Source organism: Trichomycterus rosablanca, chromosome 9 (assembly GCF_030014385.1).
Source record: "Trichomycterus rosablanca isolate fTriRos1 chromosome 9, fTriRos1.hap1, whole genome shotgun sequence".
Classification (NCBI taxonomy): Eukaryota; Metazoa; Chordata; class Actinopteri; order Siluriformes; family Trichomycteridae; genus Trichomycterus; species Trichomycterus rosablanca.
In genome coordinates, this window is record NC_085996.1 from 34,260,647 (window position 1) to 34,404,825 (window position 144,179).

At 40.0% G+C, this 144,179-nt stretch overlaps 6 protein-coding genes across 9 annotated transcripts; 4 read left to right on the top strand and 2 right to left on the bottom strand.

Annotated features, from left to right (window-relative positions):
* Positions 1 to 1,022: 1,022 nt before the first annotated feature.
* Positions 1,023 to 6,408, bottom strand: sod2 (superoxide dismutase 2, mitochondrial). The gene is made up of 5 exons (XM_063002292.1): positions 6,300 to 6,408; positions 3,335 to 3,537; positions 2,831 to 2,947; positions 2,531 to 2,710; positions 1,023 to 1,306 (listed from the first exon to the last, which is right to left on the bottom strand). Exons 1-5 carry the CDS (start codon positions 6,326 to 6,328, stop codon positions 1,161 to 1,163), a joined length of 675 nt encoding a protein of 224 aa, XP_062858362.1. The 5' UTR covers positions 6,329 to 6,408; the 3' UTR covers positions 1,023 to 1,160.
* Positions 6,409 to 9,060: 2,652 nt separating this feature from the next.
* On the top strand, positions 9,061 to 19,648 carry wtap (WT1 associated protein). Of its 3 annotated transcripts, none has more exons than XM_063002293.1 (8): positions 9,061 to 9,201; positions 10,503 to 10,540; positions 11,631 to 11,686; positions 11,799 to 11,857; positions 11,974 to 12,101; positions 14,352 to 14,530; positions 16,657 to 16,811; positions 18,450 to 19,648. In XM_063002293.1, the coding sequence occupies exons 2-8, from the start codon at positions 10,511 to 10,513 to the stop codon at positions 19,103 to 19,105; spliced, it is 1,263 nt and encodes a 420-aa protein (XP_062858363.1). In that variant the 5' UTR covers positions 9,061 to 9,201; positions 10,503 to 10,510; the 3' UTR covers positions 19,106 to 19,648. The 3 variants fall into 3 exon arrangements, with proteins under 3 accessions (XP_062858363.1, XP_062858364.1, XP_062858365.1); XM_063002294.1 differs by having other exon boundaries at positions 9,068 to 9,079; XM_063002295.1 differs by lacking the exon at positions 9,061 to 9,201 and adding an exon at positions 9,447 to 9,463.
* Positions 19,649 to 23,380: 3,732 nt separating this feature from the next.
* acat2 (acetyl-CoA acetyltransferase 2) lies at positions 23,381 to 31,661 on the top strand. The gene is made up of 9 exons (XM_063002297.1): positions 23,381 to 23,591; positions 24,826 to 24,960; positions 25,169 to 25,350; positions 25,455 to 25,572; positions 26,342 to 26,485; positions 26,568 to 26,690; positions 26,843 to 26,997; positions 29,384 to 29,494; positions 29,804 to 31,661. Exons 1-9 carry the CDS (start codon positions 23,543 to 23,545, stop codon positions 29,972 to 29,974), a joined length of 1,188 nt encoding a protein of 395 aa, XP_062858367.1. The 5' UTR covers positions 23,381 to 23,542; the 3' UTR covers positions 29,975 to 31,661.
* Positions 31,662 to 33,354: 1,693 nt separating this feature from the next.
* Positions 33,355 to 41,697, top strand: kif25 (kinesin family member 25). Its single transcript, XM_063001399.1, has 15 exons — positions 33,355 to 33,423; positions 33,573 to 33,638; positions 34,132 to 34,263; positions 34,353 to 34,485; positions 36,140 to 36,243; positions 36,499 to 36,575; positions 36,730 to 36,769; positions 36,873 to 36,940; positions 39,055 to 39,129; positions 39,244 to 39,387; positions 39,600 to 39,776; positions 39,925 to 40,079; positions 40,264 to 40,488; positions 40,762 to 40,917; positions 41,202 to 41,697. Exons 1-15 carry the CDS (start codon positions 33,355 to 33,357, stop codon positions 41,351 to 41,353), a joined length of 1,773 nt encoding a protein of 590 aa, XP_062857469.1. The 3' UTR covers positions 41,354 to 41,697.
* Positions 41,698 to 43,413: 1,716 nt separating this feature from the next.
* hebp2 (heme binding protein 2) lies at positions 43,414 to 51,463 on the top strand. 2 transcript variants are annotated; one of them, XM_063002298.1, is made up of 5 exons: positions 43,414 to 43,550; positions 43,756 to 43,864; positions 45,953 to 46,088; positions 49,162 to 49,342; positions 50,072 to 51,463. In XM_063002298.1, exons 2-5 carry the CDS (start codon positions 43,793 to 43,795, stop codon positions 50,259 to 50,261), a joined length of 579 nt encoding a protein of 192 aa, XP_062858368.1. In that variant the 5' UTR covers positions 43,414 to 43,550; positions 43,756 to 43,792; the 3' UTR covers positions 50,262 to 51,463. The 2 variants fall into 2 exon arrangements, with proteins under 2 accessions (XP_062858368.1, XP_062858369.1); XM_063002299.1 differs by having other exon boundaries at positions 43,777 to 43,864.
* A 1,512-nt stretch (positions 51,464 to 52,975) lies between these two features.
* On the bottom strand, positions 52,976 to 117,083 carry nhsl1b (NHS-like 1b). The gene is made up of 8 exons (XM_063002528.1): positions 116,861 to 117,083; positions 73,320 to 73,472; positions 69,142 to 69,269; positions 66,833 to 67,025; positions 64,955 to 65,086; positions 60,640 to 63,714; positions 58,197 to 58,323; positions 52,976 to 55,030 (listed from the first exon to the last, which is right to left on the bottom strand). Exons 1-8 carry the CDS (start codon positions 117,081 to 117,083, stop codon positions 54,379 to 54,381), a joined length of 4,683 nt encoding a protein of 1,560 aa, XP_062858598.1. The 3' UTR covers positions 52,976 to 54,378.
* Positions 117,084 to 144,179: the final 27,096 nt, after the last annotated feature.

Sequence of the window (144,179 nt, forward strand, 5' to 3'; positions counted from 1 at the left end):
GCAGTCGAGGTCCTTTCTGTGTGGAGTTTGCATGTTCTCCCGTGTCTGTGTGGGTTTCCTCCAGGGGCTCTGGTTTCCTCCCACAGTCCAAAGACATGCAGTGAAGTGAATGGGAGATACAAAATTGTCCATGACTGTGTTCGATATAACCTTGAGAACTGATGAACCCTGTGTAACGAGTAACTACCGTTTCTGTCATGAATGTAACCAAAGTGTAAGACATGACATTAAAATCCTAATAAAGTAAATAAATAAATAGTTAATCTCCACACTTTCTCCACAAAACTGGTCTGAAAACATCTTTTTCTGTCATTTTACAATCTAGAAAATTTTAATTACATTTTTACGTACTTTATTGAACACGTAATAGAAAATGGTTCAAATGCAAATGTTGCCTTGGAGTAACAGTATCTGTTTAACATTTTTGTGTTGTGCATTTATGTTTATATACGGTTCAAAAGCATAAATCATCATAATTCTCCTTCCAACAATTTACATAATGTTAGTTGTAATAAAGTTAAGGCTATTGAGAAGATTACGATAGTTTGGTTTGATAGATAAGAATCATAATGCGTACCATAGACTGTTAAAATGGTAGGAAAGTAACATTTAAGTCTTTCAAAAATATGAATACTTAAAAATATGGAACTTTCCAATTACATAATCATGTCCACCTTGCAGAGATTTATTCTATGTAGAATTGTTAATGATCCAATTTTTGTGTCAGGAAATAATCAAGCTTAACTACAGCAGACATGTTTCAAAACAAAGCTGCAAGTATTACTGTCTGAGGAAAACACAGACCTGAACACAAATCATAATTCAAGCGGCATGAGATCATTTATTCAAAATGTTTTATTTTCCATCCCTTGTGATACTGCATCTAAGCCATGCAATGATGATTAAGTCCAAATGTTGAGCCCCCCCTCACCCCACACCTTACATAAAGGTCAGTGTACTTAACACGTTAGACCAAAGCTGTTGTGTTTGTGATTAAGTAAGAAAACTCATTACAATCAATATAGTTTAAACAATGATTTAATTACATAGGCTGAACACAGACCTTGTGCTGAACAGACCTCTTATTATAAGTGCTAAAGAATAAAACAGTAGAGATGTGGTAAGTTGTTTATTCAGCTTTATAAGTGCGTTCTTCTTGGCTACTTCTTAGCAGCTTGAAAGCGCTCCGTAACATTCTCCCAGTTCATAATGTTCCAGATGGCCTTAACATAGTCAGGTCTGACATTTTTGTACTGAAGATAGTATGCATGTTCCCAGACATCAATTCCCAGGAGTGGAACGAGACCTAAAAATCAAACAAGAAAGTTAAGAAAGGAAAAGGGGTACATGCACAATAAACTGAAGTACTTTTATTCTATCCTCCAGTATGAAAAGGTTATAAATAGGTACATGTGCCAACATATACAGTTCAAATATTCAACCCCCAAAGCAAATACAATTTATAACAGTAAACTTTTCTGCGGAGCTCGATTTTGCTTCAAATGCAGCTAAAGAACAAAAAATAAAAGATGGCACATTTTAGAGCAGCATGATATTTTGTTAATACTCACTCACTCACTGTCTTAACCGCTTATCCAATTAGGGTGGGGGGGGGGGGGGGGGGCTGCCTATCCCAGTTTTTCAATGGCCGCAAGGCACACAGTAACATCCTGGACAGGGCGCCAGTGCATCACAGGGCAGACACACATATATACACACACCTACACACACCCCTTCACCTATAGGGCAATTCAGTGTCTCCAATTTACCTGACTGCATGCCTTTGGACTGTGGGAGGAAACCGGAGCTCGCGGAGGAAACCCACACAGACACAGGAAGAACATGCAAACTCCGCACAGAAAGGACCCGGACCGTCCCGCCTGGGAACCGAACACAGGACCTTCTTGCTGTGAGGCGACAGTGCTACCCACGAGCCACCGTGCCGCCCACATAAGTAATTAAAATAATAAAATGTTTTTTTCTGCAAAGCTTTGAATGCATGTAACAACAATATGCAGGTGCTGGAGCAGGAAAAGGTCTCACTCCATGAGTGTAAGGTAATTTACAACAAACGAATGTGTACAACTTGATCACATATGATTATTCTATATCCCTGTGGTTTAAGTAAGGCCAGTTTGCTCTAGCAGTCAGTGGTGTTTGTTTTATGATTTTGGTTCCTTTTACAAAGGGTGGAAGCAAAGTATAAAAGGCCGACATTTCATAGGTCTCAGTATCATGAGCCAATCATTAACAGTGTGGTGACATTTGCAGCTTGGGTCACTGTCTCAAGCTTATTAATCATAAACTATTTGGTCAAATGTATGTGGACATCCTTCCTATTTACTGACTTTAGGTGTTTTAGCAGTGGGGGGCTTCATATTAATAACCATGTTTTCATGTTCATACACTTAAGTCAATACCCATATACTGTACCTCCATGACACCACTGCACCTCTGCTTCAATCCTAATAACATATATAGTCTTATGCTAAAAAAGTCACTGTGGTTACAATATCTTCATAATCCTTACCCGTTGTACCCTGTAGAGGATCTTGATTTGGACAGGCAGCAATTCGCAGTCTCCCATTCTCCTTGTCAAAACCCAGCCAACCCCATCCCGACCCCTGAACTGCTACAGTTGCAGCAGACATCCTCTCTTTTAACTTCTGGAAAGAACCAAAGTCACGCTTAATGGCCTCCATCAGCTCACCTAAGATAAAATATTAAAACAATTGTGTCAAAACATACATCTATACCACATCTTGACATCAAATAGTGTCAGTGTACATACTGTACGAATAATGAACAAATAAAGTAGAACATTCATCACCCTGTGGCTCTCCTCCACCGTTTGGGGACAGGTTTGTCCAGAAGATGGTGTGGTTAACGTGGCCACCACCATTAAACTTTAGTGCTGGCTGAAGGGCCACTTGTGTTGTCACATCACCTTTAAAACAACAATATGATTAACAAAATCTAAAACGTCACGCAGAGCAGCAGCAACTAAGAGTTCATTACCACCAACAACAATTTAATCAGGGGCTCGGGTGGTGCAGCGGTAAACTGCACTAGCCCACTACTGCTGGGATCCAGGGTTTGAATGTCAAGTGTTGCTATTGACCAATCAGGCATCTACATACAGACATGACTGACTTGGTCTAAGGGTGGAGGGACAGGCTTTGCGACGGATTGGCATCCTTTCCAGGGTGTATTACTACATTGTGCCCAGTGATTCAGCAAAAGCCGGACCCACTCCCACTCTGGGCAGAATAAAGTGGTGGTAAAACATGAAAATTAAATGAAACACGTGCACATGCGATTAACTGTTTTTCACCTTTGACCAGGGCCTCTTGATATTTCTCTTCAGTAACATTCAGGTTGTTTACATAAGTTGCATGGTGCTTGCTGTGGTGAAGCTGCATGATCTCAGCTGAGATGTGGGGTTCAAGTGCACCATAGTCATAGGGCAGGTCTGGAAGTGTGTGCTTCTGTCTGGAGGCCAAAGCTCCCAGCAAAGGATTCAGTGTGGCTACACACCTAATAAAGAGTGGTTAAAAATAACATTAGATGAAAAAAAAAAAAGAATTAATAAAGCTGTGAGTACAAGCCAGTGAGCTCCACGGTCAAGTTCTCTGACTGACTTTTCAGTAAAATTTTCAGTTAAACACAAGAAGCATTGCATATTTTACCCATACTTGCTTACTTGCTTACGATTTTACAAATCGTCACAAATGAGGCTGGCATCTGGAGTAAGAATTCAATCTTATTACATTAATAAGTTCTCTAAATACCTAGTTCGATAGTTTTATGTCATTATAAAACACAGCTGGATAGGTCACAGCCATAAATCTTTTTTTTTTTTTTACTTTTAAAACCGTGGTAGCCTAGAAAGTGCAACTTCTCATATACAAAACTAAAAAACACTTTTGGAAAAACATAAATCAGCAATCAAATGGCAGAAAAGCTGAACTATCTATTTGAAAGATAACCCTATATAATTTTAGTCTTTAAGGCTGTTCAGCTGCCACTATAATCATTAGAGATAGAATACTTTTATTTTAAAATGTTCATAAACATTACTTAACTGTACCTTAATAACATGGAAGTAAATAGACTAATCATTTGTGCTGCATGACAAACCTTTTACTACTTACATTTGTTGTGACAAAAGAGTAATAAAAATACTGTGTGGATGAAGTGTTTTATTGCTCATAAGTGTTTAAACAAAAGAAAATAGTATCACTATGGAAGGTGTACTAATTGAACAATTTAACATGGTAGAACAGTTTGGAATACAGTCGTCTTCCTGCAGAATGGCCCAAAACAGCACAAGCTTAATGCAGTAAGTAACTGCCAGCAAAACTAATAACCAATAGGAAATCATGGGGAAAAGGGTAACCCACACACTCTCTTTTGTAGAATGCACCATTTGAAGGCTACTAACAATAAATTAAAACTAAACACACTTTAAATGTATTAAATCCTCTACACAAACACCACTGTTTTATGTAAAACACATGCACTTAATAAACTATGAAAAACAAATTTTATTTTTAAAGCAATTTTGCATATTTAAACAAAACCTTGATCATTCAAAGGCTGATATTTTTATACATTAACATTACTAGTAACCAAAACACTGTATTGTTTATTTGTTTTATTAGGATTTTAACGTCATGTTTTACACTTTGGTTACATTCATGATAGGAACGGTAGTTACTCATTACACAAGGATTCATCAGTTCTCAAGGTTATATCAAACACAGTCATGGACAATTTAGTGTCTCCAATTCACCTCACTTGCATGTCTTTGGACTGTGGGAGGAAACCGGAGCTCCAGGAGGAAACCCACGCAGACACGGGGAGAACATGCAAACTCCACACAGAAAGGACCCGGACCGCCCCACCTGGGGATCGAACCCAGGACCTTCTTGCTGTGAGGCGACAGTGCTACCCACTTACAAAACACTGTAAAACATTGGTCATAATAATTACTCCGGGCAGTTGTAGCCTAGCGGTTAAGGAACTGGACTAGTAATCAAAAGGTCGCTGGTTCAAGACCCACCACTGCCAGGTTGCTACTGTTGGGCCCCTGAGCAAGACCCTTAACCCTCAATTGCTCGGACTGTGTACAGTCACATAACTGTAAGTCGCTTTGGATAAAAGCGTCTGCCAAATGCCATAAATGTAAATCTGTATATGAATGTTTTATGTATTCTTGAACAACATAATCTGAGGTTTTAAGCATTTACAGTTTGACACTCGTACTATAATAAGTAAATTAACAGACCAGTGGTGCTGCCATTTTCTGCTGCTATATTTTGAAATCATGCACTTTAGATTCACATTAAGCTGCTGTAGTTCTTGTGCAATACCGTACTTGCAAATGTAAATATTTAAAACACGTTATCTTAGTTATTTCTTCCAGTTTTTTAAGTCTTAAGTTTTTATTTTATACTTAACATAGTTATTGTTATTTATATTTTATTATGTTACACACACCGAGCCCTAAGTAACTGCATTTCGTTCTACTCATGTACATGGGGCAAGTCGTAGCCTAGTGGTTAAGGTACTGGACTAGTAATCAGAAGGTCGCTGGTTCAAGCCCCACCACTGCCAGGTTGCTGCTGTTGGGCCCTTGAGCAAGGCCCTTAACCCTCAATTGCTCAGACTGTATACTGTACTGTAATGTAAGTCGCTTTGGATAACAGCGTCTGCTAAATGCCGAAAATGTAAATGTACATGGTTTTGAATGCCAATAAAGCTGAGCCTGATACACAGAACAAATACTACAGTATCAATAACCGCCTGATTGTGGAGAAACTTCCATCCTGCAGAATGTATGATACTATTCAAGTTTATAAGGTGCATCACACCTAAAAATGACAGTAATGTACTTGTCTAGTATGACTTAACCTCTGGTTTCCCATCATTGTGTAAGTTAGCTGTACACAGGTCTTTGTTTCCTGCTAATAAATGCGGTTATGTCGGTTACAATATTGGAACAGTTCAACTCTATCTGTTAGTGACAGCCACTGCTAGCCAGCATGCTAAGCATGACATTGCTTCGTCGTTATACAACCGACACCAACGGGCAAAAAATGAAACTTTATAGAGAAATAAAATAACAAAACCGGTGATTCATGTAGTATTAAATCTGCTATTTGTCTATTGAAGACAGTGACGTCTGTTGGCTAAGCTAACTATATACGTATTTGTGTGCATACATACTTGACACATCAGACTGAATACAAACAAATTATATTAAGGGCGTTTGAAATCTTTAGTGTTAATTTTACCTGTGAATATGTCCAATTCTGCTCAACATACTCTTAACTCTGCTTTCACTTCACAACTTTAGTAAAACCCCCTCACTCACTCACTCACTCACACCAACTGTAACCTGCCCTTGAAAATTCAACTTTAAACTGAGTGGAACGTACCATTATTAAGGATTTGGGTAAACATGTAATGCCTAAAGTTATAATTGTCTCTCTTATCATTTCAGGTCAGTTAAAATGTAAAAATAGTAATAAGAAACAACACGAAATATGTTTTGGCTGTTTATATTTATAAACAATAGAGCATGTTAATAACACCCCCGCATTAAGTCACCTTCGCTAGCTGCTAGAGTCGTTTGATTCCTGAATTGTAGGAGTCGATTCTGATTCTGATTCTGATTCTATGTTATGTGAGTTGAAGGAATTCATTTCAGTACTCAAACCTGGTCATTTTCTCTATTTATTTTACTGTACTGTATTAATTTCTCTTGCTACTGCCTCACTTGTTTTCAAATATACCTGAACAATGACAGTTTAATTGCCTATAAACAGCATGTACCGACATTTATTTATTTCTTAGGATTTTGTTTGTTTGTTTTATTAGGATTTTAACGCCATGTTTCACACTTTGGTTACATTCTTGACAGGAACGGTAGTTACTCATTACACAAGGTTCATCAGTTCTCAAGGTTATATCAAACAGTCATGGACAATTTAGTATCTCCGATTCACCGCTCTTGCATGTCTTTGGACTGGGAGAAAACCGGAACACCCGGAGTAAACCCACCCACGCAGACACGGGGAGAACATGCAAACTCCACACAGAAAGGATCTGGACCGCCCCACCTGGGGATCGAACCCAGGACCTTCTTGCTGTGAGGCGACAGTGCTACCCACTTAGCCACCGTGCCGTCCTCTTAGGATTTTAACGTCATGTTTTACACTTCGGTTACATTCATGACAGAACGATAGTTATTCGTTACACAAGATTCATTACTTCACAAGTTTAATGTCAAACACAGTCATGGACAATTTTGTATCTCCAATTCACCTCACTCGCACGTCTTTGGACTGTGGGAGGAAACCGGAGCTCCCGGAGGAAACCCACGCAGACACGGGGAGAACATGCAAACTCCACACAGCCCCACCTGGAGATCGACCCCAGGACCTTCTTGCTTACTGAGCCACCATGCTGCCTCATGTACTGGCAGCCAAAATAAAAAGCCTACTAGTGTAATACTGTTTGACATTTAATTTACCAAGTTTAGCAGCACATTGAGAACACGAGGGAACTAAAATACACGTGATAAGGGCAGTTGTAGCCTAGCGGTTAAGGTACTGGACTAGTAATTCAAAGGTCGCTGGTTCAAGGCCCACTGCTGCCAGGTTGCCACTGTTGGGCCCTTGAGCAAGGCCCTTAGCCCTCAATTGCTTAGACTGTATACCATCACAGTACTGTAAATCGCTTTGGATAAATGCACTGTTTTGGTTGTTTTGCACTTATCATCAGGGGATGAAAGACCCACTTTAATTCTGAACCACTTTTTGGGAACGGAGAGTCACGCTATTAGTGAATCAACCATCAGTTGTGCAGGCGCCTTAACCAGCCAACAGATGCTACAATTACAGTAGCAATGAGGAACCTTTTTGACATTTTTAGAAATACGTTATCTATATATACGTTAAAATAGGTGATCATCACACAATATTTATAATAATGGTACAACCGGCCTTCATATCACAACCACTAGTTTTGAATTTCATACACTGTCACAAGTTCCTTTTAGACACGTCTTGTTTAGTTCAGGCCAGAGCCGCTCTACCGCTCTACCGCTCTGGTTCAGGCTATCAGCAAAACAAAACAAACAACCTTTATGGGCATGTTTAAGAAATGTATCTCCCACATTTATTGTCTGCGCATTTTAATACACATTAACGAGACAATGGTTTTATTTTTGTTGGTCAACACTGGCCTTTCTAAAGGGTGTCCCAGAATGAACTGATATTTTAAAATTGGCAAAACCAGAGTTAGAGATTTTTAAATTGCTGTCATTAGTAAACGTTGAGGTTAAATCATGAAAAGGTACACAATCAAACAATGCATAGAAATTGTAAAAATTCACTGGTGATGTGAATTGGCCGCCAAGATCATGTGACTTGACGCCGTTAGACTTCTTTCTTTGGGGTTATCTTAAGGATAAAGTGTACACCAGGAAACCACAATCCATTGAGGACCTCAAAGAAGAAATTCGACACAACACTGCTGAAATTTCTCAGCAATTATGTCAACGTGTCATGGAAAATTTCATTAAAGGAGTGAACATGTGCTGCCACTGTCGAGGCGGTCATTTGTCAGATGTTTTGTTTCATACATAACCTCCATGTCTTTACTTTTAAATAAAGCAAAAACATTATTAGTGTTCAAATAAAAAATGTGTTTTATTAAAAAATTAAAATGTCAGTTCATTTTGGGACACCCGTATTGTTAATGATGCTATTAAGCTTATAGCCCTGCTAGGAAAATTTCATCTACTATTTTTTATGTTTGTATGTTTATATTTTTTATTTTTATATATCTATTATTTATTTATGTTGTTTGTTTGTTTGTTTGTAATATGTAACTTTGAAAACAAAATAAAAATAAATAAATAAATAAATAAATAGTGTCTGCGCATCAGGTTTAGCCGAATCAGAATTTGAGTCGACTCCTAATTGCCAATGCCTGGAATCGACTAGAGGAATCGATTCCGTGTGATCGGCTTCTAGCACTAAGCGGAACGTCGTCCTCGGTGATGGCGGTACGTTGAGTTCGCCATAATCTCGGTTTTATTTCGTTTTTGGTTTGCGCGAACAAAACACACTGTTAGCTGGTTGCAGCACATAAGAACGAACTTGTCGTTGTGGTCTGACTTGAAAGCATGTAAGTATTGTGAGGTGGATGTTGTTTTTTGTGAACGCGGCTGGTCCTTGTAGGGAGAGTCTCTTCCCGCTCCGCCATTTTGTGACAATGTGAAACTGATCAAACGGAGCTGACAGCCAGCGCGTATTAATACAAATAACAATTAACGTTTGAGTTTTGTTTTATTTAACTGATTTTGCAGCAGCTGTTAAAACTGTTATTAAATTAGTGTGCTGTGCATTGATATCCTGGAACCGCCCGCTGTTTGCACCTCTGACCTGAAGTTAGCAACATTAGCTTGTCAGCGTGGTTAATATACCGCGGACATACCGACCACATACTCACGGGTCTCGGTCATTGTTTTTATTGTTATTTTTTTGCAGTTTAGCCAAAATAGTCGAAATTTTGTTTGACCTACGTAATATAACGCACCAATAATTCTCGGTTTATGTGGTAATCAGAATGTTGTGCGACGACACGTCTGTTACAAACTGTATTTAACCGTTATACGTCGTAATTGTATTTACCTGTAGTATGCGCTCATTTATTACATTATTATGTATGCACCCTTGCATTACTGGGACGCCACGTATTTTTAAAAAAGCTCTTTAATTTAAAAGATTTGAGGCTGGTAACTTGGCTGATGTGCCACCTGTACGTCTGGTACCCAGCATGGTTCAGGTTTGGTGTTTATGTCATCAGTCAGTGCAGAACTGTTGTTATAGATGGGTACACATTTACATTTTCAGCATTGAGCTGATGCTTTTATTTAAAGAGACTTACAGTACTGTGTCAGTATTCTGTCTAAGCAATTGAGAGTTAAGGGCCTTGCTTAAGGGCCCAACAGTGAAAATTTTGCAGTGGTGGGGCTTAAACCAGCGACCTTTTGATTACTAATCCAATATCTTAACTGCTTGGCTACAACTGCCCTAGGGCGGCTCGGTGGGTAGCACTGTCGCCTCACAGCAAGAAGGTCCTGGGTTCTATCCCCAGGTGGGGCGGTCTGGGTCCTTTCTGTGTGGAGTTTGCATGTTCTCCCCGTGTCTGCGTGGGTTTCTTCCGGGTGCTCCGGTTTCCTCCCACAGTCCAAAGACATGCAAGTGAGGTGAATTGGAGAAAAAAAAAAAATTGTCCAGGACTGTGTTTGATATAACCTTGTGAATTGATGAATCTTGTGTAATGAGTAACTACTGTGTTTGTCGTGAGTGTAACCAAAGTGTAAAACATGACGTTAAAATCCAAATAAACGAGCAACTGCCTTACGATTTACTAATGAAACGTAAATCTATCGTGCAGTAATTCTAGAATTTCTGTTTTTTCAGAGATCAGGATGACTAACGAGGAACCTCTTCCGAAAAAGGTGAGTAAAACCGCACTATTAATCTCAAAATTATATTCCAACAATTTTTCCCACTTTTATTTTAGTTAGATGTGTTTGTTGCACTAACAAATCACTGCTAGATCAAATGTCTGTGGTCTGTATAATGTGATGCACAGATTAGAGGTTTTCTCTGTCCAGTTGCATAGCCAGAGATACAAATTGCAAGAAACACAGAGGGGTTTTTTTTTCTACATAAAAATGATTTTTTTTTTAGTTTTTTTTACAAATGGAAGCTGACCTAGATATTTCACAACAAAAAAAAGCTGTGCATGTGTTATAATGCATAAAATCTCACTCATTTCACAGTCATTTTCACAAGGCATGGCATTAAAATAGGAGGCACTCTGGGCAAGACATCAGTGTATCACCATGTTTAGTTTTATTTATCCATAGTGACAGTTCAGAATAGACATTTTACGTTTGTATTACAATTGTACCTCACATGGAAAGCTCACTAGGAAAACATTTCAGGAAAACTTTACATTGTAACAAAAAACGGCACCAACATTTGCTGCAGCACCACTTTGTGGTGCATCTTCTATTTCTAACTAAACATATAAGACCTTCTGCTTGATCAGAAACTAGTCTTATTACATTTTTGCTAGATGTGAATGTATTACTCTGTGTTCAACATACAGAGTGGTTGAAACTGTTCAGTTCTATGAAAAAAATTTTCCTAACCTTGCAAACTCTGCCCCAACAGTTGCCAAAAGCAAGTCTTGCTGTTCACCCTTCCCTTTGTCTCACGTTCAGGCACTTTGTGGGCCTTAAGCATGATTTATTTATTTATTGTTTGTAGGAAAATGCATTCCTGGCAAATACAGGGTGTGAAAGCAATCGATTGATTTGTCATTAACTGTACTAAATTGCACAAACTTGAATCTTAAAAATAGCCTGGTTGTGAGAGATGCACAGCAATAACACAGAAAAACATGTTTTAGTAATCGTTTATGGTAATCATCTATTGCATACAGATGTAGTAGACAGAGACTTGGTTAGAGTATCCTTTTAACTTTCAGACTAAGACTGTTGCTCCGTTGTTGTCTAATAATTGCTTATTTTTATTCAGGTCCGCCTTAGTGAATCTGACATGAAAACCCTGACTAGAGAGGAGCTTTGTACAAGGTAAGAAGAGTTGGTTCATAGTTTTCTTTTAGTTCTCTTTAGGGGTTTTTGTATTTGTTGATAGTTTTTCTAATTTTCCCTCTTAAGTTTAAATACTTTTCTTTCATTTTAGGTGGAAACAACACGAAGCCTATGTCCAGCAGCTTGAGGCAAAATATGCAGATCTAAATTGTAAGTGTAAATTGAATATGTACTTTCTAACAGATTTGTACAAGTTAAATATATTTTGTAGTGTGATAAATGCATTCTTTAGTGGGTAGCAATCTAAGTTTGTGTTGTGTTTTTAGCCAACGATGTGACTGGTCTAAAAGAGTCAGAAGAGAAGCTAAAGCAGCAACAGCAGGAGTCTGCACGCAGAGAGAACATTCTGGTGATGAGACTAGCCACAAAGGAACAGGAAATGCAGGAATGCACAGTAAGTATCCTCCCAGTCAGTCAAAATTACTATCACTGTAATTTTAATGAAATAATAAAATGTGTAATGAATGGTAAGGCCCAAAAAGATTTTCTTGTTAGAGATTAAAAGAGGGGCACGTTGGAATACTTTTGTTTTGTTTGATCATGTGGCCATTTCACGGCATCTGCAGGTCAAATGGAAACACACCCAAAGACACCAAACTTAAGTCATCTTGACAATTTTGGTGCTCTGGTGGTGCAGACGACTAACATTTTAATTTTTGGATTGCATTTGTAGACACTAAGCATAAGAAGAGCAAGAGCAATTTTTATATATACAGTGTATCACAAAAGTGAGTACACCCCTCACATTTCTGCAAATATTTCATTATATCTTTTCATGGGACAACACTATAGACATGAAACTTGGATATAACTTAGAGTAGTCAGTGTACAACTTGTATAGCAGTGTAGATTTACTGTCTTCTGAAAATAACTCAACACACAGCCATTAATGTCTAAATAGCTGGCAACATAAGTGAGTACACCCCACAGTGAACATGTCCAAATTGTGCCTAAATGTGTCGTTGTCCCTCCCTGGTGTCATGTGTCAAGGTCCCAGGTGTAAATGGGGAGCAGGGCTGTTAAATTTGGTGTTTTGGGTACAATTCTCTCATACTGGCCACTGGATATTCAACATGGCACCTCATGGCAAAGAACTTTCTGAGGATGTGAGAAATAGAATTGTTGCTCTCCACAAAGATGGCCTGGGCTATAAGAAGATTGCTAACACCCTGAAACTGAGCTACAGCATGGTGGCCAAGGTCATACAGCGGTTTTCCAGGACAGGTTCCACTCGGAACAGGCTTCGCCAGGGTCGACCAAAGAAGTTGAGTCCACGTGTTCGGCATCATATCCAGAGGTTGGCTTTAAAAAATAGACACATGAGTGCTGCCAGCATTGCTGCAGAGGTTGAAGACGTGGGAGGTCAGCCTGTCAGTGCTCAGACCATACGCCGCTCACTGCATCAACTCGGTCTGAATGGTCGTCATCCCAGAAGGAAGCTGACGCACAAGAAAGCCCGCAAACAGTTTGCTGAAGACAAGCAGTCCAAGAACATGGATTACTGGAATGCCCTGTGGTCTGACGAGACCAAGATAAACTTGTTTGGCTCAGATGGTGTCCAGCATGTGTTGCGGCGCCCTGGTGAGAAGTACCAAGACAACTGTATCTTGCCTACAGTCATGCATGGTGGTGGTAGCATCATGGTCTTGGGCTGCATGAGTGTTGCTGGCACTGGGGAGCTGCAGTTCATTGAGGGAAACATGAATTCCAACATGTACTGTGACATTCTGAAACAGAGCATGATCCCCTCCCTTCGAAAACTGGGCCTCATGGCAGTTTTCCAACAGGATAACGACCCAAAACACAACCTCCAAGATGACAACTGCCTTGCTGAGGAAGCTGAAGGTAAAGGTGATGGACTAAACCCAATTGAGCACGTGTGGCGCATCCTCAAGTGAAAGGTGGAGGAGTTCAAGGTGTCTAACATCCACCAGCTCCGTGATGTCATCATGGAGGAGTGGAAGAGGATTCCAGTAGCAACCTGTGCAGCTCTGGTGAATTCCATGCCCAGGAGGGTTAAGGCAGTGATAATAATGGTGGTCACACAAAATATTGACACTTTGGGCACAATTTGGACATGTTCACTGTGGGGTGTACTCACTTATGTTGCCAGCCATTTAGACATTAATGGCTGTGTGTTGAGTTATTTTCAGAAGACAGTAAATCTACACTGCTATACAAGTTGTACACTGACTACTCTAAATTATATCCAAGTTTCATGTCTATAGTGTCGTCCCATGAAAAGATATAATAAAATATTTGCAGAAATGTGAGGGGTGTACTCACTTTTGTGATACACTGTATATATAAAATATATTTTTATATATTTTTTGCATATATATATGACTTAAAATCCAATAAACAGACATCAATCAAAATGTCTATCACTTTTTTGTAACATACATAAAGTATGTACTTTTTTTGTGGTCAAGATTATATAAAAAATTTTTAAGTGTTTGTCTTTTAAGTAAAAAGCATGAGATTTAAAAAAATATTTAATTATAACAAAAATGTAAATTAATTATTGATATATATAGATAATTTGTTTAATTAATTGGGAATATGCCGTGTTTTTGTCAGGAGCAATAATTTATTGACTTGTGTTTTCATGGTCAGTTACTAACATGGCCCGTTCCTTTTGCAGACTCAAATCCAGTACTTGAAGCAAGTCCAGCAACCCAGTGTGGCTCAACTTAGATCATCCATGGTGGACCCAGCCATCAACTTATTTTTCCTCAAAACGAAGGCTGAACTGGAACAGACTAAAGACAAACTGGAGCAAGCCCAAAATGAACTGAGTGCCTGGAAATTTACACCTGATAGGTAAACTAAAATAACTCCCCCTCCAAACAAAAGTCAAGACTTTCCTGACTCACCCCCTCACTTTCTCCACTGCAGGAGTGCAGATAATGGTGGGGGAAGATCGAAATGCTATGCACACAACGAGACTCAGACTTAAAAGCCAATCACAGAAAGACTTTTGTTTTCTTGTACTGTGCTGCTAATATCATACTGTAATGTAAATGTGAAACAGAACAGAAACTGAAAAGCCAGTTTGGTTCAGGTGACAAACTTTCAGCCCCCCATGGTACAGAGGCTTGAAGAAATCGTTACTGGTCCTGAAGAGGTGGTCACAGCGGAAACAACCCCTCCTTCCAGCCCCAACAACTCATTTTAGACAGTTTGTTCTAATAAATTGATGATCATTAAGAGAGACTTGAGCGAGGCATTTGCTCTGGAGCTGATTGAACTGTAGATTTAAAATCACTGATTGAACATTTAAAACACGACCCCATAAGAATATGCTGCATGGGAATATCTCCCATCTTTTCTTCCTGTGAGAATAGAGCTGCTAAGACTTTTGAGACTTTGGGTATGAATTTAAAAGAAACATGATTGAGGGGGATAGTAGTCTGATGTTATACAGAAGAGTAAATGATAATAAGACTTTGGGGGAGAAACCTTTCTAAAGATGTAATACTTTGGGGAAAGAGTAAGACCCTCTGGTCTTCAGAGACTTTTACCAACCATCTCACCGGTGCACAAGACGGTACAGTGTTGAACTTTCTTTTTCTTTGTGTTGAAAATTTTATATTTTTGCTTTGTTTCTGTTGTTTGTTCTTGGCAATGACCTGACAGCAGAGTTCGCACAAAACAGTGAACAAAAATGATTGGTTTTCCACACTTGTGTGGTGGACCTGGTTAAGTTTGTAGATTGGTTTATACATTGCTGCAGTTGCTGTCTTGCTATTTCATTGTAAATAGTTTAGATGGAAAAGCAAGCTGTTTACATGTATCTATGCTGCTGTCCTTTAATTATGAATTCTAGGTCTAACAAGCTGTTTTGGTTTATAGGTTGTTTGGTAAGGACACTTTTTTACATACAGTTTAAAGAGGTGTGGTGTTTTTACTGTGAAATGTTCATTTCAGAGCTGTTAAGTGTCATTGTTTATTTCTGACCATTCAGTTTAATGCTTAAAGTGCAAATGTTGCAAGTCCATAATGAGTTTTTTTGTGCATGATGAAATATTTAAAACAATTAACATTACCATCTTATTTAAACCATGATGTTTTATCTTTACCATTTAAGCTTTTAATTTTAGTATTACCTTAACAGTGAGCACTTCCCAGGTTGATTAAGCTGCCATCTATACTGCCAACAGTGTGTTTATAATTGTAAAGTTAAGAATGAACCACTTGTCAGAAATTAATATATACTGAGCTTTTTGGAAAGTAGTGTCACCTTTACACTTAAAGAAATCAAATGAACTTGTAGTGTTTGCTTGAACTTCTAAAGTATTTTTAAGAGTTTACTTTAGTACAGTAAACACTAAGTTAGATTCCTAATTTGTGGGTCTATGTCCACAAAACATAAATATAGAACAATGTCTGACCTTTAGTTATTAACTTCAATAATTTGCCGTCGGGGTCAATAAGGTTGAAGTTCTTGAGCTCACTGGTTAATACTAGGGACATTGTTTTTAACAGTAACTAACAAATGACACTACAAGTATTGCTATCTGGCAAATGTAGTTCATTGCCATTTGGTATGTCAGCACTTAACAATTTTTAGGAGAATCCTGTACCTTTTTCTCTTTCACTGATGTATAGTTTAATAATTGTAAGTGTAGCAAAGTTTCAAAAAATGGATATATTTGGGTTTTGTTTTTATCTGTTGGCACCACTTAATAGGATTTGTAATGTCACTTTCTGGATAAACCTTTTTTATCAGTATAGTATTTAAGTTCATTGTTAATTTAAAACTGGCAAAACTTACCTGTTAGTTTCAACTAATTGCGCATTACCCAAGTGTCATGAATAATTTTACTAATTAAAGTGAAGATACGTAAGTTATATTGCGGTGTTGTCAAATGGTTGGTAACTCAATCAATCCTTGCTGTGCTTATGGCTGTGTTCACCATGTGATGTTAGAATTGTCTCCCTTGCAGCCAGACTGGTAAGAAGCTGATGGCCAAGTGTCGCATGCTGATCCAAGAGAACCAGGAGCTGGGTAGGCAGCTGTCGCAGGGTCGCATCGCCCAGCTAGAGGCTGAACTCGCCCTACAGAAGAAATACAGTGAGGAACTGAAAAGCAGCCAAGACGGTAAGCAGGAGCTTTGCTTATGTTCTGTTGTGCTGTATATACTATGGACAGATGTTGTCTGTGTCAAGTCCAGAATGTTCTTGTTCTTGAGAAGTTTTGTCTGCAAGTAAGTGCAATGTCAGTTTAAGATTAGGTCTTAAAAGCAAAACGTCCCTTAGTATGGTTGTTTTGTGGTGAAAACAAAAATTGCATAAGATTCATGCTTATTGTTATATTATGTTGAGGCTGAAATTACACTTGCTGTGTGATATCTGCAGAACTGAGCATAGAACTGCAGAACTAAGCTATGCTGCAGAACTGGCCCATGCACACAGAGCAGGTGAAGGCGAGTCTTGCTTTAGCAGTCTCACTCCATCACTTATGTGTGTTGAGATCTTAATGTGTGTTAAGATCACTAGCTCTGCTTTCAAGTCGGTGTCAACTGTTGGAACAATGACACAATAACAATGACTTTGAGCAAATAATCATAAACATCTCCAATTCAGACAGCAGACACTGAGGCATGTTATTATTTGAAAAGCAGTTACTTCTGCTGGTTAAAATTGGTGACCACCAAACAACTACAGTGCTAGCTGCTGGCTATTGCTATGACAGTTCTTCTAAAACATCATTTTTATTTAAATGTAACATTTAATGTGTCTTACAGGTTTGCTTTAAAAAAGTCTTTGCCTTTATATATAAACAATATAAACTAATCCCGATTAAAATAATTAATCGAGAATAAGAATTTTAATCAAACGATTTTTATTGTGCTATGTTTGTGCCACTTTAAACATACGTCGCTGTGGTAATTTGCGCTGCTTTAACACAGCAACATTGTGTTTATACTGTTTAACAATAACACGGGTCTTCTTCCAGTTTAAGGTCATGAGTTACAAATGACTCGAGCTGCTGCTGCTACATATTGTGAAATGTAAGGTGTTTCGAATAATAATTTTTGTTTTTAAAAAGCGTGAGAAATCATCACTAGACATAATTACAGTTATTAATTGATGCTTTAATATCATCTTTGGTAAAAGCACGCCTTTGTCTCGTCAGGCATCTGCGCGCATGGATACACGAAAATGAACTCAGACTCAGTCTAACTTTATTTCAGAGGAATTTGGATGGAAAGTCCATGAACTGCACACGTTGTGGGAACATTACAAACACTGGTGTTAAATGGATCGCAATGGACTGTAGACGCTTTAACATAGTAACGATGTGGGTCTACATGACGTTACACGTGTTGCATCTAGAAATGGTTGATTGTAGTACCCTGAGCGCCTGCTTTCAGTGGCAGGGTTACGAACAGGAAAAGATCCTCACTTTTGCCAGATAATGTGAACAGACTTGTCATTTTAAATAACTGGCTGAAAGATGGGTAGCTGTTAACAACTCTATATAGGCATTGGCTGACTTTCTAAAGATAATTTAGATTTAATAATTCTATCATAATTTTATTTTAGAAATGTATTGGTTGACATGCAATAAAAATTTGCATAACTTCAAATTTTGCTTAGTTATTTTTGCAGTCGATTAATCGCGATTAATTTGGTTCCTTAATCACAATTAATTTGTTTGTTTTTTATCTTAAAGGTGTGTGACAGCCCTAATATAAACATTTAATGGGGTTATTGGTTTCTCTTGTTTTGTTAGAGTTAAATGACTTCATTATTCAGTTGGATGAGGAGGTGGAAGGCATGCAGAGTACCATCCTGGTTCTCCAGCAACAGCTGAAAGAGACCAGGCAGCAGCTGTCTCAGCACACCCCGGCCACATCGAGCAGTGTGGGTCCCAGCAGGACTTCCCCCTCTTCTCCTGGCATGGCAGAGCTGCCCACTCCAGCGGAGTCAGTCCCAGTGGGCAGCTCCAGCGGGGCACAAGACTGCAGTCACGTCTTTAACGGCCCCTCCAACGGCAACTCTTCTCAGAGAGCCACATCTAGCTCTGGCCCATATCGGGAGGGTAGCAGCGCTTATGAGGACTATCCAGCATCACCCTCTGCCTCAAGCCCTACCCATGGAAGTGGACCTAAACTCTCCAACCACTCGGAGGGTGCGGCGAGCCAGGACACTGGGGAAGCCTATGGGACTCAGCTGAGTACAGGTTACGAGAGCGTGGACTCACCAACAGGCAGTGAAGCATCAATGACTCAACACTCAAACGATACAGACTCCAATGCTGATTCCCATGAGGCTGCTGCCGTCTCCAAGAGCAACAGGACAACACGTCACACTGCTCACAATGGACTGGACTCTGCTGCAGCTGCTGCTGCAACTGCCTCGAACTCCTCCACAGGGTCTGTTTTGTAATGTTGTTTAAATGATGTTGAGGTTTTTTTTGTTTTGTTTTGTTTTTTTTGTATACTCATGGCAAACAAAATAAGCCACATTTTTAGGTTTTGTTTGGATTAAAAATCAGAAATACATTTTTTTTAACCACTTCCAGTCATAACTGTTTTGGAATATTTCAGAAGACTGATTACGTTCAGCAGTACGCTAGAAGAAGTGCATGAGAATTAATATTTCATGTTCTTTTAAGGTTTTAAAATTTGCTTTCCATTAGGCTTCAAAATGATTTACATACCTGTACATAATTTGCTTACTCACTAAAACATGCCATTCAGCAGTTTTTGTTGTACTATGTTTAATTATGTTAAAAAGCTGCAAGTGGTTTACTCACTTGCCGTGATACTTGATGTTAAACTTTTAAAAGGGTTTGGTTCACCCCCATGGAAAGAGAAGATTTTGTTACATTCGTGAGTAACTTTTCTGAGATGTATCTTGTTGGATTCATATTCTGATTTCAATGCATTTCATGTACTGACCAAATATCAATAAAGACTTTTAATATGACCCTAGAATCATTCCTTTTTATAGAATTAATCATTTGTCTGGTTCTACAGGTGCACTGTTTAAAATAAGGAAATAAAACTAGAGCTTTTAAATTTAAAGGGTATTAAGCAACACATTAACGCTACACTGTTTAAATCTGTCTCTTCAGTTCAACTATCCACAAGATTTAAATTTTGGAACTTTAATAACTGACTCTCTTCTTTTTTTATACATATATTACATGGACATGGATACAATAAGGATTCCAGTGGTGCCTATTTACAGTGCCTTGCAAAAGTATTCAGCCCCCTTGAACTTTTCAACCTTTTGCCACATTTCAGGCTTCAAACATAACGATATGAAATTGTAATTTTTTGTGAAGAATCAACAACAAGTGGGACACAATCGTGAAGTGGAACGAAATTTATTGGATATTTTAAACTTTTTTTAGAAATAAAAAACTGAAAAGTGGGGCGTGCAATATTATTCAGCCTCCTTGCGTTAATACTTTGTAGCGCCACCTTTTGCTGCGATTACAGCTGCAAGTCGCTTGGGGTATGTCTCTATCAGTTTTGCACATCGAGAGACAGAAATTTTTGCCCATTCTTCCTTGCAAAACAGCTCGAGCTCAGTGAGGTTGGATGGAGAGCGTTTGTGAACAGCAGTTTTCAGCTCTTTCCACAGATTCTCGATGGGATTCAGGTCTGGACTTTGACTTGGCCATTCTAACACCTGGATACGTTTATTTGTGAACCATTCCATAGTAGATTTTGCTTTATGTTTTGGATCATTGTCTTGTTGGAAGATAAATCTCCGTCCCAGTCTCAGGTCTTTTGCAGACTGCAACAGGTTTTCTTCCAGAATGGTCCTGTATTTGGCTCCATCCATCTTCCCATCAATTTTAACCATCTTCCCTGTCCCTGCTGAAGAAAAGCAGGCCCAAACCATGATGCTGCCACCACCATGTTTGACAGTGGGGATGGTGTGTTCAGGGTGATGAGCTGTGTTGCTTTTACGCCAAACATAACGTTTTGCATTGTGGCCAAAAAGTTCGATTTTGGTTTCATCTGACCAGAGCACCTTCTTCCACATGCTTGGTGTGTCTCCCAGGTGACTTTTTATAGATATCTTTGAGAAATGGCTTTCTTCTTGCCACTCTTCCATAAAGGCCAGATTTGTGCAGTGTACGACTGATTGTGTCCTATGGACAGAGTCTCCCACCTCAGCTGTAGATCTCTGCAGTTCATTCAGAGTGATCATGGGCCTCTTGGCTGCATCTCTGATCAGTCTTGTCCTTGTTTGAGCTGAAAGTTTAGAGGGACGGCCGGGTCTTGGTAGATTTGCAGTGGTCTGATACTCCTTCCATTTCAATATGATCGCTTGCACAGTGCTCCTTGAGATGTTTAAAGCTTGGGAAATCTTTTTGTATCCAAATCCGGCTTTAAACTTCTCCACAACAGTATCTCGGACCTGCCTGGTGTGTTCCTTGGTCTTCATGATGCTCTCTGCGCTTTAAACAGAACTCTGAGACTGTCACAGAGCAGGTGCATTTATACGGAGACTTGATTACACACAGGTGGATTCTATTTATCACCATCAGTCATTTAGGTCAACATTGGATCATTCAGAGATCCTCACTGAACTTCTGGAGTGAGTTTGCTGCACTGAAAGTAAAGGGGCTGAATAATATTGCACGCCCCACTTTTTAGTTTTTTATTTCTAAAAAAAGTTTAAAATATCCAATAAATTTCGTTCTACTTCACGATTGTGTCCCACTTGTTGTTGATTCTTCACAAAAAATTACAATTTCATATCTTTATGTTTGAAGCCTGAAATGTGGCAAAAGGTTGAAAAGTTCAAGGGGGCAGAATACTTTTGCAAGGCACTGTAAGTCCTTGGTGGTAGCCAATCCAAGCAATTGTGGTTTGAGGGCCTTAATCAAGGGCCCAGTATTGGTAACATGGCAGTGGTGTGGCTTGTACCAGTGACTATCAGATTGCTCATCCAGTACCCTAATTACTGAGTTACTGCTTTTCTTTTAACAACATATAAAAAAAATTACTTGACAAGGGCTATAAATTGATAAAAAAAATTACCTACCCTTCCTGCCGTGAACATAACCATTGTGTAAGCACAGCGTAAAACATCTAACTAAATACAACCACTGCCCTTTTAAGCTATATTCACTAAACTTAGTTTATTCCATAGTTTCTTTTTGACCGAGAACTACTAAAAAAAAATTTTTTAAATGAAAGAAGCTTGGAACAACTTTAAACAATTCCTAGCATTGGCTGTCCGGCCCAGTCAGGTAAACGTGCCAGAAGGACCTCAGTTTGGGAGGTAAGAAAGAGCCCAGTTGGCAGTCTGAAAGAGCTCCAAAAGTCCTGTCCAGAGAGACTGGAGAACCTGTTGCATGGAAAATTATCTTTGCAGCACTTCATAAATCAGGCCTATATGGCAGAGTGGCAAGATCAAGGACACTTAAGTAAAAGGCATATGATATTTGGTTAAATCGAATGTACCGAACTCTGGCAACATGGGATGAAAATGGAACTCTTTGGGCAGAACAGCAAGCACTGTGGTTGACTTAACACCAGACTTAACACCATCCCTATGATGGGTCATAGTGGTGCTTCTATTCCATGCCATATCATGTAAAACACAAAATGAGAAAGTAAATAGTTCCACTGTTTTTTTATTTCTTAATTTCAATAAACAGTAGGTTTTCCAAGATGTCAGTTACATTTCTACACCAGGCTCAGAAAAAGAAAAAGAAATGAAATGTAAAAAAAAACAAGATGCCTTAGAACACAGTCATACATGGAAGCATTCATGTAAAATTCTTAAAGACAAAACATTATTTAATGTTCCTATACCTGGGTTTTCTTCAAGCGGCCCACATTTTGTCCATGATTTTTACCACGACCCAGGCAACACAAACAATGCATGGCAATGGTGGCAATCTGGTCCCAATGTGGTTTACAAGATGTAACGTAAAGCCTTCACAAGGGGTGTTCGTGTACAAGTTCATTTAAAATTCGTTTACTTAATCATTATTTTTTTCTGCAACCCCTTTTTTGGCTCATGACCCACCCAAGGGAAAACCCTATCCTATACAATCTAGAGATCATACAAACATCTTGCACGGTGGCTAAGTGGGTAGCACTGTCGCCTCACAGCAAGAAGGTCCTGGGTTCGATCCCCAGGTGGGGTAGTTCGGGTCCTTTCTGTGTGGAGTTTGCATGTTCTCCCCGTGTCTGCGTGGGTTTACTCTGGGTGCTCTGGTTTCCTCCCACAGTCCAAAGACTTGCAAGTGAGGTGAACTGGAGACACTAAATTGTCCATGACTGTGTTCGATATAACCTTGTGTGAACTGATGAACCTTGTGTAATGAGTAACTATTGTTCCTGTCATTAATGTAACCAAAGTGTAAAACATGACGTTTAAATCCTAAACATACAAACATCTTAGGTGGTGGGATAAAACTTGACTATTTGAAGACTTCACACAGAACGACAATGACCAGGCTATAGTCTAAAGAATAAATGATGAAATAAGTTGATGAAATTTGCCATCATATGTGAAATAATAGGAAGAGTTTGATGTGTTTAATAAAATAGTAAATAGTAAATAGGTAACAAAATAATGAAATTTGCTCATTTTGTCAAGTTTTGAGAACTTGTTGCTTCTGGTTGTTTGGCTGGGCTCCAGGCCGGTAGATGGTGCTACAGCATGCTGGACTAGAGGACCAGACCAGACTCTCCCTCAGTCTACACAGATCTGTCATCAAATAAATGAAGCAACATGCTAATGAAGGTTCTTCCTGAGGAGGGTAGCGACTAGTAATCAGTCTGACAGCGACCGGGTACACATCGAGGATCCTGCACCCAAAACTCCGCACTCAGCCCAGAGAAGATGAACACAGAGCCTGTGGTGATTGTTTCTGCTGCTCGGACTCCTATAGGTAACAGTGCATTAGCTTTACTGTCCTGTTACATGTTTTACTGTTTACTCTCTGTAAACACTTCACAGGTTGGACAGTTAAGTTGTCGTCATTCTTGGTATTTTATTCAAGCTAATGAATCAATGTAACAGTCGAGCGTTATTTTCAGTGTTGATTTACAGTGTTTGTGGATTAAATCTGTACACGCGTCATTTATTTAATCAGCTAATGGCAGAAACTCGCCATCGGATGTGACACCTCTGTGTTTGCGCTGTAGAGACGAGCTGACGCGGAACAGCGCTGATTGGTTAACCAACATTCTGCCCAATTTTCTCATTCAGTGATTGGCTGAGTGACTATAGGGCCATGCACGAGCGAATGGTTTTGATTGGCCGAAGACTGGTTGCGTCCTAAACAGCACAATAATTACTTAATAGGGCAAATAAAAAAAAAATTACTGTGAGTGATAAGGACACAGCCGCTATTTCCAAGATCGTGCTGTAATCTGAGAACTTTTATGTGTTTTTTACTTGTTTCCTGAAAATATGACAAAATCTACTAATTTGTTGTATAACTGTAATTTAATCATGTAAAGCATTCTAATTACTCAGTAGTAATTATGATATATGAATAGAAAATAAAGAATCCATAATCTATCTATCTATCTATCTATCTATCTATCTATCTATCTATCTATCTATCTATCTATCTGTATGTATATACATATATATATATATATATATATATATATATATAATGTATATATAGCTCTATTCATATGGATTATATAACATTGGCTAAACTAATCCTGGCATGTAGAGTGGTCGAAGTTTTAACCTGTGTTGTGCCATAAATTTGTTGATGGCAATATAAATTAGCTGACTGTAATAAAAATGATTTAAGAAGCAAATATAAATATAACATAATATTTTTAATGAAGTTATGGAATAACTCATGTCAGGCTGATGTCCACTTTAGTCTCCTTACCACTCAGCCACCGCTTTAGCCAGTCGCTGAGACAGTGTATCGCAGCGGCAGAGCAGAGAAACCTTGTACGAACACCCTGCCAGGTTGGTGGCACTGATGAGATTTAAACATAAATCACAGCCTTGGATTCTAAAGTGCGTGTGTGTGATGTTCTGTGATGAACCTGTCTACCCTGTATATGGTTTACCAATGTTGTAGACATACTGCTACCTTGCCAAGACAAAATCTTTACTAAGGATGAATAAACGAACAATGTTTGTGTTGACAGGGTCTTTCAATGGAGCATTGAGCAGCATGTCCGTTGCTAATTTGGCTTCAGTCGTCATTAAAGATGTCCTGAAAAGATCAGGTGTAAAGCCAGAAGAGGTGTCTGAAGTCATAATGGGACACGTCCTCACAGCAGGTATTTTTTACTTTATATACGCTGTTCTACTTGCATTTAATCATTAATTTTCAAATTAATTTATACCTACTTCTGACACATTATAAGTTAGATTGTTTACTAGGTTGTTGAATATGTTGTTATGGAATGTTATGGAAAAAACATATGTCACTGGTAGTATGTAGAACATCTTAAGCATATGTTGACATCTGACACTTGTAATTCTCAGGACAGGGTCAGAATCCCACACGTCAGGCTAGCGTCAGAGCAGGAATCCCATACCCAGTGCCAGCATGGAGCTGTCAGATGGTGTGTGGATCTGGTCTGAAAGCTGTGTGTCTGGGAGCTCAGTCCATCATGATGGGAGAGTCAAATGTGGTGGTGGCAGGAGGTATGGAGAGCATGAGTCAGGTGGGTTTCATTCAGGTTGTTGGTATGTTTTCAGAGGATTAATAAAGTTTTACTCTAATTTATTTCATCCGTAGTGTTTAATTGTACTTATTGATGGTCTTTAGGCACCTCACACAGTGCAAATGAGGTCAGGGGTAAAGATGGGTGATGCTGCACTGCAGGACACTCTAGTGGCGGATGGACTCACAGATGCTTTTCACAAGTACCACATGGGTATTACAGGTAAATCTGATCTGCAGTTAGGATTACACAGTGGATCTGTAGTTCATGGTTGTTTGTTCATAGTTCTCTTCAAGTTGTGACTTAATTGGGGTCAAAGTCTAAACTCTGACTTTTACTTTTACACTGTTAATTTTAAACCTAGCAGTGTTGAATTTTGCCACAAAGTTTTGCCCACAAGTTTTTTTTCCCAATATGTCCACAGGGTTTCGTTTTAGAAACAACAAGTGTTTGTGAGGTACAGCAGTGTTTTATTTTTTGAGAACTGTGATTTTCTCTTTGGTGTTCTTTCTCAAACACAGTTTTACTCAGTGTCTTTTTTATAGTTTATATTACCGTTAACTTTAGCAAGTTCTAAAGATTACTGTAGGTCTTTTACAATTACTGGCGGGTTATTTTTTGCCCCATTTATTATTGCTTTTGCATATGTTTAAATTATTCAGAAATCCCAAGGCATATCAAGACATGAAGGTCTTATACAAGTATAATGGTAATTATCTAAACTTTTGCCAATTTCTTATGCCTATTTTGCAATCAAATGTGTTCCATTGCTACATTACTGTTATGGGAGTTTAGTTGAAAGCTTTTTCCTGCAGCTCTTTGTAGCCCTGTCAATTTTCATTTGTAGCCATTTTTATGTGTCATTAACCATTTGTAACCTTTGTATCTTTGTATAATGGCTTATTGCCAGTATCTGACAATGGCCAAGTGCACTCTAATCAAAGATCATAATGGCATTTACATGGATTTGGGCTTTTTTGACCCTCTGCAGCTGAAAATGTGGCTAAGCAATGGGATGTGACCCGAGAAGCTCAGGATCATTATGCTGTCACCTCACAGAACAGAACAGAGGCAGCCCAGAAGGCAGGATACTTTGACCAGGAGATTGTGCCAGTTACCGTTCCTTCAAGAAAAGGTAATATATCATTAAAGTAATGCAGAACTGTTACTGCTAACATCACTCGGTAACTCTTTTCTAACCTTTTTATTTCTAACAGGTCCAGTAGAAGTGAAAGTCGATGAATTCCCTCGTCATGGTAGCTCTAGGGATGCCATGTCCAAGCTAAAACCGTGTTTTGTCAAGGATGCATCTGGCACAGTCACTGCAGGCAATGCATCAGGTAGATAAACCTCACCTGAACCTCACCTGATGTTATTGTTATTCAGCAACTTGCTAATTATTCAGATACTCTCAAATTCACTCTCCATCTCTTTGATGCTTCACATAATGTCTATTGCAAATGCTCTTTGCTGCCTCCCCTCTCTTTGACAGGAATAAATGATGGAGCTGCAGCTACTGTGCTCATGAGCCAGGCAGAGGCTCAGAGACGGGGCTTACGTCCAATGGCTCGAATCGTCTCCTGGGCTCAGACCGGCCTTGATCCATCCATCATGGGCACCGGACCAATTTCTGCCATCAAAAAAGCAGTGAGTATAACTGTCTTATTAATCTAAAAATAAAATTGTGTATATTTACGCTATAGCCAACTGAGGAAGAAGGCTAGCATCATCACAGACATCATACACCACTGTCACTCCTTATTTTAACTGCTGCTGTCAGGGATTCAGGACATTCAGATCTCACAGCCTCTTTTCCAGAGCTGTGTTCTCTTAACCAAAAAGCTGAAAAATAAAGACTGAGCTCACACACACACCCATACACACAAAATACACAGAAATGCAGGACTGTGGAAAACTACAACTAATATAAGTGTACACACACATACCCACTTTCACACTTAATAACAGCAGTTGCTACTCAGAAATATAGCACATACTTATTAATATTAATAACTAGAGATGCATGAGTACCGATACTGGTATCGGGTATTTGCCCGATACCGCGCTCATTAACTTGTACTCGTACTCGCAAACGAGGCTCCGATACTAAACATCCGATACCGTGTGCCTAGTGCACGTTGCTGCGTTATGCCTAGTTCACACTACACGATTTTTGCCCTGATTTTCGCTCGGCGACTGGTCGGCGCTAGATTTGCCGCCTCGGGAGCAACTCGGCGTTCGCTCGGCGATCAAAACTCGGCTCTCGATCGCTATGTGTGAACTATCCAACAACTCAATCCGACCGGCTCACTGAGCGCTCGAGTTTTCTAGCACGTCAGATATCTGATCTCAGATGTGCGACTGGGAATGAGTGACATGTCGAACAGCCAATGAGAACGCAGGATACGGTGTGAGGGGAAACGCAGGAGAGGAGTGTAAACAGGTGGGACAGGGGGATAATATAGTTTATATCAGAATACACCGGCACACACACACGTTTTACAGTATTTCTGACCTGATCGTTCTCTACAAAACATAACAACAAAACACCAACATTGCAAAAATATTTATTAACCTAAATCCACTCATTCATTTATTTTCCCTCCTTGATTTCATCACGTCAGCGCACAAACACTTTGATCACTCGCTACTTGTTGACGTGCATTTTTGGATGTGGTATCATTAAACTTCTTGTCACTTCTCACGTGTGTGAGCCAGTGATAGCTCAGTGGTTAAGGTACTGGACTAGTAAACAGAAGGTTGCCGGTTCAAGCCTCGCCACCACCAAGTTGCCACTGTTGGGTCCCTGAGCAAGGCCTTTAACCCTCAATTGCTCATTGTGTAAGTCGCTTTGGATAAAAGCGTCTGCTAAATGCTGAAAATGTAAATGTGTGTTTTTGTTTAAAAAAAACGGTATTCTAAATAGGTATTGGTATCGGTATCGGTATCGGCAAGTACAAAAATACATACTCGTACTCGGTTGGGAAAAAATGGTATCGATGCATCCCTATTAATTCATTGTATCAGAGTATAATGACTAAACAGATTCTGTTCTAGCCAAATGGTTAAAATGGTTCCTGTGCCTAACTGAAACAACCAAGCACAAGGCAAGAATACACCCTGGGCAGAGTATTAGTCAATCAGGGCATTACTCACTTCTTTGATGTATTCACTAACTCACAGTTAGGAGCAACCTAGAATGACCAGTCCCCTCTTAGTATGGTTTAAGGAGGTAACAGGAAACCGGAGTACACAGAGAAGTCCTCGCAGACAGGTTACTCGAGGTATAATTTGTACTAAGGTTCACTAAACTATGGTTCAGCACCTACTTCACCTGTTGGGTCACTGCACCCCCTAAAAAACCTGGGGGGAAAACAGGCACACTCTATGGCCAAAATTAATTTTTAATGAATAATTTCAGGTGTTTTAGCTGCCGTTATTGCTAACAGGTTTATAAAATTAATTAATTAATTAAGGTTATAGACTTTATTCTTGAGATAATTTTTTAAAATATTAATATTATTATACTGGGCGGCACGGTGGCTTAGTGGGTAGCACTGTCGCCTCACAACAAGAAGGTCCTGGGTTCAATCCCCAGGTGGGGCGGTCCAGGTCCTTTCTGTGCGGAGTTTGCATGTTCTCCCCGTGTCCACGTGGGTTTCCTCCGGGTACTCCGGTTTCCTCCCACAGTCCAAAAACATGCCACCAGGTTAATTGGAAACACTGAATTGTCCTATAGATACCTAGCCGTTAGATGCACTAGTGCATTGTAGTGCCGGTCCCAAGCCCGGATAAATTAGGGAGGGTTGTGTCAGGAAGGGCATCCGGCGTAAAAATTGTGCCAAATCAATGAGCGATCATGAGGATGACTCGCTGTGGCGACCCCTGAAAAAGGGAAAAAGCCGAAAGAAGAAGAAGAAGAATATTATTATACTGTTTTTATACTGTGTCTTTTACACACAACTTATCTGAGTTTATTCATAGTTTTTGCATAAATCATTTTTATCTAATCAGTTGTGTATTCTGTAACCAGACAGAGAGAGCAGGCTGGAAGCTTGCTGATGTAGATCTGTATGAAATCAATGAAGCCTTTGCTGCTCAGTGTCTAGCAGTTCTTCAAGAGCTCAGCCTGAACCCAGACAAGGTAGATCATATCATTTCATTTACTCTGTAACACACGGTCAAGGTTAAAGAAAACAGTCAGCATTTATTATGATCACTCAAAGTATTGTCACTGAGGAATAACTGATGATCTGTCTACGCATTTGGTGAAAGCTTGTCTGAGCTGGGCTTAATAATCATGGGATCACTGCACCATAAAAAGCTATTTTTGCTGTCACTGCAGGAATACACGTTATTTGACCACAAATAATCAACTGCATATAATCGCAGTATCACTGTTGTCAGCTTATCTCTGTAGTCTGTATTGATACCTGTACTTGTCTGTCTGCAGGTGAATGTGTGTGGGGGAGCTATCTCCCTGGGTCATCCTCTGGGTATGTCAGGCTGCAGGGTGCTGGTAACACTCCTACATTCTCTTCAGCGGACTGGGGGCACAAAAGGGGTCGCTGCTCTGTGTATTGGTGGTGGAATGGGAATCGCTATGTGTGTAGAGAGAGTCTGAGACAGTTCTTATTCTCATACCGTCATACATATAGATTGCTGTTCTAGAAAACTGGATCAGGGCTTACATACTTACATTAATTACATCTGTCCATACTGATTCATAAATAAATTCTATTTTTCTAATTTAGTAATTTATTTTAATTTCTGGTTGAGGGTGCTGGTCAAAAACACTACACTAATTTGTTTTTTAAATCCTTACTGATGTACTGTCTCAAGTATTTGTTTACCATTTATTTTGAGTGTAATGCTTAGGATCAGATGTGTGTAGCTGGTAAACCAACAAAGTAGTCTTAAGGATCGTCAGAGGTGTGTTTGGGAGCAGAAAGCATTGTTTAATCTGGAGCCTTTAATTATGATGTATTAGAACAGAAGGATGCTCTTTGCTGTCCATCAAAGTAAAGGGAGAGTAGTACAATGCAATATGAGTGGGTGATGTACCAAAGCCACAGATTATAGACAACTAACCAAAGTTCTCTCAAACATGGTGAAATATGACTATTATGTAACTGTTTTTGTGTGTAAAGCCATATTTAGCAGCTTGATATAAGTAGAATTGGATTCTGAAAGTGTTCAGTTGTGGTTGCCATTTTTACCCAACAATCTACACTTAATGACCTGAAATGATGAGGTGGAAACAAGTTTGTTTGCATTTTTACTAACTTAATTCATCATTGTGATTAAGTGTAGATTGATTGCAGTCATATCCATTCAAAAGCGTGCGAAAACTCAAGAGGTCACATTAACATATTTTTACTAGCCAGTCAGTGTAGTGGTGGGTTACATTTTTGATGCTTATGCTTTGAACTTTCCAAGCTGATTGGCCAGCCCTCATACTAATCGTTTTTCTGACCATCCAATGGCATCTGACAGCTGTACAAATGGTACCAAAAAGCAGTCATAATACACAGGTTCTTCAAAAAGTTTCCGCACTTTTTAAACTCTATTAAGAATTTCAAAAACGAGGCCACTCAGGTGGTGCAGCGGTGTCATCGAATACATCGCATCGAGTCTCAGCTCTGCATGCCGGCTGGGCTGAGCAGCCACATAAACAATGATTGGCCTGTTGTTAATAAATATATATATATATACGTATATATATATATATATATATATATAGCCACATCATCATCACATGAAAATCTTCTTCCCCTTAAAGCTTCTTTGAGCGTCAAAAAGAGTGGAAATCAGATGGCGCTAAATCCGGACTATAAGAATTTCTCAGTCTCTCAGATTTACTACTACCAATTACTACTCCTCTCACCCTCACCATTTCCAATGAAAATATAACAGTGCAGAAACTTTTTGAAGATCCCTTGTATTATTTGAGCTGTAAAAAATTTCAAAGTATCGAAACAATGATAAAGTATCTTCAGACATTCCAGTTCCTCTACATGTTGCATGGCTCTATATGCTATATAGTGTGTATACTTCTCTCTCCCTGTAACATTCACATCAGGTTTTTATTACCTAGTTATCTGCTATGTGCTACACTAAACTTGCCTTAACCCACACATGGTTACTATGTGCCAAAATGCTTAATTAACCTAATTAATTCATGTCTGTAAAAGCTGTGTATAAAATACAAATATGCTGGTTTTAAACTTTAGATTCTAAAAATGTTTACATACAGTATTTAACCTTGGCTATGCATTTCCTCAATAAATCGAGAATCCAACACAATCAAATGCTGTAAGTAATTTTTCTGTTATTGTCTGAATAATCCTTATAAATACATTTTCACTTTTATTCTTGTAGTGGCACAGCCAATAGTGTTGGGGGTGGGTTTACCACTGTCATTTTTTTTTCATTACCTTTAGAGCATTTAGAAGAAGCTTTTATTCAAAAGTGACTTACAATTATGACTGAATACAGTTTGAGCAATTTAGGTTTAAGGGCCTTGTTTATGCACCCAACAGTGGCGGGGTTTGAACCGACTACCTTCTGATTACTAGTCCAGTACCTTTATCAGTTCAGCCACAACTGCTCTAAAAAGTACTTTGTTATTTCCTCTCCCAAAAAACACACAGAAGGTAAATTAGCTAGTCTGTTTAAGGTATATTACTCCTTGCGCCCATGGTAGTTACTACTGAACTGCAAACTTGTTCAAGCATAAAGCAGCTACTGAAGACTATTGAGTAAAACATTCTAGACATTGAGCTTCTTGTTCTTGACCAATGTATGTAATTGTATTGTGGGTAGCACTGTTGCTTCACAGCAAGAAGGTCCTGGGTTCAATCCCCAGGTGGGGTGGTCCAGGTCCTTTCTGTGTGGAGTTTGCATGTTCTCCCCGTGTCTGCGTGGGTTTCCTCCAGTTTCCTCCCACAGTCCAAAGACATGCAAGTGAGGTGAATTGGAGATACTAAATTGTCCATGACTGTGTTTGATATAAACTTGTGAACTGATGAATCTTGTGTGACGAGTAACTACCGTGTGTCATAAATGTAACATGGTGTAAAACATGACATTAAAATCCTAATAAACAAACAATTGTAATAAAGCAAGAAGCCATGAGAGACCGTGCGTTGCTGCGATTTTATCACGGGGAAGGATGTTTTGAGTGGCTTATTGCTTTTATAAAACGGCGGTCAACATAAAATATAATAAAATACAACAATGTTCAATTTATAAATGTTTTTATTTACAAAAACACCTACAAAAAGCATTCTTCCGCGAAATCAGGTAGTCCGTTAACAGTGTTGCTAGGCAACATAAGGGCGAACATAACATTCGCAATAAACATTCCTCCACAAACACTATTACACTATTTCTTAGACGAAACATCCGCTTAATGATTAGGATTACTGTTTATATTAATCTGGACATTTCCATGTATAGTACATGACTTAAAATAGTGTTCAACCAAGTTTGTACTTTTTCTTTTCAGTGGCGTATTAATATGGACTGATGTGAGGTGGTCATAGGCGCGCGTATATCGGGGATTTCAGCCAATCAGATTTTAGGACCGGAACTATCCGTTTTATAATGTGCGGTTGCAGTGTTCCATTATAGCCGATAGATGGCGCCAAATCACTATGTAGGCTGAAGGCTTCAACGCGCAACTATTCTATATTTTCTGATAATTTGATTATATCAACGAAAGCAAAACAAAAGGGCTTTTTTTAAAGTAATCAAACTTATTCAACAATTAGAGCTTGTTCCATACCTGCATACTTCACAACTATATAGTAAACGCTACAGATCATTTTACTCCCAAGTGATCATTACTGTAAGTACAGAAACGCGCTGTTTAACTTTAGGCTTGACTGAGCCATATGAGAAGGCGGTTAATCCGATTAACCTACAGTACACCCAGTTAAACACCCTGTTAACTACAGACTGAATTACCCTTCTCTCACACAACACACTCCGTCTTCTAAAATGCCGCATTTTATAAACAGAGACCAGCTTTTTGCTCATCAGGTTCATCTTCTGGAGCACAAACTCCGGGTAAGTTGGCCTACTTACCAAAACTACTGAATATCACATCTGAAAATCATTCATTCAGTGGATGAACATCTAAAATAGTTTTCATTAGCTCATTAAAAAGTACATTTAAACGACTATTTACATTTTAAACAAGTAAAACTGTTTTACAGAGTAAAGAAGAGCGGATTTTGGAGCTAGAGACAGAAAATGCTCTCCTACACATGAGACTTGCTCAGGTAATGGGAAAAAAAACCCCAGTGGCTGTGTTCCAATTTCCAAACCTCATATTTCCAAACTAAATACCACTTTGGACTTGTTTGTCAGGGGAGTATTGCAATGCTTTTATCACTGCAATAAGGTCCTGTCTTTGATTCCAGGTGAAGCAGGCCTGGTTCTTTCTTTGTGTGGAGTCTTTATTTCAACCAGTGTGCTTAAGTTTTTTTCTTATAAACATGCTGGCTGGTGAATTGACTACACTAAATTACCTTTCAGCATGAATAAGTAAGCAAGTTTTTGTCCTCAGGTACAATAGTGCCCTCTCCTGGGTGTATTTCTGCCAAGCGCCCAGTCTTCCCAGGACAAGGTTACTTCAGATCCTCCATGCCTTAAAAATAGGGTTAATCTGTCCCAATAATGCATTAAAGGTATTTCCAGCTATACTCGTGTTTGTTCATGTTTTAGTGAACATCTTTTAAAAAGAGACCTTTCTGTCTTCGTAAATGGCTCAAGTGTATGGGGAAACTTCGACGGGATCAACAGGAGGATGTGATTCTAGCAAAGAGACGTTGTCAACACCAGGAAAAAAGCTCTCAAAAGGGCCACCATGCTTCCTTGGCTTCCAAATTGCTCTCACAAGTACAGGTACAGCCACACCTTGTCTCTAGTAGTTTGTCTCAGTTTGTGTATGGCTAATCCTTCATTATTGATGTGTAATGTAACACTGTTTGCAGACTCTGAAAAACGATTTAAGAAATGTTTTAGCTGTATATTTGAGCTTTGCCACAGAGCTGGAGAAGCAGAGAAAGCAGCTATTGGAGTTGATGGGCTTCATTGGCAGAGCTGTCCAGGGTGATGACGTCCAGAGTAAGTTATGAATGAAATTAATTAACTGTTGAGCCTGCTTATTTACTGATTGATTGATTGAACTAACGAATTGGGATATGCCAGCAGATCTTTGGAATCAAATCTAGACTTTCAAAATTATTTAGTGAAATTATTTAGAAAGTTGAACAAGTAAATAAACATAAAAAATATATTTTAAGTATTTTACGAGTGTTTAAGAGTGTTTGTAGAATGTTAAAAATTAGATCATAACATTTGTTGTAATATTGTAAAAACCAGGACTGAATTATTACAATGCCTTGACAGTAGCTGAGACAGGTGTTTCAGAGGTAATCTCTTTTACCCCCTCCGGCCAGCCCTGCTAAAGCTGCTATCAGCAAGCTCAATGAATCTGGGCGTCACTTTGGCTCCATGTTGACACAGTGACCTCACACAGGATCTTAAACTGTCTTAGCCATGTACTTATAAATCTGTCCAACCCTTCCCATGATTCACTGAGCAGTGATGATTCTATTTTTAGAATCAAATATACTTTTTATACCGATTTGAGTAAACATGTGTCTTACTGTAGTGGGTTGTTGGGTAAACTTGAAATAAATGTTATCACCTGCCATTTGTTTTGATTATGTTGTAGACAATCAGCAAAGCCTAAGAAGGGATTATTGGGTAAACAAATCCCATACAAACATGTGTGCTCAGGTTCACATGACCCAAAGTAATACTGCATGTCATTAGCAGAGTCTGTTTGACCTGGACCAGTATGAACAGTATAATCAGGGATTGTGTATGCTTAAAAAATATATTTTGGTAAATTGGTTAGATCACAGTATTGCTTGGTAATTTCATTAGAACTAGAACAAGATCGAAAGAAAAATAGTAGAACCCAACATAGTTGTTGTTTAAACATAGTTCAAATACTGTTTATTATTATTAATAAATAAATTAATAATTAATTTTAATAAATTATTAGTATTACAATTTTCCAAATACTAGATTTTGTCTGGTACAGAAAAGCAGATGCTTTTAATTAAAGCAATTTACAACTCAGTCAGGGGCGGCACGGTGGCTAAGTGGGTAGCACTGTCGCCTCACAGCAAGAAGGTCCTGGGTTCGCTCCCCAGATGGGGTGGTCCGAGTCCTTTCTGTGTGGAGTTTGCATGTTTCCCCCCGTGTCTGCGTGGGTTTACTCCGGGTGCTCCGGTTTCCTCCCACAGTCCAAAGACATGTAAATGAGGTGAATTGGAAACACTAAATTCTCCATGTCTTTGATGTAAACTTGTGAACTGATAAACCTTGTGTAATGAGTAACTACCGTTCCTGTCATGAATGTAACCAAAGTGTAAAACATGACGTTAAAATCCTAATAAACAAACAAACAACTCTGTCAGAATAAAGGTAAGGTTAAGGCACAGGGCACCACACACATATATACATATATACTCACTCACACCTAGAGGCAATTTATAGCAATCTTTAGTAGATCGTAGGAAATCAAAGTGCAGAAGTGTTTACAAAAACAAAATACATAATAACACCAGAAGGATTCAAACATCGAAAATGAGTTTTAAAATTACCCACAGTTACACTAATCATATTAATGTGTTTTTATGGGATTTGTACAACACTTGCATTTATACATGTTAAAGTATTTAAGAGCATTTTTTTGTACTTGTAGAGCTGAAGGCACATGTGGCATCTCTGGAGCATTTCTTACAAGAGGAGAAGGAGAGGTGTAGAGCAGAGAGGGTCAGAAGGAAACTCCTCCATAACACACTAGTTGTAAGTACCTAATTTCCACTGTTTTTTCAAGTTCTGAGCAATAAACAAATATTAACATGTCAAATAATACATTGTTTATCTTTATGTAGTATGAGCTAAGATAAGATTACACTAACTGTAAAGATTATACTAATTGTATTATCTTGGGTGCTGGTTGTTAAATTTAATAGTGTTGCATTACTAAAGCTGTAAATTGCCTGATACTTTAGATCAATCATATTTTATATAGTGGAGTAACTAACCTCTTTTAAACAGGAGTTGAGGGGTAATATTAGAGTGCATTGCAGAGTGCGTCCCATCCTACCTTTTGACCTCGGCCTAGGCTGCAATGGGTAAGAGCCGCTCTAAATCAACATACTTTTAATACTAAGTGGTGGTGATGCAATTTCTGTTGCTACATATACAGCTTAATATTTCAAGCAGTGTTATTATATATACTGTACAGAAGACCTGAGGGATGCATTAAATGATGTTTTATTGTTCAAGGTCCTCATCCTCAGAGGTGGTGGTGCAGGCTGTCAGTGAGGTGAGTAAATTAATTCTTCTAAAGTGTAGATTTATATACATTCCTAGACCTGGTTGGTGACTTCATAATGTTGAATAATGTTGCATACATTTGTTTTTTTCAGGAGTCTGTTCTTGTGAATTGTGCTAAACCTGGGAGTCCAGTAGTTAATAAATTGTTTGAGTTTGAAAGGTGGGTATTGTGGCACTTCTGATGTGTATATTGTATATGTTCTAAAATGGAAAAGTCCATGCTAAGCTTGAAGTACAGACAAATATGAGTTCATCCAAACGACGTTAACCAAAAAATAAATCCACACTTATCAATAACATTGCAACAGAAATATTTTGGTCAGTGATGACCAAATTATGCCAACAAATCTGGAAAACCACTCAATGTCTGTCAGATTTAAAGAGGTCAGTTTATATCCCACTACCAAGAAAGGAGACAGGAATACATTTGTAAACTAACATACAATCTCCCTCATATCACACACCAGCAAAATTTTGCTGCAAATTATTCTATGCAAAATTAGAGTTTTTAATTAAATGAGAATAGCCAGATGTACAAGGATTCAGAGTGGGACAAGAGTTTTCATTGCAGATGTGCGCTGGATTATAGAAAACCAAGGATAGAAAGTCAAGATGTTCTTCACTGATTACAGCAAAGCTTTCGACTGTGTTGACCACATAAAATTATTGAATGTCATCAGGAAGATGGGAACACCAGAGAATCGCATCATTCTAATAAGAAAACTCTATCTACACTGATCAACAAGCCACAGTCATAGCAGAAAATGGACAAACAGACTGGCTCCACATTGGCAAAAGAGTTAGACAGGGCTGCATTCAGTCATCTTTTCTGTTCAACATGTGTGCTTAACATGTAGAGAGAAGCAGGACTGGAGGAAGATGATCGAGGATCAATGGAAGAAATAACCTTCAATATGCAGATGACACAACACTCATAGCTGAAAGAAGACCTGAAGGCCCTTATCAGAAAAGTTAAAAAACAGAGTAAAAAGACTTTAGCTCATTATGATGAAGACATAAACAGTCATTACTACAGGAAACCACCATTGTAACTTTACATAGTGAGATGATGTCCAAGTGTAAGCTTTTGCCTACAAAAGTTATTAAGAACAAAGTATCCAGCAGTCAGGAAATACAACACAGACTGGAACTTGGCAAACAAGAATGAAGGAACTAAAAAAGAACTTCAGATGTAAAGATGCAAACAAAGATCAGGATTGTCCAGACTGTGGCCTTCTCTGTGGTTCTTTTATGGTTGTGAAAGCTGGACAGTAAAAAGTGAGACTGGAAGAATTTGGACTTTGCACTTTGGTGCTGGCAGAGACTTTTGAGAGTACTTTGGACAAAGAACACAAACAAATTGATCCTCAATCAAATCAAACCTAACCTCTCACTAGAAGCACAGATAACTAAACTGTGGGGAATCTGTCTTGTCTGGACACATTATTAGAAGAATCAGTTTAGTATAAGACAGTTATGCTTGCAAGAGTTGAAGGTAGAAAAGGCCATCCAGCAACAAGATGAATGGATTCAATTAAAGGAACAATGAACAAGCCATTAAAAGCCTGAAGACCCAAACAGAAGACAGGATACTGTGGAGAAACTCTTATGTGACAGCATATCGCCAGAAGTCAGACTCAACATGATGGTTATGATAATAAATATAATAACAATAATAAAAGGTCTATATTTGACTTCCTAGTCATTAGCTATAAATGATGTGTCCACATAAGAGCATGTTAAATTTCAATTTAACAAATTTCAAAAAGACCCATATTAAAATTCAATTTTATTACTTAAGTTATATAGTTCACTGGGCAATATTGGGCTCTTCTTAACAGTCAAGAGGTGTAAATCCAGTATGGTGCAAAAAAACAAATATTTTTTATAGATCTACATAAAAAAACGGCTGACATAAATTGTTCAAAGTGGGCCGCATGGTAGCTTGGTGAGTAGCACTGTCGTCTCACAGCTAGACAGTCCTGGATTTGATTCCCAGGCGGAGCAGTCCATGTTCTTCCTGTACCTGCGTGGGTTTCCTCTGGTGATTGTCCTTGGTTTATTAATATATTACATGTACGTATCTGGATGTATTCTTCTGAATAGGTCATATGAAATAAAATTAAAACTGTCACGCTGATGCTAAGCTGGTTGAAACCACAAACCAATTTGCAAACCAGCATGAGTTTAAATGTGAAATCCATAACTCTGAAATTGCTCTTATTCACTAATATACTCTTCTCACTGTCATCATCATGTGGTATTCATTAACAGGGTTCATGGTCCAGAAGACACACAGGATGCTGTGTTTGAAGAAGTCAGGCCACTTTTAACTTCCCTGTTGGATGGGTAAGTATTTTGCAGTTGTGACTGGATACATTAATAGTGTGCAGATCTGACAAATAAATGAGTGTTTTTGGTGGAGTGTTTATGACATTCTGTCTTTTGTTATAATGTGTGCAGGTATAATGTGTGCATCATGGCTTATGGCCAGACAGGCAGTGGAAAAACATATACGATGATTGGATCTCAACAAGAGAACCCAACACAGCCTGACCACAAGTCCCAAGAGGGCATTATCCCCAGAGCTGCAAATGAGCTATTCAAGTAAACGTTAATGGCCTAAAGCTTAACACTCGATTTTATATAATTTAAACATGACTTGCAATTCTTACTTCTAAAACTTACATTGTAATAAATACTGTATATACACTCAGTTTAATAGTGGAACAACATCCCACCATGAGTGTGACAGCAAACCCTGTTTGTGCATACTGTATTATGATTGTTACTCTAAGGTACATTCATTTATTTTTCAGGTTGATCTCAGAAAAGCCAGCAGAGACTTACACTGTGGAGGTTTCTGTGGTGGAGGTCTATAATAATGAGCTGATAGACCTATTGGCCAAAGATGAAGATGGAGCAGCAGTAGGGATGAAGAGAGAGGTCATCACAACCAGTACAGGCACCAGTGAAGTGCCATGTCTTACACATGTGTAAGTGTATTGTTTGTGTTGTCCTTTACCAAAATGTATATTTTTGTTTGCTTTTTTTGTTTGGTTTTTAAGTACATTTGAGCTTTGCAGGCTGGTGTGTCTTGTTGTAAATGAAGACATGTGTGTGTATGTTGGTTGTGTATTTCAGGCTGGTTCAGAGCTCTGTGGAGGTGATGCAGCTGATCAGTGCAGTTGTAGGACTAAGGGCACATATTCCCACACTGGTGCACAGAGATTCCTCCAGATCGCATCTTATTGTCACTCTCACTGTCCTATCCAAAAACCCGAATGCTCAGGCCCTGGGTATGACAGTCACACAGACACACACATACATTTATACACATTTAGCTCCAAAATGATTGAAAACACTGATACAGATGGGTAAAAAGGTCATTATTTGTATTTATTTAGCTAAATATGTGAACAGATTAACAAAATCTAGACATCTCTAATTTACTGTGTGTGTTTTCCTGTGTATGTCCTGCAGCTAACAGGTTTCAAAGTGTAAGGCAGAATATTCAGCGTGGTTCTCAGAAACAGTGGTGGAGCCCACGCTGTGCCAGAGCTGCCTCCTCTCGCTCTTCCAGCCCCAGTTTATCTCCTAACTCCTCCCACTGCAACATCCCATGTTTGTCAGCTTTGCCCATTGTCTCCCAGGAGCCCATCAGGACCAAGCTCCAGCTAGTAGACCTGGCTGGAAGCGAGTGTGCAGGTAAGCAACGTGACACTGGTGTCCAATGGGTGTAATTAATGACGACAGGTTGTTTTAGTTCTATAATCTAATTGCTAAATTACATATTACTGTATTAAAACAAAATATTATGATTCACATTTGCTGCATTATTTTTAAGGGTCTTGGGTCTTTTTAGTCACTACAGTTATGCTGCGTTGTTTTTAGACATGGCAAGCTGAAAATCTTAAAGTGTGTCAGACACGTACTATAGTTCTTTTGCATTGTGTGTGTGTCTGTTTGTGTGTCTTACAGGGATGTCTGGAGTAAGTGGTGCAGCTCTGTGGGAAAGTTCCTGTATAAATCGCAGTCTTTCTGCTTTGTCTGATGTTCTGGGAGCTCTGGCAGAGCATCGTGCTCATGTGCCCTACCGTAACAGCAAACTTACACACCTTCTGCAGGACTCTATAGGTAGGTCATAATACTAATAAGAGCTTAGAAGGTTTTTGCATGTTTGCCTGTAAATATGCTTAACGCCAAACACATGGACAGAACAAAGCACTGTGGCGACACCTAAAATATGGAAGCAGCAGAAAGATTAGCATCAACAAATTCAGAGTGGTTATGAAACAAATATCATAAGCAAAATATGATAATAATATAAGATGAAAAATGAGAAGAACATACTATTTCTTAGTTGCTGAGAAAGTTTCCACTTTTTTTCCACTAAAGGCCTCCCATGTCATTTTTCCTAGGAGGGGACGCTAAGCTGCTGGTGATGCTTTGTGTGTCTCCCACTCAGCACTTTTTCTCAGAGTCTTTACAGTCCCTGGGCTTCGGCTCCAGAGCCCGACAGATCCAGAAAGAGACACTGCACAGGAAGAATGTGGGTCTTAAAAGGAAATAACCCAGTAACAGATCAGATAAAACAATAAAATCTGACACAAAGAAGGGTTTTACAGCTTTATGATCAGTCTAGGTGTGTAATAACATCATATGAGTCCTGATCATGAGATTACACATCACATATCACATTCTGAACACAAGACATCTTGAGCATTGTGTGGAGGTATGAAATATAACTCACTCATATAACTGAAATTGTGGGCTGTGTTTTAACTTGGTGTTTTCAATGTGATGTATATTGTGAAGACCAATGTGTAAACTTCTGTGCAACTATTATGTTTGGTACTTAAGTTACTGACTAAACAGTTAAAGTATATTTCAGAAACCGTGTATACTGTCTTTTAACAAAGTATTTATAGTTTGTTTGCATGTAGTTTTATGTAATATGTCATCATGAGTTCAGTATTCGACCTTCATGGTTTTACTTGAAGCAGTATATTTCACATAGTCTTTTAAACATTATTTAATGTCTTTAATGTTTGGTTTGCATTTTCTCTTTTGTTCAACATGTATGTCCCTGTTTGTATTTGTTTTGCTTTGTTGTCTCTCTTAATTTTTAGAAATTGTTAGTTGTGTGATCTGATGTGACGAGCCAGCCTAACAGTTTGTCAATTCTAAAAACTTTGGTAGTGTACAAATTTTATTCTTGCATTTCTTTTCACCAGAAATATCACCACACTAAAAAAAACACACTATAAACATCTGGTCAGGGTTTCATTGGGTTTAGTGCCACCAAAATAGGCACAAAAGCAAGTCTGGACAGGCTGCCAATTTTTCACAGAAAACGTACTTATTTACTTACTCACACCTAAGGGCAATTTAAAGAAGTGAACACATTTTCTGCATGACTTTGGTATGTATCTGGAGGAATCAGTTTGCAAAATGCAAATGGATGCAAGAACTTGTAAACATTTTCAAATTGTATATTTAAGAACATTCATTAATTCTGAAACTGCACTAAATTGATTTGTACTAAGTGAATTAATGTGCACTGGCTGTGTGTATATATGCAAAGGCAATTGGAAATATTCAACCCCCCTTTACCTTAAAAGGTATTATATTGTTGAAGTCTCAGCAAAAAGAGAACATTTTGATTGATACATAATGGAATTTTAAAAACATCTACTTTTCTTTACAAATGTGTCCATGTGCACTATTATTCAACCCTCAGCCTCAGTGTTTGGTGAAACATCTTTTGCCTGAAAAGCTTCTAACACATCTCTTGTGTAGTCTTGACACATACAAAAGCTCCCAGCTTAGTGAGGTTTGATGGCTTTTGCAATCCAAAAGCTGTGCGATTGAATCATTATTTATTTAACCAAATATTAATTTGTGAACTCTTCGTAAACTTAAACATTAGTAATGTAAAATTGTTTTTTTGACATTATTGGAGGTATTTTTACTTTTGACCAATTGTTATTTTCTGCAAATAAATGCTCTAAATCACATTTGATGCTCTAAATGACAAATTAAAAATATTTTAATTTGACCTTTGGGAGAAATGTTGTTTACAGAATACAGTTTACAGAATATAACAAAAAAATTAACTTTTACTTAAAGACATAGCCATGAATAGTAAAACCAGAAAATTTATTTATTTATTTATAGACTGGCTTATTATATACAGTACATATAAATGGGCGGCATGGTGGCTCAGTGTGTAGCACTGTCGCCTCACAGCAAGAAGGTCCTGGGTTTGATCCCCAGGTAGTGTGGTCTGAGTCCTTTCTGTGTGGAGTTTGTATGTTCTCCCCGCGTCTGCGTGGGTTTCCTCCGGGAGCTCCGGTTCCTCCCACAGTCCAAAGACTTGCAAGTGAGGTGAACTGGAGATACAAAATTGTCCATGACTGTGTTTGCCATTAAACATGTGAACTGATGAATCTTGTGTCTGTCATGAATGTAACCAAACGTGACAAAATCCCAATAAATCCTAATAAATAAATTATATATAAATATTTGACCTGGCATTTCCTATTGGTTCAGAACGTCTTAAACGCGCGCTCTTATCAGCCAATCAGATTACGAACTGTCACGTGCAAACAGCGTCAGTTTGGTAAACAGTACACGGGTTGTTACAGAACAATAGTGAGGTTGTATAACCGCTCATATAACACAGTAAACTACCGTCATTATTACCTACAGCTCTGTTTTACTGTATCACTGCCAGAATAGCGACTTTACTGTCCAGAAAAAAACAGGTAACATTCGCTTTACTTCAGCTTTTATTGCTATTTCTGTTGAATTGTAGCAGTGCAATACTAGCACTGTTTGCATGTTAGTAACCATAGAGACTCATATAGAGACGGGTATATAATTAATGTGAATGTCGTGAAGATGCATGATGAGTTTTTTAACGTGTACGCAGTTTAACCGGTTATTATTTTGCATTCTGTAACTATACAGAGTTTCTTTGCTTTCATAAAGAGCTCGGCTGACTAACATGCTGAGAGCCGTCGGTAGAGCCGTGTTTGGAGGACTGGAGAACCCAAAGTTCACTCCACAAGAGAGCAAGGTTAGTAACAATGCATTTTATTAGAATAATGTCACGGTTACGACAGTGTTTTCTACAGCTAGAGAACCGATCTACATTTTACTGAGCAACATATTGCATATTAAGTAGTACCTTGTAACTCAACGTCCCCTAAACTCACAATCTTTGAAACTCGGCGCCTTTTGTGGAGAAATTTGTACCCTTAAATGCATTTTCTCCCCCTTTAGCGCGTCCAATTGCATCATGCTTTCTTTCCGCCTATTCCGATCCCTGCTCTGACCGAGGAGATCGAAGCTAACCCACGCCCCCTCCGACACGTGGGCAGCAAGCCGTATGCATCTTATCACCCACACATTGACGAGTGTTGTGCCACCTAGCGTTGTGTACGGAGAGACACACCCTGAGAGCACTCTTTCCTCATCTCTGTGTAGACGCCTCTAATCAGCCAGCAGAGGTCGTAATTGCACCAGTCTGACAGAGAGAGACCCATATCCGGCTTAGTCCCGCTCATCTGAACAACAGGCCAATCGTTGTTCATGTGGCCGCTCATCCTCAGCCGGCAAGGCAGAGCTGAGATTCGATACGATGTATTCGAGATCCCAGCTCTGGTTGCAGCGTGTGTTTTTACCGCTGCGCCACCTGAGCGGCCCGTGTTCAGTTTGTTTAAAAAAAATTTATTTATTTAATTTCAAATTAACAATGAATGCTTTGTTCAGCAATCGGCTTGAGCGGTGCGGTAGAACGCCATCAAAGTGTGAATATGAGACGAATCTGCATTTGTGTGGAATAACCGTCGGATTCACTCTAAAAGCGTCCACGTGTATCTGTGTTTATCTGGATCCTCCTGTTTCACTTTTAAACTTGTGTTACAGCTCAGGGTGCTGAGACTTTGTAAGAATTAGTTTTTTATTTCAGTGTTTTTAATATTATATGTGTGTTATTTTCAGTGTATAAGTGTCAAAAACATTATTTTACATTAGCCTGAAATATATGCATATCCACGGGACCATGGAATGCACAGGTTTCCCAAACAGCCTTATGGAAAAAAAATACCTTGAAACTCAATGCCTTTTGAACTAAACTCTGGTCCCAGAACCAATTAACGTGGAGTTGCAAGGTACAGCTGTACTTTGTGTTCTGTTGACATTGGTTTTACTGCCTTGTTCTTGGGAGTCCCAGAGAGCCCAGTGTTGTGTGGGTAAAATAAAATGACTGAGGTCAGAATTAGCCAAATGAACTGAAAAGAGAGGGAGAGGTGGAAGGTTTTGTAAAGGTGTGTGTGTGTGTGTGTGTGTGTGTGTGTGTGTGTGTGTGTGTGTGTGTGTGTGTGTGTGCGTGCGCGTGTGCGCGTGCCATCAACACCAGCTGACAGAGACATATGAAAACCCATTGCCTTTAATTGTGTATTCTAGCTGGGGTCTCTGAGACACCTAACAAGTGTATATGTTTGGAACACTATCAATGTACAATGTTGCTTATTTGCAGTTTCCATAAAATTTGGAAAAGTCATGAGGCACTAACCTGATCAAAAAGTGATATTTTGTGAGCTTGACGAGGCTCTGTGGTCTCACGGACCCCAAACAAGACATGAGGGTTAAGCAGGTTACTCTCACCAGAAATGAAAGTTGAAACGAAAATTTGTTAAATGCAAGAGAAATTTGAGCAAAGTAAAACTCGCTTTAAAGGACAATATAAAATCATTAAATGAAATTATCTGCTGTCAGCATAAATTTAATGAAAAAAGTGTTTGTGTTTTGACACTTTATTGCTGAGGTTAATGACGTGATGTAAATGATCAAAACCAGATCTGACTGCTGTATTAGCAAATTTCTTTGGAGACTAAAACTGATTTGGAGACGTTCAAGGAACACTTGTTTATTAAAGATTAAAACGATGCAAAGCAGTGGAGATGCTGAATATTTTAGCCCCCCCTGAATTTCAGGCATTTGATGTCATGTAGTTGTCAGTTCCAACTGAAGTAATGAAGTAACAAAACATAATAGCACTGATGCTTAATGGTACTCAAGTGTACCATGACTATTATATTGTTGGCAAATCACCTAGTGCTAATGTTTATATAGTCTCAGATTTGTTTTTCCTCCCTTTTAGGGCCAGGACTATGAGGTGCGAACCTACCACACTACACAATGGGTCAGTACTTCAGTTACAGAAATGGAAGAGGACAAAGCCTTAAGTTCCGGCTTCATGAGACTCTTTAAATACATCCAAGGAAATAATGAAAAGAGTAAGTCCTGGAGGCTGCTTTGATGGATGTATGGTTTCTAATTTTACTATGATTTTAGATAGGGCAGAAGGAATGTCTTCATGTAGCATGTATACACATTCACAGTACAATCACATTCTTGGCTTGTTTAAGGGCCCAGCAGTGGCTGTGTGGTCTAGCCAGGATTCAAAGCCACAACCTTCCGATTGATAGCTCAAAGCTCTACCCACTAGGCTATCGCTGTCCCTTTAAAAGAGAACCTTGAGATTAAGAGACAGACACACTACCTATCACATAAACATAGCTAGAGAGTTAGAGTAGCATGGACAGTTACTATATACAGAATAGTTTAGTGTGTGTGTTGGTTTTGCTGATAACCCTACAGAAGCAAACAATCTTTTACAAGGCTCAAAATTTAGACTGCACTAATGCTGTGGTATTAGCACCAGTGCTTGGAAATAACTGCCCTACAGATTTTCTAGTTAATTCCAACACACCTAGTCCATGTGAAAAACTAATTATAAAGCCCTACAAAAGATTGACTAGGTGCGCTGAGGGCAAACATTTAAAACCTGCCAACAAGCCAAACATGGGTAAGGCAAGGCAAGTTTATTTGTATAGCACCTTTCATACACAGTGGCAATTCAAAGTGCTTTACATAAAGAAAAAAATTAATTAAAAGCATTAAAACATTCCTGAGATCTAGAACCTCAGAAAGACTTCTTGCAAACATTTAGTTACAATTAAGAACATGAAATTCAAACAAGAGAGATACAAAATTAAGAACATGAAATTCAAACAAGAGAGATACAAAATTAAGAACATGAAAAATTGAAAGAAAATATTGTAAAATATACCCTACAATTTGGGAAATACGAAATTAAAACAAGAGAGATAAGCAATTAAAACATGAAAACTAAAAGAAAATATAGTAAAATATACCCTACAGTTTAGAATGTACACTACTCTATAAAAATAATTATTAAGAGCATGAAAAACTAAAAGAGATATGGTAAAATGAGGGTAGTTTTTAACCTGGATTTAAACATCTCTACATTTAAGGAACATCTAATATCTCCTGGCAGTCTGTTCCAGTTATATGCAACCCAACAGCTAAATGCTGCTTCACCATGTTTAGTTTGGACTCTGGGCTCAACTAGCTGACCTGAGTCCATGGATCTAAGAGATCTACTAGGTTTATGTTCGCTAAACATTTCTGAGATGTATTCTGGGCCGAACCCATTCATTGATTTATAGACCAGTAGCAGCACTTTAAATTCTATTCTATAACTAACCGGAAGCCAGTGTAGAGATTTTAGAACTGGAGTGATGTGCTCAGTTCTCTTCGTCTTAGTTAAAACTCTAGCAGCAGCGTTCTGAATGAGCTGTAACTGTTTAATGCTCTTTTTGGGAAGTCCAGTTAAGAGACCATTACAATAGTCCACCCTACTGGAGATAAAAGCATGGGTAATACTCTCAATTGGCAAGTAAGCCTATGGTTCTGCTAATCTTAAAAAAAAAACAAGTGTGCATTATGTTGTTTATAAGTAGCATGTCACCTTGAGCTAATGACCATTGAGCAAGACCATTAGTTCTCAGTTGCTAATTTAGTTTTTTTTTTTATTATTATTTATTCATTTTTTTTGTATATATTTTATGTGTTTTTTTTCCTATTTTTCTCCCAATTTAGCATAGTCAATTTGTCTTCCGCTGCTGGGGATCTCCAATTTTTTTTTTGCAGTTGAGGAGGGTATATTGCTGCTCACGCCTCCTACGACCCACACGCAGCCCTTAACGGAACCCTTTTCCACCCATGCACTTTGCACAGGTGCCTCTATCCACCAATCAGGGTCCTTACACAGCGTTTGAAGACCCCGCCCACATATTTTGGTCATCCCTCCCAGCAGGCACTGCCAATTATGCTCGCTATATGGCGCCCGGCCGACCCGTGGCAACGCCGAGTTTTGAACTGAGTTTAGAATCCAGGCACTGGTGTGCTAGCTGCTCCACCTGGGCACCAGTTTATTGTTTTCAGAGTTGGAAAAGATTAGCAACTTAATCAGCTCAAAGCCATGCTTACAAAGTTTAGTTTATACTTACAAACAAAAGGCATTGTGTGTAAATTGGAAGTAGATATATGTACTTGAATTCCAATGAATAAAAACAAAAGTACATTTTGGATACATTTTTAGTGTACTGATCTTCATTAACTTTAGTTTCAGTTCAGCTTGCTTTATTCTGGTCATGGTCAAAGTGTGATACAAATGATATCTTGCATACACATAAAATAAAACAGCAGCAGGAGGGGGTATCTACAAAGATACAATTATAACTATATGTGGTTTCTTTATCTGTCATTTTTCCAACACCTGTTCCAGTTAAATCTAAAACTTACTACCAGGCATTACTGCTGTTGGTATAACTCCACCCAAATGTTTTAATGAAAACAGAAGACAGGTGGTTTTGGGTGGCGTAAGTGTAACAAGTTGGCTTAGCTGAATTGTGCAGTTTTATACATTGTCAATGCAATAATACATTGTTTATTTTTTAGTAAAAAGAGTTGGGAACTGTTTAATCTCTGCAGTGCATGTCTAGCACTAAAGCTGTTAATACTTGCTTCATACAGAGACAATTATCAACTGTAAGAACTGACCGTGCGCCTGCTGCTTAATGTATTCCCTGATAATGTATTATGTGCCACAAGGTGGCAGTGCAGCGTTCTTTAAACCGATAGATCATGTTTTTATTACTCACAATCTAAGTTGCATCGTAATTGCGTAGATACTGATGACTTTATTAGGATCGGAAATCTCTTTATTGATTTAACACACACACACACACTGTCTTGATACACACATGTCATTCAAACAATGTTCAATCAGCAGTGGTCTTGGACATGGCTAACAGATTATGTATAGCAGCAGATGTCCTGCAGTCAGTGTCTGTATATACTATACGTAGACGTATATTTAGGTTATTTAGGGTTTTAGTAATGAAAACATGTTAAGTATGTGATCCTAATATTTAAAATGTTTTACTTAGGTTTACGTGTGTGTGTGTGTGTGTGTGTGTGTGCGCGCACGCTCTTTATCAGATGCAAAAATTGACATGACAGCTCCAGTGACTTGCCTGATTAATCCTGGAGAGGGACCGGCCTGTGAAAGTACCTTTACTGTGTCATTCTATGTCCCTGAGGAGCACCAGGCTGAACCCCCAAAACCCACGACACCTGAGATTTTTATCGAGAACAGGAAGGAGTTCACTGTGTTTGTCAGGTAAGAATGGCTCCGCTTGCTGCTCTTGTAATCTGCACAAGTGTTTATCCATGTGTTGATGATGTTCAAACAAAAAGAGGACGACAACTACAATCCACACAGTTTATAAAGTGAAATAGAACAATAGTAAACAATTGAATTGTGTTAATAATGGGACATACTAATGGACAAATGAATAAGTTCTTATTAACTTATTCATGTCCTCACTGATCCACCCAGAACATGCACCATCAGATTTATTTGCCTTCCTCTGTCCATGTGTGTTTGTCCAAAAACTCAATTTTTGTTCCCAAAAACACCAAATAGGTGGATTGACAACATACAATTGTCCCCAGGTTCGAACTAGAAAATTAATTGAGGCTTTCTGTACTTCCATTAGAGAATACTGTTTCCTTCCTTGAAACACTAATGATAGGCACCAACTACTGTATACCAGGAACACCTCACAAGACCTTTCGTTTTGGAGATACTCTGACCCAGTCATCTAGTCTTCACAATCTGACCCTTGTCACAGGCACTCGGATCCTTGTACTTAAGTTCTTATTAACTACCGAGAGATAATAATAAACTCAATTTAGCTTAAATTACTGTAACTTCAATTCTTTTTGGCTGAATGCCTGAGCTTTACACCTTCTGAACCATCTTGTGCAAACTTAACATGTAGTAAATGTTCTAGTAATTTTATTTGTATGATTTATGTTAATATTTTGCATGATCCTTTTATTGCAGGACATTTGGAGGTTTTGCAAACAGTCAGAACACCCGTGATGAGCTGCTGAAGCTTATTGAGAGTCTAAAGAGGGATGGGATGAGCTTCAAAGAATCTCCTTACTACAGAGTGGGCTATGATAGTCCCTTCAAACTGATCAACCGCAGGAACGAAGTGTGGCTCATAAAACAGGAGGATGAAAAGCAGTGAGTCTGAAGTTCCAGAGTGTAAGAAAGAAACTCACAGCTGCACAGGTTTAGTACTCGCCTACAGCCAAAGCAAATCACAAGTAAAGCTTCAGCATCCAAAAGTAACTCAATTAAATTAAAAATGCTTTTCTGAGATGATTTGAAGTATAAAATGTGCTGCTGTTTTGTCATAGTAGGCAGTTGATTTAATGTGCCTTAACTATCATTTATACCTTATGATTGGCTGATGTGTATATATACATTTTTATAACAGCTCTTTTATAACAGTGAGCTTAAGAACAAAGAACCATGCTTGAATGTAGACATCACAATGAAAATACTAGTTAATAGTAGACCTGTATTTACATTTACGTTTTCGGCATTTAGCAGACGCTTTTATCCAACGTGACTTACAATATTGTAAGAGTATACTGTCTAAGCAATAGAGGGTTAAGGGCCTTGCTCAAGGGCCCAACTGTGGCAACCTGGCAGTGGTGAACCAGCAACCTTTCGATTACTGACCCTGTACCTTAACCACTAGGCTACAACTGCCCTATTTATAATCTGCTAACATGCCTTTTGAAATGGATTTGATCATCAATTAATGCAGAGTTGAACTAAATAAGAAAAATTAAAAACCAAAAAAGGATTTAAGAGGAAAAACACAATGCCCAATTGTGTTATGTATAGGCTACAACTGAAAATTAAAAGCAGTCTAGATCATTATAAAGCTGTGATACGTGAAGACATGAGCCAGTGTTTTGTTTACAGCTTGTTGTTTACATACATTGCATCATGAAACAGCCTTCAAGCATAACTGCTTACTTTAAAATAGAAGTGCCTGAAGATTCAAATTTATGAATAAATATTAGTTACATAATTAAGAATCCTCTGGTCTCATAAATGAATTTATGAAATATTTACATGTGCTATGATGCACATGTATTACGTTTCTCTGTTGACATATGTGGTATTACTTAATAAAAAAAATAATAACTTGACGAACAAGAAATGTTTATGATTAACAGAAAACTAAATTTGTGATTTTATTGCATGTGTATAATTATATCATTTTAATGTTTAATTAGTTTAATTGAAAGCTATAATGTATAGGAAGTAGTTTCTAACAGCCTAGGAGTTATGGTATGTGCATTGTACGAAATTATGTACAAATGTTTACATTCAATGTTATTACAACTAATAAAAATGCCACTGTTTTATGTTCCTAAGCATTCTGTGTTATGTAGAATAAAAGACCCAGGTGCAGATAGAATGTCCTCACTGATCCACCCAGAACATGCACCATCAGATTTATTTGCCTTTTTGTTTCCATGTGGGTTCATCCAGAAACTTAATTTTTGATCCCAAAAACACCAAATAGGTGGATTGATGACATACAATTGCCCCCAGGTAAGAACTAGAAAATTAATTGAGGCTTTCTGTACCGCCATTAGAGAATACTGTTTCCTTCCTTGAAACACTAATGATAGGCACCAACTACTGTATACCAGGAACACCTCACAAGACCTTTCGTTTTGGAGATACACTAAACTAGGGCTGCCCAATTTGGGGCCCGACGTCTCTTTTTTTTGGCCCACCTTGCTAGATCAAAGTAGGGTCTACTTTTGTCAGTAGCTGGGAATTTCAACAGGTGTTTAACTGCCTATAACGCTAGCTCCTATCCATTAGCTAACCACAATTTTACATGAGACAGTGGATAGGAGAGGGGGTGCTGTGGAGCTCATGGCAGCAGAGATCAAGTAACCTGTGATGACACGAGTGAGGCTGTTTCTTAATCATGGAGCATATGAGGCAGTGGCATATGGATAAATGAAAATTTAAAAACAGTTGGCAGCATGAATATTTTTTCACAGAAATAGATTCGACCGCAGTTTGCCTCATCTGCAGACAGAGAGTGGCTATATATACTAAAGGAGTATAACATCCTTCGGCATTACGAAACAAAACATGCACACCTGTTCTCAAAGTAAAGTGGCGAGGAGAGAAAGGTGAATAATAATATTTTGCTCTGCATGTTTTTCTTTACAAATTTACATTTGTTCAAATTGTTCTGCTTCTAAAAAATTGTTGAAATCAATAAAATCACTGTTAATTAGAATAGACAGTAGTGTTTTATTTAACAATAAAAATTTGATATATTTTAATTTAATGCAATATTAAAATAACATAACCTTTTAGTTTAGGCCCGTGGCCCTTCACTGAGATTAACTTTTAAGGAATTATAAGGAATTATTTGGGCACCCCTGCTCTAAACCCAGTCATCTAGTCATCACAAGCTGACCCTTGTCACAGGCACTCAGATCCTTATACTTACCCGTATGGCCTGCTTCCATCACATCAACTATAAGAACTGACCGTGCACCTGCTGCTTAATGTATTCCCTGATAATGGATTACAGTGAGAACAGTAAAACTTGTGAGAAAGTCCATTTTTGTCACTTAAATGATCATTTTTGTGAAAATTGTAAACTGTTTTAATGACATGACTGGACTTGAATATGACAATAATAGAACCGAGGCTTAGCTATCAAGAGGACTCAGTTTTTTTTAATCTTCTTGAGTGAGTGATGGACAGGATCTAGCAATACACACTGACCTCGCTGAGACCTTCAGAGATGACAGACGGCCGTGGGTGTCATGGAAACACCACTAATATAGTGTGTGGTTTGGCAAACCAGCTGACAGGTGGAAGTGAATCAGAGACTGAGCAGATGGGCCAGATTTAAATATCACCAATTTTATTCCAGAGATGTACACAAGAGGGTTAGAAGCTTTTTCTTCTATTTTATTAACATTCAGATCATCTTACTTTGTCACCCCAGTCATGTAATTTACCCCCTTCAGGCAAATGAATACAAACTGAGCTCTAAACCTTGTGCTGTCTTTCCCAACTGTATCAAAGCACACATTCTGGCAAGTGTCAAATAAATATTGTACAAAAAGAAGCCACCCCCTCTAACAAAGTAGTACAAATTCTTGGAAAATAAATTCAGGTGTTACTTATTATTATTAATATTTTATATTTACATACAAACAATAGAAAACTGCACATGAATATCTCTTTATAGAAAGGTACAGAAGATGTGAGTTAGTATTAATGTAAAAGCTAGTATTTACCAAAAAAAAAAAGATCACTTCCAATCTGGTAAATGTTCCCTCATCAGGTCCCGACAGCAGGCTACATTTACACTTTTCTCTTTGGTAACCCAGAATTATGAACCAAAAAAATCTGTTATAAAATTCAAGTAATTATTTTTTCTTTTACTGTAAAACGTCACTGTTTGCCAGTGAGTTACAACCAAGGCTTTATGATTTTAAATGGCCAACAGACAAAAACAGAGACATAAACACAGTGCAAACCTACACACTAAAAATCAAACATGAAAGCTCTTTCAAAGCAATTCAGCCAGCGTCTCTGACCACTTCAGCAGTTCTAAACATGTTCCACTTAACCAGTGTGGATATTTTACCATTTTCTCAAAACCAGTCAGCAGGCCAGTATTAACACTTAACAGAAAGAGTGAGAGAAGTAAACAGTAAAACTCATCAGTGTTTTTAAATCTAAAACTCTGGATAAATCACACTTTAAATGTAAAGCAGCCGGTTTGGCTGTTTCAGAGTAGTTGTAGATGAAATAGCCTCCAGACTCCAAAGCAAACCCCAACTTTTACTGATCAAGCCACCGACTCAGCAGTTCCTTCACATCTAGTCTGTGCTCACTGCTTTTTGATCAGTCCATATTTTACCACATTCCCAAATACAACATCGAACAGGTGGACAGTAGAAGAACAAACAGAACAAAACGGATGGTTTGGCGAGATGACTGATATTGCTATACAAAACAAAACCTTTTCTTATAAACAGAAAAGAAAAGTGGTGAAATGAGCTGCAACTGAAATAACATTCCCTTCAGACTTAAGAGGAATCAGTCTGAAGGAGGCACCTTGTGGTCCATAATATCTTCTCTTACACAAGCAGATTTGTGTAACACCACCTGGGGCCTGAAGCCAGGGACAGATTGCCAGCTCTCATCCCTCTACTGACTCTTCACCATCAGCCAGTCTCTGCTACTGTGATGAAATGTATTTCTTCCCTTTGTCAGGAAAAGTTCTCTTGATCTCAGCCACTCTCTTCACATAAAGTGGCACTAGAGTCCTGAGTGGGCGCTGTAGACATGACCAATGGGGATACAGAACTTGGCTCATCCAGTCCCTCAGCACTCTCTGTTAACTCTCCCTCCCTCTCACAAATGACAGTCATAGGGCTGCTCAGGATTCGACTCCGGGCGTTGTATCTGCTGCTGGCAGCCGATGGGGGAGTGCGAGAGCGGCTGTATTTTGGCCCCAGCACAGAAGGTGACAAGGGGGAACCCAGAGAGTAGCGTGACAGCATGGACTCACTCCGAGGCCAGTCATCTGGTGTCCTGTTGTTTCGACTCGGGGAGCTGCAAGGGCTCTCGCCAGGTGATTGAGAATCGAAAGAGGAGTCTAAAGATCGGGTCTTTTGGAATCGTGGGTCAGTGGTGCGTAGCATCTCGGTAGCGGACATGCGGAAGCTGCCCTCTGAGCGGCTGCCTTTCTTTAGCAGTAGTGCCTTGAAGGTGTCGCTGCTGGTGGCTGATTTGCGTAGGCTGCGCTGGATAGAGCTGGGCTGACGAGGCAGAGATGAGGTCAACACTGGACTTGGTCCAGTAGGGGTGACAGGAGGAGATGAGGAACTTTTCAAACACTCATCTTCTGACTCTTTTCTACCCAAAACCTTCCGCTTGGACCTGCAGAGCAAAAAGTTGAGTGTTAGCCATGCTTTGCCCTTAATAAACAACAGACCAGAGAGCAAGAGTTGCTGTTGCATGGACAAGTCTATTTTTCAGCCACCAATCAGATTCCAGTCTCTTTTGAAGTGGGCTATAAATGCTAGCTTGAAATTTGGTTTTAAAATGTTAGTCTTGCATGATTTATGTAATGGGCAGGTAATTATCTACTGAACTAACAAAGCTTTTTACGTATTACTTATGCAGTGAATAAATACAATGCAAGCATTTGAGGGTCGAGGGCCTTGTTTAGAGGCCCAGTGGTGAGAACTTGAAGAGGCTTAAACGAGCAACCTTTTTATCCCTACTTCAGTATCTTAACCAAGAGTTAAGATACATTTAAGAGACAATTTGTAAAAGCTGGAGTAATACTCATAAAGCATCCTTATATAATGTTAGCGTCAGTATCCTCCTAGAGGTCTAGACAGAAAACAGAACTGCTCAGGTTGCAGTCCATTATACTTTCAGTTGCAGTTCATTAGAGAAACTGGGTCCATTAGCCCTGCACCAGTACTACAGGATGGTGGAGTAAGTAATTAGCAAGGGAACAGAGCAGAGAGGTAAGCAGTGCTAAGGGATCATGGGTTATTCCCATTGTGGCATCACCACAAAAAGGAAACCACCAGTGACCAATTACTTGTAGGCCACACCTCACAGGCTGGGTGGTGTTTATACTTAGCCATTTAGACTGAACCGTTGAACAAGAGGAAAAGATTAGGAAAAACTGGCTAAATATAGGTGGGGGTTTCTTAACTAATAAAATGGTATTAATTAAAAGAGACAATGAATGAGCTACAGCCACATGACAGTGGACACCCCCACTAATCAGATGATGTTTGGGTGGTCGATAATTCTCAGCACTACACTGGCACTGGTAATGACATAGCAGTGTACGTAGTTCAAGTATGAATATACAGTAGTGTTCAAAAAAATAGCAGTGATTTTAAAAAAGTGAATAAAGCACAAAATCAATATAATAACTTTTATTTCCATGAATGCAAATGCACTGAAAATACTCCACTTTCAATTCTAAATCAAAACATTAACAAAATTTAGCCACTTTGTGTTAATCCTTTACAGAAAATTAAGAAAAATGAATATTAGGCTGTTCAAAAAAATAGCAGTGCCAGCATTTTTCTCAAAAAATTTATCTATAAACTAAAAATGTTTGAGGTTTCACTTTAGTTTAAATTACTGAACTAATATTCAGTGGCATAACAATTGTTTCTGAGATCTGTGTTGCATGGAGTCGACCAACTTCTGGCACCTCTGAACAGGTATCCAGTCCAGGATGATCAGACTACATTCCACAGTTCTTCTGCAATTTTGGGTTTTGCCTCAAAAGAACGCATTTCAGATGTCAGAACACAAGTTCTCTATGGGATTGAAGTCAGGGGATTGGGCTGGTCACTCTATTACCTCAATCTTGTTTGTCTGTAACCAAGATGTTTTGGGTCACACCGATTTTAAGCACATTTCTTCTTCGACATAGGGCAACATGATCTCCTCAAGTATTCTGATATATTTAAACTGATCCATGATCCCTTGTATGTGATAAACAGGCGTAACACCATGGTATGAAAAACATCCTCATATCATAGTTTTGTACCACCGTGCTTTACTGTCTTCACAGTGAACTTTGGCTTGAATTCAGTGCTCGAGGGTCGTCAGACATACTGTCTAGACCAAAAAAATACAATTTTGCTTTCACCAGTCCACAAAATGTTGAGCCATTTCTCTTTGGACCAGTTAATGTGTTCCTTGGCAAATTTGAACCCATTCAGGACGTCTTTTTCTTAACAACGGGACTTTGCAAGGAGTTCTTGCTGGTAAATTGGCTTCACTTAATCATCTTCTGTACTCACTGGTAACTTCAGATGTTCCTTCATCTTTCTGGAGGTGATCATTGGCTGAGTATTTGCCATTTTGGCTATTCTTCGATCCAATTGAACAGTAGTTCCACGCTTCCTTCTGCATCTTTCAGGTTTTGGTTTTCACTTCAAGACATTTGAGATCATTTTAGCTGAGCAGCCAATAATCTGCTGCACTTCTCTGTATGTTTTTTCCCTCTACAATCAACTTTTTAATAAAAGTACGCTGTTCATCAGAACAATGTCTGGAACAACCCATTTTACCCAGTATTTCAGAAGGAAATGTGCTATGACCAACATGTACAACATTTGCCCCCCTCCTACATTAAATAAGGGCCAAATTTGACACACGTTCTTCTACAGAATGAATGACTTCACCAATTGAACTCCTCACTGCTATTATTTTGAACAAGCCCCTTTCAATCAATGCTTCGATTACTCAGAATAAACGGCATGCATGTCTTAATTGTTGGGTTTGTTTTGTTTTCATTACTCTACTACACTTTCAAGTAAATTATTTGCTATGTAGAAATAGCATTTCTACTAAAAACAGTGATTTATCAGGTTAATGGTGTTGGACTGCTATTTTTTTGAACACCACTGTATCAGGTGCAGCAGTGTTGTTGGGATTTTTTCTAGTAGTTTAAATATACAAGTGTCAAATCTGTATGGGACATAAATGGCTGAGCATGGCACCACCCAGCCTGTGAGGTGTGGCCTGCAAGTAATTGATCATTGATGCTGTCCTGTCCCCCTTCTTATAGTACCTACACTGATGTTGTCAGGAAAAGTTTTAAAATACTGTCTGCTTCTCTATTCACTATAATTAGCGTCTTTAGCTAGCTCTTGTAATGAACTGTTTACCACCAACTGTATAAAATCCACATAACATTCATGATGCTAATCTGGTTCTGCTCAGTGTTTATCTTATATTTCTACATTATTGTCATGTTCACAATATTAAACTGTTTTTTTTTAATTAAAGCTTTACTTGTTGATATGAAATTTTATGATGTGTTTTATAGTTTAATGAGATGCTATAAGCTAGCGGCTATTGGTTAACCAACTAATAACCACACTTCTGATCATACACTGGTGGAACCTTTGAGAATTAGCATCAGACAGAGAAATCAGAAATGCTTTCCTCCACATTTTAGTGTTGATGGCTGCATTGAAGTTACGAAAGAATGAAGAGCTGAAGAAGAATCAGATGACTGGGAGTTTGGGACCGTAAGAGAAATGAAAAAGCAACATACCTGTGAATGGCGGCAAACAGGTCCTCTGTGGTGCGTGGCCGTGTGGGAGTCACCATGTCCTGGAAGACTTCGCCGTTAGTGCTGGGGGTCTGCGGAGAGTCTGCTGCACTGGACTCAAACACTTCACCTAGGAGGCAGACGGCACTGTGTTACATTCGCATTCAAACTACATGAATCGGACCTACACGAATGAGAGCTGTAGGTATAATATGCAGATAAGCTCCGTTTCCTCTGAAGATGCACATTGCACACATTCCAAAAATAACATGTGTTAAATGTACAGTGGCGACTAAAACACATACCACGCATTCCGGATTGAGCTAACTATTACACTAATCTGTACGCCGAGTAAGAAAACAAACTGCTCAGAATGGAAGATGCAATGTCGAGATACTGGGATAAGAGCCAGCAACAACCATCAAATGCAAACCGTGTTAAAGGTCCATCCCATCTAAATGAGAAACACAAAACCTTACTGTCCTACACAAGGTCAAACGCTCAATACTGACGGAAGAAGACAGTCAAAATGTTTCTTACATTTTTATGGATGACTCCATCACTTGACCAGAGTTGAGTGGCTCTGCTCATGTCCTGTCCTCTCATTCCTCTTTGCTCTTAGCTGCACTTGCCTGAGCTGATGTGGGCAGGCTCACATGAATTTTCCTCCCTCCCTTTCCCCCCCTTTCCTGTAGCTGGAGCCTGCTCGACACCCCTCCCCTCTGTTTAAAGCGTTCCTCCCTGGGGGAGGCTGTCCTGTCATATCCTCACAGTGATGAGAATGAGAAATGAAGTGAAACTAAGAGCAAAAATTGGATGGAAGGTGAAAGAGAGATAAACAGTTGAGCATTCTGAGGAGATAGAAGTTAGAGAAAGACTGAAGTAGTGAGCATGAAATGGGATAAATGGGATTTATCAAAATAAATCATAAGGAAAACAGCCTGAGAGAATTACGAGTGAGAGTGCATAATCTGGTGTGATGACAAACTTAGAAGGTGAACAAACAGCAAGAGGGATGTACAGAGTATGTTGGAAAAGGGACAGAAAGAGGACAAAAGGAAGAGTTCAAATTCATCTGAACAGCTGCTACAGCAGTGTTTTACTCTGGTGCACCAGTGAGGAAATGGGCATTAGTCTCAGGCTTTGCACACTAGAAAAGTGAGGACAAACATCATGCTTATGATTGCTTGGACCTTGACAGCTCTCTCAGCTAGTTTAAACTAAAACTTATGTGATGCCCAGAGTAACGAGTCAGTCTAAAAACTCAATTAAAAGAAATGAGACCATTAACCTTCATCATCTAAAACTCAATCCCAGCAAGACAGAGCTGTTACTTATTCCTGGAGATTAATCTCCAACCCAGGACCTAGTCATCTCTCTTGATGACTCCCAGATCAGACCATCTGATAAGAAGCCTTGGTGTTGTCCTGGATAACCAGCTGACCGTCTCTTCTCATGTAGCCAACATGACAAGATCGTGCCGGTTCCTCCTTTATGACATCAGAAAGATTTGTCTATTTCTCTCCATGGAAGCTACTCAGATTCTGGTCCAGTCACTTGTAATCTCACGGTTGGACTACTGCAACTCCCTCCTGGCAGGTTCTCCCATGTCCACTATTAAACCCTTGCAGCTCATTCAAAATGCAGCTGCTCGGCTGGTCTTTAACCAACCTAAACACTGCCACATTATCCCACTGCTGCGTTCTCTTCACTGGCTTCCTGTAGCTGCCCACATTCAGTTTAAAACACTGATGCTCACCTACAAAGCCAAAAATGGACCAGCCCCAAGTTACCTTCGAGGTCTAATAAAACCCTGCTCTGTATCACGCAACCTCCGAGCCACTAGTCTCGCTCGACTTGATCCTCCACCCAGGACTCGAGGAAGACGAGCATCAAGGCTCTTCTCTGTACTGGCACCCAAGTGGTGGAACGAACTTCCTCTGTCTGTCCGAACATCTGAGTCTCTTGCTGTCTTTAAAAAAACGATTAAAAACCTTCATCACCTCTTTACTAAGCACTTAAGCTGACTTGTACTTACTAACACTCATTAATACTAATTCTATTAGGGTTTCAGCAGGAAGTGTTCAGTTTGTGTTCTTGGACTGTTGTCTACTTAAACTAGAGTAAGGTAATGTTCACTACAGAAGCACTTCTGTACGTCGCTCTGGATAAGAGCGTCTGCTTAATGCCGAAAATGTAAATGTAGTCCTGTACCTTAACCACTAGGCTACAGCTTGCCCTAATAACACTCATCTTGTGTGCACTAGACTTGTGTGCAGTAGACTGGCGTTCTAAAGCCTGGTCTATTTCTTTCATGAAAGTTTATTATGTACATTTATCATAGTCAAGTGTTTCCAGCAAGTAATCAAAAATGTATGATTTTGTCACCCCAGTTTTACAAATGACCCCAACCACAGAGAACAAAATTAGGACAATTCGCACTCACCATTTTCATCATCTCGATCGTCTTCCTCTTCTCCTTCTGAAGTGCTTGTCACCTCAAAATCTGGTTCCTGAATGACAGCATTCTGGAAGCTGTCCTTAACCAGACCATCAAATGGAGGAATGCTACATTCAGATGCATTGATATCAGGAGATGGAGAACATTCACTGCTGCTTTTGTATTTTTTTTTCTCCGACTCTTGTTTTTGAAGGCTTGGAGTCTCCGAATCCAGCATCTTGGCTAGTGTCTGATTCTCATCTGTGGGAGACTCAACTGCTGCTGCAGAGACAAGTGGAAATCTGGGCTTTTTAGAGACTGTGGGAGGTATTTTCTTAGGACTGGATTTTTGTGGCGACTCTGCTAGCGTTCTGTCCTCCTTATCCTGCCCATCTACCTCATCCTTAATATGGTTGCTGGAGACATTTAAACGCATATGAATTTGTTTAGATGACATTTCTTTTTTTGAGTTTTCGTTATTAAGTGATATTTCAGTCAGACTATCATCTTTGGTGAATTTGTTCTCTGGTATCAAAGGACTTAGTGCCCCTTTCATATCAGAAACAGAGCAAGAGGCCAGGACTGAAACAGGTGAATGCTCATTATTCCATGCTTTAATGGAAACCTGGTCAGCCTCAGGTTGCTGAGATTTCAACTTATCCAACCCAACATTCTCTGGTCGTTTCACTGACCGAAGCTGCACACTCTGGAGTGCAAAGGGTGTGATCAGTGGTACTGCAGACTTGCCAGACTCTTCAGAGTTAATGGAACTCTGTCTTTTTACTGAGTTTACTGGTTTTAAATGATCTTTTATTCCCTTTAAGCTTGCAGAAGAAGGTACAGTTGGTGCAGTATGATGAAACAGGGCAGGTGGTGGTGGTGGAGGGGGTGGATATAGAGGTGCGATGAAAGAACCATTCATCTGTACCCCAAAGTCATTCAACATCTCTGGAGGAGGTGGTGGTGGAAACTCTGGAGAGGAATTTACAGATAATGGGTTCATGGATGCTTCCTGCTTTGGAGTGGTGGGGGGCAAATCAGGAGCAGGTGGGGGTGGGAGGTTTTCATTTGTAGGACATGCAGGGTTGGAGGGAGGAAGAGGTGGAGGGAAAGATTCAGGTATGGAGGATCCTAGGAATGAAAGAGGTAGTGGTGGAGGTGGAGGGGGAATGTTCCTTAGCGAGTCTGAGGTGTTAGAAGACAATGATGTTGAGGAAGAGGAGATGGACACAGAGGAGAGCAATGAGGACTTCCTTTCAGGTACACGGGGCTTGGGCTTGCTTCCAGAGGGTGACATGGATCTCATAAATGAAGGAACAGGCGTACCAGCTGTTGGAGTGTTTGATTGACTTGAATATCCACTTGAGGGGGAGGTTAAACGATGCACTCTGTCTGGTGAGGATGTGTTTGCCTGAGGCTTTGCAGATATATCATTCTGGGCAGGAGGAAGGGCTGGCTGCAGTCCACTGTGGATTCCATGTCCATTTGTCACTCTACCCGAGTGTCCTTTACTAGATACTGAGTTCATTCGAGTTGGTGATTGTGTCTGATCACCTTGCAGACGAGGAAAGTCCAAGTAATAGCCCCAAGACTCATAGTCAGAGCGCAGGCTGCTGGTTTCACTCTGTGATGGTGTAACATGACAGATAGAATAGACATTAGCAACTCCTGGAGCAGATACCCCGCTACTTCCTGCACTTACACTACTCTGGCTCCTGGAACGTAACATCCAGGGGTCTTCATAGTCACTGCAAGGGCTTTGAGAGGATGAGGTTAAAGATCCTTTCCCTTTAGAACCATTCTGCAGCGACTGCTGTAATGTAGCGATCAGTGACTCATTAAGAATTGATTGCTTAGTAGCATTCGTTGTACAATTAGCTTCTCTGTTGTTTTTAGGTTTTCGTTGCAGTGAGTCTGTGCGGGCTGGTGGGAGTGGCGGCTTTTTGGACTTTCGAAGAGAGATTGATCGGGACAGTGATTGGTTGCTGTAAATACTGCTACGATCCCCTGGCTGACCTATGCACTCATACATACTCACTGCCCTGCCTGCAACGCTATGGCTTCTTGGCCTAAGACCGGAGTCCAAATGCATAGATGTGTAGTAGCCATCATTGTCCATGGAATACAGTGAGCTGGAATCTGTTCCCTTCGAGGAGCGTTCTAGGCTGTTGTAGAGTTGATTTATTGGAGTGGAGCAGCTGGAGGTAAGGGTTCTTCTGGGCAGCACATTCTCGGGGGTGTCATAAATCCAATGTTCATCTGAAGACAGTGTTCCTGCTGCGATTGTGCTATGGCTGTGCAAGCTGCTATCTGACTGGCAAGTATCTCTCATGTCTGCATATTCCGTTTCAGCACTTGTGGCCATACTGCTAGAGCTCTCTCCAATGACTGCTGAGGCCATCCTGAGAGGTCGTGGCAGCGATTGCTGCCCTGGGACAGACGCAGTGTGAAGGGCAATGATTTCAGTCGAACATGACAGAGCTGCATTGGGGATGAGTGACGTTGAGTATCCTGCATGAGGAGAAACCACACAAGCAGGGGGAGTGACAGTTCTCCACTCTGCCTGTGAACCCCTTACCTCCTGAGATTTGGGGCGGTTGGAAGTGCTTATCCTAGGCGCATTTCTCATGTGAACTGCAGTATCATCAACCTGGAACTTTCCAATCTGGCGAGGTGCTGCCTCTGTGTTGTCTTCTGGCCTGCTCGGAGTGCTGCTATACTTTGGCTCGGAACTCAGAGAGACTCGCGCGCCCCGTGGCAAGCTGTGGAAACGCTGGATGTTACTGTTAAAACGAGGAGCCATGACACGCATGGGAGACCCAGAGGAGTCGCCGTCTGAAACTGCCGATACGTTGGTGGCAGATGTTGAGATGCCAGACATCTGAGCTGCAATTCCTTGGCCCTTTTGAGCACGGATCCTCCGCACAGATGGAGGAACAATTTTTACCTCCTCTGTCTGGCAGCCAGAATCCCTGGTATCGGAGTGTCTCAGAGTTGAATTCATGCTGCCAGAACGTCCCAGTGTGGAATAGTGTCCAGGAATGAACATGGATTGTGGTCGGAGCTCTCGTCCCTTACCTGCTGTAGAGCAAAACAATAATGACAGTCAATGATGAGCATCGCTACTTCTGCTTCCGTTTCCCCTCCCTCCACTTTGCCCCTTACTGACACTACCCGTCAATCAAATCGAAGCGTTTCTATTAAAAACGTTAATTAATTTGATTAGCTGCACACACATCTGATGTGTGAATAACCTCAGATTAGAACTGACAGCCCTGTGACTGACTCCAGTTTACTATCCCTGTTAGTCTGTTCGTGGATTTGCCTCTGTGATGCCAACAGGGTGGGCTTTTCAGATATGGGATGGGCAACTGGAACAGGACCACATATTGAACGCCCACCCACAGAGATATGACTAAATGCTTCCACCACTGCCCCCAGATGCAATTACACACAAATTCCCCCAAAATGTCATAATAAAATGTTAAGCCTGAAGGGCACTGTTGAACCCACATGCTGCTGTCTAATGCAAAGTGTCAAATGTTAGCTAAAAAATTACCTACATATGTAGCCGACAACAAAATAAATAGGCTTATATGACACAACGCTTCTTTAGTATTATCAATTTCCACAGCAAACCAGACTGTAAAGGCCAAATGACTCAGTAATAGTGTTTTAGTCTAATAAACCATACAAATCCCTGTAAACACATTGTTCAAAAGTTACACCTTTCTTTGGCCCCCTGCATGTCCCTCGGCTGAAGGGCTTTGCCCAGCTCCCTTCCCATCAGCAACACCAGCACAACATATACTGCTGTATGGCAAAGGAATTTGGAAAAAGGATTACACTGAGGCTTCAGTGGACTATACAGCACAATGTCAAATGTCCTATTCGCTGTGGTGTCCAAGTATTAGCACTGATACACAAACAGGAAACAAGCTGTGTTGAAAGCAAAGGCGATGACCAAGGGGACAGATCTAAACCAGATAAGATAGGAATGCAGGTGCAACAGGAAGAACATTCAGGAATGCATTTTGTACAGCATAAAGCGGAACAAACAAAGTTATAAAAAAGAAATCTGCTAGGAAAGAAAAGATGTAGGAATTAGAGAAAGGTACTACATGAGGTGAGAGTCTAACATCAAAAGTGCTAAAGAGCTAGAACTACTGTTTACGGGCTGGAAAAAGAATCAATGGACACTCAAACCAGATTCTGCTTAAAGAAAACTCGTGCAAGTTGGACTCAGGGGACTAAACTACAACAGATGAAGGCAGGCAGGGCAGGAGCAGCAGCGCTAAAAGCTGGCAAAGCCATACCATACCTAGTTCCTGCTGGATGTTGTCAGGCACACCTGATATAGTCTTTCTCCGTTTGACCTTCTTGGGTCGATGGAACAGAGTGTCCGTGTTTATAAGAGAGCGACGGACGCTGGCCTGCCGGTCAAAAGTGTCCCCTGTAGACCAGGTGAGGATGGCAGGTGTGGTGAAGAGCAGACAAGCAGTTAGTGATGAGCATGCATTTTTCATGCCGAGTACACGCATACTCATACACAGTATGTACAACTTCCAAAAAAAATCTAACATTCTGACTGAATTGTGACCTTAATTTGGATTTTGATTATAGTGTCTTATTAATAGCACTGTTAGCTATTTTATGCCAAGTTCACACTACACGACTTTCCTAGTCGTCAGGTCGCTGTACAGTTCACACTACACAACTGGATCTCTTGTAATCGGGAGTCTTTCAAGTCGGTGTGTATTTAACACTACACGACTGATCGGCGATAGGAGATTTACACTACACCATCTATCACCAACTGGAATTGCAGGTAAGCTTCTCCGGTCTCCCAAACTACGTTTTGTTACGTTTTGATATATGACAAGCTAGAAATCTCTCTTCGGTCACTGAAGAGCCACTCGGATCGAGTTGTTGGGCAAAAATAGTGTAGTGTGAACTAGGCATTAGCAGCATCTGCGTGAGGTTCATTGAAATGCTACCAACAACTATTTTGACAACTAAATAACCTGTCCATTACAGCTAGAATTATTAAAGTATACCAATATAAATGCATAAATTAAAATTACATTGTAAATATGTTTACGTTAAGTATTATCTTAGTATCATCAGCAATTTTGTCTTTACAAACAGCTCACAAATAATGTGTAATCTGCTAAATGTGCCGAGAAACAATAGGGACATAATGCAGCTCTAACTATAAATGAAACTATTAGAAAATAGATACAGTTAGAGTAAGAAAGGTACTGCAGACTACGATAAATTCTAAGACAGATTCTCATCTTAGATCAGTTCTAAGATAAATTCTAAGATCCTAATTCTGCTGAGGAAAACTAGGTTTTATATTTCATGTATTTTTTCTCCCATTTTCTCCCATTTTAGTGTAGTCAATTTGTCTTTTGCTGCTGGGGCTCTCTGATTTTTTGCAGTTGAGGAGGGTATATTGCTGCTCACGCCTCCTCCGACCCACGCACAACCCTTACCGGAACGCTTTTTCACCCATGCACCCATATCCGCCAATCAGGGTCCTTACACAGCGTTTGAAGACCCCGCCCACATATTCCGGTCATCCCTTCCTGCAGAAACTGCCAATTATGCCCGCTAGATGGCACCCAGCCAAACGGTGGCAACGCAGAGTTTGGAACCGAGGAGTTCAGAATCTCGGCGATGGTGTGCTAGTGGAATATCCCGCTGCACCACCTGGGTGCCGGAAACTAGGTTTTAATTACATTTACATTTACATTTACATTTTCGGCATTTAGCAGACGCTTTAATCCAAAGCGACTTACAGTCTAAGCAATTGAGGGTTAAGGGCCTTGCTCAAGGGCCCAACAGTTGCAACCTGACAGTGGTGGGGTTTGAACCAGCAACCTTCTGCTTACTAGACCAGTACCTTAACTGCTAGGCCACAACTGCCCTGTTTTAATGTTCTTTTATTAAACAAGAATGTGCTTGCAGTTATGTTGACTGTTGTCAGTTCGTTTATTCTTTACATCACTGCTCAGTCAAACAACTAACCAGTGCAAAAAGGTCAGTAGTAAATAGAGAAAAATAGAGACACCACATCTAAAAAGCTGTTAGTATGTTAGTGCATGCAACCCAACTGCTGTGCTCAAATAAGCTGATGCCTAACCTGTAAAAACATGTGATTGAGAGATGTCAGGGTGTGGATCATGGATCATACCTGTGATGTTGATAGGGACAATGTCAGTCGGGACAGCCTTAGCTTGTTGCCTCATCTTCTCTTCCGGAGTGGGCAGGGGCATAGACTTCAATTGTGATTTCTGCCCATCAACCTCTGCCGCCTGTCCCTGTACTGGAGTTTGTACCCTCATTGAATTGGAGCTCTTTTCCTCTTCTGCAGAGGAAGCCACCGACTAGAGAAAAAAACAGCAGAGTTGATTCAGTTATGATGTCTCTTAGAAAACAATGTGCACCTATTATAGACATAAATCAGGTAAACACAGGCATGTAGACTACACATAGGTGTTTTGAAGGTATACATTTACTAACCATTTTTTCTATAGACACGCTGTCCTCTTCACCAGGTTTTCAATAAGACCACAACCGAGCTACTATTTTGAAAAGTGGACTATAGACTACAGCAGAAGAGTGCATCTGTGTTGTGGGTGATAACATACTTGATAGTAAGAATAAGGTACAGTACCTAATGAAATGGCACCTCAGCATTAATTAGGTGTTGAAGTGAGTGTTTGCCTCTGATAAAGCACTATTAATTAATGCAACCGATTGATTAAATCAGCTTCGCCCAGAGGCACTTTATGTTACCCCTGACCTTTTGCAGTCCCAAGAGAACAGGGTGGTTTTATGGTCAATTGAACAAACACGCATACAGACATATATTAGTGAGCTTTAATACACACACACACACACACACACACACACACACACACACACACACACACTCACACACACTCAAACACACTTACACACACACACACCAGAAGAACTCAGGCTGGAAGGTAGGGGATTCACTCAGGCATTAAATCAGTTCCAGCATTGTGAATTCTGAAACAAAGTGCTTGCAGAAGAGCTGCAAATGAAAATGTTGCTACTGGATTTCTACGTTCACTGCTGGGTCTTTAAAACCTTCATAGCAATCTTGCATGCACAACTATGCTTGTAGTGCAGCAGAAAGGGAGAAATCAAAATGCAACACCTTGCCAAAGGCTTGAAGATCATATGGGCAAGGAATAAAAAGCAGTACAATGATCAATATGACCACTGTAAAAATCTGATTATATGTGAAATGAAAAGGAAATACATCAACTGGAATTAAGTGAAATAAACAACTAATAAAGTGGACTTATTTTAAGCTGTAAGTAACAGGTGTGCTGAGTCTCCAGAGGCCCAGCTCAAAGAATAGGAAAACACATGACTGACAACACTAATGTGAGTGAAAGAAAAACATTGAGAGACAATCAATGGCATTTCTCGATTACCACATCTGCTAACAGATGACAGTGAAAACCAGAAAAGCCAAACCATTTGTTGTACACTGCAGGAAACACAAGTGAAATGCAATTAGAGCTGCAGTTATAAGGAATCATTTCTGTGACTGTCACTACATGCTAGATTTCAGACCTTTCGGTTTTGGACCTCAGATGTTATTGCTGCCATTCAGTCCATTTCTTTGTTTTTGAATGTGCAGGGCAAATGTCACTGCAGCAACAATGTAACAAAAGCTGAATGTACAGTAATACAACACAAACATTGTTTACAGTAGTATTTGTGCAGAGGCACAATTTTAACAGTGACATGCATTAACGCTCTCCAGCAGGGGGCAGCCTACATGTACCTGCTACAAAATCATGACCACTGGTATTTAACAGATAAACCTATATTTACCTTTTTTTTGGCTGGGAGTTGAGTTTATGCCATGTAAGACCAATTACATTTAAAATAATAATACATTGAAAACTACAAATATTCAGTGCTAATACATAGTTTACTCTTAGTACACTATTTATCAATCGCTCCATCCTGGTCAGGGTTGTGGCAGGTCTGTTTCCACCAGAAAGCACTGGGCGTAAGGGAACACTCTGGACAGAGCACCAATCCATTGCAGGCCTTTAGTCACACACCCCCCTCCTGACACATCATTTCATGTCTGTGTAGATGCCAGGCAGGATGATAAGACTGCTGATATTCGAAAGCGGGAATATATGACCACAACAAGATAGTTTGTATCTGTATGGACACTTACACACAATGATAAACTTTGATGATGTACATGAGGATGTGACTGATTAATAGTTTGCTCTGGTACTAGCAAATGGCTTTGTGATAAGATATGAGCATTAAACTGTTACTGTTTGGAAAACAACAAAAGAAAACTGCCATCAATTTAAATTGTTCCAATCAGGTGATCATAAAACAACCACAACACCTAAAAGACACCTGTTGCGGTTCTTTGCCCGAGTCAAAGTCCAGGTTCATAAACTTTTTCCTTTTGTACTAACAGCTTCTCACCTTATCATCTTCATCATCCTCTTCATCTTCTTGTTGGCTGCTGTGGGAGCGATTGGAACCTGAGAAGGTGGGGCCCTGTGAGTAGTACTGGGAACTCCGAAAGCCATCTTTCCTCAGCTTATCACATTCTGAAAACACACAACACACACAGTCCTGTCAGGACCAAAAGAACTTCAAAGAGAGAGTTACCCTGGTGAAAAAGATGGAAATCAAAGATAAGTAACACTGGATCCTTTTAGTGGTATAAAAAGACAGACAGTAAATCAGGAGAATGGGTGTCTCAGTTACAGTTTCACACTGCAGGCTGTAGATGGCAGTGTCTCTGTGAAATTTACATACGGATCTCACACAAAAGCCTCATTCAACCAGTCAGCCAGGAGTGTCTACACCAGGGGTCAGCAACCTTTTTTGTACTCTGTGCTGATTAAAAAATATAAATTGAAGATGAAGTACTAAGTGTGCCTCACAATACATCAGTCATATAACACAAACTGTTGTTATGTATGTGACATAAACCAGTTAATCAGTTCATTAAACTTGTATGTCGGTGTGATCCCTGACTTTCTCTGCAAAGATGATCCATCCATCTGTGGTGTATATGAGGTAAACTTTTACCATGGCTTAAATTTTGAAGAACGCTCGTCTGTTTTTTGTACCTTGAAATTACTCGTTTGATTGTTTTGTCAGCATCATCCCTAAATGAGCTTTGGTGCTTTGTCAAACTGTCCAGTCTTGTTGAATTGAACAAACATCCACTTGTTTAGCAGACATGCTATACTAAGTTCACACAAAATTGAAAGCTGACTCACTCCTGACACCTTGATTAATCTTAACTAGCATAAATTACTCAATATTAACTGGCCATAGGCAGAGGCGGTTAAGGTGGAGTAATTTATGCTTGTTAAGGTTAATCGAGGTGTCGGGAGTGAGAATATAGCATAGGGTGTAAGGACGGATCCAACTAATAAGGCGCAGCTAGGGTGGCCACATTTATAGTCACAAAAAGGAGGACATTACACCCCAAAAGGAGGACGTCATACCAGGAACAGGGGGACAGGAGAGTTTTTGACCAATTTAAGCAAGAATTCTATAACAAATGACTGTTTTACTCACCATGTTGTGTCTACTTTTGATATTTAAGTCTGTTCCTCGCTGCCTCCAAAAGTTTACTAATTGACTCAAGTAGAGGTGTATGCAGAACAGAGAGAGCGGGAGAAATTCAACCACCCAATCACAGACTAGCATTTAGAGGGCGGACCTTCTGCGATTGGCCAGTGGTGGGCGAGCATTTGTTTTGACATGTACCTGAGCCAATGACAGATAATATTGATCAAAAATGTAACCAGATCATTCCAAAAGGAGGATTTTTTTAGTGTCCGTCCTAGCGTTGCATGGGCGGAGGACTGGCAGCTGAAAAACCGGACTGTCCGACCTAAAGCCGGAAGGCTGGCCACCCTAGGCGCAGCCCTGAGCATGAAATAAATTTTTTTTTACTCTTACCAATCAGCGTGCCAGGCAAACGTGCTTCACGTGCCAGCTTTGGCATGCGTGCCATAGGTTGCTGACCCCTGGTCTACACAACCGAACGCACCAGTCAGCTGACAACGACATGCACAACACAGTTAGCTTGGTTGTACAGTATATGTCAGTATACTTTTTAATACACTGTGATACACTGGCTATAAACGTATTTCTGAAAATGTTCATTCATAACACTCATATGTTGCTATTAGCTGCATTTTTATATTTAAACGTATATGAGTGCTAGGTAGCCAGATATGCACATTTTTATTGTTGCTAACCTGGAGCAAGCACTGAGATAGGCTAGTCATCGTTCCATAAAATATTACATCTGAGACTGTTAACCTGCTTTAACTGAACCCAAACTTTAAAAACCTGTCAGACCTTCTCTTTAGAACAAAGTTTATTTACTGCCCCGATAAGCAGTTGCTACTTCCTCTACCATATAAACCACCCAACATGCTAGAACTACTTTATAATTTACAAACTGCTTAAAAACAGAGTCAACATGATGCAAGTGGCCGTCAAGCATTCAGCATTCAACAAAATAACCTGGCCAAACAGACAACCATAAGGAAGTTGTAGGGGAAATAAACTACAAAGCCATTTTACAATTTTACAAGCCCATTAGCTCAGCAGCCTTGACGTGCACACAATTGAAAAGAATACGGGGGACAGAAAGAGGTCCATTGAAATGGGGTGTAAGATGAGATGGTAAAAGAGAATAGTGGCAAACTATTAAAAGGTAATCTGATGTATGAGCTGTATAGAATTACCTCTATTTATTTACAGCCCCCCATGATACACACCACTCTTTGTCTCCCTCTCAACACACAGCACTTTAGCCTTCAGCTTCCTCCTAATCTAGGATTGATCTCTCTGTGGATCTGAAGAGGCTATCTTCACACGTAGAGTTTTAGTTTTAATTTGAAGTTTTTTATTATTTACTTTACTGCTCAAATCCTATTTTAAGTGTCTGTTTATTGTCATGTTGAATAACACCTTACTCATTACTCATTATACAAGGTTCATCAGTTCACAAGTTTATATCGAACACAATCTTGGACAATTAAGTGTCTCTAATTCACCTCACTTGCATGTCTTTGGACTGTGGGAGGAAACCAGAGTACCCGGAGGAAACCCACACGGACACAGAACATGCAAACTTCACACAGAAAGGACCGGGCCACCCCACCTGGGGATCGAGCCCAGGACCTTCTTGCTGTGAGGCGACGGTGCTACCCACTTAGCCACTGTGCCACCCTAGCTACTGACCAAAAAATAATTTGGATTTCATTACTACACATTGGAGATGTGCCAACCCATGCAGACTTAGAATGACTGATACTAAAGGGTCTGTACTGGACTTTTCAGATGTTCAGAATACCCTCAGTACTATTAGCAGAAACCCAAACTGGAACTACAAATTGATTTTTGCTGTTCACTTTCAGGGAATAATAGATTTAAGCCACTTTTATGCCAGGTGAACATATTCTTAAAGGTTAGATAAATATTTACAGGGGCATGACTATAGTATGGCATATGTACTACTCTCCCCATGGTTACTTTGCTCTTTGTGCTACTACATTTACATTTACATTTTCGGCATTAAGCAGACGCTCTTATCCAGAGCGACTTACAGAAGTGCTTCTATAGTGAACGTTTCATTACTCTAGTTTAAGTAAACAACAGCCCAAGAACACAAATCTGCTAAAACCTGTTAGAACCAAAGTGTTTTTTTTTTTTTATAGAAATGAAAAAGAAATGAATAAGAGTGTTAGTAAGCGAGTACAAGTCAGCTTAAGTGCTTAGTAAAGAGGTGGGTTTTTAATCTAGGGGATTAAAAAGGAGGTGGGTTTTTAAACTAGAGGACGACTGTACAACTGTTACTGTATAATTAATAAGCAACACATAAACCAGCTGCTCTGTAACTTCAGCTCACTTTACCTCAGCTGGAACTGGATCAGATTTAACCTATAACACCCTGATCTATTCTCCCAGCATTCACCCCGACTGATCCTAGAACCACTTAACACCACTGCAAGGCGGTCAGCGTAGAGTGACAGTCCCGAGAGTAACAATGACACTACACCAGCTGCACTCCGGTCTGGCTTACACTGTAACCTAGTGACAAGATACTACACACACACAATATGGCAAACAGTATTTGGACACCTGATCATGAGCTTGCTGGACATTCTGTTTCAAAATTTTGAATTAAAATTTAATTAAAACTATAATGAAAGTAAAATGAAAGCTAGTAAAATTGTGCGACTTATGTGATCTTTTCACTCACTGTTCTGCCATTTGAGTTTCTTTAAACTATACTTTTCTTCATAGACCTTGCTTTGTGCACAACTTTGAGCCCTTCCAAACTATTTCCGCAAAGTTGGAAGCATATAATTTCCTTTATATAATTGATAGGTTTATATAATTAACACCTGTTAGCAATTTATGTGGCTGAGGGGTGTCTCCATTCTATTATCCATAAAGTGCGTGTGTGTGGACCTATGTGATCTTTTCAGCTATAACAAGCACTCTTCTGAGAAGACCTGGCCCCATACTTTTATTCATGCAGTGTGTGTGTGTGTGTGTGTGTGTGTGTGTGTGTGTGTGTGTGTGTGTGTGTGTGTGTGTGAATTGATTGGTGTTGGTACCTCTGAGCGCTGTTTTAAGGTTGACTTTAGCCTCTCGGTGCAGCTCCTCCACACAAGCTGGTCTGGATGTGGGCAGGAAGACATTCTCCTGCTGGTGCCACGGCGCTTTGTAGTGAACTGTCCATTTACTCTCCTCATCCAGATTAGACACAGCTATAAAAAAGACAGCAATGGTTAGCTAACAGTGAAAAGTCTATCAAGAAATTAATAATTCTAATAAGAAATTTAAGTCTGAAAGAAAAACTCTGAAATACATAACCACAAAACAAACATTAAAAACAAACCCACCAGTACACCAGTACCAACGAATGCTACAAACTAGTCCATTTGCCAACTCAGCAGGACCTACTGCCTACACTGTTGAACACTGTGAGTTTGTTTTAAACTCCACTTTCTCTGTGGGACTCATGCACCAACACGCCTTTTGAGAACGAGGTCCTGAACGACCTGTCCTGCGTCAAACTGCAAATGGGCCATTAAGAGCCGCTGGGGGTCGAATGTTCCAGGGAAGAGCCCCTGCCGTTCGAGCTCAAACAGTGGCGGCGGCAAAAGGCCAGAGATCGGAGTAAGAAAGGAAGAGGGAGCTCAGTAAACGGTAGGATGGGAGGGAGTGTAGCATGCAGGTGTGAACAAAGTCCACAGGGGCCCACAGGTGCCACCCAGCCGTTAAGAAGCTGAAAAGTTGCTTCCGGACTCCTGCGTGGACGCAGCGCTATGCAGGTGGTAATTGTGCTCATTCATGAGAACACAGAAAAGCTGCTGAAACAGACACTTTGTAAGCAGCAGGTAAACACTCCATTTTCCATCTGATTAGTAGCTGCTGCATATTTACATGCTCCACTCACCTCAACTACAGTTTACACATAGCAGACTTTTTCAACATGTGTATACATCAGAAAACATCAAGTGGACCTAGTTTTATATAAATAAAATACACTGTCTTCAGACAAAAACCCCTATAAACTAGGATTGCAAAGGATGACAAAAAGATCACACCACAATTCTTAAAGCTCTTCTACAGCACCATGAGTATAACATTTAGCTTTGATAAGATTCTGCTAAGGCCCTCAGAAATCTGGGTTCAAACCTCATAAGTGCTATCACCTGGCTATGTATCCACACATACATGATTGGCAATGTCTGTGCAGTATGTGACCAAAGCCCTGTAATGGATTGGTGCCATGTCCATTGTATTCTTGCCTTTTGCCCAATGTTTGCGGGTAAAACCAGAACCACGACCCTTACCAGGATAAAACGGTAGGTGAAAATGAATTAATTAAAGATTCTAACAAAGTTTATACACTGTTAGCCCGGACTTTATATCTAATCAAACATTTTAAGTACAACATATATAAAATATTTAAGTTTTTTTTGCCCTACTATAAAATGCAGAGTACATTGTACTCACTTGAGTACACATTTAAATGTGCTAAAAGATTTAAGTTTACTAAACAAAAAAAAAAGACTTTTCTATCAGATTAACTTAAAGAAGTTAAGTTAAGGTAATTCAACAGAAAAACGCCACCATTTACGTGTAAGTCCGCCTTTTTTCAGCTTGCTGTTGGTGAATCAGGCAAAAATGATTTTCTTGTGTTCGGGTAGCTATTTGTTTTAACTTTTATATCCTATTGTTGCAAATTACTTTTTACTTTTCATTTAAGGCTTTTTGCAAAAGTAAACTTGTCTTTTGTGAAGTGGAACCTTTGTTAAACTAAATGGACGAACATTTTCTTTCTCATTATGCTATTTTTGAGTAGCATGTACACCAGTCTGATGGGACTTTTTCATCTTCCGTCTAATTTTGGTAAGTGTTGTACTTTACTTAACAATTTTGTTTCAAATAAATGATCTTAATGTTGACACTAAATAAATAATCAAACAGCGCTGCTTTATTTCCCCGTGTTTAGGCTACATGCTAGCATGCTAGCCTTCATACGAAGCAAAGAGTGTGCTGGCTTGCTTTATTTTATTCCTTAAATGAATGGTATTAATGTTGATATTAATACTTCTCTTTCTTCTTTTTTGTTTTTTTTGTTTTAGAGAGCTGCAGCCAAACGTTAAGAAATCAGCTTGCTGTGTGAAACTGAGTACAGGTTCATGGTTACTGTGAAGAGCTGTTTGTGTTTCATCAGAACTTTATATACAGCTTGTACAGTTTTTAAGATGTTTTATTGACATATTGTATTTTAAGTAAATACTTCTGAAGTGAAATAAAGAAAAATAATGTTATTATTCTGTCTGTTTTTCTATAAACATTTCTAATTGATATGTAAAACGTAATTAACATGAAAACTAAGAAGAAATCACTATTTTTGTCCATTGAGCTCAAGATAATAAGTAGAATTATTGGGGAAACCAGTTGGTATAACAAAAAAAATAAAGTTTAATCAACTTGCCTTTTAGATGTAATAACTTAATGATTTAAGTTATGCTAACTCAAGTTTTCATTATAAATTACTTAACTTTTTTAAGGCAAGCGGTTTCCCCAAATTTTTTAAGTAGGTTGAACTCATCCGGGCTTACAGTGTAATAACCACAAGAAATCTAAGTATATGTGTATATTTGACAAGACAAAATCAATGTAACGTTACATAAAACACTGAAAAATGAAAAAATCTAAAGAGAGATTGTGTTTCTCTTATCTTTCCACTGTGATTCAAAAATAAAATTATACAACAGCCTGATCATGGATCAAGAGCACCACAGTCTTTTGATGTTCCCAAAAATAAATATCAAAGGCTACAAGGGAAACTGAACTGAAAGGACTGGGTTAGATGGTTGTGTGTTCATGTGTCTGAATGTGTGTAAATATAAGACCTGACCATAAGCTTGTTGGACCACTATGTCCACTATGACCACTTTTCAGCTATAACAGCCACTCCTCTGAGAAGGCTTCTCACAAGACTTTGACATATGTCTGTGGGAATTTGTGCTCATTCAGTCATAAGAAATTCCTTGTACATCTGCTACTTGGCGAATAAAAAAGATTCTGATTCTGATTCTGAAGAGCATTTGTATGGCTGGGCACTGAAAAAAAGCTCCAATTGATGTTCCAGTTCAATCCAGAGCTGGAGTTTCTTTAAACTGAGTCAAAAAAGCTCCAATTGATGTTCCAGTTCAATCCAGAGCTGGAGTTTCTTTAAACTGAGCTTTTCTTCATTTCGTTATATACCTTGCTTCATACACAGGGGTACAGCAATGCTGAAAAAGGAAAGAGCCTTCCATAAACTGTTGCTGTAAATTTGGAGGCATTAAATTTCCTGTATATAACTGATTTATTACACCTGTTAGCAATTGTTGTGGCTAAACCACATAAATGCAAAAATTAGAAGTGGTGTCCCGATACTTAGTGTATGCACACACCCCTATGGGCCAAACATTATGTGATATTTGTGCATTAGAAAACTACCAGCAGGTCCTTAAACTTCTGTACGTTTTGAGGTGGATCGTCCTACAGTAAATTCTAATACCATCTTTTATGTAGGTAAACGATGCACACATTCTTCATTTATACACGTTCATCCACATGTTCTTGGACAAAACAAAATTCATCAGAGCAGTTTTCATTCTTCCACTCTACCAACGTCCAGTTCCAGGGCCTGCATACCCACTGTAGGTGCTTACAGGAGTGGACAGGAGTGGCTTCTGTATATGCAGCCTGATACACATAGGGGTTTATTGTACTGTGTGTTGTGACACATTTGCTGCATCACCAGCATTTAAACTAATCAGCAATTTGAACCACAGCAGCTCATCTGTTTTTCCAACTAAACTCTGCCTCACTGTTATGAAGATACATCAAGCCAGTCAACTTAACAATTTGGCCCCGTCACTCAGGTTGTTATACCAGCTGCGTTCAACACCTGCACTACAAGCAATCGCCAGAGTATTTGCTGGTTGTTTATAGATGTTGAGGTTGAAGTTTTGTGTAGTTATGCATTAAACAGCTAGTCAAGTCAATGTAGAACTTCCTTTGGTACCTTGGAGAAACTAATAAAAGGAACAAAAGGCAACCACAGCAGCACACAAACCCACACACTTCAAACCAGCCTTAGCCCAGCACTCCCAAAGTCCATTCAGCGCTCATATAATCCTTCAAATGTGCCTGCACACACCCACCCAAAACACCATACACTATAAAATAAAATGTGTCCACCACAGTGGATCTAGAATAGTGTGATCTATTGAATCCATCAGTCACACCTTTACAAAGACTGACAGGAACACATTAACACAACCCTAAACCAGGTCAATACTACAGTGTAGTTCCAATTCATTCTTATTTCAAGTATTTGAGGACATTGACCATTAAAAAAAAGCTTAGAGACTCTCTGTGCTGGAATAAATTGGAATATGTCAATTAAGTCCCACACAATAGATGCATTTAAGTTAAATTTGAAAAGTAATTTGTTTTCTTTGGCATTTGAGTCCATTTGTGGTTTTATTTGATTGACATGTTTATATGTTGGTGCGTATGTATATTGTTTTGTATGTATGTTAATTATTTGTTAAATGTTGCATAGTTGAGTGGTATTTATAACTGATTTTAATGTACAGCACTTTGGTTGACACACGTTGTCTTTTAAATGTGCTATAAAAATAAAGGTGACTTGACTTAAGGCGAACATAAGGTGGCTGACGTTCATTCCTAAGCTCTATTCATTTTACATGAGCTTCATCCATATTTTGTGTAAACAAAATAAATGTCCACTGAAACACAATACCTCTACAATGTTATTATTAGCAATAGGTGATCTGAGGATATCATAGAAATGCTACAATACATTCTGAAATAATTTAAGTATTATGATTATTATTAGTGCTTTTGCTAATAATTTTGAAGAATAAGTGCCATGCTTTTAACAGTAACCCTTGCATGTTAAATTCTTTGTTCCCCGGATCTTTGTTACGTCTCAGTTTTGGTGCTTGTTAAATCTAGTCTTAATAGTTTACTACTGTGAACACCGAGAAATAAGAAAGCATCTTTGGTTTCAGAGTACCAGTTTTTTTATGTTCCCAAAAGTAAACAAAGGATAAAATCCCACAGAACATCTCCTGGATGTGGAGCAAGTGTGCTTGTGTGTGTGTGCACAGTTTTTTCAGCTACTTCTTTATCTTTGTGCTTGTTAAACCTTGTAATTAGTAGTTTAGTACTGCTAGCAGAAATGACTGTAACCAATTGTAAGCTTGTAATTTACTCCTGACTCACCACTTTGTGACCCACTACATGAGAGAATTGTCAATCAGTTTAAAAAGAACATTTCTCAATGCAAAACTGCAAATATTTGAGTTCTTTAACCATCTGCTGTATATAATATTGTGAAAAAATTTAGGGAATCCAGAGAAACACTGCATGCTGTGTGCGTATGTTTTTTTAGTATTTCTGGTGATGCCTTAATGTTTATGCTTGTTAAACCTTGTAGTTAATAGTTTAGCACTGTTAACAGAAAAAAATTGTTAGTTTTGACAAGGTAATTTAGTCTCACAGTTTAGTAAGTTAAGTAAGTCTGCTTATGACATTTAAAGCTTTAAATATTTAAGCTCCAGCATATCTTACTGATCTCATGAAGCACTATGGCCCATCCACAGCACTGTCTTCAGCCAATACAGGACGTTTGTTAATCCCTAGGATCACTAAGATTAGTTGATGGAATGGATTGTGGATTTGTTCCCTCCTGATATATCCCTAAAATGTTTAACTGATCCTGCTAGTAGTTTGCAGTTTTTACTTTAAACATTTCTAGTATTTTCAGCTATTTCCTATATAATGTAATCATGATGCAAAACAATAAAAAGTCCTCATAACAAAATCTAAATGTCATAATTTATATCCTAAATTTAAAATTGGGGAACGTAAACCAAACTGTATATAATCATATAATAATATATTATGATATGAACTGAAAAGTTGCTGTTTAAAGAGTCATTAACAGCTACACAGACACACTCACCAAACACATACACAACTACAGGTCTCTAGAAAACACTGATACTGGCACAAGCTGTGAAGATGCTGCTAACACCAGCAGCTTTTCTGCTACACACAACAAGCACTTGGTCCTACAACATTCAGAACCATTGAAGCAAGAAGTCTAAAATCTCACATGAAACAAAAAATAGATACAAATAAATAAAGAAACAAAGAATCCAACCACAAATTATACACAGTAACTTAACAACAATAATAATGAGCAGCTCCTTACCCTTTCTTTTAAAGTATTTAATTACAGACTTAAGTGAAGTCCCGATGAACACCATCTTTCCTTCTTAATGTTTGTGTGTATAATTCCTGTTGCTTCCCGTTAAAGGTAGAATCAGATGAGTAGAACTCGGTGTCTACTTCTCTCCATCCGATCAACATCTACCGGCACATTCAGCCCTACCAACCCACACACATACAGCCCAACCCTGGGAAACACCCCCTCCTCCCTTACACACACCCCCCCTGGGGTTAAACAAGAGGTGCAGCTCCAAGGCTTTGGTTACCAAGGAACTCTCTCTGGTGCGTGTGTGTGTGTGTGTGTGTGTGTGTGTGTGTGTGTGTGTATGTGTTGTATATACAAAGCTTTATCCTCTCAATGCACCCGAAATGGTATTATAGTTTAAGGATGTGCATTACAATTTAAGCTTGTAACTATTTATATGCAGACTAATAATCCCACCTCTAGTTAGGATTACAGTGCAATAAAAATTCTATGGATATTTAATGCACAGGACACTTCTATAATTCTTCTATTATATCAAATATTGCATATATGTTTATTACCCACCAACATTGTGCTGTGTAATATACTTGTACTGTAATACTTACTTAATATTTGTACTGTAATACTTAGTATTTCTTACGCACCTTTAGCCTTACTTAATTAATACATTTTAAGTCTTTTACTTGCTTAATTTTTTTTTCTCTAATGTACCTTGAGCCTTTACTCATTTTTTTCTGATGTACCTAACCTATAGGCACCCACCCCTTCACCCTCATGTACATGATCCATGCCTGTCTGTTCTATAGGACTGTTTATTCTCTTGAACCTTCATGTCCAAGTGTCAAATGTACAAAAACTATTTTTAAAATTTTCACTGCCCAGAATTGTATGTTGGAAATATACACAAATGTCGAAGTTGGGACAGGAGCAAAATAACAAGTTAAACTGTAAATAAAAGTTACACTGTTGAAACATTCAATAATGAGAAGGTGAGTCTGAAACAGGTGAAAGTATCATGACTGGGTATGAAAGGAGGATCCACCAAAGCATTTTACAAAATGTCCCAACTTTTCTGGAAACAAGGTTTAAAAGAAAAAAAAAAGTCATAATTAAGATACTGGGCACCCTGGGTCCCTTAAAACGTTTTAATTTGCCCTGGCATAGATTTAACAATTGGTGTTTTGATGATGTTGTTAAGTCTAATACGATAATCCAAAATCTCATGTCTGTAAGCTAGAGATGAAGCCTGGTGACTGCAAAGGCTAAGGCGTCCAATTCACATCGGATCGATTTCAAGGTGAATGTGAAGGCTTATTAGGGAGGGAACAAATGTGATCGATTAAGTAGCCAAAATAACTTAAGTTTCCTCTATAAGAGGCAAAGATTGGCTTATACAACTAAAACAAAGTGTGCAAATCATGTCCCAGATTGTGCATTACTGTTATAAATATTAAGCCTTATTAGTGCACTTTAAATGGTATACATAATGCTCCATAGTAACTCTAACAATATGATTATTTGGCATAATAAAGCTTTAACCAAGGTATAAAATACGTTAAGCTACCACTACTTTATCCCTGTTTGTATATTTATTGAACAAAACAGTAATACAATGTCTAAAAAATTCAATCTGTGTCCCAAATCGAACACAAAGAAACAGTATTGCACTTACTGCACTTCAAATGGTATAGTTACACACTATGTAGCACATTTAATGTGGTTTGGGACACAGCCAGGAAATCTGGTAAATAATACCGGCATGAATAGAATCACCTCTTATCATGTCGGTTAAGTGCAGTCAGCTCTTGCAAATGAGAACAAATAATAATTAGTAATAGTAATTAGTAATAATTAGTAATAGTAATTCTAAACAGTGAATTACTACATTTCTAAAAAAGCATTGAAGCTAAACAGTGTGTTGTTAATCAGAGGAAGGCAGAAAGTCCAGCTGTGCATTGAAACACAGCCAAGTGAATTTAATAAATTAGTAAATCTCCATTCACTTCAAGAACACAGTTATGAGATGGTGTTGTACGTGTAGACACATTTCCTACAAGTCTTTCCTAATGACAGAAGGCATGCGTCTTCCACTGATAAGCCAGTTAGCTCCATTAGCACCCGGTCGCTTTATCTGCACAGCTAAAATATCTATCACACATTTCCTATACACCCATTGTACCCCCTCGCGCACACACTCACGTACACACACTCACTCATACACACACTAAATAATGCAGACATTCATGGTGACCCTGTTTCTTTTGATTGGAGAGGGCCGAGCGAGTGGGGGTGGGTGCGCAGGAAAACGTGAATGGCAGGAGGAGCTGATCATGAGGAGCCTCAATCTGGAGTTGAATAGAGTCGCAAATGATGGCTGAATTACAGCCAACGCAGCCCTCCCCCAACCCATCACCCTCATGTACATGATCCATGCCTGTCTGTCTGTGCTCATGTTTGGGGTTGCGGAAACAAGGCTTCTTTAGTCATGAAACAAATGTGTGAAGTTAATGTGTAGGAAAGTGTGTCAGGGACCGAGACAGACAGCGTGGGTCTGCTTTCATGTCAATGCCAGAATCAAACAGAGAAGCTAGTTACTCCATACTGAGGGTCTCCATGCTCGCTGAAGTGCTCCTTTAGCTGTAGTTGCTTTCCTTTCTATAACTATCCTGCACTTGATTTCATTCAGTTGTTGATGTTGTCCATGATATGGTCAAAAGTATGAACACTTTAACACCATGACCGTGTTAAACATCCTATTCCAAAACCATGACAAAATACTTGTATTTCTTTATTGTTTCACTCATGAACAACAAAACTCCTTATTTATCTAGGCTTGGGATCAGCACTGAAAGTGCACTGATAAACGCAACTCCCAACGGCTAGGCTGTTTTGCCACCCCTCGAACATAGCCAATCACGTCTGTGTAGATGCCCAACTGGATGATTGTACTCCTAAAATGTAAGCCTTGGATTTCGGCAATAGTTGGCTAGCATGATTTTAATACTGTGCCACCACACCACCCATCATGCCTAGGGTTGGGCTCTTCTTATATTAACTACACAAACGTGTGCTTTAGGATACAAGTAGCATTCCTTTATATTTTTAAATAGCATTTTAATCTAATCCCATCTTCCAACCGAGTGTTGGCTTTTGACTTTCTTGGTTTAAAATCAACACTCAGAATGCTAAACTAGTTCTGGACAGGGTGTTTTACACTCATGTTGCTGTTTTACATTGGGCGGCACGGTGGCTAAGTGGGCAGCACTGTCGCCTCACAGCAAGAAGGTCCTGGATTCGATCCCCAGGTGGGGCGGTCCGGGTCCTTTCTGTGTGAAGTTTGCATGTTCTCCCCGTGTCTGCGTGGGTTTCCCCCGGGTGCTCCGGTTTCCTCCCACCGTTCAAAGACATGCAAGTGAGGTGAACTGGAGACACTAAATTGTGAATTAATGAACCTTGTGTAATGAGTAACGACCGTTCATGTCATGAATGTAACCAAAGTGTAAAACATGACGTTTAAATTCAAATAAATAAACAAACTGTTTTACATTATTGCCATGTTCTCTACATTATACTGTTTTGTTGCAATAAAGCCTTGACATAAAACCTTGACTTGCAATAAAACCTTGACCCAGCAATTGTGTTCGTTAACGATTCACCATCGACTAACAGTAGTTAGCTATTGGTTAAACCCTTAAACCTTATAAAACACTACTACATTGTTTTCTTAATAAAAAATAAAATACCAAAAATAAAATATTAAAAATAAAATACCATGCCTTGTTATGCACTAAAGGACATTTTAATGTATAGCCTGCCCAAAGATGAATGCACGCCAGGAGAATTTACTAAATATATATTTTGTTCTGTTTAAAAAAAGTTTATCTGTCAGTCCAATGCATTTCAAATTCCCACAAACACAAGGGGTGGCAGAGTGGCTGTGCCAGTAGAGCGGGTGTTCACGTGGGCTTCCTCCAGGCAATCTGGTTTCCTCTTAACTTTCAAAAGCTTACAGAAGATGATTTGACTATTCTACATTTCTTCTGTGTGTGTGTGTGTTTCCCTGTGATCTATTGGCATACTGTCCTGTATTCCTGTCTTGCATCCACTGTTGCCAGGAGGTGCCAGACCCACTAGAACAGAGCGAGTGTACAGAGCGACTGTACAGAGCCACCAATGTAATTGAATGCTTTGAATCCAGACTTGGTTATTGAGTTTTTTCATTTTCAATGTTCTAACAACTTTTTCTCAATAGTAAGTCTGACATTTGTATAGAATCACCCCAAACCATTACTGTCTAAAGATTTCTCTCTTTATTGTGATTTTGTGATGTGCCTTAAAATGAATCAGCCCAAGCTTTTTTGGCGACCACTCTTTGTGATCAGGGTTTCTTGTGTGTTTGCTGCTGCTGGAATACACACACTATTAATTCAGTCTGGCACGGGTCACTGTAATTAACATACTATTGCCCCCCTCCAACAGACAGACTGGCATCTCTGTCTAATAATGTAGGATTAAACCATCTCAGGCATGATTACAGTGCAGTGTTAAATCATGCATTCATAAAAAGATTTTTTGAACTCCCTGATTGTTTTAAGACACAAATTATTGTTCTTATAGAAAAGACAGACAGGCCCTGAGAACTGATGAGTGCCTTGCTGCTGTAGCCCTGCTGTCCTCGAGAGCAGAGTGTAGGAGAACTTAGAGAAGGAAGATCTAGCGAGAGCAGGTTCTCACTCTCTGCAGTGCTGAAAGCACAGGTGCTTGTGTTATTGCACTGTAAAACCTGTAGGAAACGACCGAGTCTGTTAAAAACATAACGACGTACAAAGCTGTGCATCAATAGCTTTACCATTGTTGTGAAACAACCAAACTTGTTTCCAAACTTTATTCCTCCTCACTTGACCTGAGAGGGACTGCAGATTAGGGAAAGTGATGTTTCTTCATAGAATTGACGTATGGCTTTTTCTTTGTGTAGTTTCTTGAGTTTCAGGGCATTTATTTAGGAAGTGATGACTATGTTAAGTGAAGATGGTTTACCTCAGAGCACAAGTGGCTTTATTAATCACACTAACATGAAGGGTGATACACTGAATAGTGGCGTTCAGCCTTGCCTTACACAAACTGAGATTTCTCAAAATGTCATAAATCTTTTTGTAATATTATGTACAGTTTTTTTGTTTATTTATTAGGATTTTAACGTCATGTTTTACACTTTGGTTACACAATTTAGTTAAGAATGTCTCCAGTTCATCTCACTTGCATGTCTTTGGACTGTGGGAGGAAACCAGAGCACCCGGAGTAAACCCACGCAGACATTTACATTTACATTTTCAGCATTTAGCCAAAGCGACTTACACAATGAGCTGAACACGATGAGCAATTGAGGGTTAAGGGCCTTGCTCAGGGACCCAACAGTGGCAACTTGGTGGTGGCGGGGCTTGAACGGGGAGAACATGCAAACTCCACACAGAAAGGGCCCGGACCGCCCCACCTGGGGATCAAACCTGCTGTGAGGCGACAGTGCTACCCTCTTAGCCACCGTGCCTCCCTATTATGTACAGAAGATGGTGAAAGACCTAAATTATCTGCAACGTTGCACTGAGAAATGTTTTTGAACTGATTAACAATACTTTTTAACATAAAGGGGTAAGCCACAACTCACCTCTGCTTGCAAAGACTGAGCTATTGTTTGATCCTCATGATTCTCTAACCTGCTACCAATTTATCTGCTAATTGTGGAATGTTTTAAACCAGTGTAACTTCAATATTCACTATTTTTACTCTTATTTTGGCCTGTCCTAACTTTTTTGAGTGTGAAATCTAATTAATTTGTCAGTTGAACAAAGGTTCAAGTGAACAAACAAATGACAGATTCTTGTGTTTATTTCATTTTACAAAATATTCCAATTTCTCCCAAAATGGGGTTTGTAGAATAAGACCCATATTGTATGTGTGACATAAACATTGCAGCAATAAGAACAAATTAAATCAATTCAATGTCTGAACATAGGTGTCAGATGTTAATTAGTTCTACATTGTATTTTGAAATTGTGCTTTCGTTTTACCAAGATCACAAGAAAACAAACACATTCGCAACTTGTCCATGTTTTATAGTCATATTAGTTATTAACACACTCCTATCCTTCTGTTTTTTTCTTCTGCCACAAAAGTTGTTCACGTCTTCAAGGGGAGTCCTAATGACTTGACCATAGTGCTGCATTCCCACGCAGCTTTCACATAGATTTTCACAAGTGACAGCTACACCCAGTCACCCCTCACACAACCTATGCACTTGGGTTGGTCAATCTGCCCCAATCCTCCCCCCTCATATCTCTTTTCTTACCACGCCTTCATTTATTCATCAGTTCTTTTCAAACCTCTTGTTCAACTTGCTCCTTTGTAAGACTCCCACAACAAACACAACAGCAAAAGAGAGAAAGCAAAATTAACCAGAGGAAAGATGTTCAAGATATCTTTATACACACAAATCTTACTGCCAGCCTACATTTACATTTTCAGCATTTAGCAGACGCCTTTATCCAAAGCGACTTACAGTACAGTTACAGTATACAATCTGAGCAATTGAGGGTTAAGGGGCTTGCTCAAGGGCCCAACAGCAGCAACTTGGCAGTGGTGAGGCTTGAACCAGCAACCTTTTGATTACTAGTCCAGTGCCCTAACCACTAGGCTACGGCTTGCCCTAGCCTACATTTATTTTCATACAGTGGTACAAATAATCAGTGGCAGTGGTCAAAATAAGCACAATAATCCAGCTCACAAATGGAATTTTAGTTATTAGAGCTTTAAATTGAGCTTTAAAAAGTTGCTAACGTGCATGGCAGAGCATACAAGTGAATGCATGGGAATGCGAATGGACTAAAAAAGCTGAGTTGCAGTTTTGTAAGAAGAATCTTGTTCTGCAAGCTTCTTCAGCTCCATCTGCCACATTGTGTGTGTGTGTGTGTGTGTGTGTACGTAAGTGGACAATAGCTTTGAACAGAAGAAAAGAAACTGGGCCTCTCTGTGAAGGCATCCATCACCATTGTGCAGTGAGTGGGAAAGCTCGACAGCGTCTGACCTGAGCGTCGGCGCTCACCGTGCCACTGAAAATAAACGTACAACATAAAAACAGCACCTAAACACACCAGGCAGTTCAGGTTCACCAAACCGAGAACATCAAACAGTAGACATGTTCGAAAAAGCCACACAATATGGCACAAAGGGAATAAAGGTGTGGAAGGAAGAAAACAAAAGAGCAAAAAAGAAACAAAGTTACTTTGAAGTGAAATCACAGAAGGTGCCACACCCGGAGAAGCAACAAAGGGGGGAGAGGGAAGGATTTAAAAGAGGAAAGCAAAACAACAGAGAGTAACAGCACCTGCACGGTGGAATTCTTGTCTGACGTGTTGTCTGTAGAGATACCATCAAGCCCACAGACCCATACATGCAGACAAGCACATACACAAGGTCAAAGTTTAATCCCATTTAGCTGTCCTTCAGAACAGGCCATGATAGTTACTGCAATTTTCAAATGTGACGCAAGGGATTCATGCCAATTTTGCCAAATCATTTAAGCAACAGTCACGAGTCTGGGATTATTCGAAGTATTGTTGAACTAAAACATGAACAATATCGCTGAGCCACTCTTTCTCTGTGCTGCTTATACACCGATCAGCCATAACATTAAAACCACCTCCTTGTTTCTACACTCACCATCCTTTTTATCAGCTCCACTTACCATATACAAGCACTTTGTAGTTCTACAATTACTGACTGTAGTCCATCTGTTTTTCTGCATGCTTTGTTAGCCCCCTTTCAGGCTGTCCTTTAATGGTCAGGACTCTCACAGGTCCACTACAGAGCAGGTATCATTTAGGTGGTGGATCATTCTCAGCACTTCAGTAACACTGACATGGTGGTGGTGTGTTAGTGTGTGTTGTGCTGGTATGAGTGAATCAGGCACAGCAGCACTGCTGGAGTTTTCAAACACCTCACTGTCGCTGCTGGACTGAGAATAGTCCACCAACCAAAAATATCCAGCCAACAGCGCCCCGTGGTCAGCGTCCTGTGACCACTGATGAAGGTCTAGAAGATGACCAACTCAAACAGCAGCAATAGATGAGCGATCGTCTCTGACTTTACATCTACAAGGTGGACCAACTAGGTAGGAGTATCTAATAGAGTGGACAGTAAGTGGACACGGTACCTAAAAACTCCAGCAACGCTGCTGTGTCTGATCCACTCATACCAGCACAACACACACTAACACACCACCACCATGTCAGTGTCACTGCAGTGCTGAGAATGATCCACCACCTAAATAATACCTGCTCTGTGGTGGTCCTGTGGGGGTCCTGACCATTGAAGAACAGCATGAAAGGGGGCTAACAAAGCATGCAGAGAAACAGATGGACTACAGTCAGTAATTGTAGAACTACAATCTGAATAAAAATTTAACCATTATTAGGGCTGGTTAATGGAGGCTACAAGTTAGTCCTAATCTGCATTAGTGTGTGTGGATATGCAAAACACAAAAGTGATTTAACAGCAGCAAGACTGACCCTATGCAACTGCTGCAGCTACACCGTTACCTAATTAAAACAATTAGCTAATTAGAATTAAAACTTTGGGTCTGTCCCAAAAGGCGACTCACTGTCCAATATACTACAGTACATCTTGGACATCCTTCATGGATTTCTCTGAATAACCTAGGACGATTTTTCACCTTCCACTTAGCTAGAAATTTAGAATAACTTACCACAGTTCTAAACTTACAAATAGCAAAGTCCTCTCACATAAACACCTCTTGGTTGGTCCACAGACTGTTGACACTGTAGACATGAAAACCCCTCTAACTAGCTATTAAATAAAGACAAAAGCCCTAATTATTCACAAACCTAATGAGCATGTAATGACCAAAATGCTCTTTTCTTTAGAGGAGGGTAACTGTTAACATTGCCATCACACGCCCATTATTTTTGGACGCTTTCTTGCTAAAGAACTGAGCGGTTGGAGTTGCTGTGGGGTAACCAAGGAGGTTCTGTAAATCACTGGCTATTTTGTTCCTCACTGTCAGGTAGGATTTATAACCAAACAGTCCATTTCACACCACTGTGTGTAGCCAGTAGATCTCATTGTACTTCCTTTAGAAGGCTGAAGCAGTTGGGAAACAAAACCTTCAGCAAATATTACTACTATTATTAATAATAAATTTACATTTGTAGCATTTAGCAGATGCTTTTATTCAAAGCAACTGTGACCCAATTGAGCCCAACAGTGGCAATCTGGCAGATGTGGGGCTTGAACCTACAACCTTGTGATCACTAGTCCAATACCTTAACCACTAAACTAACATAGTTTATTGCAGATTGCTAGTGACCATATGGATAGTGTTTCTCCAAAATATCCTGTGTTCTGTTTGGGTCTTCAGATTTTTGGCCTTGTTTATTGTTCCTGCAATTGCATCCATCCACTTTTTTCTGCCCATCCTTTTCCTCTTTTACCTTAAACTGTTCCTTCCAATGAAGTGTTCTTTTTTCATAACGTGTCAAAAATAAGACCGCTTCAGTTTGGTTATATGGGTTATATGGGTCGTTAGTAGATATAGGCCTGTTGTAAGCCAAAGTTACAATCGTGTGGTGCCTCTACATATCAAAAATTTATTATCCCATAAAATTATGATAACATGATAAGTTATCAGAACATTTATCATAATGGGTGTAATAACAATAATACCCCTTGGTGAGATGGCAGCAGTGCTGCTGCTAGTGCTGGTGTTTAATTCAAATTATTTCCACATGAGAATCACCAATATCTTTGGTTTACGTATGCTCCCTGTAGAGGAACTTGTTTTTACATATAAAATAAACTAAAGATGGTCCAGGGGTGTCTAAACATTTGCATAAAACTGTATGCTAAAAGATGTTTTGGTTCCTTGATCAAACACTGGCTCAAATGCAAACACTGTTTTACTGGTGGGAGGGAAAAAAGATATAAGGCAAACACACACAAACATAAAAACATAAGAACACAAGGATCTCACAACCTTGAATGGCTTGGAGCTTATCTACCAAACCAATCCTCCAACACAAAGGGTATGAGTGGGCGGTCGGTGTTATCAGCTGTTTTTGTGTGTGGTATGTAAACAGAGGAAGTGTGAATACTGGCAATGAATTGGATAATTTGTGTTATGATGCTATCTTTGTACTGTTATTACACCACTACTAGCATTACTTAACAAAGCAAATCAGATACATCAGAGTGATGGGTCTTTACAGTACTGGTAAAGACACACAGCCTTTATACTTAAACATAGCAATGACCTGAGTAGTTTTTAGTTTGTATTGTGTAGGTCTGGTAGGTCTGGCCCTGAGGTACACTGAGCTTTAGCTACTCGTTTATACAACCAATATCAGTGTGGATAGCCCACCAGCTAGAAACACAGACAAACACCAATAAACAACACACTTATGTACCACTCATTTATTTGAGGTACAGTTTTCCAAATTAACAAAGCACATTTGTAATCTGTAAGTCCCTCCTGATGAAAGTGTATGGCCAATGATTGGGACCACTGTGTCGATTTTGATCATAGTCCAGCTAAAAGACTACTGAGCAGGGGGCATACTGAGGGTCCAGACTGCATTAGAGTGATGAGTGAAAAGTGAATTAGGCTAAGTGCCCTGTCAAGGACACACTGACAAAAGCACCTGGGGACTAAACCCAATACGGTGAAGACAGCCTCCTTGTGTGGGTATGTGTATGTATTAACATGACCCAGTTACCCCTCTATTATCTTTTCACGAGGTCTGCTGACAATGACCTTTTTAATCAGCAGTGACCCGGAGAGAAACCACCAGATCAGGAGGGGTCAGATGTAATATGGGAACAGTAGTGTGAATAAAAGTCTATGATCAGAGTCTGTGATTACCTGATCTCACCAATATTAACTGCATCTGGACAGATTCCTTACACAACTGTTGTTCAAACATTTGGTTAATGTACCCATGTACTCTTGCCTAATTTGGTTGTTCTTCTAGCCAGGGTACCAAGAGTACTCAACAAGGAAATCGATTGACTATAAAGCTAAAAATAAAGCAGGAAAAAACAAACTGGTCACTGTATAGTCTTATTATAAACAGTGTATTGTGTGGTGAAGCCTATATATTATTATTATATTATTCTGAATATTTTTTATTACTACTATGCATAAAGGTTCCCAATTAAAAAAAGTAAGCATGTTTGTTTGCTTACTTGTTTTGTCGATCCTCTTCAACACCTTGGTTAAATACCGTGCTTAGTAACATACATATATATAATTTTTTTTGTATTTTTGTTTATGCATTTTCCCCCTTTTCTCCCGACTTTTAGTGCGTCCAATTGCCCAACTGCTTCCTCTCCACTAATGCCGATCCCCCAGCCCTGCTAAGTAACAAAATAAAGGATTATTTTACATTGTACACATTTTACAGTAAATTAACTGAAAAGTCTGTGATTTTTACATTGAGTGCTTCATAAGCTATCAGGTACTACAGGTCTGCATGTGCTGTACACACAAGTGCAGGCTTATTCAATATTCAAATGCATTAAGACATTAGATCTAATGGGTACATCCAATGTTACGTTATTTGTATCGTCATTTGACCATTTCATTGTTTAGATACAGTTTATGCTTCAATTGTAAGCCAACTTCCAAAAACACTGAGACAAGGTGTAAAACAAGCGCACCTCTTGTCTAGTGCAGCCGGTGTAAACTGACTTGCTCGTTTAAATGGAAGCTTAACAACAAGGTGTGACGCACATCTAGGAACTGCTTGAGAAATTAAGCCGGTGATAATGGGCCTACATAGGCTGGGGAGACATCGTTAAACACAACAGACTGGAAAATTTGTAACTTTCATGTCCAGCGGATGTCCACAGAGACGTGAATCTGCTATAGAGACGGAACGAAATGATGGTAGGATTGTCCACTGAGACAGAATTACAGCATTTACTCATTAACAAGAGCACACTCATGCTGAACAGACATGGACCAACGCACACACACGCACACACACAGCGCTACGTGTAAGGTGGACCCGTGCTGGGAGGGGACCGGAGATGATAATCTTGCTGTGTCTATTAATAAGACAAGATAATCTTGCAGAGGCTTTTGATGGCTCTGTAGACTAAGCATGGAGCTTCTCTCTGCCTCAGATTAACAGAGCTTTACAGAAAAAGATCTGTGGGACAGCTGCCATGCCAACGCTTTCAGATCCTAATGCTATATTAATGAGGAGCAGGATTTTAATCACTTCTTACAACAGCAAGCTAATAAAACACAGAGATTGACCAAAACAGCCAGTATGCTTTCAGCATGTATTTATTATACAGTAGTGTTGATTTTATGCTCTGAATGGATTTTCCATTCTAAATGCAGCTTCCCTTAAGCATGTAAAATAGGTGAGAATGAATGAAGGCACCCTGTGGACTTCTGGGTAAGACATTTTCTTGTCTTGTGACTGGAACTGTGTATTAGGGGCTTGTGTCCTAGTCTCTGACTATATCCCCGTGCTGAGATAAACTATTTAATAAGCACTTAACAAAATGCACTTGAGCTTTTTATACAATGAAATATGATAAACAGAAGAAGTAAAATACAAAAGAGGAAGGGGCAAAGGCAGTAAGGTCCAGTGCAGTTCTGATCATATTTAAGTGCTGTTAATGGTTCCCTGTAGAGCGTAACCAATTCATTGACCAAATACAGCAATGAAATGCTTCCACCGCTCCCTTACTAGGCATGAAAAGCTCAGTGCAATTTGCACAGACAATAAATTCACACAATGGCCTTAGAAATATAGCTAGAAATAAATCTGTCATTTCTCGCATATGGAACGCTGGCAGTACAAGAATTTACACCATGTATGAATTAAATCAGCTGCATAAGACCTGCATAAAAGTCATCAAGTGCAAATCACACCCTTTTATTCTTTCATTCAACTTTGGACTTTGGATTTTTTCTGGATTCTAGTAGGACAAAGAACTTTTTGACAGCAGGTTCTAAGACAGCAGTATACACTGCTGCACTGCCCACAGATTTGCTCACAGAATAAAATCTAATATAATTAAAAACCTCAAAGAATATATTTGCTATATTTCACACAAACCTTGTGAAAATAATCCAAGTACACAGAAGCTGTACAGACTGGCTATATTTAACATAATTATACAATACTGTGCAGACAAGACATGATGGGTGATGTAAAATTAATTATAAAAATAAAATGAACGGATAAAGGTTAACAGTGTCTTTGCATATATAATATATAGTTATAATGCATTTCATAACTAAAGTACATCCATAGCAAGATCTAAACCACATACATGTTTATTTGTCAGACAAAAATCTGACTCCTATATCACATGTAATGTGCAAATCAGCATGAAAGATTTGCATGTAACTAATGTGGCTGAGCAGTCACTAAAGCATTTCACTGCCAGTTGTACTGTGTATGACTATGTATGTGAGAACATGCAAATTCCACATAGAAAGGGCCCAGACTGCCCCACCTTGGGATCAAACCCAGAACCTTCTTGCCGTGAGGTAACAGTGCTACCCACTGAGACTCCATGCTGCCTCAAAGAAGTGGAAAACATTAGCTCATAAAGTAACACTATAATGTAATGTATAATGTATAATGAAATAACTTGAAAACTCAAGCTGCATTAATTTTCACATTCTAAGGAAATGCTTTTGACAAACCCAGTGTTGTCTTGAAATATTTATCAAAAAGAGTAAAAACCCAGATTAATAGTAAAAAATCTGATTAAACAGTCTGAGTGCATTATTTTGTGTAGATTACACATACATAAAATGATTTTTATAAGGAATAATAATTACACAAGGTATTTCCATCCAAATTGCAATGTGCTTTTTCCTCCAATTTCCTTCAGAATTATATTTTATATATTGTATTTCAGAGGATAAGGGAATGCAGTACACCTAAAGCCTCACTAACCACACTTCCAAACTGTTAGTTCAAGCTGACTGACTTCAGGTTTTCCTTCTGTTGCTTTGATATTTGCCACCACCTAGTGGCTACGATGTCACCGCACCATGTCCAGCCATAACAGTACTAATGTAAACCTGACCTGCTTCAGAAAGCTGTTCATAGCTTACATTGTAGTGCACACATGAATCTCAAGTGGTGGTAGGAGCTTTGTAATGTGTGTGTGTGTGTGTGTGTGTGTGTGTGTGTATGTGCCCGCCCCTGTGCCATCCTAATGAATTTACAGGAATGGTCATGTTTCTGGCCCAAAGTGGATGTTGCCATAGCAATACTAGCCCATCGGCACAAAAGAATAACCATCACACCATCAGCTCCTTTTATTCCAAAGCCCAGATCCCCAAAATACCTTTTACCTTACTTTATCTCTGTTTCTGCAGCAATACACCCTTCACTCCCTGCCATGCTCTATTTTTCTTTCTTCTCTCTCTAATCTTTCTACTTTAATAAGCCTCAGACACCATCAGAGACGCTTTGAGGTTTAGATTTTAAGTGGATCGTGCAGATCTGAGTAGAGAACCTTATCTTGCATATTTAGTGTTTTACACTGTGTTTTTGCGGGTATGAAATGTTTGCTGACACAGTGCAAGTAAAACACTAACATAGCAAGTAAACACAAACACTTTTATTTCTGCTTAAATATGGTTTAAAATCATGGTGGATTCTGATGAATGAGGAGCGTCACCTCAAAACTTTAGGATGTGTTGGGATGGAAGATTTACAGCATGAACAGAAATCACATGATGCAATCGTCAGCATGGACCACAATCTTAAATGCACCTTGTAAAATCGATACCAAAAAAGGGTAAATAAAGTCCTACCCAGTGTTTCTATGATGTTTCTAATAAGGAGAAACCTAACCTGCACACACCAATTAACCCATCCTGACCTTGTTATCTGTTACCAGTGTTATCTGGGTAACCTCTAATAAAAACATGAGCTTTAAGAAACTGATCAGTAATACTCTTTCTGTCATCAAGAAGCACCTGTCACACGACGGCTCTCTTAATGGGGCCTGATAGCCAAACATTAAGCCTGAAACAGAAAGTCAAACAGCAACAGCTGCTTTTAAGTTTACCCACAATGGACCAACTATTGACCAACAGAGGGAAGTGAAGAGCCAAAACAAACAGTCCAGTCATCAATTATTTCAGACATCCAAAGAGCAGTCTCACCACACCTGCCTACAGTGAATGGCATAAAAAATGGATGTGGTAAGTAAATATGTAGGCACTTCTACAGGCACACAAAAATCCATTCTAAACATTAATTCTGTACATAGTTTGAGGCAGGAAAATATTTTAACCATAACTGCTGACAGGACAATGATAAAACAAAAGAACCATGGACAAGGCATTAGTATAACAATGGGGATTCCGTTTCTTAATCTTACCCAGTGGAGGTGAGGAAGAAACTAGTATAACCCAATGCAGAGTAAAAAAATCCACACCAAACAAGTTCTGTACTAGCCAAAATTTTAAACCAACAGAAAAATGTACTTTAAATGTACAAATTTCCCCCTGTGGGATAATAAAAGGCTATCTTATCTTATCTTATCTTATCTTCTTATCTTATCTTATCTTATCTTCTTATCTTATCTTATCTTCTTATCTTATCTTATCTTCTTATCTTATCTTATCTTAAATGTTGATTGCCTAAATGTATATCCAATACATCGCATTTTAATGACAATTACTCACAAATCTGACTCTAAATAAACAACTGTAATGTAAGTAATGTCACTGGTTAACAGCCACTATTGTTGCCTTTCAATAATGGGACATTCTTCATTAAAATGCATATAGAATTTGTAATTTGATGCACCTTTGTGTCAAAAATCATGCTTATGATGAAGTACAATTAATTGTAAGCCCTATACAATTAACGGCAGTTGATGCCATCTGTCTGAGAAACTGAGAAACCAAAATCCAGCTGCCACTGGTTTGGACCCTTCTGCTTCAAATGAAAAGGGGTTAAACTATAATCTCCTCAGAGAGACTTTTCTGCCAACCACAACTCGATTACTGCAGCTATGATGGAAGTGAAGGTCTGATTAGTATGAAAACTAAACGAATCCGGTTAAACAGACTCAATTAGGCTCAGTTTAAGCATGATGGAGTGAGAGCAGTGTGAGACAGAGCAAAGGTTAAAATAAACCTGCTTACTAACTCCCACATGGCTTCACCAACACCACCTCCACCACCACTCTCCGACACACAATTCAATTATTAGGTCCCATAAAGACAGGATGCATTATTAGTGTGGTTTTATAATGTGTGTGTGTGTGTGTGTGTGTGTGCTGTGGGGAATAAAAAATGTATGTTGGATAAAATAACAATCATTATGTTTATAGTTAGGATTAGTTTGGCCAAAATGAAATGCAGTCAGTTCCCACCCTGCCAAAAATGTAACCTCAAGATGTAGTGTTGCAAATAAGCAACAGTTTGAATGATGATTTTGAACGTTTTCAAATGGATGTCCATCACTTATTAGCTACAGTATATAAGTGCAAAACTAGATATGCAACTATTAAATAAATAATATCACTGGGTTCTACAGTTAACACTACATTTGTAGTAAGTAAAGAAAAAGCAGCCTAGCCATTGGAAGGTGCACTTGTCAGTGTGCCTAATAGGAGGGTTGCATTGGGAAGGGCAAAATTAGAAGGGTTGCATTAGGAAGGGCATCTGGGTTCTGCTGTGGCGACTCCTAAAAGTGGAACAGCCAGAAAAGATCCGCCAAACCATGAAGTCCATCAGACATTTTTACAAATACGTATTTTTAAAATTTACTTTTATTACGTGTGGTTGTGTACATGTGGTCCTTGCATTTCATGTTTCTGGTCCAGGCTCCAGACCTACTGTAACCCTGATCAAAAAGAATCAGTTACCAAAGATGAATGGTTGAATAAATAACACACAGAACACACAGGGCTTCTACAGAACTGTGGCTGTGATTTAAAACTCAATAACATTGGTATGCATTGTGATTTACTCACTCATTGTGATGCCAATATCCAGCAAGTGGCTCGACCTCATACTGAGTGGCAGTTATACAGCTGAGTAATTCTACTGTCACTCCACAGAGGCACAGGGGGTAACTGATGGACAGGGGGTAACTGAATTTGTCAGCATATATACATGTAGTAAAAGGATTTTTGTTTATTTATTTATTTGATTTTTTTTTACACTCGTTTGTGTTATTTATGGCACGACCGGTGTTATGTTTAAGTCATTTTTCTTGTTTCTATTTGTCTATTTTTGTTTCTGCCAGGAAGTTCAGTATTGTTAATGTGTTTTCTTGGTTGAGGGTTTAGTAAATGGATGTGAAGAGCAAACTGCAGGACGGAGCAAACAAATAAGAGAGAGGGGAAGAGAGAAAGAATGAGTCTGAAAGAGAAAGTACAATTATGCTAATTTACCTGTACTTGGTCAAAGCTAGGATTTGCAGTGTTTTTTTCTCTTTAGTCTCAGTCCTGTATCCAGTTGGGGATAAGGTGCTGAGAGGCTGCAGGGAGCAGTGCGTAACAATGTACTTTTGTCATGGTGCTTGCCCAAATCTGCAAGGGTTAGTCAAGCAAAGCAAAAGACTAGGAATTTCTATTCAGCATTCCCGGCAAGGGGTCGGAACTCCCCCACCACTCCCTCCTAGCTAAGCCTGGCACAGACAATAGGAAAAGCTACTGATTGCTGAAGTTAGCTTACCATCCTCCATATTCTGTAATGCAGCCTCTTGATGCCAATCGTGTGGTTTAATGTAAACTAGTTATGTTTAGATTAGGGATGTGCAGGTGCACATTAGGGATGAATTTGGAGCAGAATTAGGCTGAGCTGTTTAGTGCTGAGTGCCTGCAACGTAAAATGTGTTCGGCCTCGCAAACACGCAGTTAGCAAATGTTTTGTTTGTGTTTCGGCTGATCTTGGTTGCGTGCTTGAGACAAATGACATGAGCCAGAAAAGTAAGCTTAGTCCTTATTCAAATTATGCTGATACACATGCAGTCAAAATGTTGGCTGATTGGAAAGCAGACTGTCATTTTTGCAATTAAAAATCCAACTCATCCAAGAACAAACATTTTACATGTATTTTTAGGGCAAGTAAAAATATAAAAAATATATAAAGAGTTTAACAAGCCAATTTCACATGGCAAAGAACAAATCATGTGATTTATATTGCAACTAATAGAAATGTATTGTAATGAATACTTAAAAACAATTGCCAAACTAAAATCTGTCTGTACCAGATTTTCCGAATACAGTTTTCCCGTAGTACAGTTTCCAATCAAAGTGTAAGCTTGATTTTCTTTTACTATTATTATTAATTTACTTTTAGCTTCATATCTGTTGATCTTAATCCATTTCCAGAACATCCCTAGTAAACACTGAGCATAAAAGAGTAAGCCGTAGTAAAGAGTTTTCTGCTGCTAGGTGATTAGGAGTTCTAAGAAAGCATCTGCTCTGGTTCAATAACTAAAACCTAGATCATTTACCATGAGCACCTCCATTTACTACTTAACACTCCTGTTTATTTACTCCTGTATTTAAATACTGCTTCCCACTGTACAGCCTCTGCAGATTCTCTCAGCATGCTGTATTCTATATCTGAGCACATATACTAATAACCTTTAATGGATCTGGACACTACCAGCTGTATAGATGTGACATTTGAACTCCTATTGACACAAAGTACTCAGTGGCTGATAGACCCTGCATATCTGGTTACTTATCCTTTAAACTTATGCAGATCAACATTTAGAAGCAAGAATGTCACGTTCATATTTCAAATACAGGTAAAGTATGTGGACAGCTCTCGTCATTACTAAGTATCGGTCATATTTGTTGTTAACAATTGAATAAAATTATATTTGGCAATTATATTGCCTAAATTAAGGAAAACACACTTTTAACTGTTGTTAATATAACAGATTCTTGTCACCTGTATGGATGCAGAACTGGGTGGCACAGTGGTAAAATACACTTGTTCACCACCACTAAAATCCGGGGTTCGAAACTCAGTTGTGATCTTGGCCAGTCGGGCGTCTGTGACATGACTGGCTAAGTATGGGGGTAAATTCTAATATTTATAGCCTAGCTGTCAAAAGGTACATTTGACAGTGTGCTATATGTCAGTGCCAGTCCTAAGCCTGGATAAAATAAGAAGAATTGGGTCAGGAAGGGCAGCTCTCCTAAAAACTGTGGTACACGGACCAGGAGCAGCCAAAATGAAAATAAAAATAATAATAATGACCAATGAATTGATGTGCAAGGGCAGGGATGGGAACACACTTGGAAAAGTCTGTCTTTATTTTGGCAATAAAAACACTAAATACAATATGCAAGACTAACATGTTTTTTTTCCCCCTTTGATCCATGAAACATCAATGAATGAATATATCTGATGTGCAGCTTATTATCCAGTATCTGTGTTTTAGTACAGCTTGCTGAGGTCCCATGAGAGACATTGTGAAAGACAACCCAGAACTGGTCAGAATGTCTGATAAGGGCTTAAAGAAAATCTCTGCAACACCTGCTTTGTGGCTAAAACCACCGAGCATACACATGCACGCACCATGACGAATACTGAAAAAATAACAAGCCATGATTAACAGAAAAATAAGGATGAGAAGAGAAATGTTATCCAGGTGTCGGCCTGCATGTATGAACGGTAAGCTTGGTCATTTCTCACAACCTAAATGTGATGCACACAATCCAGTACAGAACTGAACAGTACTGTCACAATGTATTAACCCAGACTTGTGTGAGACACACTCACACACACACATGGAGCTGATCTGCCTGCACACACAGCTACAATAAAATAGGATTAACATAATGACATGGACATATGTCACCCTGAACTGAGTTATTGTACAGTGTAATGCAGGGCAGTGTTCTGACAGTATGGTACTGTAACACCATCATATCATATATACCAGAGTTTGATAATGTTTATTCATTAATTTACCCCCTTTTCTTCCAATCTAGTCATTTCCTATTCCCTGGTCTGATCTAGGAGAGTCGGTTCACCACACGCCCCTTCCAACACGTGTACAATCTGTGGCTGCTTCTCATCACCTGTTAGTCTTGGGTTCCCACACAGCACCATACCGTGTACAGAGAGATACCCTGTCTGACCTTCCCTCCCTTAAACAACATCAATTTGTTTTGCGTGGACGCCAGGCCAGGTCGAAAGTTCAGCTGAGATTTTGTAATTGCTAGAGCATCAGATCGCTGCGCCACCTGAGCGCTACACTAGCTGTTTGGTGGATGTAGCATGTAAGCGGTTTGAAGGAGAAAACACAACAACTTGCTATATTGTTCATTTCAGACCCAAAAATTAAAACAGGGCCTCGGCCATCCACCTTCTTCAGACAGAGCCAATTGTCTGTGTGTAGATGTCCGACCGGCTGATAGCACCGTTGGGGATTCGAACCCTGGATCCCAGTGGTAGTGGGCTTGCATAATTTACCACTGTGCCACCTGAATGCCCCAATTCTGTTGTCAATACAAAAAAACACATCATATCTACAGTCTGTTGTACCTGCCCAAATGTGACAGATGTGTAAATAGAGAAAAAGTCCTAAACACTTTGTTGCTTTTATTTATGTTGGTATATTTAATAATAAGAACGCTTTTCACCAACACATTTATATTTTCAGCATTCAGCAGAAGCTTTCATCCAAAGCAACTTATGACTGTGACCGTATACAATCCAAGCACTTGAGGGTTAGAGGCCCCAATAGTGGTAACCTGACAGATGTGGAGCTCGAACCACTGATCTTTAGATTACTAGTTCTGTACCTTAACCACTGAGCTACCATCACCCTGAATACACTGAGAGCAAATGCTCTTGAGTGCTCAATACCAACACACAGTCCTGACCACAACCCAGGAGTGAATCATGACAACAGCAGTTTCTTTTTTCCCATAGCATGAAATAAACTTCACCATCTCGTCTTTTGCACTTAACCATTAACCATATAAAAGAGAGAAAAAGGACTATTATGCTAGTCAACAGGGTTTGAATCTCAGAGGTGCTATCGGCCAGGGCATCTACGCAGACAAGACTGGCTATGTCCGAGAAAGGAGCGATGGCCAAAGCCCTGCAATGGATTGGTGCCCTATCCAGGGTATTCCTACCTCACGTAAAGTGTTTCCCTGTGGAACCAGATCTGACATGACACTTAACAGGATGAAGCAACCCTGACCAGGATGAAGAAACCCTGACCAGGATAAAGTGATTAATGAAAATTGAAAGAAAAAAGGAAACCATTAGTGAACCCACGATATATCATGAACGGTCGAGCATTCTAGTATGTGACGCTATCAGAGATCAATAAACCCTCTTTGACTAGAAAGAGTGAATAAATCTCTGCTTATGCAGAAGAGGGTGGGACAAGGCCCAGGATAGGTCAAACTAGAGGGTCCCCAGTGCCACCCAAAATGTCAAAGGTCAGTAAGTGAGAGCAATACAATCTGTGCATGGACGGGGAAACAAAAGCATTCACAGCTGAGACCTTTCAAATAATGGTAAAGAATGTCATATTAAAGATTGGACAGCCCTGGTGTCACATGTAGAAAAGCTTAAAACCAAATGCTTTTTCCTCTCTATAGTCTTGAGATATTAAATGTTAGACCAACACATGAAATAATAACTCCCTTCTTCTAGCTCAGTGAACTGCCATGACGTTATAATTCCAACGCTTATATTTAGAGTTAATTCATTAAGCGATAAAGGATTATTAAAACTTTCAGTATCTAAAGACTCACAGTAAAAGCAGGATCTGGTTTTCCTTTCTCGACAGGACTGGGTCCTTCTAAGCGGGTACTCCTCATCTGCAGTCTTTTCTCTTAGCAAGGGCTTGGAGTTCCAAAGTGATTCTGGTCTCTGCTGATCCCTGGAGGTCAGGATCCGACGCCGGAGGGTGCCCTCTGCCCTCGGGCTGCAGCTGACTCCCGCATCTGGAGCCTGGCAATGGGGCAGGTGCTGAGCGTTGCCCATCTTATGGCTGGCACTGAGTGGCTTGCTGTCGCTCTCCTCATATCAGTGGCTGTAGGAGCAGCCAGGAGCCTGGCAGTGATGCCGGGAACAGACAATGCTCGGATGTCAAAGTGCTGCAGGTTCCTAAGGCTTGGAGGTGGTCTACAGAATTTTAGTCCTCCTTCTCTTTCCAGCCCTCTCACCCTTAGAAGAGTCACCCTCTACCCCCCTGGTCAATCTGGGGGAAGGGAGCAACCTTTACAGCCCACCAGGGACCCTTCCTTAAGGCCCTGCCTACTTCAACCCTCCAAAAGATAAGCCCTCCTCCAATCTTACCTCTTTCCTTTCTTTCAGCTTGAATTGAATTGATTTTGTCAAACAAAAGGAGGCGGACAACGGAGTGTCAGGTTACAAACTGTTCAGCGTTTCCAAAACAAAACGCACTCGAGACACTTCCCAAAACGATGACAGGATACGCTGAGTATAAAGTACGATCACTAAACAAAAATAAACAGAGCCATGTAGAAAGCAACTTTTGGGGGAAATTAACTTCTCCTTTCTTCTAAAAAAGTGCAAGTAAATAATTAAGGCTCTGCCCACCATGAAGAATTACAATGAAAATAAATGAAATGAAGCACCTGCAGAAAGAAACTACACTGTATTTGTGCACAGCCATGGATGCTCTGTCCTCCTCCTTCTGTCCTAAGACTGAGTTTTTTATTCTGTGCATTAATTTGGACTGACCAGCTCCCTCTCTCTGTGTGAGTTGGTCAGCATGGTCTGTCTCCTTCTGGTCCTCTCCTGGGCTAATCTTTAAACCCAGATTAATTGCACTTGCCCCTCTTTAGACACACACACGCACACTGTCAGACAGATGGCTAACAAGATGCAGGTAGAAAAGAAAACAAGACCAAAAGCATGGGCAAACAAACTAGCACTGGCAGATTTATACACGTCAGTAAAGGTGAATTTAATAACTACTAATAATGTGGTCTAATGTAATATAATAAAATGACTATTAATAATAATAACTAAGAAGAAGAACATGTTTATTTGCATATATACATACACAGGTGTACAGTATAACAAAATTCTTTTTCCGCATATCACAGCTTGTTTCAAAGCTGGGGTCAGAGCGCAGGGTCAGATAGGGTTAAGGGCCTTGCTAAAGGGCCCAACAGTGGCTACATGGCAGAGCCTGAATTTGAATCTTCCGACTGATAGCTCAAAGCTCTACTCATTAGGCTACCACAGGCTCAGTGATATAATATATTATCATACATAATAATTGTAATATATTGTAAATATAAATATATAAGTATATAAAATAATTATAATATAATATAAATAATATAATATTAATAATAATATTAAAACTCATGTTTTTGGCAACAAAATCAAAATGACTTACATGACATTTGATATACAGTGTATCACAAAAGTGAGTACACCCCTCACATTTCTGCAGATATTTAAGTATATCTTTTCATGGGACAACACTGACAAAATGACACTTTGACACAATGAAAAGTAGTCTGTGTGCAGCTTATATAACAGTGTAAATTTATTCTTCCCTCAAAATAACTCAATATACAGCCATTAATGTCTAAACCACCGGCAACAAAAGTGAGTACACCCCTAAGAGACTACACCCCTAAATGTCCAAATTGAGCACTGCTTGTCATTTTCCCTCCAAAATGTCATGTGATTTGTTAGTGTTACTAGGTCTCAGGTGTGCATAGGGAGCAGGTGTGTTCAATTTAGTAGTACAGCTCTCACACTCTCTCATACTGGTCACTGAAAGTTCCAACATGGCACCTCATGGCAAAGAACTCTCTGAGGATCTTAAAAGACGAATTGTTGCGCTACATGAAGATGGCCAAGGCTACAAGAAGATTGCCAACACCCTGAAACTGAGCTGCAGCACAGTGGCCAAGATCATCCAGCGTTTTAAAAGAGCAGGGTCCACTCAGAACAGACCTCGCGTCGGTCGTCCAAAGAAGCTGAGTGCACGTGTTCAGCGTCACATCCAACTGCTGTCTTTGAAAGATAGGCGCAGGAGTGCTGTCAGCATTGCTGCAGAGATTGAAAAGGTGGGGGGTCAGCCTGTCAGTGCTCAGACCATACGCCGCACACTACATCAAATTGGTCTGCATGGCTGTCACCCCAGAAGGAAGCCTCTTCTGAAGTCTCTACACAAGAAAGCCCGCAAACAGTTTGCTGAAGACATGTCAACAAAGGACATGGATTACTGGAACCATGTCCTATGGTCTGATGAGACCAAGATTAATTTGTTTGGTTCAGATGGTCTCAAGCATGTGTGGCGGCAATCAGGTGAGGAGTACAAAGATAAGTGTGTCATGCCTACAGTCAAGCATGGTGGTGGGAATGCCATGGTCTGGGGCTGCATGAGTGCAGCAGGTGTTGGGGAGTTACATTTCATTGAGGGACACATGAACTCCAATATGTACTGTGAAATACTGAAGCAGAGCATGATCCCCTCCCTCCGGAAACTGGGTCGCAGGGCAGTGTTCCAGCATGATAATGACCCCAAACACACCTCTAAGACGACCACTGCTTTATTGAAGAGGCTGAGGGTAAAGGTGATGGACTGGCCAAGCATGTCTCCAGACCTAAACCCAAGAGAACATCTTTGGGGCATCCTCAAGCGGAAGGTGGAGGAGCGCAAAGTCTCGAATATCCGCCAGCTCCGTGATGTCGTCATGGAGGAGTGGAAAAGCATTCCAGTGGCAACCTGTGAAGCTCTGGTAAACTCCATGCCCAGGAGAGTTAAGGCAGTTCTGTGAAATAATGGTGGCCACACAAAATATTGACACTTCAGGAACTTTCACTTAGGGGTGTACTCACTTTTGTTGCCGGTGGTTTAGACATTAATGGCTGTATATTGAGTTATTTTAAGGGAAGAATAAATTTACACTGTTATATAAGCTGCACACAGACTACTTTTCATTGTGTCAAAGTGTCATTTTGTCAGTGTTGTCCCATGAAAAGATATACTTAAATATCTGCAGAAATGTGAGGGGTGTACTCACTTTTGTGATACACTGTATATATTTATTTATTATTTTTTTTTATTTTTTTTTCACTGTGTATGGAGGGCCACACCCCACTTTTTACCCCTAACCCTGAACAACAGCCAATCGTTGTTCATGCTGCCGCCCAGCCCAGTCAGAAGGCAGAGCTGAGATTCGATACGATGTATTCGAAACCCCAATTCTGGTGCGCTAGTGTACTTTACTGCTGCGCCACCTGAGCGGCCTATTTATTTTTATTTATTTATTTCATGACGTTTTAATACATCCACCCACACCATGGATCATAATCTTTTATTTGGAGCAAATAGGCTTAAATGAGCTTTAACAGAGCTTTTCCACCAGAACACTATGGCTGGCACGATACGACTGAAAATCTTTGATGCGACGTTCTGTTATTATTCTAATTTCTAATTGACTGGTATTAACTTGGTACAGGTACAGAGTCTGGCTACAACTGTTACCAGATTTACCAAGAATTCTGACCTGAGGTACTGGACTGATATCAGATAAGAATTGTCATGTTTTGTGATGTCATTCACCGACATATTTTATGCTCTCAATTAGGGATGAAAATGCCAAATTCTTTCTATTTTATTTCTTTTGTATCAAATACTTTATCCTGATCAGTGTCAGTACTGAGAAAAACCTTGGTCGCAAAGTAGGAATATCCTGGACAGGGGGCAAATCCATCTGACTTTCCCAGCCAAAGCCAATCTACTCTATGCAGACGCCTGGGTGACTGACAGCACAGTTAAGAATCGAACCTGGATCTCAGCGGTGGTGGTCTTGAATAATAGACCACTGCTCCACCTGAGCGCCCATAGCCAAATTCTTTTACAGATAACCAAGTGTTATTATATACGACAGATAACCGTTACTCAACAAGCTTAGACACGGCGACCCATTAAAGCATTAAACACAAACATGCTCTTTGTGCTTTTCATTTGACATGAAAACAATCACCTGGACTAATCTGATTACACTGTATAGTGTTGTCTGCAGCTGTGCTTATGAGTAAAACATTTGTGTTGCTCCAAATCACATTTAACAAGACCAAAACCAGAGCCAAACTGTCAAAATACTTTACTAAGATAAAGAAAAAGAAAAAGAAAAAAAGAACCAGAGCAATATTGAGTAGAACACATTGCAACAGCACCCTCTTTTGGACAAACACCAGATTAACTCATCTGAAGCAGAAATGCCAGACAGTTGAGACTCGAGCTCCTACACATAAACACACCAGATTAACCAACACTTCAGGTGGGAGCTCAAGTGGATCACAGACACAGCAGAGAGTTTTATGTCCGCCCCGATCTCTGTTTTAGATGAGCAGGTAAAAATAATTCAACAGTCTGTCTGGCATATAAAGTCAACGGCTCAATCACTGACCACAGAATTGGGTCCCAAAGTTTAATCAAGAGGCCTTGGCATGCTCACCAGGACAGCAAGGGAAAAAGCCTGTGTTACAACAAAAGACTAACAGGATAATCTGATGGTTTATTAATTTATTAAAATAGTACTATCATGTTTTATACTTTGGTTCTATTCATGACAGGTTACATGATTCAAGAATTCAACCGACATGGCCAATTTTGTATCTTCAATCCACCTAACATACATGTATTTGGACTGCGAAAGGAAACCCACACAGGCACTGGGAGAACATGCAAACTCCACACAGAAATGACCAGGAACGCCCCACCAGGGAATCAAACCAAGGACTTTCTCACTGTAAGGTTACAGCACTGCCCACTTAGACACCGTGCTGCTTTGGCATTTAGGAGATGCTTATATCCAAAGCGACTTACAGTACTGTGACAGTATGCTGTCTTAACAATTGAGGGTTAAGGACCTTGCTCAAGGGTCCAACAGTGACAACCTGGCAGTGGTGGGGCTTGAATCAGTGATGTTCTGATTACTAGTCCAGTACCTTAACCGCTAGGCTACAACTGCCCACAACACTCCATAACACATTCCACTCTTGATCAAAAAGCACAGGAAGGATCAACTGGAATAGGCAGGAAGGAATCTGGATAGGTCTGATTTCTGAGACAGTTCTATTGATTGACAAATCAAAACTGGAACCGTTTGGCCATATGGATAAACGGTTTCTCTGGCTGAAGAATGGCGAGGCTTATGAGCAGGAGAATACTATTGATCTAGGATTGATGTGGGTCACACACAATAGATTCAGACAGTATACAGACCCCTTGACTTTTTTGCACACATCATTGTGTTGTGGACTTGATTTTGAATATAAATTAATGCAGTTGCATTAAAAGTATTAGTGGTTTTATACCACAAGCGTATGAGCTAGTCCAGGATTAGTGTTAGGCATGTTACATGTTAATTGAAACAAACAGGCAAGCATTTTAAAATGACCATTGTGTACTTCTAATCATCCTAGAATTCCAATATCAGGTTTGCAGTGCTGTAGATATGTGAGATAAATGTTGGGTTAAACATAGTGCCTCAGTTCTCTCAGCTTCATGTCATGCCTATGTGGTATTCACACATGTTGCTGAGATTCTCGCATCTAGTTGCAGTTTCATGTATAAATAGCAGCTATTTCTTACACATACTGTGCACAGTTTATTCATGCTTAATGAATCCATTCAGTATGACACAGAGAAAGCAGTATGTAAGGACCTAAGTTTAACCCCCACCATGTTCTTGACGGTTTTCTTCCACTTCACAAGAACACGGCAGGTACTGGCAGCCCTAAATGAGTCGTCAATGAGTAAACAGGTGAGTAAACAATCTGATCAATGTGTTGGATTCTAACACAGAGTCGTATAGTACCGGTCCGTGGACCATTTATTACCGGGCTGCACAGAAAGAATAAATAATTAGAGATCGCTACATCAGCCATGAAAACACTGCTTTTGTTTCCAACACATGGGTGTTTATCGTCTCATATCACCCCCAGGTGGAAGCAACGTCTCATTGCAGTAAAAAAAAGCTCATTTGTGGGTCCCTTTGCCCCCGCCGGTCCATGGAATTATATTTTATATGAAACCAGTCTGTGGTGCAAAAAAGGTTAGGAAGCACTGGTGTATGGAGAGCCCCGCTATGCTCTATGGACATCGAATATCACAGCGGCTGTAGGAAGAGCCTCTGTAAACCTTCCCTCCTTCAATTTGTTTGTTTATTAGGACTTTAACGTCATGTTTTACACACTTTGGTTACATTCATGACAGAAACGGTAGTTACTCATTACACAAGGTTCATCACTTCACAAGTTTTAACGTCAAACAAGGTCATGGACAATTTAGTGTATCCAATTCACCTCACTTGCATGTTTTTGAACTGTGGGAGGAAACTGGAGCTCCTAGAGGAAACGCACACAGACACGGGGAGAACATGCACACAGGGAGAACTCTACACAGAAAGGACCCGGACCGCCTCACCTGGGGATCGAACCCAGGACCTTCTTGCTGTGAGGCGACAGTGCTACCCACAGAGCCACCGTGCCATCCCTCCTTTAAACACAATTAATTGTGTCTGTGGGTGCCTGGCCAGGTTGGTGGCTTTGCTAAGATTCAAACTTGAACATTAAAATCTGAGTCATTATAGAAGATGCATTCAGGGTAATTGGACACGACGTGTTAGCACAAGACTGCTGCATCACCTGAGCAACCGTGTTCTAATTCAAGCATAAATGTTGTAATAGTAACTGAAATGTAAACACCACAAAACTTTTAGCAGTGAACTGAGGACACAAAACACACACACACACACACACACACACACACACACACACACACAGTTACCCTAATATACACAGGTTTACAGCACTGGTAAGTAACCACCCGGCAAAAAAGGGAACTGAGGCTGTTCCTGCACTGTTCGAGTTCTTAAAATCTTTCATAAATTCCACCCAGCCATGACAAGGTTATTCCACTAATTATTTTTGTTTTTATAGATTCAGCCAGTATTAAACGCATTAGCAGTCTGTCAGCACAGATTGTTACTTCACGTCTACATTGCATGATGAGTAAATGATTCAGATGCATCTGTATCAGACCATGTGGTTTATTTCTCCCAGTTGTAACATGAAGTGTGTGAACATTGCTCAAGATCAGATGAGCTGTTATCCTTCGCAGGTACAGACAGTGTTTTTTTCCAGGACTATGACTAGAAAGAGCACACTTACTCATAATTTGAAGTAAAACACAGGGTATGTGGTTCCTGTTTTCTGGAAATGTAGCTCTGTCATGTCTGACACCGGACCAGTTATAAAGACATGCCAAGGTCTAGATCTTTATTCTTAAGGTTTAATTATGTGAATTGCTAAAGCAATTAGTTACATCTTTATACTTACAGTCAATCATGTCTTTATGTAGACGCCCAACCAACTGATAGCACCACTAGGGATTTGCACCCTTAATCCCAGCGCTGGTAGGCCAGCAGAATTTACCGCTGTGCCACCCGAAAATATATTTTTCCTAAATAATGTTTTGTTTTAAACTTATGCTAATAATATCAATCCCTATTTTATTCTTTGTCCTTTCTTCGTAGAAACAATTCAAGTAAAACAAGTAAAACAATTAGAAATTGTACTAACAAGTATTACAATGTCAATTACCAAAAACAACACTATGAAAATAATAATATACCACCACTTTATCTCGGTCAGGGTTGCGGTAGTTCCAGTATGCCTGGAATCACTGGGCACACTGCAGTAACACAACCCAGACAGGACGGCAATACATTGAGGCTATCCCCCCACTCAGACAATGCCAACCATGTCTGTATGTTGATGCCTGACCCATTGATAGCACTGCTGTACCACCCATGTGGCATAAGAATTATTGTTATGGCAAAAGAACGAATACTTATATATAGTATTAAATAATTAAATGAAATTCAGTACATAAGACATGCAGAAAAGGGGATTAGATACTTTTAATATGTAAGAGTGTGTGTGTTGCACTACAATAGATTGTTTGTTTATTAGGATTTTAACATCATGTTTTACACTTGGGTTACATTCATGACAGGAACGGTAGTTACTCATTACACAAGATTCATCAGTTCACACAAGGTTATATCAAACACAGTCTTGGACAAATTACTGTCTCCAATTCACCTCACTTGAACGTCTTTTAACTGTGAGAGGAAACAAGAGCACTCGGAGGAAACCCACGCAGACACGGCGAGAACATGCAAACTCCACACAGAAAGGACCCGGACTGCCCCCACCTGGGGACCAAACCCAGGACCTTCTTGCTGTGAGGCGACAGTGCTGCACACTTAGGCACCGTGCCGTCCCCACTACAATAGATTGCCGCCCTGTTCTGGGGTATTTGAGTGTGTGAGAGGCCCATTGTTTAAGTGGTGCTGGACTCAATGCAGCACTAATCAGTATAAAACAGTGTATAAAAAATAAATACATGAATACATGACTGAACAAAATAAATCAGCAAACATGAATGAAAATGTGATGTAAAAATACCAACCAGTTAATTATACAGTTCTGTGTTTTTGCTGTTGCATACCAGTTAGTAAGCATCATTACTCACGGCTGTAAGTGAGTATGAGTGTGTGATTACTTGAAATGGAATCGCAACATTTCGATGTGTATGGTCTCATTGCGCCTAGTATAAAGGTAAAATTACACTACACTAAAATCAAGAAAAGCTTTAATATAGTGACTGCATCTCAGTTTGTGATTAGCATGCTCAGTAATGGAAACTGACTGTAAAATCTACATTCTGGATGCTGAACTGGTTCTGACTGTGGTCCTACTGTTTTTTATTACTGCCATGTTTGCTGTGTTACACTGTTTATAATAAAGCATAATAACTTGTTGATATAAAAGTCTGTGATGCGTTTTCTATTTTTATGGGATGCTATAAGCTTGTCGGTTATGATTTAACCAGTAAATTAGTAAATACTAGAAAAGTTATAGTATTAAAAAGGTTCAAATCTAGCTGCTACTTGAGCTGGTTTGTAACGTCTACAGAACAGTGCAGGACCAGTTGTCTGAAACAACTGTCACCAGCTGTTGTCCACTGACCCGCACATGTGCACACAATATTCTTTCAAGCGTGTAAAAGCAAACCCAGTCTAGCTTTAAATGTCAGAAAACTGTAACAGAACCAAACAATTCTTGGACACATGCATGCAAAAGACTAAACAGTTTTGATAAGCAAAGTTATTGTTTCTTCCTAATAAAACCCCTATGCTCCCAAGGAATGCACTGCATTCAAAGTGCACTTCATTCTGAGTCTTAAAAAGAGAGTAAAAATGAAAAGGAAAGGTAAAATATTATCAAAACAACACCCAGAAATCCCCAGCAGTCCTACCTTTCACACAGGTCATGGCTTGTACTGTCTTCTGTAAGCACGTGTCAGGATCTGTCAACCACACAGTGCGCCATATTCAACCACCCGTACTCAGACTTCTCTACTGCACTGATTCCTTCACTTATCAGCTCTCTTTCTCACACTCCGACTCACTCACAAGTTCTCTCTCTCTCTCTCTCTCTCTCTCTCTCCCCCCCCCCATGCTGCATTGTTTATCACTTACTAGTCACACATCACATCACATCCACAGTGTGACATCCAGCCAACTCAGGAACTACAGCACACGCTTCATACTTCGCTATTTTTTGTTTACGTGGGATCAAATTAGCTTGATTCCGTTATCAGGATGCACACATAAATGTGTCTGTGTGAGGTGGGGGGTTCCTCACTTGGGCCAAGAACACTATGATATAGCAGAATCACTTGATCCTATACGTAAAGTCTGCACACTCGAGCACATCCACTAACAGCACTGCACTTTTCAACTACAGTAACGAATGAACTAATCAGTGCTCTGCTTTCACAGAGCTTCCCACAGAGCTAAACTAAGTTTGGGAGGGGGGCTTTCCAGCCTCTCCACTGGAAAGGGTTCTGATAAGACTTTGAAGTATGTCTGTGGGAATTTGTGCCCATTTAGTCAAAACAGCATTTATATGTCTGGGCACTGATGTTGATCAATAAAGCCACAACTGATGTTCCAGTTCATTCCAAAGCTGTTCAGTGGGGTTAAGGAGAGGTTATTCACTCCTCATGGAGGCACCGTGACCAGCCGGCAGAGGCTGCATTTGCAGCAGCATTGACGGACATTGGCAACGTATCCCCCTTTAGGGAAAACCCACTGTACCTGTTGGACGTCCAGCCAGGTCAATAGTACTCAACATGTGTGGCCTTTAACTCAATGGTGGGCTACTGTACACCACACTGTTTGTGCCACCAGCATATGTTCTTCATTTCATGCTAATTACCAGGTGTGAGGTGTGTGAGGTGTGTGTGTGTGTGTGCATGTGTAAAACCACATGTACACAGTGTGGTACCACTTGGAATAACCAACAGTCTGTTATCCTGTTAAGTCAGATCTTAAATCTTGGGGGCATAAACAGTCCATCGAGAGATGGTGCCCGGGTTGAATTGAATGTAAAAATGAACACTTAATGTGAAGTTGTGCAGACCACTCCCAACCTCCAGAAACGTAGCTGGAACTTTCTGGGTTCAGTCTCAACTTAAATAAACCAACACAGTAAAGAAGTGCATTACAGTCTACAGTTAGCCTTTCAGATGTCTTCGTGCTCTTCAAATGAGTGGAAAAGAAGCATCCAGATTAGCAGTGTGAAGTGGAAAGCCTGGATATGTCATACTATGGTGGTCTATTAGTGCCCTTAACATGGGCAAATCATCTATTTGTAAAGAGTACCACTGCCACTGAAAAATATATAAACATTTAAAAGCAGCTTAAGATGCCAAAGATCAACCAATAAACAATAATGCTGTTGGTTAAAATGTCATTTAAATTCATTTCCAACCCCTGCTGCTTGGTTACGGTTTGTGCAAAAAAAAGGACTGATTAGAAACCTGTCGAGTGTGCATGTGCCAGTTATGCCAGAGTATCTAGGTTCTAGGACTAAACAGTGCCACACAGACCAAGCACTGCCACCACAGCCAATCAGCACTGTCAAACCTTCTCAGTCACTAATGCCATTATGAACTAACACAAATTCAGCACTGCCACAAACATGGCACAGTCAGACTAACAACACTGCCACACCACAACGATAAAATAAAACTTCATGTAGACTTGGTATTTCCATAAATAATTGCCATTATTATAAATAAACTTAGTAACGCCTGAGAGAATACAGACCTGGCACTGCCAGACAAACTAGTCAGTCCTAGGAAGGATCAACGCTGCCAGTGGAACAAACAATAGTCTAGCACACTTCCATAAAAGCTGGTTAAAAAAAAACATCCTGTCGCTCAGCAACAGACCCTCTTAAATTATGGGCCTACAACCACAGTCTGACAACTTGTAATTACAGACTGTTGTTAAAAGAGACACATTTAGGGCACTTTAACCAGGCTTTATTGGTGTGTATTGGTGCCAGGGATATAAATACATGTTGTAAATTTAGTACTGCAAGTAGTTATAAGTAGTCAGGTTGTATTTATTTTACATGAAGTAGAATTTAAAGGTAATATTTTCTATTTATAGATAAAGTATTTCTGGAAGTGGGGTTTGTAATTTGATTGGTGTAGTATGGTTACCACAGAGCACCAAAGTACTGAGTATCAGCTTAATGTTTGGCACGCCACTCCCAATTCCAAATATCTATATTTTTTAAAACTACAGCTGTTTCTGAAAACATAAAGATACACCGATCAGCCATAACATTAAAACCACCTCCATGTTTCTACACTCACTGTCCATTTTATCAGCTCCACTTACCATATAGAAGCACTTTGTAGTTCTACAATTACTGACTGTAGTCCATCTGTTTCTCTACATACAGTCTACAGTTTAAAAGCATCAGTATTCTTCCAGTCTCGCTTTTTATTGTCCTGCTCTAACAACAACAACAAACCACAGAGAAGTCCAGTCTGGACAGTTGTGGTCTTTCTTTGGAGACAGATTTTTTTACATAGAAAGATCCTTTCCATTTCCTTCATCCTTATTCTGCCAAGTACCAGTCTGTGTCTTAAAACAAAAATAAAGCAGTCCTGCCAAGTATCTATCTTCACCATGGAATAAAAATATATTTAACAATGTTTTATGATATTTGTAAGCCACTGTTGCAGTCATATAATTCAACTGATGGGAACAGAGAGCATTTTTTAAAAATTGACAGTGAGGTAATTATCTCATCATACATCGTGACTGAGTAAACCGTCAACTCCTTATTTTAACCTACACCGATCAGCCATAACATTAAAACCACCTCCTGGTTTCTACACTCACTGTCCATTTTATCAGCTCCACTTACCATATAGAAGCACTTTGTAGTTCTACAATTACTGAATGTAGTCCATCTGTTTCTTTACATATTTTTTTTAACTGCTTTTACACTGTTCTTTAATGGTCAGGACCCCCACAGGACCACTACAGTGCAGGTATTATTTAGGTGGTGGATCATTCTCAGCACTGCAGTGATACTGACATGGTGGTGGTGTGTTAGTGTGTGTGTGACAGTGATTTTTTAAACACCTCACTGTCACTGCTGGACTGAGAATAGTCCACCAACCAAAAATATCCAGCCAACAGCGCCCTGTGGGCAGCGTCCTGTGATCACTGATGAAGGTCTAGAAGATGACCAACTCAAACAGCAGCAATAGATGAGCGATCGTCTCTGACTTTACATCTACAAGGTGGACCAACTAGGTAGGAGTGTCTAATAGAGTGGACAGTGAGTGGACACGGTGTTTAAAAACTCCAGCAGTGCTGCTGTGTCTGCTCCACTCATACCAGCACATCACACACTAACACACCACCACCATATCAGTGTCACTGCAGTGCTGAGAATCATCCACCACCTAAATAATACCTGCCCTGTAGTGGTCCTGGGAGAGTCCTGACCATTGAAGAACAGAATGAAAGGGGGCTAACAAAGCATGCAGAGAAACAGATGAACTACAGTCAGTAACTGTAAAATGGACAGTGAGGGTAGAAACAAGGAGGTGGTCATAATGTCATGCCTGATCGGTGTATAGACCTATTGATCTATAGGTCTCAGATCACAGGTCTGGCATTGAGCCAAAGGATGTTAAAATGACATTAAAGTGTCATCAGAATTTTTTGTTGTTTTTTTGTAAAGGAAAGTAAAAGAAAATACTCTTCACTCTTCACATCACGCTACTATTACTATGTCTAGCTTACCAAAACACATTGAAGTAACTTGGAAAACTGAAATGAATGAATAAGCAAAACCGTGAGCAAATACCCAAAAAGCTGGATTTCACACTAAGCAAATACAAACGCTAGTAAAAAAGCCAGGATGAAAAGGAACATTTGTCGTAACTGATTTATTACTTCCTATAAAGTATTAAACGTAATTGCCTTGCACCTTCAACAACTGCTCAAGTACCTTAAAGCTCCCAAATGCTAAAAACAACCAAGCTGCAGTGCAAAAGGTGTGAGGTGAAGTGTCAAAAAGGTTACGGGTGAACGATCATAAATCGAACTGCACTAAGATTAACTCATAAGGCATGCAACTGGGTCACAGCTCAGCCTCCCAACCACGATCAACAAAGACCTGGTACGAGCTCTTATTACAGGCAGAGTAAAGTTACTGCCTAAACACAAAACCAATCACACGTACAGCAAGGAGAAAAATTCAGCGTGGAATATTTGTCCACATAGACAGATGAGAACCATGAGCAAATACTATTTCTTCACTTATTTATGTAAACATACTGGCTCATTGTGCCCGATGTTTGGTTTGCTTTCAATCTATGAATGGATTGAGTTAAAAACAGTAGCTAACAATGACATGCTCTTAAAATAAAAAAAATCTTTAGACCAATCGTACTTACATAAAGTGTACGTTTCTCAAACGCAAATCACAACTTACAAACTATTCTTTACTTTGCCTACTTAACAAAAATACACAATAGCCTCATATTCTGTACTCTTCAGCACATCCCAGGTTCCTGATCACAGTCCTGCAGCTCAGTCCAACATAAAGTTACTGCAGCTGCTGTAAACAAGGCAGCACTTCCTTCATTGGCATGCGTTTACACGCTCACATCGCCACCAGTTGGTGACATCCCCCATTTCCGCAGACACATCTAAAGCTGTTTCATCAGAGTCTGATACCCTGGTACGCAGTGACCACTGCAAAAGCAAAGCTTCTTCCGAGTTTAGAAAGACCCGCCCCGCCTTGTCCACACACAGATAACAGGCACGGTGGCTAAGTGGGTAGCACTGTCGCCTCACAGCAAGAAGGTCCTGGGTTCGATCCCCAGGTGGGGTGGTCCGGGTCCTTTCTGTGCAGTTTGCATGTTCTCCCCGTGTCTGTGTGGGTTTCCTCCGGGTGCTCCGGTTTCCTCCTACAGTCCAACGACATGCTGTCAGGCTAATTGGAGACACCGAATTGTCTTATAGGTACATAGGTACCTTGCTAGGATGCATAAACCATTGCATTGTAGTGCTGGTACCAAGCCCGGATAAATAGGAAGGGTTGTGTCAAATCAATAATGCGGATCACGATCCGTCGGCAACCCCTAACGGGAGCAGCCGAGGAAATAGATAGAGAGTAAAAGGTTGCCTGGAAACATTATATATGCTAAGCTATGGTCAGTGTATGAAATCTTACCCCCTACATCATGCAGTTGATGACAGATTGTTTGGTTGATAAATGTTTTAAAGAATTGCTGATAACTGCCATATCTGCAACCACTGTACCACTTTACACCCACAAAGTACTATATCATGATGTATACTGTTACATTATACAATCTAAACGAACTGTGATTGAACATTTTGCCTTCAAATAGCCAATTGTATTAGAATGATCTTAACATTTCAGCATTATATTTTTTGCCCTGATATCTCACTACAGACTTCTAAACTAGTGCATTCAGATAAACCAGAAATTGCAGTACAATTTCCATATGGATGCAAATTCACTGTTACATCAGATTGCATGATGACACACGGATGGCAGAGAGAAACTTCAGATCTATAACTGTAACTTCAGAACACTATAACTGAACCAGTCTTCAGAGTTTTGTGTACATTTACATCTACTCTATAAGTTTTATGGAAAGCAACTTCCAAATAAAGCAAAGTTCTAACAAAGCAAAGACCTGGTAAAAGAACTAAAATTGTGGCGACTAAAAAAATCCCAAAGATTCCAAGTTAAAAACAACTGCAAGAATTGCAGAAAGAGAAAAATGAGCCAGAAGTACAACAACTCATCAAATCAGTTCAACTGCACATGCAGTAATTTCTCACCTATATAGTGCTGGGGTTGATACACCCAATCATCTTCGTCCTCTTGCTTTTGACCAGCCGTGCGCGAGAGCGTGCTCAGGTCGTTGTGGCTGCGAAACAGTTTGCGAGTCTGGCGCGAGAGGGAGGATCCGCTCAGCCAACTGAGGGCGCGGGACACCGAGGCGGCTTTTTCCTTCTTCTCCCTCTCTTTGCCCGAAGACCTCGAGTGCTTCTCTTTCCGCATACTCCCCGCAAAATGGGGAGAGCACCGGAGAAAGGGTTATACAGCGACGAGACGAAGGTTAAGCCACCTGATCTTGGAGACGCATAGTCAGTCTTTAGAAGATCGAAGAGCCTCAGGAAATTTTCGAAACTTTTATATCCAGCTTAATCCTTCAAAAGCTGAATCCTTGAATGCTGGGATGGACTGGCACACTGTTTAAGATATTTTTACAACTTACTAAAGGTAAATACTAAAGGTTTTTACCTTAGTTTCTTCTGGTACAGGCAACCCTGATAAAAAAAAAATAAAGCGGTTGATGAAGATGAATTAATTCATTTTTAAATAACAAAATGCAACCCGAAATTCCCAAATCAATGCTGGCCCAGACACCGAAGAGAAAAATTCCCAAAAGATACTTCCAAACCGTACGTCTGATAGATAAACATGAGAGAATAATCCCTGTCCATCCCAGTCCTGTCAAACTGGAATTAAAAGATCCCAGAACAAAGGGAATCCCATAAGGTGCAATTATCAAAGGCAGCAAGGCAAAATGGAAAAAGAAGGCAGGTCGTCCCTTCTGCTCTTTTTATTCTACTGGGAGCAAAGAAAAGACTCCCAACACAGCCAAACCACAGCTTAGTCTGGATTTGGGTGTAGTCCTTTGCCTACCAGGTTCAGTTGACTTGAAGCTTATCCAAAAAGAAGATCTGAAAGAAACCATTCTGCATTTGTTTGGGCATGAGGGCACATTTCCAAGCCTTCAGGTTCCACAAAGGTAAGGTACAAAGTCCTCCTATCACAGCACATGACATGCCTCTCCATGCCTGGGTGTGGGCATCTTCTGAATAAAAAATATCCAAAGTAGATGAATAAAAACCAGGTGTTTCGTTCCTCTGTAGTTTCTTCTTCTGTTTCAAAGCCAGACGGAGCGGTCGATGCTTGTACTGACAGGTCAAAGCACCTGAGTTTAAGTTGCTGGAAGCACTCGACTTGCCTATCAAACTTCTGTTATTGTCCGCGAGCTGCTCACCTGACGCCAGGCTAGGCACGCACAGCTTGTTTGGAGTGAAGTCTTGGCTGCGTTTGACAGATCTCAGTTGAAGGCTAGAGGCTAGTGAGCGCTGCTCCACTGAAACACGCTGGAAAGCCGTGGTTCAGATTACAAACACAGCAGCTACTGAAACATAAGCCAAGTTTCAACCCCCAACTACACACTCGCTCTTCTCCCCGATCTCCTCCTCTCTGATCTTTGCTCCTCCTCTCCAGCAACATGGCAACGACTCCTCCTACCAACCCCTCAAAGCTTCCTTGTTCCTCTTCTCCACCCAGGTGAGAGGCTAAAGTGCTGCACAGACAAAAAGGTGCAATCCAGAAGAACTGCCCGTTTATGGCCTTAAATAACCTGTTAGACTTTGAATCATGCAAGATAAACAAGAACAGACTTAACAGAAAGGACTGAAAGAACTCATATACCAAATCATAAACCAAAGAGAAGTGTTCATAGGAAACCAAGAGAATGACTAAAATGGCTCCTGAATGGGGAATTTTGAGCACGAGAAAACAGGAACTGCGCTACTACAATCATGTAGTAGTACCACAGGTTTGAGTTGTGGGTTGAAGTTGGTTTTGGTACCATAGGAGGTCTAAAGGTTCTGGTACACATGACAAAAAGACAGACATGCTAAAAGACAGAAAGAAAAGAGAAAGAAAGAAAGCATGAGACTACCCACCTCCCCAAAAAAAGCAGTAGTAGGTTCTCGAGTTTAATCCTGAGCTCTGTTTACTGTTTTTCTTTTTTGCTTTTTTCCTTTTGCATTCTTCCCTTTTGTCTCCATATCAGATACAACTGACCCTACGTCACATGCATGACTCCCACGCACACAAATCCTCAGGTACATGTACAGCCACAGACTATTCTTTTTCACTGGACTATAGCAATTCTTACAAAAAGCCCTAAAGTCTAAAGAGCATCTTTGCTCCTTGTATTCCTCGATTAGACTGCAGGAACTGTTGTTGTAACAGCAAGTAGGGATGTGTGATATGACTAAAAAACTTATGACTAAACTTAAAGTACAATGGCAGGCCACCGCCCGTATTATAGCTTATATTGTTTATGTTATTTTAAAAACACAAAATACTGTAGTTCTGATACATTCTGACTAATTACAGTGTTTATATTTTGTATTTTTACAAGGCTGTATTTGTATTAATATGTTTGTTTGATATTATTTATATTAAACAAACCAGCAGAATTTCACAATCACATTTCTGCTGTTTTACTTCAAATAAATGAGCATAAAAAAATTTAAATGCAACACTGTGGTTGTTTGTATTTTGTCCTGTCTTGCTTTGCCACCTGTACTGCAAAACCTTAATAAAGAGAATGTTTAAAAAATGAAAGCGCACAGTAAATAGCAGCACCGCGACCTAGATCACACAGCAGCATAAAATCATAACCGCTGCTTACCTGAGCTTCTCTTCTTCAAATTGAGAACATATATCCTATATCCAAGTGTTGTTTCATTAGGGATATAATCGACTTTTTTTTCTTGGAGGCCATATATATATATATATATATATTTTTTTTTTTTTTTTTTTTTGCATTACACTGCCCAGCCCTATCAGCAAGTGACTCTCATCTCACCATTACTCCCTCAGACTTTGTTTCTGTAGTGTCCAACTAGACTTAAACTAGCCAGACTAGGCATAAATATAGTTTACCCTGGTTAAAAGTGCTCTGCAATGACCAGTACTTGTATCTCAGCTAATATGAACGCCAATCAGACAAAATAAACTTAATTTAGGCTCTTTATCAATTTTGACACCAGAAAGTACCAGTTCATGTTATAAAATAGACTTTCTTATTGTCTCGCGATCTGCTAAAAATAAAAAAATAAACATCATCTGTTTGTGGGTGTGTCAGTGCTTGTTTCTAAATACTTTCTCAGTCATTGGTGGTGTGAGGGCCACTCCCTGCAGCGAGAGGTGAGAGGTCTGGGTTAGGGTCTCGCTAAAGCTGCAGCAGAATCTATTCCCAACTTTACATCCCGTCATACCAAACATGCCAAGAGTTAATGGGATATTTAAAGGCAGAACTGAGAACTTGCACTAGCATGTGTGTGAAAGGAAATGAGGTTCGTTGCTGGTATAGGTTTCTACCCTCGGTCACAGCAGTATGGGAGATATAACATAATGTAATTTTTAAGTATTGGCTAAAGGTGCTCTGAATGACTTTTTTACAGTGAACTGTCTGATTCTGCATATGTAAACATATAAAATTCTATAGAAATAACCATACACATAATTAGGCCATCGGCCTAATCATTAAACATCATCTCTTCCTCGTCAGTGACTGTTTCTGACACCATGGAAGTATATTATCTCATCCTTACTCATACTGACAAATAAAAACCCTCATACCCTCATAAAACCACACAAACAGTGACACCAAACCTTTGTCCTAAACAGCCCTGTTAAAAATTCACCAGAGCTCAGAGCTGAGCGGCCACTACTAAAAGCCAGAGCCAGTGATAGCTCAGTGGTTAAGGTACTGGACTAGTAAGCAGAAGGTTGCCGGTTCAAGTCCCGCCACCACCAAGTTGCCACTGTTGGGTCCCTAAGCAAGGCCCTTAACCCTCAATTGCTCATTGTGTAAGTCGCTTTGGATAAAAGCGTCTGCTAAATGCTGAAAATGTAAATGTAAAAGGAACAAAAACATGAGCGATATGACTAGATTTCTTAATCTCAACCCTTTAAACAACAGTCATCCTGAATACAGGTGGGTATAAGGCAAAAATAAAACTAAACTAAAGTTAACGACAGGTATTTTTTACAACCGGGGGCTGGTAATAGAGGTTAATCAATAAAACAGTCAGGGAGTAAAGTTAATGAATACACGACTCCCGCCAAGTGTTAAGCTCTCTCACATTAGCAGGTCACTCTTTGTTTAGTCATGTGCGTTCAAACCTATCTTGATCAAGAATCTTGTGGGAGGATGTGCTTTGAGATGCAGCCAGAGCATAAGCATGCACAAGTAAAACTTACTAGTAAACACTATAGAGAGCCATGGTTTTGTATGAACATGTAAGACAAGCAAGGACGCATGAAGGCAGATTTGATCCTTACATGACCTAAACATGTTTGTAATTACCGGTGTACCAGATCAGGCGCTCAGGTGGCACAGCGGTAAAATGCACTAGCCCACTACCACTGAGATCCAGGAGTACAATTTCAGCTGTGCATAGGCTGATTGAGTGCCTATACAGACATGATTGGCTATGTGTTTTGGGTATGGGATGGCCAAACAGCCTAGCCAATTGGAGGTGCATTGATCAGTATGCTCTCAGTGCCGGTCCCAAATCTGGATATAAATAAGGAAAGTTGCATCATTTACATTTTCAGCATTTAGCAGCAGCTTTTATCCAAAGCGACTTACAGTACTGTGACAGTATACAGTCTAAGCAACTGAGGGTTAAAAGCCTTGCTCAAGGGCCCAACAGTGGCAACCTGACAGTGGTGGGGTTTGAACCAGTGATCTTTTGCTTACTAGTCCAGTACCTTAACCACTTGGCTACATCGTCCCTAAATCAGTGCTACAGCACACAAGCCTGTACATTTACATTTTTGCCATTTAGCAGACGCTTTTATTCAAAGCGACTTACTGTCCAAGCAATTGAGGGTGAAGGGTCTTGCTCAAGAGCCCAACAGTGGCAACCTTGCAGTGGTCTGGTTTGAACCATCAACCCTCTGTTTTCTAGTCCAGTACCTTCACCGCTGGGCTACAACTGTACAGGCCGGCACCCCAGATGGGACTTACAGTACACAGAAGTTACTTACAGTACACAGTCTAAGCAACTGAGGGCTAAGGGCCTTGCTCAAGTGCCCAACAGTGGCAACCTGGCGACCTTTTGCTTACTAGTCCAGTACCTTAACCGGTAGGCTACTGGAAGGGCCCTCAGAAGGGCATTCGGTGCAAAAACGGTGCCAAATCAGGTATGCAGACCAGGATGATCTGCTGCAGCGACCCCTAAATATAGCAGCAGCTTATTCAATTATCACATTTTTTTTTTATTTCAGGTCTACTTCTATAACATGCGTAACATACCACAATGTGTTCTCCATGCTGTACTCTAATTAGTTTTCCAAAAATAACTATGACAACTATTGTGAAGAACCAGAGCTGGACTTTTGTTTTCCATATAGGAAAATCTTTAGGTCAGATCACCCGACAGTGGCTCTCTAAAAAGCCTACACTCATTTTTAAAACTGGTTACTGCTGCTCCTGGCTACTGCTGTAATCAACACTGTTGAGGAAGAGAGAAACAGAAATGGTAGAAAGAAAAAACTGTGTGACCAACCGTTCTGGTCCCACATTGTAAAGAGTTTTATGCACACATAACTTTTAGTGTGTATGGAAAGTCTGAAAATAGGCAAATGTGTTATGATCCTGCAGTAAAGTGGGTGTATGTGTAATCAGATAAAACGGTGTGAGAGATTGTGTGGATTTTGTGAAACAGAGTATAATTAAAGTGTTTGCTTCAGTAAAGACAGGCTCTAAATTTAAGGTTTCAAGAGAAGAAACTGAAACTGTCCCAAATTACTACACAGTCTATTTAAAAAAGGCATGCAACGATTTAGTGAATCAGTGACTCAGTGAATCAGTACATGGGTATCACAGACCTGAAAACCACATGCTGGTTAAACTAGTAAATACACATATACACATAAAATCAATTCTAACCTGTTATATGTCTTGTTAATGTTGTTAAAGGATAAAAAAAAACAATACTTGCTGGACTGGGCAGTACGTTCTTTCTGAGATTTGTAGACATGAATATGTCATGAAACATTTGGTTCAAATCTGGGTACAGTTGTTTGTTTATAATTTGTTTATCAGGATTTGAAAGTCATGTTTTACACTTTGGATACACTCATGACAGGAACGGTAGTTACTCTATGTAGGGCTGTTGTAGCCTAGTGGTTAAGGTACTGGCCTAGTAATCAAAGAGTTGCTGGTTCAAGCCCCACCACTGCCAGGTTGCCACTGTTGGGCTCTTGAGCAAGGTCCTTAACCCTCAATTGCTTAGACAGTATACTCTCACAGTACTGTAAGTCGCTTTGGATAAAAGCGTCTGCTAAATGCTGAAAATGTAAATGTACTCAATACACAAGGTACATCAGTTCACAAGGTTGTATCAAACACAGTCATGGACAATTTAGTGTCTCCAATTCACCTCACTTGCATGTCTTTGGACTGTGGGAGGAAACCGGAGCACCCGCAGGAAACCCTTTATGGACACGTTGAGAACATGCAAACTCCACACAGAAAGGACCCAGACCGCCCCACCTGTGGATCGAAGCCAGGACCTTCTTGCTGTGAGGCGACAGTGCTACCCACTTAGCCATCGTGCCGCCCCTGGGTACATTTAAACAGAATATGGAGCAATTTCATGTGGTCATGTGGTGTTGGGTAGGGTTTGCCAACAACACAGATTTCGCAGACATCACTGCATTGTCTTGGGGTGTCAAAAGGCAGAATTCAAGGCAGAATTCAAGACTGTGGGGGGGGGCAATCATGACAGCCCCAGTTAGTTAGGATTGTACTAGTGTAATAATATTTAAGTGTAATAGATATTATAATACCACTTTTAATTAACTGCAATGCACCATTGCTACTATTATAACTTTTTATACTTTCCTCCTTATCCTCTGATTCCAGCTACTGTTGGACCCTTGAACAAGGTCCTTAATCCTGTCTGCTCTAGGGGCAAAGTAACATTGGCTGACCCTGCACTCTGAATATACGGAAAAAGTTCAAACAATAAAGGCAGTTTTACCCACTCAGGTGGTGCAGCGGTAAAACACACGCTGTTCCCCAGAGCTGAGATCTCAAATACATCCCGACTGAGGCTGAGTGGCTACATGAACAACGATTGGCCTGTTGTTCAGATAAGGGGCGGGACTAAAGCCGGATGGGGACTCTCTCTCAGACTGGTGCGATTACGACCTTTGCTGGCTGGTTGGTGGTGCCTGCACAGAGATAGGGAAGGAGTGCGGTAGGGGGTGTGGCCCTCCGTGCACAGCGCTGTACCGCACTGCGCTCGTCAAGTGTAGGTGATAAGATGTTCGACTGCCGTGCACGTTTCGGAGGGGGCGTGGAGCAGCCTCGTCCTCCCCAGTCAGGAGCAGGGACCAGCATTAGTGAGAGGATGATTGACGGGTAGAAATTGGATGCGCTACAGTGGGAGAAAAAGGGGTAAAATAAAAATAAAATAAAGGCAGCTTTTGAAACATTTACCTTTTGCCTATATTTGATCCTTATTAAATAAAGTAATGTTTTCTTTCGCAACAGCGGATCATTTCTTTGTGGATCTTTGGTTTGGCACAGGTCTTATACCAGATGCCATTCCTGACATAACCCTCCTATTTATATGGGATTGGGTCCAGTACCAAGGCTGCACTTACATATAAAATCCCATTGGAATAAAATGCAGCCTGTATGTGAGGCCTGTCTTTAAGTAGAAGACACCAATCGACAAGTAAAGCAGCACGAGTGGACTTGCCCAGCAGATAAGCATTTCTGTTAAACCCAAGCAGTGCCAGATCATTTAAAAATCATCAGTGCTAACAACAATGCTTCTCTGCTCACACAGTGCTACCACTACCAAAACACCCTGTCTAACCTCTGACCTGTGGCTTCTTAGCAGCTAACCTTCACCTCTAGAAGCCTGTAAATACTCACCAATACACATTACATCTGATCAGATTCTTCACATTGTGCACTATTTCTGCCGTCGGTTCCAGTTCTGTTTTAGCTTCTCTCACGCTTCTTGAATCACAGTTTGTCATGTGAGTGGTGGGATCTGATCTTTAGGTCATGCGTGTGCATGCCAAGCTGGGCTGAGTACATTCCCTTGCATTCCAGCTTTAGCCCCCACCTGCCCACACCAGGGCCTGAGAGGGATCGGTGGAGAGGTCAGGAGAACGTAATGAAAAAAGAGCCGACCGGAGTAAGATGAAGATGTAAGATGAACATAATTTCCACACATACTACACATGTGTTAAGTGGTCATGCATGCACGCAGACACACATACACACACACACACACACACACACACACGTGCGCAACTGTAAGTCTTAACCTTTCTGTTAGTCAAGCTGCTTCAAGCTGTGAATGTGAAGAAATGCAGGACTCACAAGCAACATGCGTGGGATGCACCTCCAAATGGCCCACAGGTCACAGGCTTAAAATCCTGGTCTCTTTGATCCTTAAAATGTTCTTTGGTGAGAGCTTTTATTATTAACAATGAAAGTATTGCAGTGAGAATGTGTGTGTGTGTGTGTGTGTGTGTGTGAGAGAGTGAGTGTGTGTGTTTGAAAGCCCTGTAACAAGTATAACATAAAGCTAATTGAAACTAAAACAACCAGAAATTTACATTTATGGTATTTAGCAGAGGCTTTTTATCCAGGTCTTTTTGACTGAATACAATGCAAGCAATTGAGGAATAAAGGTCCAACAGTGGCAACTTGGTGGTAATGGGGCTTGAACCCCATTACTGCTCTTATGGGGCTTGAGTCCAGTACCTTACCCAATAAGCTACCACCACCCTATAACTGTCGGGTGAGACAGCCCCAAATTTTATGCATTACCAAACTTTGACACTGCAAGTAATTGAAGATTAAGGGTTTTGCTTAAGGGCCCAACCACTGTAACTTGTTTTGACATTCTGATCACTAGTCCAGTATTTTAACCACTAAGCTACCAGCACCACATTAAATTATTTATTGCAATTCTTGGCCGGACAATAAAACCTCACATTCATGACAGGCCTCTGTGTTGTTGTTTAATGTTTTACTAAATTACTTTATGACCAGACAGCCAACCAAAATTTCTGACACGCCAGAAACTTGTGTGTAAACAGCTCAGTCGGAGATCGCTAGGAATGTTAATCAGGTTTTGCTGCCCCCTCAGCTTACAGGGCAACAATGTCCGTTCCATCTGAAATCCGACCTGCTATTGAAAATAGATCAGCGGCAATCTAATTGGTTTTTTTTTAACCAATCTTACATCATGCAGAGCCTACCAGGCAGTTCATAATACGATGATGTAGAATTAAAAGTCTCTTCGCTGTATTAAGAAAAAGAGTGATTTTTTTTTATTCTCAATGCAGGGAGGTTGAAAAAAGAGTTTATTATTTTACACACCATTTCAGCCACATCTAATTACATAATGATTTTGACTGGTGAAGATAGAGGCTGGTTTGTAAGAAGTTGTTCTGTAGCACCATAAAGCAGCACCAGCACTGTTTCAGTAACACAAACACACTTTATTGTAGCTGTAATTGTCAAAAGACATTATTCAAGTTTGAAGAAGTCAGAGCTTACATCACATAACTAAATAAAAATTGTTTTTAAATCTATACCAACAGCAGAAACATTTAATTTAGTAATGCATTCTCTCCCAATTTTTAGCACGTCCAATTTTTACCCAGTTGCATTATTCTTCCTTTCTACTGGTGCTGACTCCCGCCTTGATCGAGGAGAGCAAACTGACACACTGTGTCACATGAGCAGTAGCCGACTGCACCTTTTCACCTGCACGAGGCGAGTTCATATGCGGATCAGCTTCGTGCACGGAGAGCCACACCCTGATCAGCATTATTCCTCAACTCTGTGCAGATGCCATCAACCAGCCAGCAGAGGTCGTAATTGCATCAGTTATGAGGTTCCACCTTTTTACTTGCACAAAAAAACATTATTCAATCTTCTAGCACTTGTATTTGCTCTTTAACAAAGATGTAGTTTGGAAAATAAGCATTTATCATATTTAGCTTAATCACGACTGATGATACAGAGTTGCAGGGCTCCTACGCACTTTTTCATTTAAACTTGTTTGCTAGTGGATTAAATCTGTCTTTGGGAGGATTCGGTTTCATCACACTTGCCAGACTCAGTCATTCTGCATTAGCACATTAATTAAGACAGATGTGCCCAGCTGACCGCTAATAGGGGGAAAACTGAAACAGGAGAATTATATTACAGATTCATTTAATTGTTTTGTTCAGAAATGTTAAGACAACTACAGTGTGTTCAAATAACTGTAACTTTTGACAAGTCATGATGTAAACAGTTGACGAACACAAGCAGCACAACGTATGCTTAAGTCTCCCCAAAGGCCAATTCTCCAAGGTCCATTAACTTTAACCCAGAGAACTCAACATGCCACTTTGTCTAAAAGGAGCTCATTTGGTTTTATGGACTGCCCACAGTAAGTCTAGCTACGAGGCCGCATGCGTGCAATAAAACCCTCTGGCCATTTCATGTTTTATAAGCTGATGAGTCACTTTGTTCTGTGATGCATTTCTCAGTCATTAAGTATTTCTTAAACATGTTTCTGTCTGATGCACAGCTTCAGTATCCATCAGATCTTTAATAAAAAAAGAAGAAGAATTACTATTTACTGTTTTTTTATCTTCAGACTTCAGACTATACACCAAAGTATTCCTGATTCCATGTGCTGACCACTCATCCCAGAAGCATGCAGGTTTTTAATGCAGTGTCGTCTTAGGAATAAAAGATCACAAGCATTCAGTACGGGTTTTTGGTCTTGTCCTTTTTTAGGGAGTTCTCATGACTCCCTAAATCTTTTTTTATTTTTTATTAAACGTTTCCCCTTTTTCTCCCCCTTTAGCGCATCCGATTGTTCAATTTGCATCGTGCTTCCTCTCTGTCTATGCCGAACCCTGCCCTGACCGAGGAGATCGAAGCTAACCCATATCCCCTCCGAAACATGAGCAGCAGCCAGATGCATTTTTGCCACCCACACATTGATGAGTGTGGCGCCACCTAGCGTTGCATGTGGAGAGACACACCCTAAGGGCACTCTTCCTCATCTCTGTGCAGGCGCCTCTAATCATCCGGCAGAGGTCGTAATCGCATTCTGACAGAGAGAGACCCACATCCGGTTCTTTGTCCCACCCCCCAACTGAGCAACCGGCCAATCGTTGCTCATACAGCCACTCAGCTTCGAACCGGTGAGACAGAGCTGGATTCGATACGAGGTACTCAGAATCCAGCTCTGGTTGCAGCGTGTCTTTTTACCGCTGCGCCACCTGAGCGGCCGACTGCCTAAATCTTTTAATGATGTTGTGAACTGTAGAGGATGAACCCGACTTTAAACTTCTTAATTCGTGATGGAAACCTTTTTAAAATCCAACCTAATTAGTTACAGTTCAAATCAAATGTTTAATTTGACATTTAAGCTACATGTATGTACTAGCAGCCATAATTCTTTTTTAACAATAGTTAAAAATACTCTTCCTTGTCCACAAATTATTAAAAATGTTAAGTTTATTCGTAAGTTTCTATGTTTCGGAAAATATGCATTAACGTTACATTTGAGGTATTGAGTAGTCAAGTCAAGTCAATTTTATTTGTATAGCGCTTTTTACAGTGAACATTGTCTTAAAGCAACTTTACAGAATCCAGGACCTACAGGCCAAAAAACCCCTTTGCTTTAGCCAAGGGCAACAGTGGCAAGGAAAAAGTCCTTAAAATTACAGGAAGAGACCTTAAGAGGAACCAGACTCAGCAGGGACCTCCATCCTCTTTGGGTAGTAGACGCTTACATCCAGAGCAACTTACAGTTATGACTAAATACACTTTGTAAGGACCTTGATCAGGGGCCCAACAGTGGCGACTTGGTAGTGGTGGGCTTGAAGCGGCAAGCGCCTGATTACTAGTCCAGTACCTTAACCACTGAGTTACCACTGCCCATTATACTGGGGCAATCTGCACATGCAGTAATGTGTTATTAACTGGTGGTCTATCAAGTTCTTAAATGTCATCAATTTTATGGTAGGGCCCTCTAATTATATGTTAGTGCTTCTCTGTGCTCAAATGTAAAGGCATATGATGCAAATGAAATCTGGGCGTGAGTGAGTTTGTAAGTGAATGAAGTCAAACAAATAACTGAAATTTATTATCTTCCAATTTTGGCCTCTGGTAAATTTCATTGAAACCACTAGAGGGCGATAACGGACCAGCTGTCAGCGCAAGCGGGAGGTACAAACTGGCCACAAAAACAAACAGTAATGGTTTACTATCAAACCCAAGCACTGAAATGACTTATATTGAGTGCGTGCCAAAGTAGTCAAGACAAATACACAAAACTTACTGACCATGACATTACAACAGCACTTCCACAAACACACCAGTCAGTATATGGGCGTCTATTTATTTATGTATGCATGCCTCACAGGAGATCCATCAACAAATCAAATCCCAGTGGATATTCAGACTTCAGGCCTAATTACAACTCTTTACATGACTGCCTGTCTACCCCCCACTCAGTGTCTGCAAATTCCATCTCCATTAACAGACAGCAGTGCATGAAGATTCCTGCCGTCCTCAGGTTTCAGCTCCTTCACTCCTAAATGGATTATCCACGATTTCACCCTTTTTCAAAAGAATCCCAGTCACGCTTTGTCTTTTAGGATCGACCTTTAGGATCGAACGAGCTGGAGGTGAGGCAGGTGTTGACCCCTTGCACCGGTGAACCATGACCCTGTGTGTGTGTAGGTGAGATAAATCCACTCTGGATACCTGTAGAGCGGGTGGGGCCGAGCCTCTTCACGCCGCTGGAGTCTGACGTTTGAGTAAGCAGAAACAAAAAGCCATTTAAAACTTGTCTGGCTGCTTCAGGTACTCAGGCCTAAAGCATGAAAGCCTTTCTGACTCCCTAATGCCTGCTCATGACTCACTCGTGCACACACCCACGCTGATAATGTGATCATGTGTGCACTGTAAAAGGCTTTTGGAAGCTTTTACTATTATTAACACACCAATAATACAATTAAAACCATTACAATGTATACAAAAGCAATGCGTCATCGAATGAGAAACGCATCAGGGTTGTAAAAAGTGACTTCCTGTTTGTGAGCATGATAGAGTTGGATCATATGCCTACAATGTTACACATTAACATGATGCTCTGTTCTTGATGTCGAGGATATTGTCAGATGTCAGAGCTTTTATAGTACCTGCTACTCACTGTATCATCAAATGTTTTATATTTATCTGCCGATACTGATACCTCTCTACCTCCAATTCAATACCGTCATTTCACCTCTCAAACAACTAAGCAGTAATAATACATGTCTCAATGCACCATGGTTAAACTAGCTATCTAAATAACAATGCTCAGACTGTGAAACAAATATACTAAAGGAATAAATACAGAACCTACATCACACTTATACAAAACTGCTGCTTTAATTTGAACTTTTACACACAGAACATTTAGCAGAATTTTTGGCTTGTTTAACAAAAGTGTCTACAATTGGAAGATGTGGATGTCAATCAAGTGCGATGGACCAATTAGAACTGACGAAGAGTTTGGTTGAGAATTTCCGTTAAAGTTCTGTCACGTTTTTAGATGATTAAACCCTGCTGGATTTTGGAGAGCACGTCTGTGGCTAAACAGGAAACGGTGTCGTTTAATTTATTTCATAACACTAATGGATTAATCGTTGAGGATGTGAGAGATCTCCAGGCCGGGACAAGATAGGTTTTCTTGATCTTAGGTAAGCGATTTGTCATTTATAAAGCAATTTTTATTGTGTTTAAACAGTGTGTTTAGATGTGGCAGTAGTAGATGATTTTTTAAATGCTAAAAGTTTAAGTAGATCAGTGTGTTTTAATTTCTGAATGGCTGCTGCAGATGAGTTGTAGATCAGTGGCACATGTTAATGATGTCATCAAGATGCACCTTGTTACGGCTTTTGGAACGTATCTTTGTGTGTTATTTGTTTTACACACAAACAATGGCCTTATTTACATTAAGTGTTATTTACATTAAGCAACAGTATCGGATCACATGTTTTTTTTCCTTCCGATATCTGATCCAGTAATTTCGGCCAATATCGGACCGATACAGAGTATAGGATCGGTGCCAGCCCTAGTTTTTAGATTACCTGTGCTTTTGGCCAGGGTGTCCACATAAAGACGTGACTGGCTGTATCTGAGTGGGAAGATCACAAAGACCCTGTTATGAATTGCCATCCTGTCTGGGGTGTATTACTTCATTGTGCCAGTGAATCCAGAGAAGCTAGACACACCACTACAATGACCAGGATAAAGCCATGCTGCCTCATGGTGAGAAAAGCTCCAGTCAAATTAAATATTGTGTAAAAGAAAATAAACTTTTACCAACTACTGTCATGAGTCTGCATGTTTGAGTAAAAATGGGGGTATATTCTAGGTTCCTGAGGAAATCCTGACACTTCTTCCCTTTCCTGTTAGACAGTCTCTGTATTCTTTCTCCACGTTTCCCAGGAATATTTGCTCTACTCAGAGGTTAGAGGTTACACATGAAGGATTGAGTTTGGGGAAATAAATACAGGTGATCTCTAATTTCCACACATTCCTGATTAGTCTGAGACACACACACACATTCTTCTCTTTCCAGGTTAATGCTAATAACTATCCAGCATATTACACATACACACACTAAATCACACAGCGATTATTCATTAGCAGAAGCTATCCTGAACTCAACCCGAAACCACAGGATTAGTCAACACAACAGCTGGTTTTAAGGCGTGTGTCTGTTTTTGTGTAATTTAATAAAAAGTCAAATGAACTAGGCTTTTATAAGACATCCTGTTTGACAAGTTTCTCAATGAAGTAGAGTTTTAAAAAAGTGCCTGTACAATAGATTCCCGCTTCTTCTTCAAATAGAAATGGTGTGGGTAGTAGATGTCACAGTACAATAGAAACACAGGGCAGGGATAGATCAAGAGGTAGCCGGCTCGTACTCTTGGGCCCATGAGCAAGGCTGTTAACCCATTACATTTACATTTACAGCATTTAACAGACGTTTTTATCCAAAGCTACTTACAGTACTGTGACAGTATACCGTCTAAGCAACTGAGTGTTAAGGGCCTTGCTCAAGAGCTGAACAGTGACAACATGGCAGTGGTGGGGCTTGAAATAGTGACCTTTTGATTACTATTTCAGTACCTAAACTGCTTGGCTACAACTGTCCTTAACTGCTTGCATTGCATTAGGTCACAATACAACTCACCTTGGAGAAAAGTGTATACTAAAGTCTGGAAAGACAAGCACATGGCTGGTTAGCCAAGTGTGGGGCCAATAATGTCAACGTAGCAGGTATGAGCCCTATACAGGACACACACTCACCCACAGAAACAAGCCTAAATTAACTAGTTTGTGGGCAGTGGTAGCTCAGCAGTTAAGGTACTAGACTAGTCATCAGAAAGTCACTGGGTTTAGCACCACCACTGCTAGGTTGTCACTGTGCATGCTTGAGCAAGGTCCCTAACCCTCAATTGACAGGACTGTATATTTACCAATTCAAATACTGCATTTGTTTTAAAATGTTTGTTTTGGGTGTTTTCCCGCCCTGCGCCCAGTATTTCAAAGTGCAGCCAAACCCACTGCAACCCTGATTTGGATTTAGTGGTCACACCACACTATAATAATTCAAACTGTAGCCCTACAGCCGCCGGAGCCTCACAGCTTATTATTAATAGCAACTGTGGTGCCTGACAAAGGGCATCAGAGCAGCAGAGTTTGAATCTTGCTGAAATAATCACAATAGTTTTTTAGCCAGTGTCTGAGGTTAAAAATCATTGCCTTTTAAAATGACTGACCAATTCCGATCTTGGGCAGGGAACCACAACACTTATTTAGGGAAAGGAAAAAAAAACCCAAGTACAACCATTGCTACAAAAACTCAAAGCCACACTGCTGTTTTTTTTTTGGTAGGGCAGTGATAGCTCAGTGGTTAAGGTACTGGTCGGGTTTTCACTTTTTTTACGTGTTGATGAAAAGATGAATGAAACCACGCAAGCTTTGTAACGAGTATTTCCATTGGCTGCTAGAGCTGTCCATCAAAACCGTGTAGCTCCGCCTCCTCGCGATTAATCTCGATTCAAATTTTTAATCGTGTGACAGCCCTAATATATACAGTATATATAAAGTAACTCAAGGTGTTCAAGTATAAATTACATATTTTAATGTTAACCAAATAAAATCTGCTTAAAGCAAACAATCAAAAGAGCATCTGAAACAGGGCCGGCGCTAGGGGGATGCTGAGGGGGGCATTGCCCCCCCAAATTGTGTCTTTGCCCCCCCAAGCACAATGCAAGCAACGGCTATTTTTAAAATTATCTCCGAACCAATCACAAAAATGCATTTTGTTTTACAGTGTGAAGATATTTCCTTGCTTATTCCTGATTGGCTCTTTGAGTCATATAAAAATCGGCAGACTGCCCCAAACAGTTCAGTTCGGCAGTATATGTTCTGTTAGTGTGAGCGAGAGGCAGGTATACTGGTAAACACTTTTTTTTTACAGAATTAGTATTCTTTTGTTTTCTTTATATTTTAATTTCCCAATAATATAAATATTCTCACTCATTCCTATTTCCACGTTTGAATATTCTCAGTCTGTGTGTAGGTACATTTGTCAGCTTTGACTTAAATTTGTATTAAAGCCTTTCAAGAAATAGAGTTGTTCTATTAGTAATGGCAATTTAATTAAGGGGGCGTATTAAAATGAAATACAATTAGATAATCTTTTTTCTCCATTTACATAATCAACATGTATTTTTTAATCATTGGGTTTTAAGTTTAAGTTTGAAAACATGCATTTTTATTTCTTTACCTCATACATCACTTTAAGCCAGTATCAATAGCTTGGCTGTCATCATTCATGCACAAATCAAGCCTTGAATATATTTCTGGCTTCAAAAACATGACTATCAACATGCCCCCTCATTAGGTTTTACTGCCCCCCCAAGCAAAGCAGTCCAGAACCGGGGCTGATCTGAAAGCAGACATACACAAAACCTTTCTACTGGAACTTTTCGTAGTAAAAAACAAAAAAGCTAAGTTAAAAATCCTAAAAGGTCTGTACCTATCAATATCCACCAGTAACCCTGTATTAGAAGCGCTCTCACTTATTGGAAACATGGACAGACATGCAGAATCCAGCAGTAATATGTTTACACTGTGTGTGAGAGATCAGGAAGAGCCCTGGGCTGTTTCCTCTGAGCGCTAATGCAGGCTCATCCGAGCGAACTCGCTGTTGTGGAATGACAGCAGGACAGTGTATCCCACAATTCTCATCTCTTACACAAACACTGGAAAATCATCAACTTAACCTGGAATAAATATGGACCTCACAGTGACCAGTGGAGTCTTGATCACCCTGCTGCCTTCACAATATGGAACACAAAAGCAGTGCTGAACCATAGCGGATTCAAATGATCTGATTAATCTCATTAATCTCAGTTATTAATGACTGTTACACCCCAGTACGGATTAATCCTTGATTATGTGATAATGGTTTATAACAGCACACCTCTAATATCAAAAGTACTAAAGTAGTTCCAGCTGCAGGTAATTACAGTTGAGAACAGTTATCAAGTACTTATATACAGTATATCATTCCAAAATGTATTATCTTAAAGGAATGGGTAACACGCAGGTACTTGTTTCACACTCGGTGTAGCCTAAAAAATAAACAGTTTGAAAATGAGAGTCTAACATGAAACATGCTGTCTTATTTTGTTCTGTCTGACTGTTGTGACAGAGCATCAGGCTTGAGGCGTGAATTCTTGGGGGTGGACTGCTTAGTCAGTTTTAGCTAACAGGCTGATGCATATTGCCAGATAAGTAGCTGATGGTTTCATATAAGATATAATTTCAAGGACCGGGAGGGGCGAGGGGATTTAAAATAGAATAACTATACCTCTCACAAATGAGGTTTTTTTTTGCTGCAACGAGACGCTGCTCCCACCTAGGGGTGATTACAAACAATAACACCTGTAAAAAGTAGTGTTTTCGAGCCGCTCAGGTGGCGCAGCGGTAAAGTACACTAGCTCACCAGAGTTGGGGTTTCGAATACATCGTATCGAATCTCAGCTCTGCCTTTCCGACTGGGCTGGGTGGCTGTATGAACAATGATTGGCTGTTGTTCAGGGTTAGAGGGTAAGTCAGATCGGATCATAGGTCCTCATAACTGGTGCAACTGCGGCCCCTGCTGGCTGACGGATGGGGCCTGCACAGGGCTGAGGAATAATGCTGATGGGGGTGTGGCCCTCCATACACAGTGCCCGTCAAGTGTATGAACTCGACTCGTGCAGGTGAAAAATGCAGTCTGTACTGACTGTGCGTACCAGAGGGGGCGCAAGTCAGTTGAGAGGCGTCCTCTGTCAGCAGTGAAGGATCGAATCAGTATAGAGAACGCATTCAGGGTAATTGGACACGACTAGACTGGGGGATAACAATTGGGGGAAAAAAGAGGGGAAAAAAAAAAAGTAGTGTTTTCATCGCTGATGTATCAATCATGAATTATTTATTCTTTCTGTACGGCCCGGTAATAAATGACCCACGGACCGGTACCGGTCCAAGGCCCGGTGGTTGGGGACCACTGATTTAGAGTTGGTTTTAAAATACTCCAATAACAGAACAAAACCAACGCTCTGTGGCAGGTAGTTTGTAATTTAAGTGAAAAGGCCTCTTTCTCTAAAAGTAGACAATTCTTGTTCCCACTGAGTGACATGTACCAGACACACTGGTGGAATGTATAAGTGTTGCGTGAAAGACTAGGACCTGTGTAGTCAAATTACAGAAAACCCCAGTCTGTATTTCATCCATGTTGGAGTAAACAGAGACCAGACAATCGTCAGCATGCTTTGATTGAAGTAGGAAGGTCTCAGTTTACTAAAGCAGAATCCTTGAAACGACAGCCTATGTTAGCCAATAAAGTTAGCCTTTAAACAACAGCCAATGTTACCTATAAAAGGCTGTTAACATGTATTTGATGGAGGAAATCAACATTTTAATCATCAATATATGATTAATTAGGGTAATTGGGTGGTGCTGTTTGTTTCTTTATTAGGATTTTAACATCATGTTTTACACTTTGGCTACATTCATGACAGGAATGGTAGTCACTCATTACACAAGGTTCTTCAGTTCACAAGGTTATATCGAACACACTCATGGACAATTCTGTATCTCCAATTCACCTCACTTGCATGTCTTTGGACTGTGGGAGGAAACCGGAGCACCCGGAGGAAACCCACGCAGACACGGGAAGAACTTGCAAACTCCACACAGAAAGGACCCGGACCGCCCCACCTGGGGATCGAACCCAGGACCTTTTTGCTGTGAGGCGACAGTGCTACCCACCGAGCCACTGGAATTGGCCGCCCGATTGGAAGTGGCCAGGCGTCCACACAAACACAATTGCCCATTTATACCAGAGAAAAATTCGGACTGGATCTTTTACACTGCCACTGTGATCTGCCACTGTGAGCTAATGCGAGTATGGTAAAGGAGGGGAAGTTTACTTGGAGCTTAGCATGGCTCTCTGTACGCAATATGGCTCTGAGTGAGAAACCAAAAGGTGACAGGACACTGGAACTGTCCTGAAACTGGACACGTGTCGGAGGGGGCACAGCTGCGCCACTGTGGAGTAAAACTGTGGAATTCTTTAACCAGCTTCACTAGTAGATTTAGAATGAATCAAAATGGGTCTTTTCTGTCAGAAAAAAACTGCTACATCTTAAAGTAAAATCCCTTTGTTAGTCAAAAGATAAAAATCTTCTCACAACTGCTGACTTTATTCTTTTCACCATAGCCTATTCCCTTTGCTCTGACGTGACATTTCTAAGGAGGCTAACTGGTGAAGGAAAGTGTGCTTTATCCGCATGCAGGAACGGTTTTTGGATTAGCATAATAACAGACATGGAATCCCTGTGGAGCCTTTCAGAACAGTAGTCCCAATCAGGAGGTGAATGATACAGGCAGTTAGTCTGGCATCCTGCCTATAATCCCAACGGTTCTGTGGAGAGCTGAATGAGGGGCCCTCTGCTCCACCACACACTTTTAAAACTGAATCAGTTTTACCTGCAGCCTGGCACAACTTTACTCCAATTATTTTAATTTTTAATTAAATATAACCGCATTGCTTTAAAATGTCAAGGTCTGAAAAGAATCAACATTTATTCTATCTGTATTACTAGTATTGCTGTAAAAAACTTTTAGAACAACAATGGCAAACAAATCTCAGAGATCTCAGTCTGTGTAGTGCAAAGTTGTTGAATGTTTGTGACCTCTGTGCCCTTTATTGCATAAAAAATTGTCATGCTACTGTGATAAATATAAATATGGACACAGCTCTGGAGTACTTCAAAAAACCGTTGTCACTTAACACAGTCCGCCGCTGCATCAAGAAATGCAACCTGAAACTCTATCACAGAGAAAGTCGTACTTCAGTTCTACACAATTCTACTCGTACATCAATTCTACACAGAAACTACGCAGAGTTCTCTGGGCCTGAGCTCATCTCGGATGGACCGAAAAACAGTGAACACGTGTGCTGTGGTCGGACAAGTCCACGGTTCAGCTTGTGCTTGGGAGAAATGGACATCAAGTTCTCCATATACAACGGTAAATTATGCTAGCACACTACTGCTGGGATCTAGGGTTCAAATACCAAGCAGTGCTATCAGCTGGTCGGGCATCTACATACAGACATGATTGGCTTTATCTGAGGGGAGAAGGCCGAGGCTTTACATTACATTTACATTCACGGCATTTAGCAGACGCCTTTATCCAAAGCGACTTACAGTACTGTGACAGTCCAAACTGTGACAGTACACAGTCTAAGCTATTGAGGGTAAAGGGCCTTGCTCAAGGGCCCAACAGCAGCAACCTGGCAGTGGGGCTTGAACCAGCGACCTTGTGATTACTAGGCCAGTACCTTAGCCGCTAGGCTACAACTAATGACTAAATGACCGAGGCTTTAAGGGTTAACTTAGCTCTTATAGGTGATTACATGACTTCAGTGGGTGGGTTTACAGGCTACAGGCTTTTCAGCCCTATATTTACATTTTTGGCATTTAGCAGACGATCTGGTCCAAAGCAACTTGCAATTTGGACTGATTACAATTCAAGCCATTGAAGGTTAACGGCCTTGCGCAGGAGCCCAACAGTGGCAAACTGGCAGTAGTGGTGCTTAAACAAGCAACCTTCTAATCACTAGTCCAGTACCTCACCCACTAGGATACCAATGACCTCATAGCTTCATCTAGATGACCGGTACAGAGAGTAAAAAAGATGAAGTAAAGGAACACTCCTATACTTCTAATGAAAGGAGAGAAAACCTGTAAATGCAGACCCATTAGCTGGTAGGGTGGTCGGCGTCTGTTCTAATTCATCTCCTTTCTGTAAATAAACACTACAGTGGGAGCGCGACACCTATCAAACACACTCTCAATCTCTCTCTCTGTGTTAACGCACCACACGCTTCCACTCTGCACATGGTCATTACAGTCTGATTTAAGAGGAGCTGCAAGGAAGAAAAGAAAAAACAAAGAGCGAAACAAAACCAGAGAAAGCTACAGAGAGCTAGCGTGAAGAGGGGAGGTTGGGCGCTCTGTCTGGACTGTGTTGTGTAATGCTGATCGGCCAGACGGACGGCGGTCGTCTGTTACCGTGACAATAGGATGGCTGACACGTGGCCTGCCCTCTGCCTGCTGCAGCTGAAAGCTGTCCGTTACGTGACACAAAAGAGGACACGCACACACACAAAACATGCAAACCTCCCAAAATGTGCACAAGCACCAAGGCACGAGCACACACTCGGATCCAGTAGCTCCCGTTTACTACTTCACACTTTTCCAGCCTTCCAATATTTCTCACACAATGTGTTGGATCTGCTCTATTTAATATTATAATACAACTACAAAGAAATAAATACACTGATCAGCCATAACATTAAAACCACCTCCTTGTTTCTACACTTACTGTTCATTTTATCAGCTCCACTTACCATATACAACCCCTGGCAAAAATTATGGAATCACCACTCTTGGAAGATGTTCTTTCAATTGTTTAATTTTGTAGAAAAAAAAGAAATCACAGACATGCCACAAAACTATCATTTATCAAACTGTCAACCCTCTGGCATTAAGAAACAATAAAAAAAGAAACAAATACAATAGTTGTGGTCAGTCACAATTGCTTTTTTTTTAGATCAAGTAGAGGAAAAAAATATGGAATCACTCAAATCTGAGGAAAAAATTATGGAATCATTAGAAAACACTGCACCATTATTACTTTGTTGCACCACCTCTGGCTTTTATAATGGTTTAAACTCTATGAGGCATGGAGTTAACTAATGACAAACAGTATTCTTCATCAATCTGCCTTCAACTGTCTCTTATTGCTGTTGCCAGATCAGCTTTGCAGGTTGGAACCTTGTCATTGACCATTTTCTTCAATTTCCACCAGAGATTTTCAAATGGATTGAGATCCGGACTATTTGCAGGCCATGCTATTGACATTATATGTTTTCTTGAAGGAAAGTTTTCACGTCCTTTGCCCTATGGCAAGATGCATTATCATCTTGAAAAATGAAGTCATCACCAAACATCCTTTCAACTGATGGAATAAGAAAAGCGTCCAAAATTTCAATGTGGACTTTGGCATTTATTGAAGACCATCTCCCCTGTGCCTTTACCCGACATGCAGGCCCATATCATCAACAACTGTGGAAATTAACATGTTTTCTTTAGGCAGTTATCTTCATAAATTTCATTGGACAGACACCAAACAAAAGTTCCAGCATCATCACCTTGCCCAATGCAGATTCACGATTCATCACTGAAGATCACTTTTATCCAGTCACCCACAGTCCACGATTGCTTTTCTTTAGCCTACTTTAACCTTGTTCTTTTCTTTTTAGGTGTTAATGGTGGCTTTTGTTTGGCTTTTCTGTATGTAAATCCCATTTCTTTTAGGTGATTTCTTACAGTTCAGTCACAGACATTGACTCCACTTTCCGGCCACTTGTTTCTCATTTGTTTTGTTGTGCATTTTCTGTTTTCAAGACATATTGCTTTAAGTTTTCTATCTTGATGCTTTGATGTCTTACTTGGTCTACCAGTATGCTTCCCTTTTACAACCTTCCCATTTTGTTTGTACTTGGTCCAGATTTTAAACACAGCTTACTGGGAACAACCAACATCTTTTGCGACATTCCACAATGATTTATCTTCTTGAAGGAGTTTTATAATCCTCTCATTTGTTTCAACTGACATATCTTGTGTTGGAACCATGATTCATGACAATCTGCTTTGTGCAACAGCTCTCCGAGGTGTAAGCACTCTTTTTAAACTGAAGAATAATTAGCAAATCTAATCTGCTGCAGATGTTTTGTTTTTAAACTGCAAATTACAGAGTGATTCCATAATTTTTTCCTCAGATTTGAGTGATTCCATATTTTTTTCCTCTACTTGATCTAAAAAAAGCAATTGTGACTGACCACAACTATTATATTTGTTTCTTTTTTTTATTGTTTCTTAATGCCAGAAGGTTGACATGAAAAATGATAGTTTTGTGGCATGTCTGTGATTAATTTTTTTTCTACAAAATTAAACAATTGACAGAACATCTTCCAAGAGTGGTGATTCCATAATTTTTGCCAGGGGTTGTAGAAGCACTTTGTAGTTCTACAATTACTGACTGTTCTACAATTTCCACCTGTTTCTCTACATACTTTGTTAGCCCCCTTTCATGCTGTTCTTTAATGGTCAGGACCACCACAGAGCAGGTATTATTTTGGTGGTGATCATTCTCACCACTGCAGTGACAATGACATGGTGGTGGTGTGTTAGTGTGTGTTGTGCTGGTATGAGTGGATCAGACACAGCAGCGCTGCTGGAGTTTTTAAACACCTCACTGTCACTGCTGGACTGAGAATAGTCCACCAACCTAAAACATCCAGCCAACAGCGCCCTGTGATCACTGATGAAGATCTAGAAGATGACCAACTCAAACAGCAGCAATAGATGAGCGATCGTCTCTGACTTTACATCTACAAGGTGGACCAACTAGGTAGGAGTGTCTAATAGAGTGGACATGGTATTTAAACATAGACCAGCACAACATACACTAACACACCACCACCATGTCAGTGTCACTGCAGTGCTGAGAATGATCCACCACCTAAATAATACCTGCTCTGTGGTGGTCCTGACAATTGAAGAACGGGGTGAACAGCCTAAAAAAGTATGTAGAGAAACAGATGGACTACAGTCAGTAATTGTAGAACTACAAAGTGCTTCTATATGGTAAGTGGAGCTGATAACATGGACAGTGAGTGTAGAAACAAGGAGGTGGTTTTAATGTTATGGCTGATCAGTGTATGTCACAACAAATCTCAATGCAATTTAGTGCATCAAAACACACAATAGGTTTTTAAGCCCAGTAAAAATGAAAAATGCAAGATGGATGTTTATTTAGTTGCCAGTTATCAATCATAAATGCCGTAAATATAAACGAACCAAATATCTTGGCCACTTGTCTGCCTATTCCCACTGAACTGTAGCAGCAGCTCTGGGTTTCCAGTTTCCTCCTCTTTGCTTTTATCTCTTTCGGTTGAAATGGTTTCTTTGTTCAATGCAAAGGAGGGAAATCTAAACCAGTGGCCACCATCGGCTTTAATCAGTAAAGGCCACATCACACCCACTTTCGTAAACTCCAGTTACACACAAACCCCCTATTTCCAATAAGTGTGTGTTTCTGCTTCCCCATGTACACAACACTAATGTGTTTATGTCTGTGTGCTTTAGTAGAACACCACATAGAGCAGATTTAGCCCAGAGGACTGAAGCCATTATGAGACTTTGATGATTTTCTAATATGGTTTCATGTGTGTGTGTGTGCGTGCGTGTGTGTGTGTGTGTGTGTGTGTGTCTTCAAAGCTCTGTGGAAAAAAAGAGAAATTCATCATAAGGAATGAGATGGACCCTGTACAGAAAGCTTGAATAAGATGGATTTCTGCTAAATTAATCTCATCCGAGGACCGAGGTTTGAATCCCAGCGGTGCTATCGGCTAGTTGAGCATCTGCACAGAACAGCCTAGCCATTTGGGAGGTGCACCTGTCAGTGCGCTCTCAGTCCCATATGGAAATAGGAGGGTTGTGTCAGGAAGAGCAACCGGTTTAAAAACTGTACCAAGGATGCCCTCTCTGATGCAACCCTACTTTTTTATCCTGGCTTGGGACTGGCACTGTGAGTGCACTGAGTGCATCCTGCAGTGGCTAGGCCCTCCTGCTTGGACAGCCAATCCTGTGTGTGCAGACACCCGACCGGCTAATAACACTGCTGTGATTTAAACCCCAGATCTCAGCGGTAGTGGGTTAGTATACTTTACTGCTGCACCACCCGAGCACCTTAACTGACTGTATAGTTAATGCCACTAAATTACATTTTTCCTTAGTTGGTTCTGGCTTTCTAGCCTGCAAATAGTTTGAGGAAATGTAATGGCTTTTCTTAAGGCTTTGGCTAAGTAGCATTTTCAGGCAATAGAAAGTGGCAAAAGGTGACCGCTACCCTTTCATAATAGTTTAGATCATGAACAAGTCGGTGAGTTTTCAACATTTACAAAAATAAATTTGGAGTGATGTTATAGTGAACCTAGAAAGGTTAGAAAGTATGAGAAGAAGAGAAAGAATAATGAAAACTGATCTGTTTCTCTTTGTCTCTCCTCAGGGCAGCGTGAGTTATTATACACCATGAGTAATGTTCAAAAGATAACAACCGACAGGAGACAAAAATGGGAGAGCCCTGCCTGAAGGGTTCCTGAATGTCCCGGTCTCACAGATACACGTTTTACGTAGTACACAGGAGTTTCACCCAGACAAACCAGTTTAGTCACTGGAACAGGAATGTGTGATATAAAATGACATGTCTGAGGATATCCTAAATGTGATTCTACAGAGGAGTTATTTTATAGGCTTCAGGGTGCACTTTGTCATGAGTAAGGAAAATGACTGGAATTGTTTTTTAACTAAGAAGAAAACAAGGAAGGAACAGTGGTAAACCAGTGACAGGGTCATGGGCAGCCAAGGCTCATTGATGCACGTGAGGAGCAAAGGCTGGCCCATGCGGTCCGATCAAACAGAAGAAAACTACCTTTTAAAAACATTCTACATTTTTGGGCCGCTCAGGTGGCGCAGCAGTGAAACACACACTAGCACACCGGAGCTGGGATCTCGAATACATCGTATCAATCTCAGCTTTGCCATTCGGCTAGGCTGAGCGGCCACATATGAACAACGATAGGCCTGATATTCATATAGGGGTGGGGTATTTGCCGGATAGGGTCTCCTCGTTCTGCTGGCTGATTGATGGCGCCTGCACAGGAACGGGGAAGGAGAAGTTGATCAGGGTGTGTCTCTCCGTACACAGGGCTGATCCGCATTAGCACTCGCCTAGTGCAGGTGAAAAGATGCATACGGCTGCTGCCAACGTGTCGGAGTGGGCGTGGGTTAGCCTCGTTCTCCTCAATCAGAGTGGGATCAGCATTAGTGGAGAGGAAGCGTGATGGAATCGGGCAACTGGACTCGATAAAAGTCGTGAGAAAAAGGAGAGAGCTTTTTATTACGTTAAGTTTAAGATACATAGTGGGAAGCAAAGTTAAATGAATAACATTTAGCTTAGTAAACAAAGCTAATTATAGCCTTGGATGGCAACTGATTCAGTATTAATATGTTAGTATGTTAAAATTCACCGCTTCGGGTGCTTAGGTGGCTCAGCGCAAGCACACCACTGCAGAGTTTAAATCTAAAAAAAAGCTAGAGCCACTGACCTGACCAGGCATTCATAAAAACACAACTGGCCATGTTCGAGGGAGGGAAGGTCGGACGGGGTTTCTAACCACTGCCACTGCAATATGCAATCAGTGGCGTGTGTAAGCATGTTAGTCCACTGCACCACCCAAGCGTGCTTGATTTGATTTAACTGTAAGCATTGGATGCAGTTAAAAGCTAATCCACTAGTAGGAAAAATGCCTGACAATAGTCTAAAACCAAGCAAACCAAATAAGTTAACATTTTCCCTTAATTTACCCAATATTTCACCACTGCTTTATTCTAGTCAGGGTCATCAGGGTCAGATTTCCCCAATATCACCTGGGCGCAATGCAGAAACACACCCCGGACAGAATGCCAATCCATCAGTGGGTCTCGGCCATACCCCACTCCCTCGGACACAGCCAATCATGAATGTATATA

Coding starts and splice junctions, on each gene's coding strand:
- hebp2 (XM_063002298.1), top strand. CDS start 43,793: ATGCTGAGAGCCGTCGGTAGAGCCGTGTTTGGAGGACTGGAGAACCCA. Junction 46,089..49,161: donor CCAAGGAAATAATGAAAAGA/GTAAGTCCTGGA, acceptor GCTCTTTATCAG/ATGCAAAAATTGACATGACA. Junction 49,343..50,071: donor GAGTTCACTGTGTTTGTCAG/GTAAGAATGGCT, acceptor CTTTTATTGCAG/GACATTTGGAGGTTTTGCAA.
- kif25 (XM_063001399.1), top strand. CDS start 33,355: ATGCCGCATTTTATAAACAGAGACCAGCTTTTTGCTCATCAGGTTCAT. Junction 39,388..39,599: donor GCTGCAAATGAGCTATTCAA/GTAAACGTTAAT, acceptor TTTATTTTTCAG/GTTGATCTCAGAAAAGCCAG. Junction 40,489..40,761: donor GGCTGGAAGCGAGTGTGCAG/GTAAGCAACGTG, acceptor TGTGTCTTACAG/GGATGTCTGGAGTAAGTGGT.
- sod2 (XM_063002292.1), bottom strand. CDS start 6,328: ATGTTGAGCAGAATTGGACATATTCACAG. Junction 2,948..3,334: donor TCAAGAGGCCCTGGTCAAAG/GTGAAAAACAGT, acceptor GTTGTTTTAAAG/GTGATGTGACAACACAAGTG. Junction 2,711..2,830: donor CGGTGGAGGAGAGCCACAGG/GTGATGAATGTT, acceptor ATTTTATCTTAG/GTGAGCTGATGGAGGCCATT.
- wtap (XM_063002293.1), top strand. CDS start 10,511: ATGACTAACGAGGAACCTCTTCCGAAAAAG. Junction 10,541..11,630: donor AGGAACCTCTTCCGAAAAAG/GTGAGTAAAACC, acceptor ATTTTTATTCAG/GTCCGCCTTAGTGAATCTGA. Junction 16,812..18,449: donor ACTGAAAAGCAGCCAAGACG/GTAAGCAGGAGC, acceptor TTGTTTTGTTAG/AGTTAAATGACTTCATTATT.
- nhsl1b (XM_063002528.1), bottom strand. CDS start 117,083: ATGCGGAAAGAGAAGCACTCGAGGTCTTCGGGCAAAGAGAGGGAGAAG. Junction 69,270..73,319: donor CCTTAAAACAGCGCTCAGAG/GTACCAACACCA, acceptor GTGTGTTTTCAG/AATGTGATAAGCTGAGGAAA. Junction 58,324..60,639: donor CGATCGAGATGATGAAAATG/GTGAGTGCGAAT, acceptor TCTGCCTCCTAG/GTGAAGTGTTTGAGTCCAGT.
- acat2 (XM_063002297.1), top strand. CDS start 23,543: ATGAACACAGAGCCTGTGGTGATTGTTTCTGCTGCTCGGACTCCTATA. Junction 25,351..25,454: donor GTATGGAGAGCATGAGTCAG/GTGGGTTTCATT, acceptor GATGGTCTTTAG/GCACCTCACACAGTGCAAAT. Junction 26,998..29,383: donor TTTCTGCCATCAAAAAAGCA/GTGAGTATAACT, acceptor TTCTGTAACCAG/ACAGAGAGAGCAGGCTGGAA.